The 144179-nt window shown below is 38.9% G+C and overlaps 1 long non-coding RNA gene across 2 annotated transcripts; it reads right to left on the minus strand.

The window, feature by feature from the left end:
• Positions 1–313: 313 nt before the first annotated feature.
• LOC124515926 (uncharacterized) lies at positions 314–57236 on the minus strand. 2 transcript variants are annotated; one of them, XR_006962930.1, is made up of 4 exons: positions 57062–57236; positions 54525–54669; positions 20141–20235; positions 314–2898 (listed from the first exon to the last, which is right to left on the minus strand). It is a non-coding gene; the product is annotated as an uncharacterized LOC124515926 (long non-coding RNA). The 2 variants fall into 2 exon arrangements; XR_006962929.1 differs by lacking the exon at positions 314–2898 and having other exon boundaries at positions 19449–20235.
• Positions 57237–144179: the final 86943 nt, after the last annotated feature.

The raw sequence follows: 144179 nt of genomic DNA on the forward strand, positions 1-144179 counted from the left end.
TTCTCCCTCTCTCTCTCTCTCAAAAATAAATAAAGTATTTTTAAAAGGGTTCCTTTAGGGGCGCCTGGGTGGCTCAGTCGGTTAAGCGTCCGACTTCAGCTCAGGTCACGATCTCACAGACCGTGAGTTCGAGCCCCGCGTCGGGCTCTGGGCTGATGGCTCAGAGCCTGGAGCCTGCTTCCGATTCTGTGTCTCCCTCTCTCTCTGCCCCTCCCCCATTCATGCTCTGTCTCTCTCTGTCCCCAAAATAAATAAACGATAAAAAAAAAAATTAAAAAAAAAAAAAAAAAAAAAAAAAAAAAAAAGGGTTCCTTTATAGTTTACTACACAAAAAAAGAAGTTTCTTACTCAAAAATGCCTTAAAAAGAATAGTGATTTCTTAAAAAGCTATTTCTTTAAAACAGAGAAAGCCTAAAAGGCTGAAGAGACCCCACAGAAAGTTTAGGTGGCTAAGACAGCAGTGATTTGTTTTGCAGAAGGGCTAACAGTGTCCTAAAGGGTCAGAAAGGGGCTGTCAACGTCTTAGCGTAGGTGAGCAGGTCACAGTCAGGGGCTATCTGCGCATGTCAGAACTGTCAGCTGGAGGCAGCCGAGATGATTTGGGGAAGAAGCAGACATGCCAAGCAACAGTTTGATTTAATAATTAATTTAGAAAGAGGTAAATAAAATTGCCTGTCAAGAGCCAAATAACAAAAATAGAAAGAACTCTAAGTGTAAGTTATTAGCTTTGTGTTTATGTTAAATGTATTTTTGACATTAATAATTTCTTCCTTTTTACCACCTAGCTCCTTTCCTCCACATTAAAAAAATTTTTTTTCCCAGAATGCATTTTGATGTTCTCTCCAACCTGTTCCTCTAATTGCAATTAAACCCTGAGGGAGTAATTTTTCCAAATGCCAGAAAATAAGTTAGTGCCCAAGGGAATGGCAAAGCTGGAAATGTGATGTGAGTAATCACCAGACCCGCTTTTTCTGCTTTAGAACAAAAGAAGGGCTGGGAAGAAGGGATCACCCACAATTCTCAAATAGGAAGCCCTGGTGTTCATTTCCCCCAAGAAAATCATTGTTCTGCAATCTTAGGATCATCTGACAAACTGCTTCCTGGTGTATTGATTTGCTGCCACACTAAAAAAGTAATAAATCAATAACCAGCTTTGTTGAGAAAGGAGGGAAAAGTAGTGTTAGCTTGAGGAACCAGAGAAGACTTCAGAAAAAGAATTACGTTTTTGAGGGAAAAACAGTAATGCATTTGGGAGGAACTTTGAGGACCTAAGAGATGGCCACACAATAGCAATTTGAGAGGAACTTGTGTATGGGTAGTCCCATGCCAGTCTCACTTTGCGTAGGTTAGTACTGCAGGCAGGAAGCTGAGTCATGGGCTACACAGAAGCAATGGTGCATGAATCAGATAAGATGGTCAGGCATGGGTGCCCTGGTGGGAATGACACCATGGCATAAAGACAGAAGTTGCACTGGCATCAGAGAGACCTGAATTTGAACTCCAGCTGGCACTAGCTGAGCTTGCCTGGGCACGTTACTTGAATTCCTAAGCTTTTGTTTCCTCATCTGTAAAACTGGAAGAACAGTTTTTCCCGCATGGTGAGGATAAGTTATAACATCTCAGAAGGGGTTAGTACATTGTAGTTGACAAATAGTTGCTATTATTGTTAACTAGAAGACTTTGGGGGCTACGGAGAATAGATGAGGAAGCAAGAACATCAGGAAGTTGGTTTAGAATTTTTTAAGTCGATAGAATGGTTTCTAAATTACAGAGAGACCAGCAAGTTAGGAAAAGCACATGATAAGCAGCAAGAGTCATTGAAAGGAATTTGATGCTATGTCATTGGAGGGAAGTCAATGATTTATTTGAGGAAAATGGTATCCAATTTATCAGTAGAAAGCTATTTGACATTTGTGGGAAATGGGAGAAAAGTCAGGTCAAAATATAAAAATGCGGAAACCATTAACTGGATGAAATGGAATGCTTGGTGATATGTGAGGGAGGGGCCAGTGTGAAACAAGTGGTCTTGAAATAATTGGAGAAAGATGGGTAACAAATGGTGTATCTAGACTGGAGTTCAGGGAATTCTATCAGTCTTTGTGAGGGAAAAATGCCATTAGAAATGACATCAAAATTTTTCTATGCAAGTATTCTCTGTGTAATCTCTGCCAGCATAAATTCCATAATTATAATTTTTTTTTTAATAATAAAAAAGTAGAAAAAAAGTGCCTGACCAGGGTACTGACAATCAGTTTCCCAGTGAAACTGGTGAAGTTGAAATGTTAGGTCGGGTAAGAAATTAAAAATTTCAATTATCTACCTGTCAGTTGTCAGGCTACCTAATTCAAGATGAAATAAAGAGATGAGATTTTAGGATGAGACAAATGACTAATTCTAGCAAGGTAGAATGGCCCCACATGGCATAGAGTGTTTGTGGAATGAACAGAAACTGATTTAGTCAGGGGTGTATGAGTGATCTTTTGGATAATCATGGCACAATCAAACCTGACATTTTATTAGGTGGGGTAAAGCCAAGAACACCCATTTAGATAAAATTCAAACACTGATCCCAGACAAACTTGGCCAAAATAGATTTTAAAACAACTTTTTAAAAAGTCTGAAGGCTAACTAAAGACATTATTGTAAATAAGCGAACACTGTTTGCCACAGATAAATCAAAATGTCCACGTATGAAGGATAAATAGAAATCAAATGACTAAATAATCCTAGAAGCACATTACAAGATTTTCTGAAATTATTGATGACAGGATTGCTTTTAAGTACATCAAATCAGCAAGCTATGTAGATATGGAAAAGTGATGCATGTAGATGCAAAGGAAATATAAAATCCAATGAATTCATTTATTCTTCTTTCCTGAGTAGAAATGTGAACAGCCTCTAAAAAGGAAAAAAAAAAAAAAAACAACCACAATTAACTTAGGAAAGACAGATTAAAAACAAAAAAAGAAAAGACATATTTTCTTCCTTCGATGTCTGACTTTTTATTACCTGAAAAAATCAGAAAGATTCCAAATTTTTGATGAAATCCAGTTTTAGGGAAAACTACTTGAAAAAAGTTCTGTAGCCTTTTTTATTTCAAAGAAAGCTCTTATAGAAGGATGTTAAGGCTAAATTCATTTCCAAATTAGCTTTGGAAGCAGACAGTTGAGATTTACAAAGGAAAAAGTCAGGGTGCAGCAAAATTACTGGGAGTGGCTGATCCCCACCCAGAGTCTGAATGCACTTCATGTATGGATGTTGCTTAAGATATATTATCAGCTGTTAATTGAGCTGGGACATTGACCTTGTGACACTAAATGCCATGGGGCAATCATTGGAACCCCCTGGGAAGCCTGTGGAATCTGTGAAGAAAGGCAGAATTCTAAACACCTCAGAGGCATAGCCTTCTTGTGGAGAAAGAAAACAGAGTTAATATAAAGAAAATTGTCTTTGTTAATCTGGTAATTGTTTCTAGAACTAGTCTTATTGGATTTTTTTTCAATCATAAAAGCAATATACTCTAACTGAAAAAAAAAACCCTAGAAAATGCAGAAAAGAAGAAAATAGAAATCAATTATCACCCCACACTCAACAAACCTATGATAATATCTTAAAATGTACTTTATGCATTTTTCTGCCATATATATGGTTTCTGTCTTTTTGTAAATTTTGTATAAAATGAGATAGTACTATTTTGTAGTCTGCAGTTTTTACTTAGAAACGTATGAAATGTAAGTCTTTTATGTCAATAAATACTGATACATTTTCTTAAAAGTTTATTTTATTTTTGAGACAGAGGGAGACAGAGCATGAATGAGGGAGGGTCATAGAGAGAAGGAGACACAGAATCTGAAACAGGCTCCAGGCTCTAAGCTGTCAGCACAGAGCCTGACGCGGGGCTCGAACTCACTGGCTGCGAGATCATGACCTGAGCCAAAGTCGGACGCTTAACTGACTGAGCCACCCAGGCACCCCCAGATACATTTTTTTTAAATGTCTGGACATTACGTAGTTTACTTTTTTGATATATAGGTAAGTTACATAATGTAAATAAATAATTTATTTACTTTAAAAAAAATGTTTATTTTTGAGACAGTGCGCAGGCACAGTGGGGAGGGGCAGAGGGAGAAGGGAACGGAAGATCATATACTGTCTCTGTGCTGAAAGCAGCGAACTCTGATGTGTGGCTCTAATTCAGGACCCCTGAGATCATGATCTGAGCCGAAGTCTGTCGCTCAACCGACTGAACCACCCAGGCGTCTCTATTTACTTTTAAAATCAATTCAATATTTGGCTCCCAGTATGTTCTTTATGCACATTAATCCATGTATATTTCTGATCATATTATACTCTCAGACTGTAATATTATGCTCTGTGCAGCATCTAGCATGGCAGAGAATGACAAAGTATCTTTACCCATTCACTGGAAAGGATTTTAGAGCCCTGGCACTCGATATTTCACTATTAACACAATGCTAAGCTGAGCATCCTTGCTTGATTCTTTCTTAGGATGAATTCCAAGAAGTTGAATTGCTATCCCAGAGGTGATGCTCATTTTTTTGGTATATATATTTATTTATTTTGGGGACTGCACAAGCAGGAGAAGGGCAGAGACGGGGGAACAGAGGGTTGGGAGCGGGCTCTATGCTGACAGGCTGTGCACAGCGATAGAAAAGTGGTAGCTAACCATCAAAGTTCACTGGTAAAGTATTATAGTAGTGGCTGGGACACATTTACTTTACTAATCAGACTTTCAAAAACTTTTCACTTCTGCTCTAAGTTTAAAAATGAGCTAACCATTTAATGTTTTAAAGGTTGGGGTTTGGGGCGCCTGGGTGGCGCAGTTGGTTAAGCGTCCGACTTCAGCCAGGTCACGATCTCACGGTCCGTGAGTTCGAGCCCCGCGTCAGGCTCTGGGCTGATGGCTCGGAGCCTGGAGCCTGTTTCCGATTCTGTGTCTCCCTCTCTCTCTGCCCCTCCCCCGTTCATGCTCTGTCTCTCTCTGTCCCAAAAATAAATAAAAACGTTGAAAAAAAAATTAAAAAAAAATAAATAAAGGTTGGGGTTTAAAAAAAATAATTAGCACACAGTAATATTATTGACTTTTTGGGTGTGTGATTCTATGAATTTTAACACATGGGTAGATTTGTATATCCACCACCACAATCAGAATGTGGACCGGTTATAGTCCTACGAGTTTAGTAGTCTTAGTACTACTGGTTAAGTATAGTACTAAACATCTTTGTACTACCCCCATGTACTCAAACCCTGGCCACCACTGATTTGCTGTCACTTTAGTTTCTGTCTTTTTAAAGTGTCGTACAAATGCAATCATAGAGCATGAAATTTTTGAGACTGGCTTCTTTCACTCAGCATGATGCCTTTCGGATTCATCCAAATTGTTGTATATTTCAGTAGTTTGCTCCTTTTTATTTCTGAGTAAATTTCATTGGGTGGATGTACCACCCAATGTTTGTTTACTCATTTATTGAAAGGTATTTGCGCTGTTTCTAATTTCTGACAATTATGAATAGAGCTGCTATATAAGCACTCTTGTACAGATTATTGTATGGATGTAAGTTTTTGTTTCTCTAGGGTAAATATATAGAAGTGGAATTGCTAAGGCATATGGTAAATGTATGTTTAACTTTATAAGAAACTGCCAAAAAGAGTTTTCTGAAGTCTGTATCATTTTTATATTTCGACCAGCAAATATACGAGTGATTCAGTTTCTTCACATCTTTGTCAGCACTTGGTGTTTTCGGTATTTTTTATTTTAGCCATTGTAATAGGTGTGTGGTGCTATTGTGGGTTTAACCTGCATTTCACTAGGAACTAATGTTGAACATCTTTTGATTTGCTTACTTGCCATCCATGTCTCCTCTCTGGCTAGGTTACCTGCTAGTCTTTTGCCTGCTTTAAATTTTGTTTGTTTTTACCATTGACTTTTGAGAATTCTTTATATATTGTGGGTACAAGTCCTTTGTCATACACATGGTTTGCAAATATTTTCTCCTAGTCTTTAGCTTGTCTTTTCATTGTCTTGACAGTGTCTTTCACAGAGAAAGAGATTTTAATCCTGGTGAAGTCTCGGGATCGGTCTTTTTTGTTTTTAATTTTTAAAAATGTTTTTATTTATTTTTGAGACAGAGAGAGACAGAGCATGAGCAGGGGAGGGGCAGAGAGAGAGGGAGACACAGAATCCAAAGCAGGCTCCAGGCTCTGAGCTGTCAGCACAGAGCCCAACACGGGGGCTCAAACTTACAGACTGTGAGATCATGACCTGAGCCAAAGTCAGAGGCTTAACTGACTGAGCCACCCAGGCATCCTATCTTGGGGTCAGTCTTGAATACTCTATGTGGATGCTGGTTGATTGCCCAATCTCCCAACCTCCCTTTCATCTAATTCCCACATATTTGGTCTCCATGTCCAATTCCCAGGTCTGTCCCCTCACTGCACCTACTCACAAAAGTCAATTCAATTAAATATGTTATATATGTGTATTTATAAATATAAATTATATAATGTAAGTAAATACTTGATTTGCTTTTAAAATCAATTCAACATTTGGCATGTTTGTTATGCATTTTTATCCACACACATTGCCGAGTCATATGGCCCTGGAAGGTAAGCACTTGTCCTTTTCTTACCTTGTTTTGACCTGCACCTCGCATATGAGAAGATGATAGAGTATCATCATTGGAAGGGATATTTTGTCCCGATAGTAAACGTGTGGTCTGTGCCTCAGCACCATCAGCATTACGTGGGAGTCTGTAAGAAATTCAGACTCTCAGACCCTACCCCAGGCCTGTGAGTTAGAATCTACATTCTAATTAGATCTCCAGGTGCACATTAAAGTTTTTGAAGCACAACTGTCTAGTCATCAGGCTCTCTCTCTCTTTTTTAAAAATGTTTATTTTATTTTATTTTTTTTTTTTTATTTAAAAAATTTTTTTTTCAACGTTTATTTATTTTTGGGACAGAGAGAGACAGAGCATGAACGGGGGAGGGGCAGAGAGAGAGGGAGACACAGAATCGGAAACAGGCTCCAGGCTCCGAGCCATCAGCCCAGAGCCTGACGTGGGGCTCGAACTCACGGACCGCGAGATCGTGACCTGGCTGAAGTCGGACGCTTAACCGACTGCGCCACCCAGGCGCCCCAAAAATGTTTATTTTTGAGGGGGGGAGGGGCAGAGAGAGAGGCAGATACAGAATCCAAAGCAACTCCAGGCTTTGAGCTGTCAGCACAGAGCCCCACATGGGGCTTAAACTTACCAACTGCGAAATTACTTGAGCTGAAGTTGGGTACTTAACCAACTAAGCCACCCAGGTGCCCAGGCTCTCACTCTTATTTTCCAAACAAGGAAACTGAGGTTGGGAGGGAGCAAAGATGGCCTCAAGGCTGGAGGCAGCTAATGCTAGAGCCAGGTGGAGAACCTGGCCTTCTCACTCCAAGGCCAGTGTGTTCAGCCAGCTGCCACCTGCCTCTAGCGTTTTGGATGACAATGACGATGTCAACTTCTCCCATCTCATCCCAGGCCATGCATGGAGCATCAGCACTTGTCCTGATGTGGTCTTTTTCCAAAAAGACTCCCCTCACTCCTTATTCCCAATATCCTCTAGGGATATCAAACTTTCAAAATGCAGGCTTTCAAATTTTCCTAATGAAGTGAACTACATACTCTTCGGGGGAATAAAGTGATTTTTTCCCCTTGCATTTGTTTACTTCTCCGTAAGCTCCTGAGATGGCTAACATACTAGTTGTTAATCACACCATCTGCTCAAACAGCACTTCTAAATCATTTGATTCATACTTTTCTTTTTAAGGAATTTTTTTTGCAGAACAATATGTTTGTGTCTGTGTTACTCCCATCATTTGGCAATGCAGTATGAGCTATTTAAACTTTCCTATTTATTGTAAATGGCTTTTCAATCAGCAAATATTTTTTTTAAATGTGCATACACCACAAAAAAGCTGTGTCTACTGACTTTTCAAACATTGGAAACAGTAGAAAAATCTGTTCCAGTCTGTCTGCTGTCAAATTTTTAACCATCTGATTATATTTAAATGAAGCGTTTAGGAAGATGATTTATCTGACTGACCCTGAGAAAATGTTCTCCACTGGTCCTGGAGATGGCGGTGCTGTGCAATTTAGTACAACCCTTCCTCCACTACACCCCCACCCCACCCCCGCAAAAGGAATTTCTGGAATGGCAGAAACTGGGAGAGGATTCGCTACATGTGAACCTTCTAACACTTAGCATAAACCTCTTCTGAACCCTGGAACAATTTGGTTTATCTTTGGGTTCTTTTGTTTTTGTTTAAAGCTGTACCCCATGCGCTTCCTGTTTCCAGCTGGGATCTGAAATGGAAATAGTTTAAAGGTTATTCTCATATCATGGGTAACCAGGAAGTGCCTATATAGTTTACTAAGAAGCTGGTTTTCACAAGACTGCTTGGCTTTAAAAAAAAAAAAAAATCCTAACAAAGGCTCAACCAAGATAAGTGGAGCTAAGAATACTAGAAGTTTTGAATGCCTACTGGGACCACATCTCTGGGAGCTGCCTCTCCGGGTTTCCTTTCCTTAACAACAGAGGCCTGCTGCCTGACATTCTTTAAATTTCATTAGCAGGATCTGGAACAGTGGGTTTAAAGCGAAACGTGCTCAAGCCCTAGGCAGTATAACCCAGAGGACAATTTTTTGGTCCTGTCATTGCTAAGGTGTAGGCAGGAAAACAGGGGAGATGGGGTGGGCTGGGGGGGGCGGGGTAGGGGTGGATACAGATACACAATCTTTATTTTTGAGATTGTCAAAACTTGGTGACAATTCAGCTAGCCAGAAAACATTTATTGAAGGCTTCATTATGTGAAAGGCATTATATCAAGCATTGTTACAAATAATAACCGGCACTATTTATGTGCTATGAGCCAGCCCCTTGCCAAATGCTTCAGCAACATTTCATTTAATCTTCACCAGAACTGTGTGAGGTAGGCACTGTACCCCCCACCCCCCACCCTTTTTAAGTGGGCTTCACGCCCAGTACAGAGCCTAACGTGGGGCTTAAACTCATAACCCTGAGATCAAGACCTGAGCTGAGATCAAGAGTCAGACGCTCAACCAACTGAGCCATCCAAGTACCTGCCATTTTTTTTTTAACATAAGGAAAATGGAGGGCAGAGAGGTTATGAAATGTGCCTAAGATCGTGCAACTCATAAGTGCAATTGTTGAGATTCTAAGTCAAGCCTTGTAACCCTAGAGCCTGCTCAGTCAGTTGTTGCCTTGTGTTTTGATTCATAGATGAGATAGCACAGATATCAAACTCTCAAGTTGGAATTAGACATATTTGGTGCCCATTTAAGAATGACAGAGACCCAGAGACTTAGATCTCAGTACTTTCCTTCTGCTAAGTGTTATCTAGTTGGAAAGAAGCCAGGCCCTCAGTGAACATGCATGTCATTTGGGCTGGGGAATTCCACTTGGAATAGCACACCTAAGTGACCTAAGATGTCTTTCTCCAATGTGATCTCATCAGAGAATTTCTGGGACTAAGATTTGCTAATGAAGTTAGGGACACCAAGGATATCCAGTTGAGGCTGTAGTTTTGGATACCTAGGGGTAAAACACACCAACATTTTCAAACTGTTTTTTCCAGTGTATTGTACTATTGCCCAAACTCAGAGAGTATCTCAAACTGATTCTGTTTAATTCCTCAAATTTGAATGTGGGGTCTTCTTTTTCATCTTTGTCACTAAAATAAAGATATATAGAATCCCATTTCTTCTCTTTGCTTATGAATGCCTTACAACATTGCCTAGGGCAGTGATTCTCAAAGTGTGGTCTCCAGACTTATGGCATCAGCATCAGTTGGGAACTTGATACAAATTCTCAGTTTAGAAACCTCTTTCATTCTGCCTCGTTTGATTTTCTGTTTCAAGTCAGAATACTTCACTTGGAGACACATTTTTGTCTCCTCTAAAACATACTCCTGCAGGGGATGGGAGCCACTTCTATTTGTGAGGAAACTGCTTCCTCTGCATCCCTTCACTGTTACGGGAATGCTGAGGCTATTATTTTGTAGGAGGATGGCATTTTACTGTGGTCCTATATTTGGTTTAGGCCACACCCACAGCAGGGACCTAGTTGCAGCTGAAAGGTAAGCTCACAGCCAGTGTCTGTCCCTTGTGGAAGGAACATGTAGTAGACCAGCACTGATGGTGAAGGAGAAGAACGGGGTGCTATCTTGGTCTTGACGTTGAAGGAGGGGTTGGGATGTTAGAAATGTGTGTGTGTTTTGGCGGGGGTGTTGCGATCACAAGGTGTGTGAAGGATGTGATTCTGTCACATGAAAGTGTCTACTTAAGGTTGTTTTTGAATGATGGTCAGAGACTTCTTAAGGTTCCAGAGAGGAGCCTTCAGGTCAGTAGAAGTAAGAGCCAGGAGGACTGTCCCTCCTCTGTACTTACTAAAGCAGCTCCAGGGGTCTCTGTGTTATCTATTAGGGCTTTGTATAAGATTCTGTTTGAAATATAGGATTTCCTGATGGAAAAATATTAGGGGGAAAAATCCATCTTGTTTGGATTTCTTTGATCACTACATTTTCAATGTTTCTTTCTCTTTATTGATTCTTGGGATCTTGCAAAACTTGGTTGAAAATATCTCAGCTGATCTATGGGAAAAGGTTTTCTCACATTGAGATCTCCTCCAGAGATGACCATGGGAGTAATGGAGAAAACCAGAGGAAGTGGCCTCTGAGGTGAAGGTAAAACCTGAGAGAGGGGGCAGAAATCAGGTCACCAAGCTCCTTCTCCCCACCGTTCTCCTTGTCCCGATTTCTTATTCCACTGCTAAAGGGAGTTTATTATAAAGATGCTTTTTTTTTCCTTTTTTTTTAAAGTGAATTCTCTTCTTTAAATATCTAGTGCAGTGCTGGGCACTCAGGAGGTGCTTAATAAATACTTCTTAAATTAAATTAAGAACCTTAGAGCTGTTAAAGAGATGCTGCACATTGGGGGGAGAATACAAAAAAGGAAAGATTGTGGAAGATGAACTTGTCTTTCTTTACAGATGGTTTCAAGGAACTACCAAGGTCAGAAATGAAAACCTATCCTCCCCCAGCTGGCTACATATGGCATTCGACTTATTAAGACTGTTATTTTCTAGAATCATAACACAAAAGCTGACAGTGTCTCAACAACCCAGGGCAGCCCACATATGATGCCAAACTGGGTCCCTGCATTCTGATTTTTGGCTCATTTTCAGGGAGTCAATGGGTGTGTGTGATTTCATTTCAGACTCTTTGATTGTCTCTCAGACTGTTCTAGAAAACAGCCTTTGGGCTGTAATTTTATTTTATTTCTTTATGCTTTAGGAAAATCTCCCTGGCTTTTCTCAGTAAAGAAAAGGAAAAAAAAATGATAGGAAAGGCACTTTGCAGCCAGGGCAGGAGCAGTGGTGGTGGCGGTGGCAGCAGCCACTGCCCCAGCTGCCGCCATGCTTCATAAAACCATCCCAAATGGGATGAGCGCATTTAGCAGAATGATCAATCCACTGCTGCCATATCACTTCTATTTATAATCTTGGCAGAGCTACAAATTTCAAGGGTTTTCGGAGACGGGGGAACTCTGTTACATGAAGTGATTTTAGCTCTCATCTTTTTCAGAGCTTGAATTCAAGGGAGTGGAGATCTTCCAGCCTTTAAAGGAATTGATGTTCCCACAGAACCCAACTAGCTGCCTGCTCACAGGTGATGGCTTTTAATACAGGCAAGGAAAAGGCTCAGAAGGGTCTTTTTTTCTAAGGCATCTTTTTTATTTTTTAAGGAGTTTATAAGATAGAAACCTATTTCATGTATTTTTTGTGTTTATCTGCAGATAATAGCCTTAAATCACCTAAGGGTTTACTCACACATCTCTGCCTCGCCTCAAATTATTCATTTCCAATACTGGCCTCTCTGTTAATTAAATGGTATGTCTATGGGGGCATTTCCACTTGAATGATAATTAATGTGTTTTTTCCCAATCCAGCTGCCCATGAACTCTTGGTAGATAAATTGTTTTGTAGCACATATTTGCGGCTGGGCTTGGATAATGATTTCCTGCTCAGTTGAAAAAAAAAAAAAGTAAACATCTTTCAAAGCACAATATCTCTTCCTTACCTTTTTACAGCTTGGGAATGTGGGGAGAGGAAGAAGGGTACCCCCTAATTTGCAAATAAGATGACCAAAGTAACACAGTAACTGTGGTGGAAGCTACACTGACCTTTCGGTTAATTTTCATAATTATTTGATATCCTTGCCTGTGTCCCTGGTGGTTCATAAGGCATATGGTTTCTGAGACATGTATAAATTAAGGTTACTTAAATGTTTTTGATTCCAGAGATATGTTAAAATGTGACTAAGTTGCTTTTTAATGCACAAAGTCTTCTTTTTCGTTTTGGTATGCTACTAACAATGTTCTGTGAGAGGCAGAATGTCGTAGTGGTTCCAGGCATAGGCTCTGGAACGAGAGCTGCATTTGAATCCTGATTTCACCATTTGGCAACTATGAGACCATAGGCAAGTTCTTAGCCTCTTTATATCTTTGCTCATCTATGAAGTGGCAATAATACTAATGAATATCCTCCTCCTAGGGCTATTGTGTGGATTAATAGCATTTTTAAAATGTAAAACAAAACAGAATGGTGTCTGGCACACACTGATTGTTGTATTAACTATTAATCAATATTTAAAAAATATTTTGGGGCACCTGGGTGGCTCAGTCGGTTGAGCGTCCGACTTCAGCTCGGGTCATGATCTCACGGTCTGTGAGTTCGAGCCCCGCGTCGGGCTCTGTGCTGACTGCTCAGAGCCCGGGGCCTGCTTCAGATTCTGTGTCTCCCTCTCTCTCTGTCCCTCCCCCGTTCATGCTCTGTCTCTCTCTGTCTCAAAAATAAATAAACGTTAAAAAAAATTAAAAAAAATACTTTAACATTAAAGTAGATTTACTGGAAAAATTGTAAAAATTTGTCTGCTTTTATACCACACTCTTAATTAATTGACAAAAGTCTCTGAAAGTGCAATTCTAGCTCCAGAATACTAAAACGTCAGCAGAAGGATAGTGTGGGCATGAAATTTATAGTTTTGATGAATGTGAGCCTCAAAAAGAGGAGGTATAGACTGGAATATCAAGATGGGGAGAATTTTCTACCCAGAAAGGTGAATGTCTAGAGGTGAACAGCACTCTCACAGAAAAGGGAGGAGGAGGAAATGCCTTGGGCTGAAACTCCTATCTAAGCATCTTGCTTACATAAACCCAGTTATTTCATTTGTTCAGTCCAGACTTGGCCTTCCTTACCCTGAGCAAAAGTGTTATTAAAAAACCATATAGTAAGGAAAAAGAATATTAAAAAATCTTCGGCCTCGCAATGCCTCCTCCTGATTCAGAATGAAAAGATTAGGGCAAGTGGCATATCAGAACTGGGTCACTCCACCAGCTGATGTCAATTACGTGTAGAGCGCTCTAATCTGACTTGGTTCTTGGTAATAGGATCTGAGCAGGGAGTTGTCCAACCAAAACGTTAGCACAGTTGCATAGTAAGTGTCTAGAATGGAAGTCGACATCATCACATGTCAATGCTCCCAAATTTGTCTGGAGGAATTAGGAACCTACAGATGACCCAACTGTGATGTTTATGAAATACTTCTGAGTTCTGGGCACTGTGTTAAGCACCCTGTATGTTACTTTGTGCAATCCTGTTTGCAACTTTAATATTTTTCCATACTTTCCTAGTGGAGGAAGCAGAGTTCAGACATACAGCTGGTAGACAGTAAAGCTGGGATTCAAATCCAGGTAGTCTGGCTTCAGTCCATGTGCTGCTAGTTTTGTTTGTTTGTTTGTTTTGATGCTGTTAGTTGTAACCACTAAATTCCCTTCTATGATCCCACAAAAAGTGTTAAAAATGCAAGAGTTGAGAAGTATCAGTGTAGCTTCATTATATCAATTCTAAGACCTAAAAAATAATTACCCTGTGAGGTTTCCATACATATTAACAACGGTGCTGACAATTAGACTAAAATGTCAAACAGCAAATATTGCCGTGTTGGAAAATAATGGTCTCCTTCCACAATTACTGAGATCACTTTTTTTTTTTTTCTGTTGAAGAAATGAACACATCCCACAGACAAAGCTGGGCCTACACGGAGGCATTTCATTGATATGATGGCTCAATAGTAGCACCTGGAGAAATATCACAGTGAAACCACTGCCGATGCTGGGCATTGCACTGACCTGATATCTGAAACGGTGAGCTTCACATTCTGCCTAATAATTAAAGCAATTTATCTTCAGACGGATCTAGGCCATTTTGTTGTTCAACATGAAACTCTTGGGGGATGAAGATGACTGTAGGCAATCTCTGTTGTGCAAATACTAATATGAAGAGTACACGGGTAACTCGTTGAGATGCCATCACCTATGTGGTCATCTCAACTTTGACTGCTAGATTGATGCCACTACACAGGGCTAGAAAAGACTCAGAAATTAGCAGTAAAATAACTGAAGCGTTACCACCATCTTGCGTGACCTAAAATGCAGACCAAATGACAATGCTTAAACAAGTCTTTATCCTGTCCCAAAGGCCAAATTAAGAAACAAATATGAGAAAAGAATGCCTGCAAAGGCCAAAGAACTCTGATATTATATGGCATGCCATTTGAGTACAGCTTTGTCCTGCCTGCTTCAATAACCATTGGACAGTAGTGTGTGGCTACTGAGCAACTGATGTGTGGCTAGTCTGAATTGACACGTGCTGCAGGTATAAAATAAGACCCAGATTTAAAGACTTAGTATGGAGAAAGAATGTAATCCATCTCAATAATTTTCAAAGATTGATTACATGTTGCAATGATAGTTCTGATACATATGCTTAGGTAAAATATATTTTAATATTAATTTCGCCTGTTTCTTGTTACTTTTTAAAATGTGGCTACCATAAAATTTAAATTGCAAATGTGGTTTACATTGTGTGTCTATCAGGAAGTTCTGGTAGGTACTCTATACTAACAGCAGCCGAGGAATGAGACAGCTTGGTTTTCGTTGTGGATGCTGAGGGACTACGTAGGGGCCAAATGGAATATTTTTGATGGCCTCGTCATCTCCAGTGATTTTTGTTTGTTTGTGTCCAAGTTAATTGCTTTCTGCTCTTTGTTACATCCTTTCTTATATTTTCTTTGGGTGTTCTTCTCGCCCCCCTCCCCCCATTCTTCAATAGAATCTGTAGCTCATTTATTTTTAGGATTTCTTGTTTCTCAATAAGTTAATTTAACTCTAAAGTATTTATTGATTTAGAAACGTCCCCAAATTTTGGCATATGACACTTATTGTTGTGTAGTTTAAATTTTTTCATAATATCCTCTTGGGGTTTCCTCTTTGGCTACTAGGTTATTTTTATGATACAGATATGTGATATAGATTCTTTGGCATGTCTTGAAATTTCCTCTGTGACTTGCTATGTAGTTTCTCTGACAGTTCTGTTTGTGCTTGAAAAGAATGTGTATTTTATGCTTTTTATTCATTATGTGCAGGCTTCTACATTATAGTCTTTTGGGTTACGTCTTTGTGTTGTTCAGATATATATTATAATTATAGATCCTTAAATTACAAGAATTATAACATTATAATTATAAATCTTTAATACTATTTCTCTCTGCCTCATGTATTGGTTTGAGACAGGTGTATGAAAGTTTCCCACTGTGATTATAGATTTGTCAATTCCTCCTTACAATTCTCTCATTACTTTATGTATTTTGAGGCTCTATTGTTAAGTACATAAAATTTCATGACGATTTTATTTTCCTGTTGAGTTGTTCTTTTTATCTTACTTATCTATGATTCTGTCAGTGCTTCTCGGCTTAAAATTCTATGTTGTTTGATGTGAATGTAGTAATACCAACCATCTCTTGATCGGTATTTGCCTGGCTCATATTTGTCCATCTCTTTCTGTATCAACATGTTTTTGTGTATTACTCTTAAAAAAGTAGCTGGATGGTATTCTTTTTTTTTTTTAAATTTAATTAGAGGCGATTAAAATTTTTTTGTATTTAATATGATTACTAATACATTAATTCCTATTTACACTATCTGGTTTTATGTTTTTGTGTTTTTCCCCCCTCTTTTCTGGGTTTTTATTGAATTGACCATATGTTCTTTATTCCCTTTATATCCTCTCAACTCATTTGGTAATTATACATTTGATATTTATTCCTTTTACAGGTTTTCCTTCTGACTTAACGAATTGTGGAGTTAACCAAATCCTTATCTCCCTCCTGAGCAGTATAAGAAGTTAGAATGACTATTCCTTCCTATATTCCAAATTATCATGTACGATTTTAGTTTTTTCTTTCCTCTAAGCCACAAAATTAGTTAATGTTATTATTATTTTGCATCTGAAGTTCAGTTAGATCTATCAGCATGCTTACCTAAAGCTTCTTCATCTCATTATTTCCTCCACTCTTATTTCATTATTTCATTATTCATTATTCCCGTGGATTTCATTATTCATTATTTCCATCTTATTATTTCATCCACTCTTCCTCCAGATTTACCATTATTCTTGCTGAATGATGTTATTTAGTAATTTTTTTTCAGTAAACTGCTATAAATAGTAGACCCTTTCAGTCTTTTTATTTATTTACCTTTCCTTGATATAGTTTAACTGGTGGATAGTAACTTTGCTTTACCACATTGAAAATTTACTCTATTGCATTCTGGCATCTCTTGTTACCAATGGAGGGGACGTTTTCTGTCAGTCTATTTTGTGTGTCTGCACGCAGAGAATGACATATTTTAAAAACATTTATTTATCTTTGAGAGCACAAGCCAGAGAGGGACAAAGAGAGGGAGACAGAGGATTCGAAGCAAGCTCTGTACTGACAGGCTGATAGCAGTGATCCTGATGTAGGGTTTGAAATCACGAATCAAGAGATCATGACTGGAGTTGAAGTCAGATGCTCAACTGACTGAGCCACCCAGGGACCCTGGGAATGACATGTTGAAACCCTCTGTTTGTGATGGCTCCAAAGCCCCTATTAAGTTCTATACCCATTAAAGGTGTAAACTATGAACTGATTTGGTTTAAGCTCCTGTTCACTTTGCTGCTTTTGGCTCCATTTTTCACTCAGGGATTTCACACTCTGCATTTGAAATTTGCTAGGTATCCAAATTCTGTTTCTGTAGAGTTTAATTTTTTTTCCATGAGAGAGTCACTCCCTGTCAGTTCAGTCTGCAATATTGACTTGACATTCTCAATGGTCTCATTACTGCTACATCCCACAGTCTCTGGAGGTGCCAATATGACAGTATGGTCTTGACTCTAATGTCTGCAAGTTAGAGTCATGGAGCATTTATGATAAACTTTTAAGACTCTTAGCACATTTACTTGCTGAGACCCCCCACCCCATGACATCCCCACATTCTGCTCTCACCTCTACTCCTGTGGTCCCTTCACCTTGGCAGTCTGCTCTCCTAGGCAGAATTCCATTGCGCATGCCCTCTGCCTGTCATTCCTATCATGGCTCTACAGCTGGTCCCTGGGATATGCCTCTTTGACTTGACATCGGAGAGAAGTACATTTACATCTCGGCTCCAACCCTTTCTGTGTCCCATGGGTTACTTGAAGTTTATCAGGTGAGTCTGGTTCTAGTCCACCAAGCCTTTCAAATTCAGAGCACATACATCTCCCCCCTCTCCCCCTCCTTGGCTCTAGTCTGGGAGAGAAGAGTCAGCAACCCCCTCTGTTGGGGAAGGGGAGAAGGATGGGGATACAGGGCTCAGCTTGTGCCAGAGAAAACCCCCTCACACGCTTCCCTCTCTCAACTCTTTGCCCTCTCATAATGCCCTTCCTACAGATCAATAATTGAAACTTTCCACAGCACCAATTTTAACATTTTTCATGATTTCATTTCTTTATTCTCTTCACTTATACTAACCAACACTTTGGTATTTATATCTGAACTCAGACATGTATCAGATTTTGATGCCTATTTACTCTAGTAGTGGCAACTAGTGAGTTATTAAGGATTTCTAAAGTGTATTATTTTTTTCTTGAGATTTTCCTTCAGTCTTTGTTATTATGGGACTTTTTTTCTCTTCTGAAAAGGGATCTGCGATCTGCAGTCACCTATGTTAACTATGATTAAAAAGTTTGAGTGAGGAGTCTTCTGTGAATGCAAGTTACTTTAGTAATGCTTAAAAGTATTAATCCTAACTTTGATGGATTATCTTTCACATAGTAGGCATTATGTAAATATTATTGAATACATGAGTGAGAAAGAAGCAATCCAAAATCCATAACACCTGTTCTTAAATTATAGAAGTACTGGAAAGTGTTGAAGGAATTGTTTTCTCAAATTTCAAAGAAGAACAAGAACTTTTGGTGCGCCTTTTCTGATTCCAGACACGTTCCCTTTGGTGTACTTAAAACATTTAACTTATAGTTGCCGTGGTGGTGTGTCTGCCTTTAGCCTTCCTGAATTTGTGATATTATCTTACTTTAATAAAATGCTTTTCAAGGATTCTTGCAGGTTACTTCATAACATGGGATGGGGAGTGGGACTAGATGAAATTTAAGGTCTTTTCCAATCTAAGATTCTGTGATTCCCTTCAGAAAATTCTGGCATCGTCTCTTCTCTTCCCACTAGTGGTCCAGCAGAAGTGAGTTATGCAGGGCAGAGCTTGGGAGCCTGTGGAACAATTACTTTTCCAAATGTCTTCATTGGCAATAGTATGCTGCCATATGGCTAAGTATAGCATGCAGGTGTCACAGATGAAATCTTCCAGAAGCTTTCATGGCCTTACAAAGCCAAACAACTTGCTTTGGGAACACTGTGTACTTAATAAGGAAAGTTAGATTTTGGTCCACATGTGTCTTAAGGAGCATGAATTATTTAGAATGAAAAGGGATATATCTACATAAAGGAACATTTTGTTTTCTTTTTAGCATTAAGCACAGCTGTATATGGAACAAAGTATCAGATGTAGGCTTTTACCCTTTAAAAATTATTCTCCTTGAAAGTTCACATTTTTGACCCATGTTTGCTATAGCTTTCCATGGTCTACTATGGAGAAAACGTATAACAGTAATAGGACTTTTGAGTTCTACCTGTTATCTTATCAATGACTGTATAACAACTTGTTTGAGTTCTTTGTGACTCATTTTCTCCATAAGGAAGAGGATACTTTCTGTTCCAAAAAGCTCTAAGTATATTTGGTGATGAAATGGATTCTAGAAGGACCAGGTGTTTAAGAATTCTAAAAGGTATTATTTTCTCCCTTAGTTTCTATACATGTTTAAATTCCTGTGATTGAATTTAGTAAATAGGAAACAGGAACATGTACACCCACAATCTAAATGACTGAGAAAGAAGTTGATAAACAAGACCATATTTAGCAAGCATTTTAATTTGGGGAAGAGACTGGACAAAGAAAAGAAAAAGAACATCAATAACGCTGAACTTCAGTGAACTGTATTTATTAGCATCCATATTGTTCTCTAGTTAATAGAGGTATAACATTTTGTATTCTACAGAATGACTGTCATCTATGTTCCCATTTATGAAAACATTCTAAAAATAGCACTCTGAATTCTTCAAAGCAGAGACCATTGGTGCCAGATAATTGAGTGCACTAATTTTACTGGATCCGTATGTATGTATGCACATATATGTATGAATGTACATGGTGGTAGCATCTCTAGAGCTTTTTGTTTGCTGGGGGTCAACAGTGAGTTGTAAACACATACACATTTGAGTGTAACTACTAGAAATAAGATGGTTTGAAGCAAAAACTATTAAAAAAGGAAGTCTCCTGAAATGAATTATGCTGTGTAGTCCCACAGAGGCAATTGAATGGATTGTGGCTTCTGAAGACAATACGACAGAAAAATTTCAAGGAAATCTCACCAAAAGTATTTTAGTGACCTATGGCATGGAACAGCTCATCATAGACAGAACTTCAAGTAGTCTCTTCAACTTATGGTTCACATTTTCATAAGAAAGAACCGGCTAGCTAGTCAAGAAAGGGTGGCAGTAATTGCTTTCTCAGTCAGTGGGAAAATAAGAAAATGAAAAACAGGATAACTTAAGAAAGGCAAACTCATTTTGTACCTTCTGGAACCTCTCAGTTTGAAGTCAAAACTAAACATCATGTTTCCTTCAGAAGCAACAAACAAATTGTTTTCTTCATAATGGAGCATTATCTCCTATAAAGAAAAATAAAGCAATGTTATTTACATGTTTAATGTTTAAAAAAGAAATAAAGACTAGCAGTCGCCAGAATGATGGGACAATGGATAAAGAACAGACCCAAAGATTCCCTTCCCTCTTCCAAACCTCCACCCAGCAAGGCTCCCCAGAGAGGAGAATGCAGAAGCAGATCAGAGCTGGGAGGCTAGAGCTCTTGGAAACTTAATCTCCCACTCTTTCAGAGTTTGAATCCTGGGAGGTTGACTGGCAGCCTCACTCTGGCCTTCTGGCTATTTCTGGAAAGACTCAAAGAACTTCTTTAAGTCATATGATTTGGCTGTTAAAGATCTTGACACAAAATCTTTCTTTGACCTGGGACAAGGTGAAGAACCAAGGAATGAATTATCTAAAGGAGCATGAACATTTCTGCTTGCCCCAGTGTCCTTTTCCTGAGAGGTGCTGTGCTTGGAATCTCAGGTGCATTTTTGGGCCAAACCTGGTGATTCACCTTCACTACCTCTGTGGAAGAACATAGCCTAGTATCCTCCCATCTCTGCCTGTTCATTCCAAGCAGAGCCACTATGTAGGGCCCGGTTCAGCCAACCTTCCCTTTGTACAAATCTACAAATTTGTTCTGTTTTGAGTAAGACATTCTAGGCAGGCAATGGACAAGAAAAATCACTGTGGTGCTTGCTTCTCTGTCTCTGCATGAGACTAAATTCTTTAACTGGCTTCTGGAGAAGTATAGCTCTCTGCCCAAAGGGTTTGCTCAGGTTGATTATCATACACCTTGTTGAGAAATAAAATCATCAGGTTGATTATCATATACCTGGTTGAGAAATAAAATCATCTTGAATGGTTTAAAAATTGCAATAAACTTTGTTATTTTAAATATTAACAATGTTACTTCATCTTTATCTAAGTAGAGTGACTGTAACTGGGATTGTTAACTATCCCCATAAATACAGGGTTTAAGTATCTATCTTGGATGGATGAGGAAGGAAATGGGTTTCAATTCCCAGGGGGAAGACAGAGATATAGTGTGGGGCAGTATGAACAGCAATGGCCTCAAAGATTAACTGGTTCAAGTTTGAGGACAGACTCAGTCACACCTGGGCTGTTTGACTTTGGCTAATTTACTTTCTGAGAAAACTTTTTGAGCTTCCATCCCTTCCTCTATAAACTGGGGATAATAATACCAATGCCATTGGGTTGTTGTGAGATTTGAGTAAATAAATCAACTAGAACAGGACCTCGTACATGGTAACTGATCAAGAAATGGTGACTATATTTATAGTATTAAGATGGAAGACATAAAACCATTAAAAATAGAAAGATTTAAATATCAGCAAGTGTTATCAGGGCTATGAGATTATGGGAAACTTTATTTTCTCCTTCATTTTTCTTTTTATTAGATAACAAGCATGATGAGTGAAGTTTATGATTGATTTTCTATATATTGCATGTCTGTATTTCTATCTATCCCTCTATGTCCTTCCTATGCATACATATAGAGATTTGAATGCATGCAGTATTTTGGGCTGAAATGAGTGCTTGCTCTGGAGAAAAAACTAAGACCCCAGCAATGACACTCTGGAGTGGGGTGGAGACTCTGGTACAGGCTTCAGAGATCTTGAGGCTAGTTCAGTATTTCCTCCAAGTTCACCGGGGAGCTTTTGCCTTAGCTCCATTTTTTTTCCTTCATAAAATGCGATCAGAGGGTGTGATTATGAAAGTCTCTTTGTGCTCTGAAGTGACACAATTCTATGTGGATCACAAAGAGAGCAAACAACCATTTCTACCTCTCCAAGTCTTACTTGGGAATCCCTAAATGGAAGGTAGAATGTATACGTTGAATTGAGTTTCACATGGAGAAGATTATTCCCAATAAATTTCCTATCTCCAGGCTTATGGGAAGAGAAGAGGAAGATCTTGTGGTGTTATTCTGAAGTTTCTGATTCTCTTGCTCATTCATAATCACATAGATGTAACTATAGGCTTTTTTTTTTTTTTTTGGTCAGAGTCTCCACATAGACATCTGCCTAGTGAAGGTCCGTTCTGCCCGCTTTGTTAAGTGGGTGCCTGGTCTGCTCTGCTCTATTTCACTGAACTAATAAATCATGAATATTTTTCTTAGCCATTTAAAAGTCATTTCCTCTCATTTTCCCTGGGCACCAGAGGCAATCTTATACATAAAGGCTGGTGTGTGTGTGTGTGTGTGTGTGTGTGTGTTGTGTTTGTATGTTTTGATTGCTGCCTTCAAAAATAGTATACAATAGCAAACAACTGCTTAGAGATTTTTCAAGCCAAAATTTATCAATGACCTAAACTCTAGCAGCGTATTCATCAAAAAGCAAAGATGTATGACTTGTATTACTTAACCTTTCCACACCACCTGCTTCTTATTATATTTTTTATTTCATATTCAACTTCTTATTTGAAATTCAAACAACTTATTATAATCATGTGTCCGCTTTCTGAACAGAGGTGGAACATTCTAAAATCTGGTGTTTTATGTATAGGAATTGCTTTTAGGGATGCCTGGGTGGCTCAGTTGGTTAAGTATCCAACTCCTGATTTTGACTCAGGTCATGATCTTGTGGTTTGTGAAACTGAGCCCCACGTTGAGCTCCACACTGAGCATGGGGACTGCTTGGGATTCTCTCTCTCCCTCTCTCTCTCTGCCCCTCCCCTGCTCACACATTTTCTCTCTCTCTATTGAAAATAAAAAGTAAAAAAATGCTTTTACAGTAATTCGTCTATTCAACAAGTAAATATTTATTTATTGAATGCCAATATTTCTACAGATTTCTAGATATCAGGGATATGTCAGTGAGCAGAGGAGAGTGTAATGTCTTCCTTCATGAAGCTTAGACTTCTAGTATGTCTGGGGGTGGGGAGGAAGAGAGACGGACAGCAAATACTAATATTGTATATTAGACTGTGAGCAGTGGTGTGGAGAAGAAGCAGAGCAGGAAGATAGCAGGTTCCAAGAGTGTGTGTGTGTGTGTGTGTGTGTGTGTGTGCTGTAAGCAAGGGGGGAGGAGTTCAAATTTAAATAAGAGTATGGGAAAGACTCTGCTGTCAAGGTGACTTTGGAACAAAGATCTGCAGGAGGTAAGGGAGAGGGTGGGGGTGGACGGTGGGTAACTAGTGGGAAAGCCTCCTGCTGAGAAGCGACAGTCAAGTGCAAAGGCCCCAAGGCAGGAGCTGCCTGGCCTGTTTGGGGAACAATGAAGAGGTCCATGTGGCTGGAATGGAGTAAGGGAGGTAGGAGATAAAAGTAGAAGAGAAAAGGTGCCCAGATCAGAAATACAGAAGTATTTAGGGGTGCCTGGGTGGCTCAGTCGGTGAAGCATCCAACTTCAGCTCAGGTCATGATCTCACGGTTTGTGAGTTTGAGCCCCGCGTTGGGCTCTGTGCTGACAGCTCAGAGCCTGGAGCCTGCTTTGGATTCCATGTCTCTCTCTCTCTGCCCCTCCCCTGCTCGTACTCTGTCTCTCTCTGTCTCAAAAAAAAAAAAAAAAAAAAAAGAAAGAAATATGAAACTCCACACCCGAAAAACAAATAATCCAGTGAAGAAATGGGCAGAAAACATGAATAGACACTTCTCTAAAGAAGACATCCAGATGGCCAACAGGCACATGAAAAGATGCTCAACGTCACTCCTTATCAGGGAAATACAAATCAAAACCACACTCAGATATCACCTCACGCCAGTCAGAGTGGCCAAAATGAACAAATCAGGAAACTATAGATGCTAGCAAGGATGTGGAGAAACGGGAACCCTCTTGCACTGTTGGTGGGAATGCAAACTGGTGCAGCCACTCTGGAAAACAGTGTGGAGGTTCCTCAGAAAATTAAAAATAGACCTACCCTATGACCCAACAATAGCACTGCTAGGAATTGACCCAAGGGATACAGGAGTGCTGATGCATAGGGGTACTTGTATCCCAATGTTTATAGCAGCACTCTCAACAATAGCCAAATTATGGAAAGAGCCTAAATGTCCATCAACTGATGAATGGATAAAGAAATTGTGGTTTATATACACAATGGAGTACTACATGGCAATGAGAAAGAACGAAATATGGCCCTTTGTAGCAACGTGGATGGAACTGGAGAGTGTGATGCTAAGTGAAATAAGCCATACAGAGAAAGACAGATACCATATGTTTTCACTCTTATGTGGATCCTGAGAAACTTAACAGAAACCCATGGGGGAGGGGAAGGAAAAAAAAAAGAGGTTAGAGTGGGAGAGAGCCAAAGCATAAGAGGCTCTTAAAAACTGAGAACAAACTGAGGGTTGATGGGGGTGGGAGGGAGGGGAGGGTGGGTGATGGGTGTTGAGGAGGGCACCTTTTGGGATGAGCACTGGGTGTTGTATGGAAACCAATTTGACAATAAATTTCATATATTGAAAAAAAAAGAAAAATAAATGATCAATTAGTATAATTATTAGACACAGGGGCAATATACATAAACAAAACAGATGAAAAACTCCTATTCTTGGAGTTGATATTCTTTTTTTTTAAATTTTTTAATGTTTATTTTTTTCTTTTTCTTTAAAAAAATATTTTTTAATGTTTATTTATTTTTGACAGAGAGAGACAGAGCATGAGCGGGGGAGGGGCAGAGAGAGAGGGGGACACAGAATCCAAAGCAGGCTCTGAGCTGTCAGCACAGAGCCTGACGCAGGGCTCGAACTCACAGACTGCGAGATCATGACCTGAGCCGAAGTCGGATTTTCAACCGACTGTGCCAACCAGGCGCCCTTATTTTTTCTTTTTCTAAATATAATTTGTCAAGTTAGGTAACATACAATGTATACAGTGTACTCTTGGCTTGGGGAATAGATTCCCATGATTCATCGCTTACATACAACACCCAGTGCTCATCCCAACAAGTGTCATCCTCAATGCCCATCACCCATTTTCCCCTCCCTCCCACTTCCTCATCAACCCTCAGTTTGTTCTCTGTATTTAGGAGTCTTTTATGGTTTGCCTCCCTCTCTGTTTGAAACTGTTTTTTCCCATTCTCTTTCCCCCATGGGCACTATCAACAATAGCCAAATTATGGAAAGAGCCCAAATGTCCATCAACTGATGAATGGATAAAAAAGATGTGGTTTACATATACAGTAGAATACTACATGGCAATGAGAAAGAATGAAATCTTGCCATTTGCAACAATGTGGATAGAACTGGAGGGTATTATGCTAAGTGAAATAAGTCAGTCAGAGAAAGACAGATATCATATGTTTTCATTCATATGTGGAATTTTTAATGTTTATTTTTGAGAGAGAAAGAGAGAGAGAGCATGCGAGCACGAACAGGGGAGGGGCAAAGAGAAAGGAAGACAGAATCTGAAGCAGGCTGCAAGTTCTGAGCTGTCAGCAAAGAGCCTGACTTGGGGTTTGAACTCACAAGTGAGATCATGACCTGAGCCGAAATCAGAGGTTCAACCGACTGAGCCACCCAGGAACCCCTGGAGTTGATATTCTAATGAGGGGAGACAGTAAACAAAACAAAACCCCAAAAGTGACAGTATAATATGCCAGGAGGGATAAATGCAAAGGGAGAGAAATAGAGGATGCTGGGGCAGGGTGTGTGGGTGCTGAGTAGTTCACTGTTACCTAGAATGATCTTGGATGAAAACTTCGTGAGACTAAAGCCTAAACTCTTGGTTCCTTATGTGTTATTCAGTTCTTAGCATCAGTATGAGTAACTAATATTAAATCATTGAAAATGATCTGGCTAAATATTCTTTCAACAAATATGTTTTATTTATGTTTTGCGTACCAAGGACTGTAATAGTTGAAATCTGTCTAAACGGTAATAGCTTCTAGGGTGTAGTTTGAACCGTATGCAAAAGAGGATGTTCTAATCTAAAGCCGAGTGTGCTCAACGCGTGATGGGCAAAAGGCCATGGTATCTTGGACCAAGATATCATGGTATCTTGAGGCTTTGCATAGATTCTGGGATGGAGGTAAGATATTAGTCTATGTTCTATTTTTTTTTTTTTTATGAGACCAGCAAGTCTGACTCCAACTCAATAACTCACTTTAGATAAACCTATTTTCAGCTTTGTTTGGAAGATGTAAGTCTTGGTCATTCTTTACTGTCCATTACTTTAGATGACTAGTGGTATGGTCCAACAATTGAACCAGAGATATATATATTCAGTCACTAGCAGCAGTTGACGTATATTTCTGCATTATGCCTGTCCTTGGCAAAGGATGCTTCAGATGCTCCCTTTGCTGCCGTGGTGTCAATTTGATAAACGGACAGGCTTCCTTCCCAGCAGGGCTGGTGTGGCTCCAGGTTGCAGTACTGCCCACTTCAGTAGTCTGCAGGCCGTTCGTTGTTCCTGCCTCCTGTGAGCACACAGAGTCCATTCCGAGAGCACCAGGGCATTCCAAAAGATGCTCAGGCTGACAGCATCACACCAGTACAAGGAGAAAATAAAGTTTTGTTCTGTTCTGTTAAATGTCTCTGCAGGCTCTACAGAGACATATTGCCAGAAGAGTAAAAGGAAAGTTAATTCTGTCCATGGCAGAGTTATCTTGAAAATTTACTGCCAGCACCTTGCAACAGATATATTTGTATAGTTTAGCTTTTCTTTCAAGCAATATTTCGGACTCAGTGGTCATTCATTCCTGTATTGGATGTTTAAAAGGGAGAAACAAGGAAAATAGTGTATTAATGAGCACAGTTTTTAAAGGTAAAGAGAGTGAAAGAGGACATGCCAAATCATGGAGACTAAAGGAAGGGTAGCCAGAGAAAACCAGTTGGTTGAGCATCCGACTTTGGCTCAGGTCAAGATCTTATGGTTTGTGAGTTCAAGCCCTGCATCAGGCTCCGTGCTGACAGCTCAGAGCCCGGAGCCTGCTTCGGCTTCTGTGTCTCCCTCTCTCTCTCTGTCCCTCCTCTGCTCTTGCTTTGTCTCTCGCTCTCTCTCTCGCTCTCAAAAATAAACATTAAAAAATTAAAAAACATTTTTTCTTAAATATTATAAAAATTAATGAACATCATCATTATAGCTAGACTTACCTATGCATTTTACTGGTTTTAATATTTACCACTGTGTTTTGTATACCATGTATTCCATCACCTTGAGTTCTTTTTGCAGTTTCCTCTGATTAGAGAGTTCCTCAAGCAATGCTACTGGACAGTCTATGCTGTTGTGGGACTTTTGGAAATCCTTACATACCTGAAAATGTCTGTCACTTGCTGTCACACCAGGGTAGTTTGGCTACAGACTCATAGAGTCACATTCTTCTCGCTTGCGTCCTTTGCAAACAGTACTGTTTTCTAGTTTTTAGTGTAACAGATGAGATTTTTCAGTGCTGGCCTGATTTTTTTTTCCTTTCCAGGTGAACTGTTGTTATTATTATAGTTATTTTCTGCTTGGAAGCTTGAAGGGTTTTATCTTTATCCCTGAGACTCAGAAATTTTACCAGGATGCATTTAAATACTTGTACTTTTTTTTCTTTTTTTCAGTATTCTACCCCAGCTGTAGGCTATTTCATCAGATAGTCTCAATACTACTTTTGGAGATGTCTTAGCTTAGGTTCTTTCAAAAAAGCAGAGCCTGAGACGTTGACTTGGTGTCGTTTATTTTGGGGAAATTATCACAGAGAATAAGATGAGGGGACTTAGAAGAGTAAAATGTTCCTTCCCTGGAAGGAAAGCCAGTCTCAGTGTGCCTTATTAGTTGGTTACCAACAGGGCAACTAGGGCTTAATCCCCCTGAGGCTGTGCCTCAGAATTATCCACCTAAGGTAGGAGAAGAAAAGTATTTATCCACCAGTTTCCATGCCCCCATTGGCCAAAGATTGCGTCATATTGTCCTCATGCGTCGGGGTTTGCGCATTTATCCCCAGGCTTTGGGTCTCTTAGTTAGGTGTTTTACCTTCGTTAGGCTGTGCTTGCTGAAATTGCATGAAAGCACTGACAGAAGCCCTGGTGACTTTTGTGGGTTTAGAGCTTTATTCCTTCAAACCACTACTGTGTAGCAAATACTTAATTTCTGAATGCTAATCAGGGTCAGTGTGTCAACTCCCTTCTTAGTTGGTGCATCTGTTTGAGAAGCCCTAAATGACAAAATAGTAGTCATAGCTTTAAATTCCGTGGAATTTAAAGTGGAAGCCCTTCTGCCTTTCTGTGTTCTCTGGTGGAATCCTCCTCCCCTACCCTCCATCTTCACCCCCAGTACCAGGACTCAGAACTTTTAACCCAGCAGAGCCTAAGGCTATAGGGATGGGAAGCCCACATTCTGAAAGTGGGTCACTAGGAATGATGACGAGACGAGCTAATCTTACTTCCATCCCTTGGTTTTTGGACTCATGTACTCTAGTTATGCTTCACCATGTATTGGCTAGAGGTTCACTAAATATACAGAGTCCTGGAGGACAGCATTCAATCTTCCCTAATGTGGTCCTCAAGGAGGCTCCTTCACTGGGCTTAACATAGGGAGATTTCATCATTCTGCTAGGCTGGCTTCTTCCTGGTGATGTGGTGTAAGGTGGGATCTGAGGATTCTCTAGTCATGCACTCTTTTCATTTGCTTTTGCTATAAAATATGTCCCTTGGTCTGAGTCAATTTTATTGGGATCCTAAGATGGTATATCATATACTCTTCAAGCCTCAGATGATGCTAGCTGAGGCAGCATGGATAGGAAACGCAAAGTCATGATGAAAGTAGGTGTAAACTCTGGCAAGGATATATTGCTGCCCTTGTAAGATGTCAATTATTTGTCACCCAAGTGATTGGCCATCTTGAGGGATGTTTCTATATTGAGGCACCATATTGTACCTGTGCTGCAGAAATTCAGCAATAGCTCTCTCTTAGTGAGAGAGAGCCCATGCTGTTGGACTTATGCATGGCCTCCATTTCTGTCATCAAGGCTGCTTCATTCATAAGACTATAGTGCAAGCACTGGGGTGTCTAGTCAGAGGCTGACTGATAGCCACTGGACAAGTCAGCCTATTCTCCTAGTTTCCCAGTACCTCTATGAATGCTCTAGAATGCTCTCCAGTAGGCATTAACATAAGACACAAATGCCCATACATGCTTTGGGCCTTCTGCCAAAGAATCATCCACAAACCTGTTCCTCAGACTTCCTTGTGTGTTTTCAAGCCTCTGATTGTGTTTCTTTCAAAATCCTGACCAATCAGCAAAGCCCTCTGACAGCCCCAAGGTCTGTGTGTATCTGTGCTTTAGGCAGTTTCTCCTTGCAGACAGGTGTATAGCCAAGTGTGTGGCTTAGAGTTATACCAATTGGGAAAACTTGTCTTTTTTGCTGCCCTTCAGGGCACCTTTGACTGGGGTTTGATTGTGGTGGCAGTCTGTTATCACTTATCATAAGTATTTTGGGCTAATCCATCTGTGTACCAGGCTCAAATATTTTCTCCTTTATGAGTTAGTCATAGGGAAGCCTCCATGACAGCATGTAAAGTCACATGACAGTTGAAGCCACCTGCTTATGCAACTTCGTTGTGCTCTCTGGCCCTGCTCAGCACAATCCTCAATGTATAACTTACAATATACAGTGATTGTTTCTGTCCCTGGATGACCTGATGACTGTGGGTCTCATAATTCCAACTTCTCATAGGCAGCTCCAGCTGCATAGTCACATTGGATGTCCTAGCCTCTACTAGGGCCCAAAAGCATGCCAGGTAAGTAGTTCTCTCCCTTTGAATGTTTGGCTTTGCTCATTAACAGAGATTCTGCACAGCATCCTAGGATACCTCTAGCACCATCCATCTTCTAGGTGATACTGTCTGAGCATCAGGGCAGCTTATACTATGGTCTGGACCTGCTACAGGATCTTCTCTTGCTCTGGGCAGTATATATCACACCTAAAAATGGCAGCTTTCCAAGACACCAATAAATGGTCCACAGTGTATTACCATGTGTGGTATGAGCTGACACTGGCATCTGAACAAGTTTACTGTGCAGTGCCTCTTTCTTAGTGGTGGGAGGTATAGGTGTACCAATTTGTCATTTGTATTAAACAAGATTTTTCCCACATGTTCCGATTCACTGGATCTTCAAAAACATCACCCATGTAGTAGGTCCTCGAAACCTCGAAGGCTTTATTATCTAAGCTGTGGCAAGTACGTTTCTGACCACGGCACCCTAAATACTTACCACTTCTGCCTCACGAGGTCCGATTACTGTGATACCACCAGTGTGGTCACCCAGAATCATGCTGATTCTGTGGAATATCAAGGCCATTAAGGTCCTTGTGGACTATATTGTGACAGAGAGCAGGAGATTTAACCTAGTCCTAAGGTAAGATAGCAGTGTACTCTACTGTCTTTTTGACATGACCACAAAGTGCTTTTTTTCCTTATTATTCATGGGGATTGAGAAAATGCATTCGTCTGCTCAAAAGCTGTGTGTTACGTGCCGAAGTTGTGATAATCAGTTGTAGTAAAGACCATATCTACTATAGCACTTGTGATTGTAGCCACCACCTGGTTTTATTTTGGGCCAGTCATTCACCATGATCCTTCTAGCTTTTGAAGAGGCCAAATAGGTGGGTTGAATGGTAACATGCCTTCATCCTTCAAATCTTTGTTAGTGGTGCTAATTTCTGCAGTTCCACCTGTGATGTAGCACTGCGGTTTTAGGGACTTTTCCTTATCCTTTTCAAACACAGTAGCTTTTATTCCATTGGCCAAGGAACTAATCTTGATTGCACTATGGTAATGGGCAATAACTGCACAGATGGTCTGTGGACCCATGGGGCCACTAGGAGATGGATGTGGGCCAGGATTCCATTCATTGTCTGGCTTATATAAGGCTTGCTCTAATGAAGGGCAATGACACTTCAGATTCCTTGCTATCAGAGTCAGCTCAGACCCTGTGCCCAATAGCCCTTGAATAGTCTGAGTATTCTTTCCCCAGTACATACTTATTCTGATAACTAGTTTCAGGTCCTTTGGGGAAACATTAGGGGATATTTATTGTATACATTTGCAGTGGTGGTGCAGGCTACTTCCTCAAGGGGACCCAGCCTCTTTATTAGTCAATGAGCTCTGGATCTGAGACTGAGCTCTGAGTCTGAGAATTGACTTAGATCTAGAGAATGAGTGAGTGAGTGTGATTTTCCATTTGGTGGCTGATACCAGTTTTTTTTTTTTTTTTTTTTTTTGCTTGCCAGATTGCACCTTGTGGTTATACAGCTAAAACTCTAGTTGGCTGCCCTTCCCTCTTGGTTCCATGATCTATTAATAATTGCCACAGATCCCTATGGGTCAAGGCACTCTGTCCCTCTGACCATCCTGCCCATTTCAATAATTATATCCACTCTCTTTCTGCAAAGACAAAACAGCCTCAGCCATTTTAGAATTCTACCAATTCCAGCAATACCAGGGAAACCAGTTCCAATGCAGTACCTTCTAGAGTCAACAGCTACAAACAAGCTTCTCTACAATGTTGGCGCTTCCCTTCATCATGCATTCTTTATTGACTGACTGGAAGAGTGTCCTTTGGACCTCCTCAGGGAGCATAGTCAGGTGGTGGTTTCTTTGTCTAACATTAATACACTACAACATTTCCTGAGCCTTTCAGTCTCTTCCCCAATTCTTTGCCTAAGCAGTGCTACACCTGATTTACTTTTGTAAGGTCCAAGCTTCAAGGAACAATCCCAGCAGTGTATCAGAACCAACTTTGTTCTTGCTAAGACATTGAACACTGTATCACAGAAGAATGTTCCAATGTCGGTAAACTCTCCCCTTCGTCTGCCTTAGACTCTAACCTCATATATAAGCACCCTCAAAATCTGTCACCATATTGGTTCCCCTGATTTCTGCCTTGCAATTCTTTAGCTGTGCTGTTTTCTGGCAGAGCGGAGAGTATATATCCCCTGTGTTGGTGCTATGACCTAAACATTCCTATCATACATTCCTATCATTATAGCTCTTACTCCACAGGATAGGAACCAAGGCATGCTTCTGCTAGCTGTTTAGTATATAGCACTTAGAGAGTGGAGGAATAAACTTCAGATGAGTCCAGTCTGGAGCTGTGAAAGCGATGTGTTTGAATACAAGAAGAAGAGCATATCTTATGAGGTGTTATCCTCAGATAAAGCTTTTGCAGTGTCTCTTCATCAGGGTTTCTCAACAGCAGCACTATTGGCATTTAGGCTGGATAATTCTTTATTTGGGGGGCCATCCTGTGTATTGTAAGATGTTAGCAGCCTGACCTCTATCTGCCAGATGCCAATAACACTTCTCTCCCTCAGTTGTGATAACCAAATTTCCTTGGTGAGAATCGCCTCTTGGGTGACAGGATCCAGGTTCTGTGAGGTGATGGCAGGATTCTTCAGGGTGCTGCTAAGGTGAAGTGCACAGGCATTCCTGTGCACATGGGGTAGCTACAGCAATGGCTGCAGAAAAAAAAGGGGGTAGGCTAAGAAGATATGAGCCAGGGCATAAAATGTGTGTGATACAGAGGTAGACAATATGCACTCATTGCACTGAAGGGAACACTGAGCCTTAGGGAGGTTAAACAACTTAAGTTGATGCATTTAAGTTGGGTGCACTGGGCATGAAGATGAATAAGACACAATACCTCCCCTCAGGGAATTTTCAGTCCAGCAAAATGTGAAGTATTATATAATAAATAATTGCACATAGGTGTTGATGAAGTCATACAACCAGCAAACGACAGAGCTAAAAATGGAATGAGATTTATTTGACTTCCAAATGTATATTCATTTTAGCACATAGCTAATGCCTCAAGATTTTATTATGTTTATGGCATGCTAGAACTTTGGCTAAATTATTTGCATACCTGGTGTCATTTAACGTTCCTAGAAATCTAATTAAGTAGGCAGTCTCATCTCCATTTTTCAGATAACGGGGTGGCCCTTTCTTGTACACCTTCATATGACCTACACACATTATGCTTAAAGAGATGCTGCTTTGTGGAGGAGGATGACCTCAGACTGATGAAACCACTGTGCGCAAGCATGGAGACGCAGGCACAAGACAGCGGGATACGTGGCTACCCACCACAGAGCCCAGTGACCACCCGCATAGGCTCTATTTTCATCCCTCCACAGTGCAACTGATTAAGACATGGGCTGGTACCGACCGGCTCAACTCTTTTTAACAGTGGCTTGTGGAACTGTGGAAACTATCTAAAAATATATAACGAATGTGAGAGAAGTAATGTTGTTGCAAGGGAATTGATAACCGAGGATAATGGGAAGGGGAAGAAATAGCAAGTTGGAGCTAATTACCAGGGAAGCCCCCTGACACTGAGAATGGTGAGCCAGGGTAATGGTCTCCTGAGGGGAGTGGCAGAATCACCATCAGCTAGTACATTTAAAAATAGGCAACAGAGCACTGGAAACAGGACTAGTGGGAATAATCTTGCATTAGGCAGGAAAGGAGGTAATTGACTAAGTGACCTAATATTAAGAGCTTTTGCTCATGAATTTCTAAAATTCTAAAAAAATAAAACCTGATAGGCTGTATACAGAAATATGGGTACCTAATGACTGGAGATGCCTAAATATAGCCCCAAATTATTCATAAATGGAAAATGAGAGCAGCCGTGCCCCAGATGGAGCATAATATGAGGGTCAGAGGAAATGCAGGAGATGGACAGGGGAAGCGGAAGTTCTGTCAGGAGTCAGATTTCTCTGATGCAGGCAGATGGGGCTGTGCCCAAGTGTACTTGAGCTAGAAGAAGCCTGTGTTAGTTGATTGCCTAGGACTCTCTTTTTCTTTCCTCCTTTAGCTCTCCTCTACCACATGTAAGGCAGGGTTTACAAAGACCATCTTTTGTGGACTCCTACATCATCCCTGTCTTCCAAGTTTGCGCTCTCCTTTTTTAAAACTGCTGCGTGACATGATTTTGCAGTACTGCTTCCTAGTTCCTGTCCAAAGCTTGATCCAGAGCCCCAGGAAGCTTGTTAACGATGCAGGTTGCAGGATCCCACTGCATAACCATGGGATCTGGATATCTCAATATCAGATCTACGCATCTGCAATTTTAAGAAATTCCTGAGTAAGTCTGACGCACACCAGTAAGTTGGAGAAACTCTGCCTGGGGAAAAGCAAGCTGGCTAAACCAAATGAAAGCACAGGGGAGAGGAGTGCAACCCAACCCTCCTCCCCTCCTTCCTCATTTGCTCCCCCTGATTTTCCTTTACCCCCAACCAAATGAGATGTCCTTTCACTTGCACATCCCTCTTGCACATAGAAGTATGTATACACACACCTACACTAAGGTGCCCACTTTCATAAAGATTCTAATTTTCTCATATGTCGAGTATGCTAGCAATTAGTCCTCTTCTCTGTGTTTGTAGGTCAGGGGTTAGGTAATTACCATGTTTCTATCCTTCAGAATTGTGTGGTAAAGAATGGATTTTGTTTTTGACTGTGAGTTAAGTCAAGTGTATAAAAAGTAATAAAAACAAGGCATGCAATAGAAACTTAGGGTTTGTCAGCTTTGCCAGAGTGAGAAAGCACAGTCTGGAAGCAGAACATTGAGCTTGGTGTCAAGACCTGGCTTTTGTTTCCAGCTCTACCAATAATCACATAGGAGACTTTCAGCAAGTCATGTGGCCTCCAGTTTATCTCCCCGTAAGCAGGGATAACAATCACTTTCTTACTTCTCTCACAAAGCAGCTGAGAGAGTAAGCATGATAATATCGCTCTTTAATATCAGTTTTCACTTAGGAAAGCTAAAAATGACATCAACCCTATCAACATCATCATTTCACAATCTACAAACCATTGAACAGGAGTTCAGTCTGGATTCCCCAGAGATAATTATTTTTCCTCCCACCAGGACATACAAGAAAAGATAAACCAGGGAAAAACAAAGATGCTAGGAATTAGGGCTGGTTAAAATGTATATCCGTAGTCGGTCTTCTAATTCCCCAGATAATGCTAGATCTCAAGATCAGGAAAATAACTGGCATTCTTTAGTTTTTGACATGCTACCTAATGAACAGCTAAACCATTTTCATAGAAGGCAAAATTAGAGTGCTGCTGCAGGAACGTGGCTTCTATATCTAAAGTTAATTGGATTTTCCATTATGATGAGGCTTGTTTTTCAGAATTTAATCTCTTAGTCTCCCGATTGCTCTGCGTTGATGGTAAGACAGAAGATAAATAGGGCATGTGGAGTGAATCATGGGTTGGGGAGGAGCCTATTAGGTCAAAGGATCTGCAGGTATATTGAGACATTACAATGTGCAAGCAGGAACTAGGATTTGGGTAGAATACGTGTCTTCTCAAAATGGAGTTTTTCAGAAGGGAAAACTGACTTCATGGTATTGTAGTTTCTCTCTCTCTCTCCACCTCTGTCTCTCTCCTAGACAATAATGTGCTCTACTTCCATTAGGATGTTGAGGGTGATCCGTGCAGACTGGAACAAAATAGCAGTACTAACTTTTTTTTTTTCCCCCAGTCAGACAGATTGCTCTAGAGTCTACCCAATTTAGCAACAGTTTGTACTCGCTGGTGTTTTGAACATGAAAAGAGCTTTCAAAGTGAAAGAACCAATTTGAAAAGAGCTTCAGCATCGCTGATGGGCCAGGAGAAAATGGGACTTTCCCAGTTGTGGAATGGCAACGCGCTCCATCGCCTTGAGGGCAGCAATGAACAAGGTATGGCTGCATATGTGCCTGCACCCTTGCTGGCCCAGCTAGCGGGTGCCTGGGGGGGGGGGGCGAGCTGCCAGACCAGTGAGCTCAGGACTCACTGGAGGGAAGGGGGTCAGGACTGCTGCTTGGCCTTGGTTTCCACACAGGGGGAGAATGCCAGAGTTTTGACATTCTCTGCGAGAAAAGAATATTCATGAAGTACTTTGTGGTTGTATGACCCTATCAACACTTGCGTGCAACGATTTCTCATATAACATTTCACAGTTTGCTGGACTGAGAATTCCTTGAGGAGGAGTATCGTGTCTTATTCATCTTTATGCCCAGTGTATCAAATTTAAATGCATCAACTTAAGTTGTTGATGGATCTATTCATGTGTTCTGAGGGAATTCATTTAAGTGTAAACACATAAAATATGCCATAATTTTGTTAAACCTATTATGGTACTCCTTAATTTTATAAGTCAGTAAGAATCTAAAAATAAAGTGGCCACGGGCCTCTCTAGACTTCTAACGGCCTTGACCATGCATGGAGCCTGCTGGCGCAACTCAAATCAGTGAGGAGTGTTTCTCTAAGCCTCCTTGGAGATGTGAGAGGAAGCTGAGGGTGACAAATAGGGGGACAGCTGGGGAGAGCCATGGAATTAGCCAGATACCAAAATCTGTTAAAAGTATTTCCCCAAATATCTGCCCTTTAATGCCCTACAAAGAAAAATATTGTCTCTGTCTGTGTCAGCTTTTATGTTAAACTTAGTCAAGGATCCGTGCTAACCCACTGAAGAAAGAACACAAGAATATTGCCCGGCACTTGGATGGTTTAAAACAATTAAATAGCAAATTGATGACACTGTAAACCTAATTGAAAGTGGGCTCCAGACACCGAGAAGTGCGGCACAATCACAATTCTATGTTCATTGCAAGCTCAGTTTAACCATGCAATAGCCACAAAACTTATGTTTAGACAGCACTTTACAGTTTGTGAAACACACTCACATATATTATCTCAAGTACTTCCAAGAGAAGAATATTTCATAATGCCTAGAATGACCTATGTGGGCTTTGTTTTAAAGGGCAAAATTGTCTTAGCCATATCTTTGGAGATTATTTCATACCATAGATGGAAATCTGAAGGTAGAGACCAGAACTCCAAATCCTGTGGAATCTGGAAAAACAGCAAGCTGAGTTTACAGATGTCAAGTTATACTCTGGTACTGGGTGTGTATGCACACTTCTAATCCCAGGGAGTCCAAATAACAATTTGCTAGGGGCTGCCTGCATTCTGTAACTGTAATCAAGAAGCCAAACTCAAAGCAAGGGAGGCAGGTTTTCACTCTCCCCACGTATCTCCCAGGTAGGGGGAGCCATGACGTACCACACCGCATGCCCTCTCCTCCCCACTTCAGGGTCCATTGCCCACCACACAATTACAAAGCCTTCTTGTCAACTTTTAGAGAAACCAAATAGTTTAGCCTTTTCTGCATTGGCAACACACTACTAGAAAAATGTTTGCTGCTTGCTTACAGTCTAGCAAGTTAAAAGATACTCCCTCACCCTCTAGCATTGCATTTTGGGAAACTTTCTCACTTCCGATTTGGAAAATGACCAGGAGACCTCAATTGTTTCCCAAAGTCTCAACAATAAGTTGTTGCAGCATTAGGGCCTCCATGTTGTCTTCTGCACTTTTAGAGGCACAGCTACCAAAAAGGACATAATGATTGTATCTTAACACTCTATTCCTTTTGGTCTCTAACAGGAAATTAACTTAAGGATATTTCTCACCTCCAAGTGCTCAAAATTCTGAGAAGTAAATTCAAGATGGTAGCATTAATGAGGATTGCCTTTCTCAGCCCTAGTTCTACTTCTAGGTCATCAGACTCTCTCAAATATCATTAAAATGGCATTAATAATTTAACCACTTCCAGAAAGCCTTTCAGCTAATCAAAGGGGAGTTATTTTGCTCAAACCACACACTTTAACAAATACGCACCTACCACTTTTCTTGTCTACTTTGTTTGGTGTCATGGAAATATTTGTGCATAGAAGTTTTGTTCAATTACCACGGCTTTTCCCACATTCAGTTGGTCTACAATGAAGTAAACAACTTTTTGCTGTTTTCCCGAGGGAATCTTAGTCTTCCGGTAAAATATTCAACTTCTTATTCAAACCCCTAGATAACCACCATGTCATGACAGGCAATGTGTGGTGATTCACTGTCAATACATATCAAATATAATTATCATACATATTTGTTAGCAACCCTCTACATTGCACAAGCGTCATGTAGCATTCTTATCCATGCCTAAACCAATCTCAGCTAACAGTAATATGTGGTGACCAAAAGCAAGGTCCCAAACCAGTCTTCTCAAGTGTTTGCCACTCAACACAATTCCCACTCAACAAAACTACGGAAGACAATACAAAAGTGATATAACAAGAGCTCAAGTGAATAGTCAGAAAATAGTTTGGTAGAGAGAAATGCTTTAAAAATACTTGGAAATAAGGGAAGGGAAGCAAAAATAATATAAAAACAGGGAGGGGGACAAAACACAAGTCTCTTAAATACGAGAACAAACTGAGGGTTGCTGGAGGGGTTGTGGGTGGGGGGATGGCTAAATGGGCAAGGGGCATTAAGGAGGACACTTGATGGAATGAGCACTGGGTGTTACATGTAGGGGATGAATCACTGGCATCTACTCCTGAAATCATTATTGCACTACATGCTAACTAACTTGGATGTAAATTAAAAAAAATACTTGGGGTACAAGCATTAATTGATGTGACATGGATATTTCATTACCTCGACCTTCCAACGTTTATTGAGCACCCAGGGATAAAGGTGAAAATGGCAAAATTCCTGCCCTCGAGGATATCATATTTTAATGGAGAAAACTGACATTGGAAACAGATATCTAGAAACTTCTAAGGCATTTCAGAAAACTATCGTTCTTATTTTGCCTGGAAAGAAACCAGCTAAATCTTAGAAAGAGTAAAAAGGACTGTCCAGGGTTACAAGACTAAAAATGGCAAGCTGGTCAAGATCCACACTAAAAGAAGAGAGAGGGAGGGGAAGTGGTTTTCAAAGTGCTTAACAAGGAGAAATTAGTCACAGACTTCCTCTTATTCACAGAAACTTCTCACAAGTTCTGGCAATATTTTTTTAATAAAGTTGAATTTTGGTCAGACAAGTGAAAAATAATAATTTCTTCTTGACCAGCTGAGTATTTTCCCTGAAAAATTAATATGGAGGGAACATAACACAGTCCCCAATCATGAAAGTGGTGATAAAAAACTAAAGGCAGGTGTGGTGGTGGTTTGTGTATGTGTGCCTGTGCCGGTGTGCATGCAGATGTGATCAATCCACATTCCATCTGTTCTGAACATATTTCTATCTTGTGCCTATATCACATGTCATAGAAACTCAGACTCTTGGTCAAAGGTCTTGGTTTAACAAGATAGTTAAACATAAAGAACTCAACACAAGTGCAACAAAAAAAGCATCATTTTTTTTTTTTTTCCGGAACACAACTTGATACTCCCTGGAGAAATGCATAGTCCCCAGGTGAGGCTCTCTGCTTTCTCAGGAGATTTCTCTAAATCAAAGACTTATTTATCAAAAAAACAGTATGTTGGAACATTCTAGAATTAGGGGTTTAAGTACACCAGCATGAAAGCATTTGCACTTAATGTACTAAATTAAATAGATTATAAGCTTAGAATACTGTTTTTCTTCCTTTATTTTCCAGTTCTTCCCCTTGAGCACAGTTAGCATTCGCTTAGTCTTATGAATGACAATGCCTAGCAGTGTGTGGCAAAGATTGAATGTGATATCATGTAAACAAGAGTCATATGTCATGCCTACAATATATACACTGTTTACCTGATGAAGTCATGTCTTGCCTGGAATATGTATTTGGAGAAAATCACCAGTACTCATCCTCCTCCTCCACATGTATCACCATTCATTCATTGGCTTACTCCCTCATTCAAATATTTATTGAACTCCTACTATGTTCCAGATACTCTTTCTGCCTACCCAACAATAACTTTCTCCTCCTTCCATGTGGCATAGCCCAAATTGAATTCTCGCATCTACTCTGGCTCCATATGGCTCAGCTAAAACCCAATTGGTTTAAACCAGTCTTGATTTCATATTCCTTGCAAGGGACTGATTTCATGAAGAGTGTGAGTCCCAGAACTGGCCAACGGAGATTGAGAAGAAGTATGTTGAGGTGCTTCAGGGAAAGACTCCTTTGCTCTTAAGAGTTGCCCTTAAGAGTTGCTGAAAAAGTTGATCTTTGGGTCTTAAGAGCAAACTGTTTCCCTGAGGAAGAAGAAATTCTGCCTCAAGACTGCACCACCAGCTTCTGTCCAAGGTTTCCTGCCTGTTGTCCTTTCCCACAGGTTTTTTTTATTTATTTTTATTTTTTTCAATATATGAAATTTATTGTCAAATTGGTTTCCATACAACACCCAGTGCTCATCCCAAAAGGTGCCCTCCTCAATACCCATCACCCACCCTCCCCTCCCTCCCACCCCCCATCAACCCTCAGTTTGTTCTCAGTTTTTAAGAGTCTCTTATGCTTTCCCACAGATTTTAGATTCACCAGCTTCCACCCACAACTACATAGGCCAATTACTTGAAATTTCCCTAGATAAGTCATTAGATAGATTGACAGATTGATCAATAGGTCAAAGAATAGATAGATAGATAGATAGATAGATAGATAGATAGACAGCTATCCTTCTTGTTCTTTTTCTCAGACAATCCTAACTGATTCACTGCTTTCTTTTTTTTGGTATGGAAATTTAGATGAATGAGTAAAAACATGGAAAGAACCTGGGTCTTTGAGAATGTGATTAAACTTCTGAATTAGTCAGTTCTGGAGCCTCCCTTATTTGGAATTCCTTGTGATGAGAGACAATAAATCCTTTTATTCTTTAAGCCATTTTAAACTGGGTCTTCTGTTACTTGAAGCTGAAAACAACCATAACATTAAAAAAGTCAGAAAACAGTACCATAAATAATCACAATTAGTCAACCACAGAGGGTTTAAGATGATGACAGATTGGTATTTTGATCATTTTCTTTCAGATAACAAAGAACTTATTTTCACTGGCTAGAAGGTCCAACTAAATGAGTACATTTAAGACTTTAGACACTACTTATTATCTCTCTATAGGATTGATATACAAATAGGAAAAGAGGAGCCATAAAGAGATCTCCTGTGGTAATAGCCTGTTTCATTTTATGGAAGGAAATCTTGAAAATCTTATTAATATTCAGAAAATAGTGAAACCATGCTCAATATTTTTGTAAATTATTGAATAACTATCTTTTTCTTTATTTTGCACTTTTGAGGCTGTACCAACAAAGGATCATCTGCATGGTTCTTTTTTTTAATGTCTCATAACTGACTATTTTAGTTCTGTTTCACACTCTGGATTAGAGTTACAGTTAAATTACAAACAGCTGTGATTCCTGCCCCAACAATGTATGTAGGTGTGCACAAAATGTTTAATATCTTCTGCAGGGAACAGGTGTTGTATGGGCAGTGTGTGCTGAGAAAAAAAAAATTCATTTTAGGCTGAAGCTGTGTAATCTAGTTGTGAGGATTTTTTTTTTTTTTGAGTTACACATGTAGGAAAACAGATACATGACAAAACGTTGAATGACTCTTAAAAAGAGAAACCTGCATTTCTACTGTGGCATTATCTTCACAAGTTTATCATTTGTAAAAAAAATTTGAGAGTAGTGGACACATAATGTGACGTTAGTTTCAGGTGTACAATATAGCAATTCAGTAAGTGCAATGCTATGCTCACCACAAATGTAGCTACCACCCATCTCCATACAATGCTACTACCCAGGAAAATGAAAACATTTGCAATGGCCGGATAGGGAAGCAGCCCAAGTGTCTGTTGATAAATGAATGGGTAAAGAAGATGCGATACATATATGTACAATGGAATATTACTTAGCCATAAAAAGAACAAGATCTTGCCATTTGCAAAAAGTTTATACTTTCTAAAAAATTTCAATTACTTTGAATAACAACAAAACAGAAGTGCAAAAACAGTAGGTGGGAGCCTAAGAGGATGGAAGACTGCAATTTTCAGGGTTCTCTTTCCCAGGGGCCCACTCAGTATGCTTGATGAACATTGCAATTGCATATGATCTTAAAAACTTGTTTGAATTTTGTTGGATTTGGTTTAAAAAAATTTTTTTTTACATTTATTCATTTTTGAGAGACAGAGAGAGACAGAGCGTCAGCAGGGGAGGGACAGAGAGAGAGGGAGACACAGAATCTGAATCAGGCTTCAAGCTCTGAGCTGTCAGCAGAGACCCGAACGCAGGACTCGAACTCACGAACCGTTGAGATCATGACCTGAGCCAAAGTCAGACGCTTAACCAATTGAGCCACCCAAGCACCCCTGTTGGATTTGGTTTTAAATGAAAGTTCCAAAGAAAGTCTTTTTTTTTGTTTTTGGGGTTTTTTTTTTTTTTTTGCTTTTTAAAAGAAACACATAATAGAATTTACAACATCCATTTAAACTGCATTCAGTTTTCCTTTCTGTCCAATAATGAAATGATGGCTTTTGATGTGCTTATGATCCACTCAGTGTACCAGCAGTGGGAATACAAAGAGTAAACACAGTGAGTTCCAGTGCGATAGGGTGTTGTAAAAAATTAAAAACTCTTCCCTGTGGGAGTGACATTCTATACAATTGGTTTAAACAAATGCATGAGGAAACAGTATTGTGGCCAGAGTCTCTTTGGGCTGATTTGGGTCCTACTAGCAGCAAAGGAAGGTGTTAGAACCATGCTAGGTGGTAAGTCCTAGCAAAATTATAAAACCCCATGGCTCACACACCAGTCTCCAATACAAGTCATTTGGGAAGAGGAGCAAGTGCCTTCTTTCCTGGTGGGTTAGTCTGACCTTACTCCTAAGATACCCCCATGATAAAGGGAAAAGAACTTGATTAAAAATGACTTATTAATCTATCTACTTCAGTGTTCTCAAAATGTGACCATCGACCATGTGCGTGAGAATCTGTGGGCTGCTCAGTGAAACACCACATTACTGGGTGCATAGCACTTTCATTTCTAACAAGCTCCCACTGATGATCCTTATATCCATTGAAGATTAATAGATAATTACTGATGTTGGGTCAGATATCTTCTCCACTCAACTCACTGACCCCAGAGCCTGACCTAGACAGATTACAGATCTCTGCCTTCTGGTTGGCTCTGACCAGTGGGCCCTGGAAGCTGATTAGAGGAAAGAAAGAGCATGACCGAGGTATTTATAATCTGGGCTTCCTCTTTGCTATGCTGCCCGCGGACGGACTTCTCTGATTGATACCACTTTTTCTTTCCCTATCCCTACAAGGACTCAGCCTCTCAGCCCTTTAGTCCCAGATGTGGTAACAGCTCCTTTGATGTACCTGCGCTGGAGTACTTACTATTCCCAGAACCCCGCCTATACTTTGTAAGCAGTCTCTTTGTCAAACTCTCCTTTAATGTAATGTGAGTGTGTCATTTGCTTTCAGTGGGAATCTGAAAGAACTATATGTAGCAATATTTTATAACTAATAATATTTTATGTTTTGCCAATTGCTTTTATATGTATTTTTTGACCTTTATAATACAATGTGATATAAGTAAAGCGGCTTTTTTTTTTTAAAGAAAATCACCATTTTATGAATAAGAAAACTGAGGCCAAGAGAAGTTTTTATACGTGTTCAAGTTCACCCTGTTGGTCAGTGGGAGAGCCAGAAAACAAGTCCAGTCTAATGACTGAATTTAGAGCTCTTTGCACTGCATCAGCCTGCCAGTCGTCTTAATTCCCTACCACATGCGACATCACCTGATACTGTTACCTAACACAAGTGCAATAGAAATGACATTTTTTGGATAACAATGAACAATAAAAGAAAGAATTTAGTGTAATCTTTGTATTTATTTCAATTGAAGCTGAGACGCAGGCACCCACGGAGCTGGAAAGGAATGTTCTCAGGGGAGGCGGACTTCTCTGCAGTTGCGCATACGATCATATGCAGCCGGCCTTACACAACCTGGTTTCTGAGAACCTTTCCATCCAACAGTGACTTAACCAACCCTTCCTGGGGCTCCTTCTGTATTCTGAGCCAGCTCCTTTCATAGTATCTCCAACACCTTTTCCATGTATCTAGCTCTTTTGGGTTGGCAGCTCCCTCATGGCAGGAGTCTTTTTTTTTTTTTTTTTCATTTGCTACTGTATTTCCAGTTTTTTGCCTAGCACTGGTCACACAGTAAGTGCTCAAGAAGTATTTGTTGATGGATAAAAAAAGCAGCTGTCTGTCTGGTGCATCTTTATACCAACGTTATTATGAAAACTTGGAGTCATTTTCTCCCCTTCTAATCCAGTCAGTTGCCAATCTCTGTTGATTCTACATTTGGACTCTTTGATATGTTTCATCCTTCTCCTTCCCACGGTCATTGCTCTAGTTCAGGTTCTTGATTATTATTATTATTTTTTCCCTTGGAGTTGGTTGTAATGGTTTCCTAAAACTTCTTTCTTCTTGTTTTCACCTATACCAATGCCAGCTTACTCTTCTAGGGTCCAGCTCTGATCATCTGATTCCTCATCACAAGCTTTAAATGGTTTCAAAACCACGGTTTATACACCTTAGCATATCATTCCACTGCTGTGCACCAGGCTCCATAGTTATTTTCCCAAATATCCTTTTCTACCCTCCATGTTCTAGCCAGCCTAAACTTTGTCCTGTCTGTTAATCCTGGTTTCCTTCCCACTCTATGCTTTTGCTGGTATAGGCTTAACACCTGAAATACCTTTCTATATCTGAAATATCTGTCTACAGGCTACACTAAGAAGCTACCTCTACCATGAAATCTTCCTGATTTTGCTCATGTTCTTCTTTTTTGGAACTAATTTTCCCTGATTTTGAACTACCATATCACCTTGTCAGTATCATTCTAGTTTCATTTAATATTCTCTGTGTATTAGAATGATTTATGTTTTCCCTCTGCATCTTACTGCTCTACAGATGGTAAGGTCCTCAAGTTCAGGATGCGTATTGCAATTATTTTTGTATTTTCCTTATTATATATGGTACTTTGTACATAAAAGATTATCAATAAATATTTATTGAATTAATGTGTGTAATGGCACAAGGAAAGCATGGACAAGAAATGGGGCATTAGGCTCCGTTTAGGTTTAGTAGATGAAGTGATCCTGAATACATGAAAAAAGTTTTAGAGGGATGTGTGATTGTAGCAAAGACATAAAGGTGAAAGAAAGACGCGTGGGCTACTGGATGGTTTGCTTGTCTGAGTAAGAGACGAGAAAAGCGATAGTAGACATCAGGGGAGCAGACCCTGAAACTTCAGGGAAAAAGTGACTTGGACCAGAGGGTGATGGGCAGGCAGTAAAGGTATTTTTCCTGCTAAGACAACAGAAATTTTTTCAGGAGATCAAAGGACAGACATGAAGGAAAGGAGTGTTGAAGAAGTAGGTTACAAAGTACTATAGTTGGGTCTGGAATAAGACTGAAAAGGGATGTGTCAACAAAAACTGGCTAGACTTGGGGCCAACAACGAGCTGACATGTTAGAATATTGGTGGGCTGTGGAAAGAGAGGAATCAGAGGCAGACAGAGTTACATCAAAGTCAGATCACTAGGCTGACCTTGGGGAGAAGGCTTTGATATCCAAGGTGCTTTCAGGCCATTCACATCGGATGTTTAGTAGCAGCACTGACTTGGGGGGTTGAGGTTACCTCAGAACTAGAGAAGAGGTCAGGGCAGATGTTCAGTTCTGTGCAAGGATTCTGAAAACACTCAGGGACTTCCCAGAAGCCTCTCCTTATAGATGTGACATGTATTGGCCAGCTGTTCCAAATGTGGAAGGGTGATACTCTGAGTAATTGTCTAGGTTAGCTTTCTAGTCGTATCTGGGTCACAGATGTTGTTCCCTATATATGTTGCATATCTGATTCCATATCTGAGAGTACTTCAACATGGAGAATGAGGCACTGGGAATTCCTGGATTCTTTCTCTAGACTTTTACATGCTTTACTGAATAAGTCCAATTGCTCAATTTCTCTGCTGGAGTCTCAGCACTAGTTAAATGAATTCAGTAGTATTCACTTCAAAGTGATATTGTGAAACTTCATTAATGAATGTCTTATTTATAAATCCTTACAAAGAATTATTTTACTTCAAACCTTCAGGATGAAACCAAATTGAACTTGAGTGTTTTTCTGCCAATGGCTTTTCAAAGAAATAGTCTCTTTTTCTCCCTGTGGGGAAATCAGCATAAATACTATTGAAATTTATCTAAACAAAAGAATGGGGTATTTTCATCATTCCACAATAAAATGGCATTTTTGTTTGTGGAAAGGAGGTCCTTTTCTATTCAGTGTTCAATTTCTACTTGATTTTACCTTTTCCCACTTCTTGTCAATTACCTAGGACTAGGGAACACTTAGATTTAAGTGGTGAGCAGAGTTTATCTAGGGAGACAGAATCAGGGCAAAATTGCATATTACATTCATCTTTAAATTTCTGCACCCTTGGCTGTCTGTGGCTTGTAACTATAGCTACATGGTCAAATATTGTTTTTTCATATTTACCTCTCATGGGGTATGTGGATAAATGCCAAAGAGCAAAATAGCTGGAGTAATAGTTCTGAGAAATCTCTCCACATTTTTAAAACTCATTCATTGTATGGGAGAGATGACAAATCTATGTAGAAACCTTGTTTGGTGCCCATACAAAAATAACCCCACAGTTCTCTGTGGTATTTGGCCATCTCCCGTTTTTTGTTGTGGGGTGAAACAAGGTTACAAAAATCACAAGTGCCATTCTACTGGTGTCAACATTACAGCAAAGAAAGAAAAAAATTGGTAAGGGTTGAGGTCAGTAGAAAACAGAAAGTTTGGTGAGCTTTAAAAATGGTAGCTCGGTTTTGGCAAAATTCGGAAGCAGATAAATACTGACTTCATTATTCTCCCCGTTTTCATTTCCCCACACATCTGTGCTTCCTTCTCTACCTACACCCCATTCTTCATACAGTCATCTGGGCTTCTGTGTCCTTAGGCTTCAATGGAACCTGAAGTTCTGTTGCTGAAGTGTTGGCTGATGCTTGAGAGGGAGGTGTGGGGGTAACAATGGCCTTGGCCCGTACAGAGTCAACTCTGAGGTCCCTTATATAAGTAAAAAGGGAGAAATAGCTTTGGCCCAGTGACAACAGAGTTGGGTGGGGGTTGAGATCCTTACTGGAAGTGGGATGAAGAATGACTTTAATGCTTCTATGGTAAAACTTACAGGCACTGTACAAACTAGTAAAAGACCTGCCTTTGAACCCCTTAAATCACAGGTTGTAGAGTTGCCTCTCCTACTTCTGAAGGCACAGAACAAAAGATTACTATTGCTGGGAGGAAAGTATCACTTGGTTGACTCTACCAATGGCCTTTGTAGCCAGCCCCCAGACACTACATTTGATTTTCAGAATTAAACCACATGTTTTTTGGGATTCAGAATCAACCTCATGTTTTCCATATCTAATTTCCAGCTGGAACAAGATTCAAAGTACCAGAATTCTCATAAGAAAACTACATTTTACACATATCCAACCCAATTCTGCAGATGCCAAAAGTTTGGATGACTATTATTAATAGTCTTGATAAACTTTGTAAAAGCATCCATCCACAATTTTGGCTTCGTGTCCTGTTAGAATTATAACTCCTTTTTATTTTCTATCTCTAGAACTTTTTAAAAGAATAATAGAGTGGAAAATGTTTTTAAATTAAACTACTTACATTCCATAAACTTATTCTGTGTGTAACTTATTGGCTCATTTTGTAAGGAAAAAAAAGCTTTTTATTTCTTTTTCAGAGGACATATGTGGCCATGTCATTATCACACTGTGAAGAATCATAGATTGAGAAAAGCTTGAAAGAAAATAAGAAAAAATAAATTTCTGTTTTTACCTTACAGGGCAAATAAATATTGGATTTCTCACAGGAGGCCTATGAAGTATTTTATAAGCAATAAATCCTTAATCTCTTGAGGAGGCAGCATGCTATGTTAGAATAAGAATCAGAGAGCAGTGTTTCCTCTAACTAGCTCTGTAATATTAGGTAAGTGTGGCAAACACTGCAGTTTGTCTATCCAATGCCACTCTTCCAGGCTAATAGCTCCCCTCTCCCACATGTTGACAGACCTCCACTTCCAGGGAAGCTGGGGTGTTCCTTATCCCCAGGGATAGAATCATAATTCACCTAAGCCAGTGAGAGGACACACTTCTCCTTGGTCAATGAGTGGGTTAGTGGTGACCATGTTATCTGTTCTGGCCAATGAGATGAGAGGGGGAGTCAGCTGGGGCCTCTCTCAAAAACATTTCTTGGCACTTAAAAAAAGAACACCATAACCAAGTGATCCAACCCAGCATCACCAAAAAAGGAGCAAAGTGATATCATGAGTCTCCTGATGTATTCCAATGTGAAGTACATAATTAGTGACTGGGAAGTATTCTTGATAAAAATGGGTAACTCGAATCTATTGATGAAGAAGCAATCAAACGCAGGTTATGGGACATTTTATCAGGCAGCTGGCCTGCACTCTTCAAGAGTAGCAATTTCATAAAAGACATTTCAAGAAAAGGTAAAGCAGCTATTTTAGACTATCGGGTAGCAGAGATGCATAATCCTTGATTGAATCCTAGATCAAAATGGAAGAAACTGCTCTGAAAGATATTTTTTGAGACAAATGAGGAAATTTTAATACGGACTATATTTTAGATGAGGCCATTTTTATAAATTAAGTTTCTGGCATATATAATAGTATCCTGATTTTATGGAAGAATGTTCTTTTTCTTAGCAGAGTTATGTCGAAGGACCTAGTGGTGAACTATCATGATGTGTACAACTTGTTTTTTTTTTTAATCTTCATTTTTTTTTAATATATGAAATTTATTGTCAAATGGGTTTCCATACAGCACCCAGTGCTCATCCCAAAAGGTGCCCTCCTCAATACCCATCACCCACCCTCCCTTCCCTCCCACCCCCCATACAACTTGTTTTTAAGTGACTTAAGATAACGAGAGAGAGGGAGAGCATGAGAAAGAGAGTGAGCAAATGGTAAGGATTAGTTTAGTGGTCCACAGCCACAGAGACATCCATCACCTGGGAACTTTTAAGAAATGCAAACTCAGGTACCAGCACAAAACTACTGAATTTGAATCTGTCTTATAAAAAAATGTCCATGTGATTTTCGTGTACATTAAAGCTTAAGAAGCACTCTGTAGGGCTTATAGTCTGGCTGAACAGCCATATTGTTTTATGTACCTGAACAAATGCATGAGCTTGGTCTACAGACAGAAAGAGGAGAATAAAGCAGATGTGCAGAGCTCTAGACAAACAGAGAGATTAGTTCAATTACTATTGCTGCATGGGGGTGTAAAAGCAACAATAATCAATTATTAATGTCTCTCTTGGTTCTGGATTTAGTTCCACAGGGAATCCCTCATGTGGTTGCAGTCAGACTGTATCCTTGGAAACATTTTGAGGGCTTCCTTACTCACATCTTTGGTTCCTGGAGTAGGGAGACTCAAATAGCTAGGTAGGGACTGGAACACATTGGGCTCTTTGGGCATTTCTTTCTATCTCCATGTGGCCTTTCCAAGTGGTCTCTCCCACATGGCAGTTCTGGAAAGCTGGACTTCTGACATTGAGGCTCAGGATTATAGGGGAACATTCTAAGAGAGAGAGCCAGGTGGAAGCCGTGTCACCTTTTACGGCATAGTTTTGCTTCACAAGTCATGTAGCACTCTTCCATCATGGTCTTCCATTAGATGAGGTAGTCACAAAGACCTGCACGTTTTCAAGAGAGGGGGGCATAGACCCCAACTCTTGGAGTAAGAGTGGCAAAGTCCAGAAGGAGCATTTGTGGCCATTTGCTACAAAATATTGTTATGGCCATTTTGAGATAATACAATCTGCTAGATAAATGACTTCAATTCTGGACTATTAGGAGATGAGATCCAACTGTACTTCCTTCCCTTATATTTTATTAGGTATCTTTTTATCTTTCTAGAAAACTTGTCTTTTCATTTTGTGTGTTTGTGTGTGTGAGCACACGTGCTAGAGAGGGCTTCTGTTACTTAACATCACAATAGCCTTGACTAATGGGTATAAATAATGATTGCAGACATTCTTCTCCAAACTTGACATCTGTCTCAAAGTGAATCCATTTCAATCTTTATCTTACTCTAGTAGGTCATAATTAGATTGCTGGGAAGCACACACAATCTTTTTGTCTGATACATAGAAAAAAATAAGTACAATGTGATTGCTTGGTTGGTAGGATCCTTGCTAGAGCAAGACAACTAGCAAGGCTGGCCAGACTCAATGTTGTATACTCTGTAGGAAACACTATGACTGATTCTACAGCTAATCACCTGCTGCAGCAACCCTCTCGAGCAGTGTTTTCTAGGTGTGCTTCAAGAATTGCATGTATCCAAATGACATGGGGGAGCTTATTAAAATGTAGATTCTGGGGCTGTATCAGAATGTCCAGTGTATGGAGCCCAGGAAACTCCATTTTAAAAGATCCCTTTACAAAGCTCTTCCCTAAACCTGTGCTTCTCATTTAATGTAAATGTGAGGTGAGGTTTGAGATTTTGTATTTTCAAGATGATGTGGTATGGATGGCCAGCAGATCACACTTTGACTGGCAAGACCTTTAAACAAGACCTCAGAGTGTGGTCCCTCATTAGAAGCATCAGTAGCCCCTGGAAACTTGTCAGGAATGAAAATTCTTGGGCCCCACTCTAGACCTACTGAATCAGAAATTTCGGGGGTGAGACTCAGCGATCTATCCATGTGGTTCTGACACACACTCCAGTTTGAGACCCACTGCTAGAGGGACTGACAGAGAGCGGGGACTCCCAAACCGCTGATCAGAATCAGAGAGTGAGCATGAGCTTCCTATGGAGTTTTAGACCCACTCAGAAGCTTCTAATTCCATAGAATTAGAATTAGGCTCGTCTCAGTGATTCTGAAGTCAGCTGTGGTAGGGAGCCTCTGGACTAGAGTGATTGGGAGGACAGTGGTCCTGAGGACAGGCTGATGCAGTCTGGGAGAGAAAGCTAGAAAGGAAGAAAAAGAGGGATCAGTCTGCGGGATTCACAGTTACGTAAGTAATTACTGTGTGACCAACCCTGGGTGATGGATTTTATACAATGTCACTTAATTCCATAGACTACCCTATTGCTATGACTTACCTCCATTTGATAAATCAAAGATTAAAGATAAAAATCGGTAAATAATTTGTCTGAAGTCACACAGCTAGTAGTGGAACAGAAAATTAAAATCAAACCTCTTTTACTTTAAATGTTTTTTCCATTTTACTCTCTAATTAAAAAAAGACTTTGTAAGGTGGCTGAAAGGAAATCTGGAGATTGTGAAGAGGGGGTGAAAAGAAACCACCATGGACAGTGCAATATTGAATTAATGGCCTACCTGGCAATTTCCCCCCCTAGACAGTGAAAATATGGAATGTTGTCATTTCTTTAATCCATCTATCACCTTAACAAATATTTATTGGGACTCAGCAATGTACTCGATACCATCCTAGGTGCTGAGGGTAGATACAGTAGTAAAAAAAAAAATGCCTTCCGGGAGGTAATAGTCTTAATTTGTTTTTGTTTCTCAGTACCTACTAAAGCAGATGTCACACAATAAATGGTCTCTAATTATTGCCTTATGCATTATCTGTAGATGGGTAATCTAGAATTAACTGTAGAATTAGTCATAGCCGAGCTATTTAGCCAATGTATTAGCTAGAGTCTAATTACATAAGGCTCTACTTTCTCTTCCTACTCTGTTTTATTATTTTTTTGGGTGGGGGGATGCTGTTGATAATTAATACCATACCTAGCAGACTAAGAAAGGAAATGTGTTACTTAGCAGCTGTGAGAAAAGTTTTCTAGGAAGAAAGTTGAAGTGAAGTCAACTAACTTGCTGTAAATGTGTCATGGGAATCAACTCAAATGTCATTGATCTGAGTTTTCTTATTGCCTCTAGTTATGTGGATAATAGATTGCTAAACATCTTTCAAGTGTTTCCCTCAAATGTGCTTTCCTGAAACTCTTCAGAAAATGTTTAATTGCTCCTAGAGTGAAAATACACATAGTAGTCAAGAACTTTTAAAATGAAGATGTAATTAGGAGTCATGAAATAATAAACATATTAAATACATTTAATTTTTAAAATAATCCATGAAAAATTTCATTTGCCTTACTAATGTTATCAGTGGAGTGCCTAAAGAATATTATTGGTTACAAAAATATACATTGTCAGTTAATACTTGTTGATGTGGTTATGGATAATATTAAGATTCTCTTTATTTGAAGAATGGTAAACAATTGATATTTCAGGTGGATGTTTTTTAGTCTCACTCAATGCCTCCCTCAGGAAGCTCTTGAAAAAGAAATAGTGTTGCTCCTCTTTACATTTGAGAAGATTAAGAGGCAAACTATGAGCAATCTAAGAATCTTCACTGCATTTGCTTACATGTGAAGGTTACCAACCATTCTAATGGTTAAGTAGGTTATTTACAAACACCTCAATATGCCAAGTGTATCTTCAAGTGGGGTATGGTAAAAGTGGGGATGGCATTCATGGACACTTGACATATACTATCTCCATTTGATGGTTAAGGGACCGCCACATATAATAAATATTGTTCTTAAGACCCCTCAACTAATAAGCATCAGTCTACAGTTGCCTGACTCTTTAGTATGAGGCTTATCTCACAATATCTGAAAGAAGATTTCTTCAAAAAAAGAACCTGTTACATTTGAATGAGATACATAGGGAGATTATGGTAGTTTCTATTATTCACAACTGGAAGAGATTCTAATATATCTGGAGTAATCCTTCCTTTCCAACGTGTCAATCTTTCCCTCTTCCTGAAAATGAAGGAAATGTCAGAGATCAGACATTGGCATTGTTTTCTTTGATATTTGGGATTGTAGAATGCAAAGTCTGCTTTGCCAAGATCATCTTCTATGTCAAAACTTTCCTAATTTCTCTCTGGGTGATCAGTGTGCTCTCTTCACGTTACTCTTGTACATATGCCTTTCTCCTTAAACTGTGGCTTTCCGGGAGTGGGACGGTACTTCCTTTATTCCTGTGTCCCTGGCTGTTGGAAGAATGAATCAATAGTATGTTTTTTGGGGGTACTTTGATGATTAAAAAGCTCAACCTTCTGGTGGCAGACTAGCAATTTTTTCAACAAAATTTATTGGGCACCTAATATATAATGGTAGGTAGTGTGTTAGGCACAAAAGACAGATCATCCCCAGCTTTTTTGCTGGGGAATTGGGGCACACCAATTCCACCCTAAGTCCATGTGCCCAGTACAGCCTGGACTTGGGCCACACAGCCTGCATGGCCATCCATGGGGGCCCTCATGTGCCCCTTAGCTCAAACTGCCACAAATCATGACTTTATGTACCACAATAAATAAATGTGCTGTGTCTATGTGTGCAACTTGAAGGGTGGGCATGTGTTTGACATTACCCCATCCATCTATCTGTAGATTCTGAGCCATCTGACTTGACAAAATGCAGTGGAGAGTTTAGTGGAGACATAGGGGAAGGACAGGAGGACATGTCCTTTCAAAGACTCACATTCAACCCCTCCCCCACCCAAAACATTGTCATCTCAGACAGGATAACTCGGTAACTTTGTAATATCTAAACTTGCAACTGTTTGTGCATAGTTTTTCTTCTTTCTCCACACTATTCTAGAAAAAAGAGGACACATTGCACAGACCCCATGTCCACGGTGATGCTGGCTGACTGCTGGAGACCTGCGCACCTTACCCTGCTCTTCCTTCTCATTCTTGTTTGCTGTTCCTTTCAATAATCTTTCGCAAATTGTTTTGAACAACATCGTAGGAGGCTCCTAGTGGATCCATATACTGGTGCTTTCAAAACAACATTTTATCTCCCTGACTCACAGGCAGAGTGGAAAAAAAAAAAAAACATACCAAAACAAACCCCTACACATTCGAAATAATCCACAAGGAAAGACTGCATTGGAAATCATATTGCCATATAATTATCCTGTTTACAATCTCTCGTGCATCTTTTCGCATAGAAAAACGCAGATTTGGAAACAAAGAAGGAAAAAGATGCCAGAAAACCCTGGCAAGGCTCTGACCATCGCTTGCTTAGGAATGGCCACAGGAGAGAAATGTGTTTGCAATTAGGACTGCCCAGAGCAGGTCAGATTACATCTGCACGTAGCCAAACTGAAGAGATTTCCAGAGTGAACTTGTGGTGTGGGCCTAAGTGGATAAAAGGCAACTTAGGCTGGAGCCATTACGAGGAAATAAATGGGGCCTCCCACCTCCCACTCTGCTTGTTACCCTTTCCTGGGCTTATTCCCACCTCTTGAATGAAGAGGAACAAAATCACCATCATTTTAGATCCTCTCATGTTATAGTTCACAAGGTTTTCATGCATTTTTTTAGCAATAGACACAAAAGGAGAAATAAAATGGCTATTGTAAAGTGGTTTCCACGCTAGTTGTGATTTACAGAATGACTAGGGGATGTGAAAGAGATCCCAGCAAGACTCTGAAACAGGCTCACCATCTCACCTCTCTGCTTCCAGGAGCAGCGTTCCTGCTTTGCTTCTGGGCTCTGAAGCACCACCATTGACTCTTCGATCCCACATTGATCTGGTAGTTTAGCTTTCTGATCTGCTATCAGTTTAGCCCACTCTCCAGGGCAAAGCAGAACATCCTTTGCAAAGAACAAAAAGCTGTTAAGGTTTCTCCCCTTGCCACAATTTTCATAATGTCCCACTAAACCTGCTGCCACCCCCTCAATTAAAAAACAAAGACACTAAACAAAATGTTTACTTTCTCATTGTTCCCTGATACACCTGTGGGGTTTTGGTTAATTGTGGGTGTATGTATATGCCCGGGTGTTCGGTCCCACACAGAGCAGTTCTATATTCTCTGTCAGACAGAAGAGATGTCTGACAGCCATTCACAAACTTACCTCCTCCCCCCATTTCCCTGATTGGTCTTTGCTTGGGAATTTTTCAAATGAACTTATATTATTGCTTTTTAATTCTTTTTAATCAATTGTGACAAGTTGTAATAATACTACCTTGCATGAAATCTTTACTTATAGGGCCCTAAGGCCTTTCAAGAGTTTTCTATCTTTTTAAGATAGAACTTTTAAAAGGGTCAACATTTCTCTAATACCCTACGTTTTATTACCAATTTATGAGAGCTGATTCTTTACTGAAGAGAACCTATTTTAGCTATCTATATTTTTTGCTTACATTTTTTTCAGCCAGAAGGTAATTTTTGTAAATGGTGTCTCTAATAGCATGCCCAGATAATATAGAACCCAAATTGGATATTTAAGGGTAATGAGGCACTATTTACAATTATTCCAGGATATAAGCTATAAATTGGCACTGTCCTGGGCAGATCAGTTTGTATGTTCTCCTTATTCTTTTTTTTTTCTTTTAGTTTCTTTATTTATTTTGAGAGAGAGAATGAGCAAGGGAGGGGCAGAGAGACAGAGAGAGACAGAGAGGGAGGGAGAGAGAGAAAGAGAGAGAGAGAGAGAGAGAGAGAATCCTGAGCAGGCTCTGTGCTATCAGCTTGGAGCCTGACTCAGGGCTTGAACTCACAAACCACGAGATCATGACCTGAGCCAAAGTCAGACACTTAACCAACGAGCCATCCAGGCTAGCCCTGTTCTCCTTATTCTTAAGTGACCTGTCTGCATTTGTGGATTCATGGTCAACAGAACTCTCTGAATTTGCAAACCCTATTTTTTACATAGCCTTGCCTTCCCCTTTTATTCCCTATCTGACATGGTTGCCCAAAGCTTTTGCCCAAACCTGCAAGAAGCCCATGAAAAAGAGGGGTCCTGAGATTTGGGGCCTGAAGCCCCTGTATTTGTTTGAAGTACCCTCATGGTTCATGGTGGTCTGGAGAGGGTATCCCGGATAGTCCAGAAAAAATAATGACATGTTGACGCTATGAGAGCTTTGTTATATTCTCATTACAACGGGGATGTTTACGGGGTAGCAAAAACCCTTTGTAAGTTACCTTTGGCCCTTCCTGGAGCCTCATCCAGGAGTCTATCTTAAATGGGAAGGCAAAGGACTATCCTTCTTTGCTGTGGACTAATCCAGGCTGCCTGGCTTGCCAATTAAATACTCGAGGTCCCTAACTTGTGGTGATTCTTAGGAAGTCAGTCCTGTAGACTGAACTCTCCTGACCTGAAGACCAGCTGGCTCAGATGCCATGGCCTGGTTTCTCCCTGGACATTTGGTCTCCATCCCTCCTTTTATTTGAGTTGTCAGCACAAATCCTCTCCCTATACAGCCGAACATGTGGCAATTTTTCTCTCAATCATTTATTCTTTAAACATAATTAACCATCTTTGAGACTAGTTTCATTCTCATACAAATTCTGAATTCTATCAGTGTTGATTTTGCTGGAATTCAGATTAATTTTTTTCCCTGAATTTATAATTCATATACCATGGGTTTAAAAATTGTCTTCCCTGGAAGTGGGATTATTTGAGAGAATCTCCATTCTCCCTGCCCCAATAAAAGATTTCAAGATAGCTTTTGTCCATCATTTAGTCCTTTTTTTATGTTTTTGCAAATGAAATGATCTGCAAGACCTTATATCTTGATTTTGGCAGACACATTTTGCTGATGGAATGAGAATTCCCAGTAGTATAGCTGAGGGACGGGGATTACTGTGCCCCTCTATATTTCTTGAGTACTATTACAGCAATGCTGGTAATAACGAAGAATGCTGCCTCTTGCTGATGATTTTCAGGGACTGATTAAATATTTGCATGATGTGGCCGTAGTCCTGAATAATGCCTAGGAGGTCAATGAAAAGCAGCCCAGCCCTCTCCCTTGCTTTCTGTGGCTGATGAAAAGATATTCAGCATTAAGCTCAGTAACACTGTAATACCAAGACACAATATCTTTGCTCAAGTGACTCATTGCTATCTATTTTAAAATGGAAGTACATTTATATAAAATGATAACACCACGATGTACCTAGGCTTTTCACATGATTGCTTCCTTTTCTCTTGTCACATTGCCATGCATTAATTTCTAATGGAGATTTAAAAATCAAAACATTACCAATTTAATTGCCCTGGGGTAGCTCTGGATATTTGATTCAGCTCTTGCAGCAATGGTGAAGAAGGCAGAACAAGAAGGTCTTCTGGAATGCTAGCAGAAGTGTGATGAAATGTGGTGGGTCCAACTCTCTTTGATGTTATGCATCATTGCTTCTTGTAATGACACATCATTTGGTTGACATTGCTGGGGAATGAAGTGTTCCACATAAACACGTTTTCCAGATAACTGGAGCCAACTCGTTTTCATGCCAACACTTTTACATTTTAAGGTAAAAGTGTAGATGAAAATCTTTCTAAAATATACAATAGTTTCTTGCCTTCTTAAGTACAGCAAAGAAAGTACAAGGAATATTTTCTTTTTGATCCAGGGATATCTAATCATGCTGTCAGTCCTAGAGCAGGAGGGTTTTGGTTGTTTGTTTGTTTGTTTTTAAGTTTGTGTTATTTATAATTTATATCTTAGTTACTGCTGACAAGAACTCAAAGTAAAATACAATAAAATGACACACAATGGGCCAGGTAAAGCTCTCTGACAAGTGTCTAGAGTGTAGATATATTTTGTACTGAAGCCATATACATGTACTTTCAATATCAGGCAGCAAAAGGGACACCTTGTTTTGAAAACCAAAAAAGTTGGCTTGATTTTTCTCCCTCAACTGGAGTTCTGTCTCACATCAGTATGAAGGTGGCCTAGGAGGAAGTTTGCTATAGCTGTGAAATGATCTGTGGCTCATTCTATTTGGAACACCAGTGTCAGCCAATCCCAAACCCTCCTTGCTAACAACAGGTCACAGCCCAGAATTCCCTGTCCCCATCACTGACTGTGCCTCCCATCTTCCTCTCAACACTTGGCCTCTCTCATTCATCTTCCTCAGTCTCCAAACCCTTCTATTCTTATTACCTCTTCCGTGATTGCAGCCTTTCCCCCATTTTCCTAAAGCATTCTTTGGGTAAACACCTCTACTCCCTCAATCTTTTCTTCTGCTCAGAAGCTGTATAACCAAATGCATTCTTGCTTCTAATAAATAAGAGGACTAGAGACAAGTTATTGAAAAGATTTGATTTAGTTAAATAGATTAGTGGATTAGTTGAGTGGATTTAGTCAAATTAATGGGTCATAATACACAAGAGAAAGAAAGTATTGGTGCAGCTCATGGGTTTTAAGGTTTATTTAGTAGTCTCTTTTGACAAGAAAAAAATTAACTGTTGATTATCCTAATTATCTGAGAGAGAATATGTGCATCACAGGTTTGCATAATGATGAAGGGTCTTTATCACACCCACCTGTTGTCAGAAACTATGTGAAGCCCCCAAACAACAATAGCAAAAACAACAAAATGGAAGATGGAGATTCATCCATGAGTAGTTAAAGCGAAAAAGGGTAATTTTCCATTCACAGTTGCTTAACCCTCTCTCTGGATATTATAATGCTTGTTGGTTTGGTTCCCTTCAAGTGGGTCACTCTCCTGTTTGTTTTAGAGTGACTCTAAAATTAAGTTTTCTAGTTCAGTTATGACTATTTAATGCTTATTACTAAGAACAACAACTTGCTTGAATTAGCCCATACATAAAGCGGCATATACTTCTGAGAAAGGTGTTTTGCATGACTCAAATCTTGTGTCAAGAATATTTTCAAGCTTGTCTGTATAACTTTGGGAAATTCCATGAGGATTGTGAAGGCTTTCAGAGATCCATGCCATCTTGCTTCTGGGGCCTCCCTTCTTTTTGTGAAGTCAGAAGTAGGAAAGTAAGCTCCCAGCTCAGTGCTTGGGTCCTAAATAATTGAAAACACTTCAGGGAAATGACAAAGTATTATTTTTCAGGAAAAGCCTGGAGATTCCTGATATATGAGATATTTACATACTCCGTTCCTTATTATTTACTCAATCTCCACAATGGCTAGTTGAAAAGTAAGGCATTCTATAAATTAGAATAGTGTTGTGTGGTGGGAGGGAACTGGGGAGTAGGGGGAGTATCAAGAGGGGGCCTTAACCCTCACACTTCAGTCTTTCTAATATTCATTAGATTAAATCATTCAAACAACATAGCACTTTCCCTCTGATGATGATTAATACAGCTGATGTAATTGCTTGAGTGAAGTCTTTTAAAACTAGGTTATCATTTCATTACTATTTTATTAGGTGCTAGTGCCATTGATTGATGGATGTAAACAACATTAATTGAATCTTGTGCTCTATGCTAGGCCAGGGCTTACAAAGATGAAAAAACCATACAGGTCTTGCTGTCAGGTTGCTTATGGTCTAGCGAGAAGATATGTGGCCAGGCAGACATTGAAACAGTAGGATAGTTGCTGTTAAGGGCCCTTGGTGTTTGCAAGACCCTGGATAACTTACCTCTTCTTCTCTCTGAATTTGTGGTAGATGAGTAAATAAAAGAGGTCAGACAGGAATAAAAAATAGGCTTTCTCGCCAGTAATGGACTGGAGAATGTGACTCAAACATGAAGCCAGTAGGCTTTACCTCCCCCTGAATTGACCGTGTCTGCTAGTGGGCAGAGCAGCAGCTCTGGTTAGCGTTGACAAGGAAGCAGGAAGCAAAAGGGAGAATGTGGGTTGTGTGTGGGCAGTCAGGTCCAGAAAACTTCAAACGGGCTGGATCTCTAGTAAGCAGTATGGCCTTATTTCCAATCTCACCAATCGGCTAAGTTGCTCCTCTTCCCTTGGGAGTAGAGAGAAGGGATGGAAGCCATTTCCCCTAGAACTATTCCCAAGGTTTTAAAATTCCCTTTGGTTTGAAAAGCTTGCCTTTTGGGTGGTAGGTGAATAGTACTTTGCTTACTGAGTGCGAAGGAGGGGCAGAGAAGCTGGCGTGCAGGAAATACAAACGCAGAGGAAGAGTCCTTGCAAGTATCTCCCAGCTGATGCTCACTAAGCCTTGGGAAAGCAGTTGCGGCATGAAGTGGGTACCTGATGCATTTTCCAAATAGAAACCTCTATAAATTCTAGGCCCCGAGTTGTACGGCAAATAGGAAGCATTTGTTTGCCTATACCCTCAGTGGATGTTGCTCTGCATCTGTGCCCTCAAATAAAGAAAGCATGCATACTATTATCATAGCAGTGACTCCAATAACTGATCGCACATTTATGCACACACAGTGTGATGCTTATTTCCTTTGTGGGGAACCCTCATGATCCTTTTGTGATAACTGTGTAAAGAATTTTCTTCTAAAGAATGAAATCCTTTTTATGTAATTTTAGATTGAAATGCAGTAATTTATCTGCAAAAGACTTTTGCATATGTGATAGAGGCTGCTCCAAAATAAGTAACAGATGTGTAGGGCTCCATTGAAACACAAATATGTGCCAGGCATTCTTTAAATATGAAAATTTGCCATTATAAGAGATGTGTCAGGAATTTAGCCTTTTATGTCTGTCTAGTTTTATTTAGTCATGAGCAAAATATGATAGAGAAAGCCCCAATGAATGCCTCAGCTCAAGTTTGGAGGGCAGTGGTCCAGATTGTCTTTTGGAAAATGCCAAATGTGAACTCCAAAGCAAACGTAGGCTAGAAATAAATGATGATGGCCAAATACTAAGTAAAATACTGCCCCTGATGCCCGTGACCCATTCTTATTCTCTGCTGCCTGGTCACTGAGATTGTTTAGTAGTGTTAGGAACTTGGGATGCTTACGTGCTGAAGTCGTGAATGTACAGTCCCAATGCATATTGGCAAGAACAAATATAACTGGTGTTAGAATCAGACCTCCAAACACAGACCAATCTTGGAAATAAGATTGTTAGAAATGTTTAATACAGACCCATTCCATAACCTAGAAACAAGACTTTAGAACCCTTTGCCTTTATAAAACTAAGTTTCTTTAATTTGCCTCTTCCAAAATTGTATAATGTATCGGTACATCTACTTTTGAACACAAGCATATTTAGAGAGTATGAAAATCTTACTATATTTTATTGAAACAACCATTCAGTTTGCACAGATGTGCACTCGAATTAGTACTTTTCAAAATGAATCGAGAAAGCACAGTTTTTGGAAGGAGTCAGCAAAACTTTGTTTGCTCAAAATACCTGTAATAGGCATTTTACTTCCTCATTAAAATGTCTCTCCTCAGTCTTGTTTCATGAAATGATCTACTATATCGCCTGCCCTGAAAAACTGAATGATAAATAAGCAAATTAGAATTGTTTTTCCTTGTTTACGTGAGGAAGAAACATCGGCGGCACCTCCACTAAAAGTCATCCGGAAAAGTAAGAGAAAGTTTGAGAGATGTGGCAGTGGCAGAATTAATTGTGTAATGTCTTTTCACTAAATCTTCAGACTGTTCCTGCTTCCACTGTGGGTCAATTTAGCAGCAATGCGACTCAGATGATAAGGCTTAATTTTCTGTGACCTATTTTCTTTAACCTTTATATGACCCTAAAGCTTTTCTTTTTCTGTTTTTCCTCCTTCTTTCTTTCTTTCTTTCTTTCTTTCTTTCTTTCTTTCTTTCTTTCTTTTGTTCTTTCATTCTCTCGTTCTTTCATTCTTTCTCTCTTGTCTATCTTTTCCCCTTATGCTGCCTGCCTTCTACCTTGCCCAGCCATGGGTAACTTCAAAGCACTTCTGTCGGATGCTAGGTTTTATTGCATGGCGATTCATTCCACTACATAAAACACCACTTGCTTATAAACGTTCTGCCCAAAAATAGGGGCAACAAAAGTCATTAAAATTTTCTTCCCATGTTTTTCTTAGCAGGGAAGTGTTTGGAAGAGGAAAAATGTGGATTCTTTACATGCAGTGGCATATTTTCTCTTGGCTATTTATAATTCACATTTCTCCCCATGTACTTGAGGTAAAAGTCACTTTTAAAAATAGAAGCTATCATTTTTAAAACTGAAATCAATCGTCAGAAATACCTGCAAAGAAATTAGTGCAGACATTTCATTGCTCCTTGTTCAAATTCTCTCTCCGTGACCCTTTTTTTATTTTTAATGAGTGCTCCAGGATACTTTTCACAAGTCTTTCATTCTTTCAGAGGTTATTCTTTTTAACACTATACGCGTGTCCACTGTAAGTGTAATGATGACACACACATAATCTACACACAGGTCATACGAACAAGCCCTACCAACATGCTTAAAGGTAACTTTAAATACCTACATACTTGTAGGTTAGTATGTTGAAAAAAGAATGGAGCACTTATAAACACTGAAAATAACACAAAGACATAGCCAGACTGAATTTTGGACATGGATAATCAGAACAATCTGTAGCCCGTCTGTGGCTAATGGGATGTTTCTCCCAGCTTTGTCACCATGGCAAATACTTCATAATACACAAACATTTGTAGCGCTAAAAATCCACCCACTCTTGTTGAAAGATGGCCAGGTTTTGTAAAATTACATTCCAGCTAGTGCTACCCTGCTGATTTTTCAGATAAGTTCTTTCTGTTTGCCATTCATGTGCTTGACAAGGGATCGAAGGGGGAAAATATGTAGAGTTTGTAAACAGTCATTGCATTTTCCTAGTTCAAGCACCTTATAAACACATGTCGCTAAATTTTTGTGCAGGCCGAATCTGGGGTTGAGGGAATCTATTTTGCAGTGGTGGGGTGGAGAGGGGAAACCTCTAGGTCTTTAACTCCCCCTCCCCCCACAAACCTCATCATTCTTCTAAATAAACATACAATCAAAGTAAAAAAGCCCACTTGTGGAACAAATACAACTTCAAGGCAAGTCCCTTTGTCCCCTCAACAATTAAATTGCTGCCCTTAAGCACTTATGGAGAGTTTGGGGTGCGTGTCTTTATAATGAATGCCACCAGGGCCAGTATTCCATTGAAGTGGTAGCCTAGTCCAACTTCCTATTTAGCTTCTGGAAGCAAGGCCGGGAGTGCCACATGCCTGGGTAAAGAACATCCTGGTTCCTTTCTGACCCTCCTGCTCTCTTGCCAACACAGCAAAGTATAGCACACACTCCAACTCATTCCTCTACTTAGAGGGAGGGGGGAAGGAAGCCTTGGTAACACTCCATTGCAGAGCCAAATTAGAGCAAACTGTTGTGCGGCAATGCCAAAAAAATTCAGAATACGTGTGACTGGGGGAAAAATGTAGGCAAAACAGTCTTTTCCACAAGTGGGTGGAAGAGGACGAGTCACAGTTTTAAAAGCATAACATAGGTGTATAGTGCCAGAAAGGGCCAGTCCAAATATTTACATGCAATAGTGATATATGAGGAAAAGCTTAACAGAATGCTTGTGGGGGGGGGGGGCGGGGGGAAGAGAGAACACGAGTGTTACTGGAAGCTCTAGGCACAACACCGGTCTGTTGGCGACCTGTTTGAGTTTTACAAGCCTGTTTATACTGTCTGTTACCCCAGCATCATCTTGCTACATCATATGGTCTTTCCCAGAATCTCATAGCATCAGGCAGGAAGGCAGGAGAAGACATGGGCACCAATACACCACAATTATGAATGCCTCCTCAAGGAGATTATTCCTCCTAACAATTGTTGTTAATTTTAATGATTATTAACCTTCAATAGGACCATGAACATTTATTTTTAAAACTCAGGCTTTGTGGAAACAAAAGATGCCTTTAGATGTGGCAATTCAGAGCAGCAATTATTTGCTTTAGTTTTACTTTGGAAAGCATTTGGATGCTAATTCAGAATTTGCATTATTCAGTCATTGCTACTGCTTAAGAGAGTGGATGCAAAAGACTACCAACCAAACTTGCAATCACGTTTTCCCTGTATAAAATGCTGCATGTAAAATATCAACCCCAAAGGGTTTTGACTGGCAGTAGGTTTTTAACAAAAGAAGAAAATTACCTTATTTGATTTCACACTTATGGGCAAAGTTTTATACTAATAGTCATTAGCATAATGAAGACTTCTTAGGAGAGATGATTCAGAAGCTGGGTTTTTTTTTTCTTCTTTTTTTCTGTTTTCTTTCAAGAAAAGATATTACAGTAAAATAGGAAGTAAGTCTTGGTAAATAGCAAGCATTTTGCTGTGAGTTTAAATATTTATTTTATTGCCCAGGGCAAAATATCTATGATCTTGATATTTCTAATAAGTTAAACACATACCCAAACTAGGTTCTATGCAAGCAACACCTGGCGATTGACGTTGCCTTTTTAAATAGCAATTTTAACAACTCTTAAACACAGATAGAAATACTACCTTCTATTTTGTTTAAAGTTCATTTCCTGTCTCTAGGATATTCACTGACCTTTCAATGTTGGCTATTTTGCTTTTTCACTTTTTCCTGTGAGTCTTATTCCCCTTCTCATTGGCTTCATTCCATTCCTGACCTCTCTTCCCCTCAAGAAAATTAAATGCAGCCCAAAACATATTGGACCCCAATTAGTTTTACAGCTCCTCTTAGCTTCCTTCTACTTCATTCTTTAGTTTGTTCCAAGTCATTTGGCCGAACACATTCAGGCTTCACAGACCTGCGCATTCACATAGGAAACAACCTCTATCTTTCATAGATTGATGTTTCTACATTTCCTATTTACAAAATTTGAAATCCCCTTAAGCTCGTATCAGAAATTTCTTGGTAACCCTTAATTATATCAGTTTTATTCAATATCATTCAGTTCCTGGAAGCAATATCTGTTCTTATGGATATTTTTCTATCACATTTTTATTAAAACCCACAATAGACTCTATTTTATCTTCTCCTTAGATAAGTGCATTAAAGAAAAATAATGCAAGTAAAAGGATAGCTTTATGGGACATGTCCTGGGATCACACGGTGAATGACTATAAATAAATCACAGATGATTCTGTTTCACCTAAAGTGTTGAAGAGGACAGAGCACTCTAATCTGTATGATGAGATAATTTGTAATCTTTTCTTCTTCCTTAGGGCAACTAAGTGCATGTGTAAGCTTGTTTGTGCTTCTAGAAATGTCTTTAATATTTCCCTGAACTCCACCACAACATTTTCAGTGAAAAATGGCTCTGCAGTTTGTTTCATCATGCTAATTGAAATGAATTATTATTCCATACAGAAAAAACCTTCTTCTCTTCCAAATTCGACTTTGCAGATATCTCTGATTTACCTGCAATTGGATTACAAGAGCAAAATAATGCTTCGGAATTATCTAGTTAGAAAAGGACTATGCATCTTAGCAAAAAAGAAGTGAATGAAGAAAGGAAGCCTTACGAAGATGGTATAAGTTCACTCTTACATTTGGACAGATCAATTAGGTATTAATTTGAAACAATTGTATGATTCATATTTTCAGCATTTGGTGACATTGAGGTAGTAGTTGATGAAATTAAGATACATCCCTCACGCATTCTACATTCACAAGCCTCTGGCCAAGGAATAAGCCTTTCCTTCCTCTGTATTTTTCTTGTGATTTATATTACCCCGAGAAAAATGAGGCTGTACAGTTCTGTGGTTGGCACAGTACTGTTGCTCTGTTATAATGCCCGACAAGTTAAATACATAAAATTGCCTCCTGGATTCCTTCAGTCTGAATTTGGGGCTAATAATCATGGCAAGTCCTGACCCCCTTCTCCCAGGCTTGCCTTTGTTTAAGTATTTCCCACTCTGGATGCTCTAGAGCCCCCGAAGATTCTCTCTCTCTCTCCAAACATCTTCAAATCCTCTTGGGCTCTGTGTTTACACTGCATTACCACAGATTTTAAAAAGCACATTCAAATGAAAACAAAAACAAAACTCTTAATGGGCTCCACTCTGAAAGTCTGGAAGTGTCAAGAGACAAAAATTTGGACCACCAGTGGATACTGGTGTTTCTTATTTCCCCTGCATTTGTGGGCTACCCCCTTGCGCTGTGATACTTTATCTGTGTCCCCCTCCACCTAACAGGCCCTCAGAAAACCTCTTCCCAGTCTCCTCCTTTCCTCTTCACATTCCACTCATGCTCTAGATTCAAAGGAAGTTGCAAAGAAATTCACAGAGAGGCCCCACGGACCCTTTACGGTGTTTAATGCTGACATCTCGCGTGACTAGTACAATGTCAGAACTAGGGTCTTGACATAGGACAATGTTCAGAGCTATTCAGATTGCGTGACATTACAGATTTTACAATACATGAACCTATTTGAATGTGTATATGTATAGATGTATGCAATTTTATCGCATTGTGTAGGTTCATGTAACCACCGACTAAACCAGGGGTATTTCCAGAAATAAAATTAGTTTCACAAATGTCACAGCTAGTAAAGGTAAGAATTGTTCCATGAAGCTGCTGTTTCTGTTTTTCATCCATTTATATCCATTTTCAGACATATATAACATGCATGTATATAAAGTTATGGCATAAGATGCATAAATATAATGTATAACATAAAACATATTTCTTACTGTTGGTCATGATCAAAAAATTTTAAGAGCCACTGTCCTAGACTCTTGCTGCTCAAGGTATGGTCTATGCCCTAACAGCATCAGCTTTCTGGTATCTTGGTAGAGATGCAAAATTTCAGGTCCATCCCCAAAGCCTATTGAACCAGAATCTGTATTTTTAAGCAGGATCCGCAAATGATTTAATGTGTACATTGAGGCCTGAGAAGCACTTTCCTGGCAGACGGCTTCACTGAATCTGCAAGAGGATAAAATACAATCTCTGCATTTCATTGAGAGCCGGAATGAGGGCAATGACCTTTGCAAAGTTTGAATAGAGACCTGGCATCACGATTGTTTTTCCTTGCCTGCTTTAATAGGAGGTGACCCTTGTCAGAGTCCATAGGGCATGGCTGCTGCGGAAACGGTGATAGAGTTTACATCGGCAAGTTCTTTATTCTTTCAGGATTTTGTAATGTTTTCCATCAGCAGCCAGAGTACAAAAAAATGTGTCGTCCTTTCTAGTTTCCACAAAATTGTGATGTCTGGGGAGCGAGTTTAGCCCACAGTATTTTCTGCTTCAATAAAGTTGGTTGAAATCTCACTGTCCCCAGCCTGCTTGGTGCTGTCACCACACAGAGTGTTATTTTTTCTTCCCTTTTCCAGGTAGGTGACCCTGAGAATGCACATGGGGAGAAAATAAGAGAACAATGTGGCCTTGCTCATTAAGATTAGAATCCTGTATAATGTGTCCATGATTCCTGAGGAGCTCTCATCCTGTGAGCTTCATCATTCTTTATGAGATTAATAAAATTATTGAATATTGTTCCTGTAGTGTCTGCACTTTCAACTCAAAAATAACACGCATGAGAGCCATTCCAAGTGAGTAGGGCTTTCCAATATCCTGGTGATTTTGTAGGGAAAGCTGGGGCAGGGTGGGAGTAGGGGAACGGGAAAAGGAGGTTTTTGAATGACAGTGATCCAGCTTAGACTCATTCCACCAACTCCTAGCTACTGTTCTTGAAGTAAGGCTAATTAATGTAATTAACACACTTCAGGCAAAATAACCCACCCAAATATTAACAGAATGTCTTTCATAAGAAAAAACACAAAATGTGGTTCTGTCGTTTTATTTCTGCTTGAGAGGGCAATATTGTGAAGGAATGTGAAATCCTTTAATTAGACACAATTTAAAACCCAGACAGAAAATTGAGATGCTGAGAATTCTACCTTGAGAAGCAATATTCATACTCAGGAGCATCAGACAATGCACCACACACAGATGTTTTACAGTGAATTAAGGTGATCTCATCACACCAGAATATTACTCCGTTATAATAACCACATTAAGATAAACTTCGATCACAGCCAGTTATGGCTTCATAATGAGATTAAAAGTCTACCCAGGTAGATGCCTGAAGACAGATTTAGAGAAGAAATTCTGATTCCTCTCCCCGCCCCCCTCTAGGTACTTCTTTTATGCATATACATTTTCCAGTTAGGAGAGAAAGCAGGAGGAGGATACTGGCACTGGATTCCGGGAGTGCTCTGAACAGGAAGCTGCACGTGCTTCCATCCCTATTGTGCATGACTGGGAAGAACACAGGCCTTGGAACCACCAGCTAGTCTCTAGGCCTGACCCTGCAGTACTACCAAAGGCGCCCTGGGTTAGTTGGTTCCCATTCTTGGCCCTGGTCTCTTTATTTCAAAATGAAAAGGTTGGACCCTACAGGCCCCAAATCTCTTTCCACCTCTCATATGTTGTTATTTTAGGACTCTGCATTGTTCCAAATAATGAAAAGAATATAGAATTTTAGGATTTCAAGGTCATCTAGGACTCAAATAACCTCAGACCATGCCATCCTTCAGTGCTGCTTGAAGACGTCAAGCACTCACACCCTGATTACCAGCCCATCAATGAACAGAACTCCTATCCTGCAAAACCACACCCTGCTGAGGCCCACATTTAAGGCCTGGACCCCCCCCAATTAATGATTCAAAAGACTTCCTATAGCCTTGTTAAATATCAAATCAACCTCTTGAGTGTCTACTTGTCTGCACCGCACCCCCCCCCCCAAGCGTACAAGTTACCTGGAGGTACTTAAACCCTGGTCCTTTTCCTCATCTCCCATGTTAAAAAGACTTATTAAGTAAAATGGCTTTAGGCTTTAAACCTTTAACTGCTGGGGCACTTGGGTGGCTCAGTCATTATAGGTCAGACTCTCGGTTTCAGCTCAGGTGATGATCTCACAGTTCATGGGATTGAGCCCCATGTAGGATTTGCCTACTTGGGATTCTCTCTCTCTCTCTCTCTCTCTCTCTCTCTCTTTCTCTCTCTTTCTACCCCTCCCCTACATGTGCACACATGTGCGCGTGCTCTGTCTCTCAAAATAGAAAGTAAACTTTAAAAAACAAATTAAAAAAATAAACCTGTAACTGCTGGCAGAATTAACCAATTTCTAACTAGTCTCAAATGAAAGTTTAATAACCCTTTAAAAGTAAATGTGGAACTTGATTTATTCTCAACTGTTGATTTCTTCTTTTTAGGCAGATTTTTTCATGTTGTCCCCACCACATTCTCACCCCCTCCAAACACATATACTACACCTACAAATTAAGGTAGAATTTATGAGATTTCACTTGACTTAAAAGTGGCATCCTTACGGGGAACCTGGGTGGCTCAGTTGACTAAGTGGTTAAGTGACTGACTCATGATTTCACGGTTCATGAGTTCAAGCCCTGTATCAGGCTCTGCACTGACAGTGGGGAGCCTGTTTGAGATTCTCTCTCTCCTTCTCTTTCTGCCCTTCCACTGCTCTCTTTCTCTCAAATAATAAATAAACTATTAAAAAAAGTGGCACCCGTTTTTCCCTAAGAGACTGCATCTTGTCAATCACCCTTTAAAAGCTGACAGGATTTATTGTCTTTTGCCTAAGACCTTGTGCTAGGCTCTATTGTACAATATTATGAACTCTGGGTGTTCAATAAATAGCTGACAATGATGAATGAGAAAGAGTCCATGAAATAGTTGGTGGCATCTTCAAGTGCCAATTATTACACTTTCATAAGGCTGGGACCTTAACTCACATTCAAGGAAAACCTGTTATACCAGATTTTTATAGCCCATTTAAAAAACTACAGATTATTCCCCAAGATAATTATGTGGTTACCAAAGAAACTCACAAGTAAGCAGGATATAACGGGACTCAATGTACCTACTGTGTCATTTATGAACTAGCAAAGAAAGATGACAAAAATATCTGGTTACTAACATAAAAGAGTGAGCTGGGAAAACAAAAGTCAGTGTTGCTGGCCATTCTGGAAGTTGGGGAAAATGTAAATGTTAAAATGCTCCCTGCCTTCCCATCCTAAACATACATACTCACCCCACAATGTTGTGCAGGATAAGGAAAAGGGGCATCCAAAGGGAAGAAGAAAGAGAAGCAAAAGAGATCAAGGAACCAGAGGGCAGATGGCAGGAAAGAGGATTTTTCCATTTTAAAGAGCAGAGGCCACAGTGTGTGTCTTAAAGGGAGAGAAAGAATGAAGCATTCCTTTTCCCCACTGTACCTCAACTCTCTTCTCTTAGTCGGCCTGGGCTGCTACAACAAAATACTATAGTCTGCCTGCCTTATTTCTCACAGTTCCGGAGTCTGGGAAGCTCCAAATCAAGGTGTTGACTGATCTGTTCTTGGTGAGGGCCTGCTTCCTGCCCCGCAGGTGGCTGCCTCCTTCCTGTGCGTGTATGATCTCTTCTTTGTGCTCACACGGGAAGAGAGAGAGAGAGAGCTCTCTGTCTTCCCTCTTCTTCTGAGGGCACTAATTCAATCATGGTGTCCCCACCATCATGACCTCATTAAACCTACTTACCTCTCAAAGGTCCCTCACGAGGGTTAGGGCTTCAACATATGAATCTTGGGGGAGCACAAACATTCAGCCTGTAATAGCCCTTTATCTCCCCAGGTAAACAGCTCCATCCAGGGGAACACAGCACATTTGTGGGAAAAAAGATGCCAGTTATATGGAACTCAAAGTTAGAAATAATTATTGTGATTTTCTGATATATCCATTAAAAGAAAAAGTGAAATTGGGAAGAATATTAATTTCTTATGAATGGCTGTGATATTGATTATAAGGATGAATCATTTTGCTTTGTTGCTAATAGTTTCTACTTAGCTATTTGATCAAAATGTGTTTGACTGAACACTGAAATATTTATAAGTATAAAATATTCCAAGTATACAAGCATATTGAAAAGCAGAGAAAATAATTTAATGGACTCCAACAAGTCTTGATTTCAGTAATGAAATGAGTCAATCAGTAAATCTAAGAGCAGTTTGCCTTAGTTTGCCTCTGTAAGCAGTTTGCCTTTGTTAGCAGTTTGCCATATTTGCCATATTTGCTCCAGATCACTTTCTAGTCTTTTCTTTCTTTAAAAGAAATGTCCAACTAATGTTCCACATCCCTCCATCCCTTTTCCCACAGCTCAAGGTAAACACTAACCAGAAGCTGATGTGTGTGGTGAACACTGTGATACCTAATCCAGATGCAATACCCCATTCTAATCAGGAAAGGATTTGTCTCCAAGCTGTTGAAAAGTCGGTGGAAGAAGCCTCCCAACTGACAGCCTTCCTTGGGGAGAGACGACATTGGGAGGTAGGCAGATCATGTAGGGTCTTGGAGGCTATGGTAAGAAGTTTGGATTTTTTTTACTGATTGCGTTAATCATATCCTGTTGTTTTATTAAGGGACTTGTTTTAGTTGTGAAACTCACTTGAAAATTTCATATGCTCACTCACAGAATAAAGTCTCACCTTTTAGCTTGAAATATGGAGCCCTTTTTGAGTCGTACACTCTTAACCTTTCCTACCCTACACTCGCTATTCCTCCCTTTCTTGCCCCACACATATATCTGTCAGACTGATCTGCTAATTTTCCTCAGAAGACAACATTTTCATCCTGCCTTTGTCCCCAACTTTCCCCCTCTATTTCCCATGGCCTGGAATGCCCTTCCCTTGCCTGTCAAAACCACTTACCCATACAAGACCCAGCCGAAACCTCCATTCCATGAAGCCTTCTCGGACTACCCAGCTCTCAGCAATTTTCCCTCTTCTGGATCAACATTCTTATTTTCTATCTGTCCTATTGATTCTTAGTAATTTCTAGTCCCCATGGAATGAGGAAGGGACTAGATTCTCCAAAAGAGTCCAAGTGGAAGCAGCTTGGGCAGACATGCCCCTTGTAGTAAGTGACTTCTATCACTGCTGGAGAAACTGGTAGCTGTAAAAATGAGGTGGATTGAGACAGGTCAAGGTAAGGACAGAGGCAGATAAGGCTTTATATCCTTAGAATGTAGGAGCAGTATTTGGTGTTCCTTCTTTGAGGAGATTATCTGCTAAGAGAGTGTTAAAGGTGGAAAAACTAACACAGAATCCAGTTGGAACCATTAGAGCTCAGGATAACTGGATGTTGTGCTGCAGCTGGGGCTGCCCTTCCTGACAGGGAATGCCTCATCTACAATGTATAGTTGCCTGGCTGGACACTGAAACCACTGATGTTGCTGAGGCCAAGTGCCAGTGTTGGGCCATGACATCAGGAACCTCAAACAAATAGAAAGAAGGAAGTCCCTTTCTCTGCTTTCCTTTTCCTGCTTTCCAATCTCCCTCTGGTGCAGTAGATCTGATACCTGTTGGGGTGTTAGAATGACCTGTGAAAGAGGTTAAATGGTGATAGCTAGGCTCCCCAGACCACTTGAAAACTATTGTCGAGGTATGGGCCCAGTCATCTATAGCTTGCAAAGGTTCCCAAGGTATTCTGACACAGATTGATGGTTGCAATCCACTGCTTAGTGCCTCTTGTTGGCAGAACTAGGTGGCAAAGTTGTTTGGGGAAAGTGTTTTTCTGAATCAGAATCCCAGCATCCCAAAGAAGAATGCAGAAGAATGGATTTGAATCTGAGAGACAGTAGTTAAATACATGGCACAATATCCTTCTAGATATGAATAAGGTTATGTTTTAGTGAAAAACCCAACTTCCAAGACCTGATTTGGAAGATCTGGAATTAGGGGCAGTGGATATGACACTGAAAGAGAACCTAGGTTCCCATGAGAGGAAGGGAGCATTGAAGGAACCTTTCTCTAGGCTTCACTCATAAGAGAATTATGTGTTACTTAAAAGAACACATGCTAGAATCACATGGCTTTCCATGTCAGCCCCATCCACTTATTATTCTGAGCTCTTGACATTATTTAACCTCCCCCCCGCCCCCACTTTCCTTATCAGTGAAGGAAATCAACAATAGAAACAATTTCAAAGGGGTTGTGAGACTCCAATGAGATGCAGAATGGACAGCATTTAGCCTAGTTTACAGCATCCAGGAGAGTACCAGCCTCTCACTAAATTTTACAGAAGGGTCAGTCTTTGAGAGGAAAGCAACTGCCTGATGGGCACACTTCTGTGCTCCTAACATGGGGCAACTCTTCCACTTCCTGTTGGAAAACTTCATCTGTGGGTGGATTCTGTGACTGGGAGGGTAGGTGTCATGGAAAAGATTCCTGGAAGCCGGTGGAGCACTAATGAGCTTTGGCTGGAGACAGTGCTGGGTGCTGGGTGCATGTAGAGGAATGGTAGTGCAGTCAGAGGCATTTTAGAAGGCTGCTTCCATCCCAGGCCTTGGTGCTACCCAATCTCTCATCTGAGATATGTTTCCATGGATGTCTTCTCACCATTCAAATGGCACCAGCTTAAGGAGGACTCTCTAACCACCTTATTTAGTGTTATTCTTTATTTTATTCCACGTGTTGTTCTCTATCCTTTCTAAATTTTTTTCATGGGATTTGTCATTAACTGATATTATCTTATCTAATTATCCCACTACACAAGGTTGCAAATGCCTTAGAAACAGCCTAGAACAGTGCCTGGCACCCAGATGGCACTCAAAAAACTTACACTAGGAGAAACCAATGCCTTCAGGAAGGTGAGGGAGAATAGCAAGTACTCAAGAGTGGTATGACTTGCAACTCAATGGGAATGATAACAACAATTATGTCCCAACTACCCATACGCACACACACACACACACATACATATACTCCTTATGGGAGGGTGCCTTACTCACTGCTGCCAAGGCCAACACTGAAATTTCAGAATGACTCAACTATAGCAGTAGAAGTTTAGCCAGAGTCCAGAATGTTCCTACAGCCTTACTCATGAATCACTTAGTTGTTCTAACTCACCCCAACCAATTGGTCCTCCAGGATTCTCTGTGGCTTTCCTAGAACAATACTATCAATCCAAGATCTTTCTGGTCCTGGTCCTGGTCTAGTAATGAGGGATCAATGATGGGTTACTTGTTCCTGGAAGAGTAGGTGTATGGTGAAGTTTACTTTATCACTAAGAATGAGGCTACCAAACATGTAGCCTAAGAAAGGTAAGGAATTTAGAATAATCTCTCTTGAGAAACAAGCTACCCCTTGGGCCGTATGTTCAGGTTCATTCATTCATTCATTCATTCATTCAGCTGGCGCTTGTTAAGTACCTACCGTGACCCAGCCACTGTACTAGGTTTTAGGAACCAAGAGGAATATTATAATTCCATGCACTTCCTGAACTGAAGATTATTGTTAAAAGGGCTATTCTTTCTTCAAACATTCTGCAAATGTGTCTGTACATATGCTGCTGGGACTCAGGTCTAGCCTCTCTTTCTGCTTGAGAGATTCTGTCTTTGGCAACATCTATTTTGCTGTGCTGAGCTTTCCGTGGTCCTGGGCAAGTTGCCTTTATGCTCTAAACTTAAGTTAGTCCCTTTACTCTGGCTGCCACTGTGGAAAAATTGTATAAATCCTTTCCTTTTCACAGAAAAAATAGCTTCCACTTTGGGATATAAAATGAAAAGTGGGCCTTCCTCTTTTCTACTGGGCAGACATGATTATCATGATACTTCTTTGTAATGCTATCAAACACCACCTGCTCGGTGAGTGCATTAGCATTTTAAGTATATTTTCTGTTAGAAGGATATTAAGTCTGAGCTATGATACAGATTTTTGTTTCAGTTATCTCTAGCACATTTAGATAGCCCTTAATTGTAATCATAAAGAAGAAAAACTTTATACTTAAAAAAATCATACTCCACAAAACTGGACCATCAAAAGGATGAATTCTCACTCATAGAACCTTCTAGAAACTGATGAAAACTAAATGACAAAGTATTTCAATGAGAGTATCAGCGGGAACAGTAATTTCATTACTTCCATTTAGGGTAAGTAGAATGAAGCAGTTTCAGCCTGAAGAGGAAGAATATGGGCTCTCTGATCACAAGGAAATGCCTCCCAGAAAAAGGTACTGGGAAAAACAAAGAAAAAACTTACTTTGACATTCAAAATATACAGACCTGCACTATTTACTGTCATGCCGAGTGGTCTTGGTTATATACAACCAGCAATGCACAGAACAGATATAGAACTGTGTTCATGGGGAGAAAAAATTTAAAAACAGAGACGTAGCAAAAGCATGCAGCCCTGACCTCTCAATTATTCCACAGAACATTCCTGGCATAAATATTCTGTATCTACCATGGACAAGATCCCAGCAGAGAAGGGCCTGCCTTGGCTGGCAGTCAAAAAGCACTCTAAGAACAATAATGAGTCCTACCCCCACACCATAGTACCTACTTGTAAGTTAGCCTAGGAAGGGTTGGGAACATCTAAGTTTTCTAAGTTGCAGTAAATATATCTTTCAAGGAACCTCTAGGAACAAAAAAAGCCCTAGGGAGTGTGCATATTGGACACTAGGAACAACCTTGTCTACCAAGAATGTTGACATCAGCCAAAGGCTTTGCTATCCTTCTGATGGCTCAGTCCGGCTAGGCCAGCTCTCAGCTAAGCTATTGAAAGAAATCAGATGAACCTCCAAAGGCCACCTACATTCATTGCACATCAGTGGGGAAAAGGATTAGGAAAACTAACTGAAGAAAAACAAATCTTTATTTATGATTTTTATAAAGATCTCTAGCATCTTACAGATGATTATTTTGCTAACTGAACTGAAATCTTAGTAATTAATAATCACTCTGAGGAAATCAGGAAACATCATTGCATTTAAAGTTTGAAAGACAAACATGACTTGGAAGTGACAGACAGTGTATTGCTCTGGAGAAATTATAGACTCGCCTCCACTGGCACCATTTTTTTAAAAAAACTTTTCTTGGCACCATTTTTTTTTTAACTCCAGGATAGTGAAGAAAAGGTAGAGACCTTTCTCTCTCCTCTCCAGAGAAGATTTGTTTACATTCCAGAGTAAAGGTCTCACTCCCTCTCTGGAGGGGAAGTGAACAAATGTGTGAGCAACCTATGAAAGCTCCGAGTTTCATAATTTAAGGGTTCCTTTCCTGTGATGAAATTCCGCTGCATGTTCGGGGTGATATCAGGCCCGCATTGAATTGCTCAATGGGGATTGAAGCTCATGGCTGAGATGCTCAGTGAATGATAAATGGTTTGTTCTCGGATCCAGAGATCTTGTGTTTCCTGTAAAAAACTGTAGCTATGTATATGTGCATATATGTTATGTATTACAGGCACATAACCTTGTATGCATACAAGCACATATTACCCAAATAGGACGTCACCACCAGCTCTTAGATTGGAAAGAATAACAATTCTCACAGATAAAGTGCCTCATGAATTAAAATGAGCAGCTGGCCTATTCCTTGTCGTGATAGTTAATTGTATGTTTCAACTGGACTGGTCCATAGGGAGCCCAGATATTTGGTCAAACATTCTGGGTATTACTGTAAGGATGTTTTTGGATGAGATTAACATTTAAATCAGTAGACTGAGTAAAACAAATTGCTCTTCCTGATACGAGTGGGCTCTATCCAATCAGTGGAAGGCTTGAATAGAATAAATAGACTGATCTCCAAGCAAGAGAGAATTCTTCCTGCCTATTGGCCTTCAAACGGGAACATTGGCTTTCTTTCTGTCTCTGTACTCAAACTGAAACATTTGTTCTTTTTGGGTCTCGAGTTTGCCAGTCTTTGGACTGGAACTACACTACTGATTCTCCAAGTTCTCAGGCCCTTGGACTCAGACTGGAACAAAAGCATAAAGTGACTCCAACCTGCAGACTCACCCAGCAGATCTTGGGATTTGTCAGCCTCCATAACTGTGTGAGCTCATTCCTAATAATAAATCTCTCCATATACGTACATATCCTATTGGTTCTGTTTCTCTAGAGAACCCTGACTAATAAAACTGCCTTGATATAAAAGAAATCCAGTCAACAGAAGGCTTACTTGTTCTATGTTCATGATGTCCCTGTTTCCACATACATCTAGGAATACAAATACTATAATCCTGACAAAAGTTGCCTGTTCCCCTAAACCTGTCCACACCTCTGTGAATAGTCCTTCATTAAAGTCTCTTTATTTAAACCATTTGGGATAAACTCATTTGGGCCATGATACATATTATTCTAGAATTCAATGCCACAATGAAAAAGAATAATATGTATATGAATGTTCTACCCAATTCTCAGTTTTACATTTAACATGTAAAAGTCACAAGAAAATTTCACTTCCTGCCTAGCAATGAATAAAAGCCTAAAAAGTTCAAATGATCTATTCAATCATAACGTTTCTAGAAGCTATCACAGGGCTGAAGTCTCAGAGGCAGCACACATGAATACACATGAATTATTTCACCTTTGGCAGAATGTGGGAGGAAGAAGTAGCCACCAGAGAAGAGAATAAGGAAAAATTGGCTACAATTTTTACAAACTCCTAAAGGCAAATGTAGGCCGACAGATCAATTTAAAATACCTGGAAGGCCCAGACATAAGAGGAGTTCACACTCGGTTTCAAGGTCTTTCCCCCAGGTCTCTTCTAGGAGCTCATGAGAAAAACCAGGGGTAGGGAAAGAAACTGGAGAGATTCCCCCCCTCGGGGGCATCAATTTGCAGGATGTGATTGGTTACCAGCTGTGCAGCACTGCTCATTTTCCTGTGCCCTCTTTCATGTGAAACAAAAGCCTAAGTTGCTGGGTATAGACGGTGAAACTTCTCACCTCTAAGGCCTCTGGGGGACAGATAACAAAGAAAAGCCATTTGCTTCTGGACAACGTGTCTTCGAGTGAAGAAAACTTGAACAATACAATAATGTTTCCGTGAAAAAAGAAAATCCAGCACAATCCCAGAGCAAAACTATATTTCTGTAGGTCTTTCTATATGTATATAATATGCACACAAATGGAAGTGGTAATTATAGTTACCTTGATGGAGGAATGTGGAATTGGTAGTGAAAGGGGACTTGAGCTGTACCAGTGAAAGCCAAATAAAGTGTGTACTTTGGTAAATAACATTTTACCAATGTTAATTTCTTGTTTTTGACAAATGGAACATGTTTATATAAGATGGGAAACTGGGTGAAGGGTGTATGAGATCTGTACTAGCTTTGCAACTATCCTGCAAATCAAAAATTATTCCAGGGGTGCCTGGGTGGCGCAGTCGGTTAAGCGTCTGACTTCAGCCAGGTCACGATCTCGCAGTCCGTGAGTTCGAGCCCCGCGTCAGGCTCTGGGCTGATGGCTCGGAGCCTGGAGCCTGTTTGCGATTCTGTGTCTCCCTCTCTCTCTGCCCCTCCCCCGTTCATGCTCTGTCTCTCTCTGTCCCAAAAATAAATAAACGTTGAAAAAAAAATTAAAAAAAAAAATTATTCCAAACTAAAAACTTAATTTAAAAGAAAAAACTGAGAAAGTACAGATGTTGAATGGAATTTTTAAAAAGTGAGTTTGAAGTGATAATTATGATAATCTGTGATTATGTTCCTAGTTATTGCAAAACCTTTATCTACCAAAATGAAACAACTTTCTGGAAAGCTTATAAATCAGGACATTGAAGTTACAACAATAATTAATGAAACGTTAACTGTTTCTTATAGAACTATTTAAAAAACATACTTAAAATGTAAAAATTTGAGGCTGTGAGACTCAGCCCCATGGGCAATAACCTTAATATTAAGAAAAAATCTCGGGGTGCCTGGGTGGCTCAGTTGGTTAAGTGTCGGATTGTTGGTTTTAGCTCAGGTCATGATCTAATTGTTTATGAGTTCGAGCCCCACATCAGGCTCTGTGCTGCCAGTGTGGAGCCTGCTTGGGATTCTCTCTCTCCCTCTCCCTCTCTCTCTCTCTCAATCTGTCTCTGCCCCCTCTCAGTCTCAAAATAAATAACTAAACTTCAAAAAATAAAAAGAAAAAATCTCTTTTTTCCTGAGACTTAATGGCAATCTACTTAATGGAGAAGCCATTGGAGGAGTTTGATGAAGTTTTTAAAGTCAAATTATGGCTCAGATGAGGTTGTCATATAGCTAGTGACAGCCACGGTCAAGCAAACAAGCTCACGGTTTGTGAGTTTGAGCCCCGTGTAGGGCTCCTTGCTGACACCATAGAGCTTGCTTGGGATTCTCTCTCTTTCTCAAAATAAATAAATAAACTTAAAAAATTAGTTTTACTGTAAATATGGCAACATTTGAAAAAAATAAGTGGGATTCTCTTTTTAATTGTATTATTTTTATATTATAGAGCTGGTTTCTAAGTATTTTGAATATCAAGTCTGTTTACAACCTTTACATCCATTTATCTCTAAGACAGTTGGAAATTGGATTTCTAACCCTGACCACGTGACACCTTTGTTTGACCCCCGAACCTCAAGGGCTGCATGGAAAATTGCAAAAATATTCTTTTTTTAAAAAATTTTTTTAATGTTTATTTATTTTTGAGAGAGAGAGAGAGAGCGCGAGCAAGCATGAGCAAGAGAGGGGCAGAGAGAGAAGGAGACACAGAATCCGAAGCAGGCTCCAGGCTCTGAGCTGTTGGTCCACAGCCTTACTCGGGGCTCTAACTCATGAGCAGTAAGATCATGACCTGAGCCAAAGTCAGACACTTAACCAACTTAATCCAGGCACCTCTGCAAAAATATTCTGATATAAAAATTGATTAAAAACTTAAAATAAACCTGTATTAGACAGCAATTTTAGCAAGGGCAACTACCATAAAGTAAAATAATAAGTATTAGAATCAACTTCCAAACTTTGGAAATTGGAGATTAAGAGAGAAAGTGGAAGCTCTTTGGTAAGCATTGCACAGCAGGAGAAATTCTTCAGCTCTAAGACCAAAGGAAGGAAGCATACGGAAATGATAACTATAGTGTGGTGAAACCAATTTAAATTTCTTTAAATAAAAGTTTGTACCACTTCATGGCCAGCCTTTAGAAATGGCTCTGGAAAATTCCAAGATAACAAAGCAACGTGAAAAAAGTATATAATTCAACTAAGACATTGTTTTTCAGCAAGAAGCAGATTCCAAGCATGCAATAAAAAAAAAAAGTCAAGGAAGAAAAATACTGGAAAAATTTGAAATTATTACGCTGTAACTTGCCAGTCTTTTTGAATGGAAAGAAAGGAATGCTCTGGTTGGCTGGAGTTGTCTACAGGAGACCATCTTCTTTATAGAAACTCCAAAATAGTAACTTCCGTTTTTGTAGGAACTCTACAGATCCTTAGAACTGATTTGAGAAATTAGTTAATTGTACAAGGCATCATAGCTAACAAATACAGAGCCTTGGGTTTCAGGTCAACTTGGGAAGACTCAAAAGTTCGTGTTCCTTCCTCTACCCAATGTTTTCAAACTGGCTTCTTGTTAAAATCAGACAATTCCTAAAACATACTGATGTTCATGCCTTATCTCAAGGTTCTAATTCCAATCTAAATTGGTCTGGGAGGGGTGCCTTTTCTTATTTGTTTTTGTTTTATTTATTCTTTTTAATTTTTTTTAATGTTTATTTTTGAGAGAGATAGAGACAGAGCATGAGTGGGGGAAGGGCAGAGAGAGAGAGGGAGACACAGAATCAGAAGCAGGCTCCAGGCTCTGAGCGGTCAGCACAGAGCCTGATGCGGGGCTTGAACTCATGAACCATGAGATCATGACCTGAGTCAAAGTTGGACGCTCAACCAACTGAGCCACTCAGGTGCCCCTGTTTTTACTTTTTTAAAAAGCCCTGCAGATGATGCTTCTGTCCAGCCAGGGTAAGGGCCACTGTGCTACATGTGCTGAGTCTTGAAACCCAAGAGCTGTCAAAAAATTCACAGTAATATTATGATCATGCAGAATTTACGTTTGGATATAGTGTTATTGAAGAATCAATGAAATAGCTCATTTTGATCAATACAAATATCTATATTGAGTTGAAGGATTTTCTTCATTTAGAGCTCATTCATTAGAGAAGGTTTTTCTTGTTAGTAATTATGGGGTTGTAGCTTAACTAGCAGAAAGTGTAATCATTGGACTAGAATGGCTTTTTTGCCCTAATAGGATGATAATGATTAGGGCCAGTCTAACACTTGCTCTGGATTTTTTATCAGAGATTGTCAATGAATACATTAAGTCCACAATGAGAACAGGCTTCTTGTGTAATAATCAGTTCAGATTAAGAATTTGACCCTCACAAAAGTTTTTTATAACACGTAGGCACTATTTACTGAGATCTTACTCTATGGCAGACACGATATTAAAAATTTTAGACATTACTTGTTTACTCCTGCCCACATCCCTATGAAGTGGTATTATTACCTTTGTTTTACAAATGAGGGACTTGAATTCAGGGAGTTCACACAACTCAAAGTCTCACAGTTGGAAGGTGTAGCCAGGATTCAAAGCTGGGTCAGTTTGACTTGAAAGCCAGTGCTTTTAATCTTGATTTTTCTTTTACTGGTGAAATATCAAACACGATATGAGCATAATAATAATAATCCCTCACTGAAATTTAAAATGTGAGAACACAATAAAGGGTAACTATAGCCTTTAGGTGTTTCTTGTGGGGGGAGGCATCCAGCCTTAGTTTCTTTAACTCTGACAAACTCTGATGACCCCTCTCTCCCACAGGTCTGTTAGAAAATCCCAGCATGGGGGTGCCTGGGTGGCTCAGTTAGTTAAGCCTCCAACTCAAGATATTGGCTCAGGTCATGATGTCACAGTTCATGGGATCAGGCCCCATGTCACGCTCTATGCTGACAGCTTGGAACCAGCTTGGAATTCTCTCTCTCTCCTCTCTCTCTCTCTCTCTCTCTCCCTCTGCCCCTTGCCCCCACACATTCTTTCTCTATTTCAAAATAAATAAACATTAAAAAAATAAAGAAAATCCCAGCATGTTTAGGTTTGGCAGAGAAAATAGAAGTTGCCTAATTAAATTTGAATTTCACATAAACAGAATGATTTTTTTAGTTTAAGTATGTCCCAAATGTTGCATGGGACACACCTGTACAAAAAATTATTTATTTACCTGATGTTCTAGTTGAGCTGGGTGTCCTGTATGTTTATTTGCTAAATCTGGCCGCCTGAGTGCATGTGGTCACCAAGATTAGGCAGGTCTGAGCCAAGGTGGGAAAAAGGAGATGAAAAATCCATTCTTGTCATAGCAGAACACATACAGTAAAGGTTTTAACACAAAACTTGACTCTAAGAGAGTTTTCTTATTTCAGTGGCAAACTTTTATAAGCATCAGTGAAAATTGGCTTAATTATCTTGAAGTGATAAAACATGCCACAATTTGTCTCTCTCCTTTGTACCTTGATGACACTCATAGAAAAATTGCTTTACTACGTCTAAAATGCTTTTCTTGTGCTTTTCTCTCTGACTGCAACCTCAGATGAGTTTTTCTTTTCTTTTCTTTTTTTAAATGCCTACATACCTAAAACGAGAGGGTAAAGAATAAAAGTCCCTGACAGTGCTGTTACCAAAATAAAACATAGAATTTATGATAATGTAAAAATAATAGTGGTGGAATTTGTTGTCTAGAAGTGCCAAGGAATTTTAGAGTAGTTTACCAATTCTTGCAACATTCCTTTGAAGGGATTATCATTGTCTGGATGTTCCAGATAGAAAAATGTAAGTAGAGATAATTACCTTCTTTGTCCAAACAAGAAATTGGGGACACCATGTGTTAGCCATAAGCTCACTGCGATCTCCTCTGTCCCGGTGACTTAACTCATGGCTTCCCAGCCACCTGAATCCTTGTCCAATTGTCTAGAATTACTAAATAGCTAATGTAGCAAGAAATTAAAAACAAACAAAAATTCTAGTAAATGATTTTAGAAACATGTCAAGGAATATCACAACTATTTTGTAACTCATCAAGTTCCCAAGGGGAGGAGGGAGAGAGTGAGAAGAGCAAATTCAGCACTTCCTTGAAGCTCAAATATAAAATGTGTCTTGCCCTCAAGTGACTCGTGACAAATAAAATTAAATCTGATATATGTAAACTAGCACTGGATTTTCAGGCTGGATAAATTGTGACTTGTTTTTCCTGACACTGTTTCTCTAGGTTATATAGTGCTTGGCCTTCATTCTGCTTGGCTAGGTGACAAGTGGTTTGAGCATCCACACTGTGTTTGATAATGTGGTCATGTGACTCTTTCTACTGTTCTAAAGTGCAAATGTCCAAGTCCATAAGTGGCACATAATGTTTCACAGTGAATCGGGGCTTTCATCAAGGAGCAAATGACCCAGATTGGCGTGTTTGTGACCATATTCCATCTACACAAGCCCTTTGATAAAGGAAGCCTTTGGAGGTGCTGGGAGAGGATGGTTGATGGTGCAGGAAAGAAGTACACCACAGAAAATTTACTGGGTAAGCAGGAGCCTTTTCAGCAGGATTCCTGCACGAGAATTACCCTTAGACTGAGTAAATCTAGAGATTAGTCTGTGGTGTCTTTTGTGTACTAAAATGCAGCACATTTTTTCCATGCCTAAGCCCTTTCCTGAAAATGGGTTTCTAATATTATGTCTAAATTCCTTGTTCACTGAACCTACAAGGAACTTATGGAGCAATGGAATTAAAAGATTAAACCTCGAGCCACTTGTGCTAAGTCTTTAAATGCCTTATGGAGCACAGTTTACATAGCAACCCAGTCCACAATGGAAGTTGCACGACTCAATTGCTTTTGGAGAGTCTTAGAGACTCAGGTGTTAGGGGAATTTTTCCTTCACTGTTTTCCTACTGCAGCAACAGGCCCAGTGGCATTACGATTCTTCCGTGTGCACGCCATTAAGTTTTCACATATGGTTGCATATATTGAAGATGTGTATGGGTTTCATTTTAAATATTACCCAGTGACCACATGTGATCTCGGCGTGGAGATTAGGTCCTCGTCAGACATCATGTACAGCTTCTTGAGTAATTTCATCTCACAGCCTGTTAGAACTGAGTAGCCCTTTAGAAATATATGCCAGCTTCTTTTTATAGATGAGAAAAGTGAGACGTAGAAAAATTAATGACAACAAAAACAACAACAACAATAATGATAAGTAGCAGTAATGGCTAACATTTGTCCAGCATTTTCTACATGCTGGAAACAACTATTCTTCATGAATTATTTCTTTTACTCCTTGCTGCAGGCCTGTGAGTTCTGGGCTAATATTTTCCTTAATATGTGCTTTCATATGATAGCCTTCCCCTCTCTCCAATATCATCAATTATTAGCTGTCTATTAGATCACGCCCATTAGAAGGCACACATGGTGTTAGTTCTTCCCTTTTAAAGGACAAACCAGGAGCACCTGGGTGGCTCAGTCAATTGAGTGCCTGGCTCCATTTAGGCTCAGGTCATGATCCCAGGGTAGTGGGATGGAGCCCTGCCTTGGGCTCTGCACTGAGAGTGGAGTCTGCTTGAGAGTCTTTGTTTCTCTGTCTCTCTACCTCTGCCCCTCCCGTGCTCACACGTGCTCTCTCTCTTAAAAAAAAAAAAAAGTAAAAGACAAAACAACAACAAAAAACAAAGCCTTCTCCTTACCCTACTTCCCTTACTGCAAGCCATTCTTTCTCTTATTCCATTTTTGCAGAAAAAAATGCCTTGAGTTGGCATTCGGCTCAGCCGATTCGTCTCAACCCATTTCTCCCAGCCAGTTGTTTGCCACCACTCCTCTAAACAAACTGCTCCTGTGTAGGTGACCACTGGCTTCCGTGCTGCCAAGCCCACTGACCAAATTTCAGTCCTCATCTTCCCTGACACTACCAGTAGCTTTTGACAAAATTGTTGCCTCCTGCCTGAATCATTGCTTTACCAGATGGGTATATTGCCCCTATTCAAAACAGAGCTTGGCTCCTGGTATCAACCCAAAAAATATTTGTTATAGCAGCCTCCCACAAATTCTGACATGTTTTGGTTTCGTTTTCATTCAATTCAAAATATTTCCTAATTTTCGCTGTGTCTTTTTCTTTGACCTGGAGTTGTATACAAGTGTGTAGTGTTGATTTCCAAGTATTTAGGGATTTCTAGATAGCTTTCTGTTGTTGATTTCCAATTAAATTCTGTTGGGGTCAGAGAATATACTGGGTATAATTCTAATTCTTTTCCTTTTTTTTCGAGATTTGTTTTATGGCCCAGGTATGGTCTGTCTTGGTGAATGTTCCATGTGCACTTGAAATGAATGTGTATTCTGCTGTTATTAGGTGGAGGGTCTTATAAATAGCAATTATGTTGAGCTGATTGATACTGTTGTTCTAGATCTTTATTGATTTTTTTAATCTGTTTGTTTTATTGATTACTGAGAGAGGAGTGTTAAAGTCTCCAATTATCATTGTTTATTTGTTTATTTTTCCTTTCAATTCTGTTATTGCCTCATGTATTTTGGCTCTTTGTTGATACATACACAAATATTTAGAGGTTATGGCTTCTTGATAATTGACCCCTTCATCATCATATACTGTCCCTCAACCTTGATAGTATTACTTGTTCTAAAATTGACCTTGTCTGATATTAATATAGCCAGTTCAGTGTTTAAAAAATTAGATTTGCATAGTATATCTTTTTTCATTATACTTTTAACCTACCTATGTCTTTATATTTAATGTGAATTTCTTGTATAACATATAGCATATAAATGGATACTGCTATCTAATTTAATTTAATGATCTTTGCCTCTTAATAGTTAAGGGCATTTAGACAATTCATATTTAATATAATTATTGACATTATTGTAATTAAATCTGCAATCTTTTCATTTCTTTATCTGTTCTTTGTTCTTTTTTAATATTTAAATATTTTTTCATAATTTCATTTTGTATTCATTTTCAAATATTTTCTGTGATTGCTTTAGGGTTTACAATATACATCTTTAACTTATCATAGTCTACCTTCCATCATTATACAACTTTTTTTTAAGTTTATTTATTAGGTTTTTGAGAAAGAGAGAAAGAGAGAGAGAGTGGGGGAAGGGCAGAGAGAGAAGAAGAGACAGAATCCCGAGCAGGCTCCACACAGGCAGCTCAGAGCCCAATGCGGGGCTCTAACTCACGAACGGTGAGATCAGGACCTGAGCCAAAACTAAGAGTCCGATGCTTAACGGGACTGAGACACCCTGGTGGCCCCATTATACAACTTCTAAAGTGGAAGAGCCTCAAAACATTGTATATCCTTTTCTCCCTCTCATCTACTTCCTCCTCTCATATTATTGTTGCCATACATTGTACTTCTACACATGACTCACTATAGTTACTATTTTGATTTCTCTCAGGGGGACAGCAAAATATGGTCTGCAGTCCAAATCCTGCCCATGGTTTTATACAGCCTGTGAGCTAAGAATGCTTTTTATATTTGTAGTGGGTTATGCAAATGATAACAACCAGAAAGTGGGTCATGTAACAGAAAACCTATATGGTCTGCAAAGCCTAAAGTACTATTTTGTCTTTCACAGAAAAAAAAATTTCCCATTCTTGTTTTAATTACCTTTTAAAATATTAAAATTAAGGAAAATATTTTTTATGTATACTCTTATTTTTACTATTTATGATTCTCTTCTTTTTGGGGGCAGGTGGCTTGGTAGATCTAAATTTCCATTTGATATCATTTTTCCTTGCATGTGAAGAACTTTCTGTAATGTTTCTTTTTGTACAGATATGCTGACAGTGAATTCTTTCAGCCTTTGCTTATTTGAAAAAAATACCTTCAGCTCACTCTCATTGTTGAAAGGTATTTTCAGTGGGTATAGATTTCTGGGTCAGCAATTTCTTTTTCTTTTATCACGGTGCATTGTTCTCTAACTTGCAGTTTCTAATGAGTAGTGTCCTATAATTCTTTGTTCTTCTGTGTGTAATGTTTATTTTTACTTTTGTTGCCTACAAAATTTTCTCTCTGTCTTTGGTTTATAGCAGTTTGATTAGTGGTGTGAATATTTGTGTGTTTGTTGGTGTTCACCCTGCTTGTGGTTCTCTGGGCATCTTAGATCTATGACCTGTTGTCTTTTACAAATTTTAGAAAATTTGAAGTAATTTCTTCAAATATTTCTTCTGCTCCATTTTGTTTCCTCTTTCTAGGACTCCATTTTCATGTATGTTAGAAATTTAATATTGTGTTCAGCTTTTGGATGCTCTGTTCTTTTTTTTATTATTTTTTTTTTAAATTTTTTTTTTCAACATTTATTTATTTTTGGGACAGAGAGAGAGAGACAGAGCATGAACGGGGGAGGGGCAGAGAGAGGGAGACACAGAATCGGAAACAGGCTCCAGGCTCCGAGCCATCAGCCCAGAGCCTGACGCGGGGCTCGAACTCACGGACCGCGAGATCGTGACCTGGCTGAAGTCGGACGCTTAACCGACTGCGCCACCCAGGCGCCTCTCTTTTTTTTATTATTATTATTATTCTTTTTTCCTCTTTGTGTTTAATTTTGAGTAATTTCTATTGATCTACCTTTAAGTTTACTGATTTCTTATTTCTTTCCAGACTGCTGATAAGCCTGTCACTGGAATTCTCTATCTTTGATATTTTTTTATTTGTAGCATTTTAATTTGTCTATATTTTTTAGTAATTTCTGTCCCTCTGTTTGAATTCCTTGTATGTTTATGAAAGTTGCTATCTATTCCATCAGATCCTTTAACATATTAATTATAGTTGTTTCAATGTTTTTGGCTGATGGTTTCAAAATTTGGGTCATCTCTGAATCTGGTTGTATTGACTGCTTTATCCCTTAATTTTCTTTCTTTCTTTTTCTTTTTTAAAATTAATTACCAGGTATTGTGTATATAATAGAAGAGATTGAGTTAAATAGTATCCACACCCAGAAATTTGCTTGCCTCTTTTGTCAGGCCCATAGTGTGTGGGATTAAGTCAACTAGTCAGGAGTCAAACTGGGTTTGGGTTTTTTTGTTGCTATTTTCACCTGTTCACCACAGGCTTCAAATTTCTCCAGAGTTTAGTTGCTCTTATTTTGTACTTAGAGTTCAGCCTAGTGTACTCCAGGGTTTTCCTCTGTGTTCCTGCTCCATCTTCAGCTTTAGCAATCCCTTTGCCTGTGCCAAAGATGGCGTCTCTCGCCATGCTCTTGCATGTGGTTGACTGCTTTTGCTTGCTACTCCCTGCTAGTATCGTAGCAGATATGGAAATCTGAATCAAGATTTGAAGCAGATATGGAAAGCCTGAATCAAGCAAGCTTTTTATACCTTGCCTGCTTTTTCAGCATTCCTGCCTGCCTTCCCTCTTGCTCCCAAGCTCTGCCTTGTATCTGTGCTTGGTCGTGGGTGGGTGGAATTTCCTGCCCCACCCTCATGGTAGCTAGTTTCTGCTTAATGGTGCAGGATCCTGCACCCAAGATGTTTTTCTGCCCTACTCTCAGGAGCAGAGGGTTTTTACTGATATACTTCCCCTAGGAGCAAATTGATCTGTGCCTGTGTTCCACACCCCAGACAGACACAGGTTTTGTTTCTACTCTCCCCCAGAAGCAATGGTCTTTTACTTGGGCCCCAGTGAGAAGATTTGCTGTCTTCACTCAAAGGCTTAAGCCGTATTCTTCATAGAAAGACGCCGAGGAGCAAAAGATAGTGTTATTTATCTACCAATTACTATGATTTGTTGAGATTTCTATTCCAGAGAGCATTAACTCCTTGGTAATTTTGGCCTACCCCAAATGTGAGTCAAGTATCTGCCTGAGCTTGAAGAGAGCCATCTGGAAGACAGTTCCAGGTATTTTCAGTAGGAGTCATCAGAGTGTGAGGAACAGTGAGTGCTCAAATGATATGGTCAAGGCACACACACACACACACACACACACACACACACACACACAAGACATTGACTACTACACAAGATTCACCAGGTGACAGAAATTCCCGTTCTGTTTGCCTCTCCCAAACCTCAACTCTTGGTCTGGAAATCTGTGAATATATGTGATCATGGTTTGCTCAAGTGGCCCAAGTGAACTAAAGTGAGCCAAAATAAAAAATTATGGGCAGAAAAAACACTCTAAGATGAAAGGCCATCAAGCATCAAAGCCTTCCTGACAGAAAACAATAAGAAACTATGACATTTTTTCCCTTTGATCAGGCCTCAGAGAATGAGATTGAGAAATAGTTCAAGTTTTTCTAGAGAAAAACTGGAGCCACTAATAGAAAAATATCAGTTTTCATCCCATAGTAGGGAACATGTTGTTGGTTTGTAGGAGGGCTATAAAACCACACCTACAAAGGAATGGCTAATACTGCTTATAATACCAACTTCTAATTCTAAAAATGACTTAAAGAGTAGACATGGGAAGGGGAAAATGTGGCTGGCATCAAGGAAGGTTTACCAGCATTCCTAGGGCAGGTAAACTATAGTATATCCTGACACTATGGTGAGTGAGTTACAGGTGGACGTAAGAAAGGCATAGAAGAAGCATGGCTACCTCCTCTCTATAGAAAAGTACTGGTTATGAGCCAGGGATGGAGGTCTGGAAAAGCAGCCTAGTTTAAGGGAAATGCACTGTAGGAAAGGTAGATGTCTGTTCTTTTTGCTTTCCTATGTCCATTCAGTCAGCTCCTTGTAACAATGCTTGCCTTTCCCTTTGAGAAACAACTATCAGCTCATGAACATCCAGGGGAGTTAACTCTGCCCTCACTTGAGGAGTGGACTTGTGTCTCAAGTCTGATAATCAAAACATTGCATTTTCTAGTTATAGTGAATTAAATTTGCTCCAACTTTTGGAAAGAGGGACATAGTCTCTTTTCTGGTGAACTTGAATTCAGAGGGTGTAAACCCAGGGTTTCAAAGAGTCATGATAAAGGGCTCCAGGATGCAGCCACAGAGCAAAATGCAGGGCTAAGCGATTAGGAAAAACTAGTGACAATACTCCTTTTTTTTCTAGAGCCAGTAGAACCATGGATTTTCACTTGTATGAACTGAGAAATTCCCATTTTTGTTTGTGGATTGAAATTGAAATTTCTGTCACTTGCAGCCAAAAGATTCCTTCCTGACTGAAATATTGACTCAGGACAGACCCTCTTAGGGCTACAAGGTAGTACAAAACAAAAGTCTTCACCTGGAACTTTGTTAGATGTCCAAAGCATATTAATAAATTGCTTGACTGAAGAAGCTAAATTAGGCAGGATATCCAGGAAGTTAATTTTAGCACAATTTAAAAAATTTTGTTTTACTTTAAATAATTTTTTTATTTTCAAGTAATTACATATTTACAAAAAATTACAAAGACATTATAGAGAATTCCCATATTTTTTGGCCTGTTTTCTTCTACTATTAATGTCTCACACAACCATGGCACATTTGCCAAAATAGTGATACATTGTTGTTACCTAAACTATAGAGTTTATTTGAATTTCACATGTGTTCCTACTAATGTCCTTTTTCTGTTCCAGGATCCCATCTAGGATACCACATTGCATTTAGTTGTCATATTTTCTTAATCTCCTCTGGCCTATGGCAGTGTCTCCATTTACCCTTGGTTTTCATGACCTCAACAGTTTCAAGGAATACTGGTTTTATATTTTGTGGAATGTCCTTCAGTTTGAGTTTTCTGACATTTTTTTCATGATTAGAATAGGATGATGGATTTGGGGGGAAAATACCACAGAGGTGAAGTTGGGTAAAATCCTAACAGAGTTGATTAGATGATGAGAAAGTGAATGTACTGTGCATACCATTGAGTCAAGGAGGCCTCTGAGTATGAAATATGGTGGTCCTCCCAGGGTTGACTGTCATTCAGAATCATATTGCATTGAATACTAAGCATGGAGCTCTTTGTATTTCAAGGAGACAAAAGTGCATAGTGATTTTCTGGGAGTTTTTTTTATAATCATGGTAAATGTGAGTGAGTTTTTACTTTCTGGAAATTTAAGATACAGAGTTACTAATTCATTTCAATAAGTAAAAAGCCCTGTCTTTCCAAACCAAAACTGGAAGGAAAGGCCCGTTACTAACCATGAGAAAGGCACCTTCATTTTGCAGAGACCTCTCTGCTACAAGAGTTCTCTGAGTGGATTTATGCCTGTGCCTCCAAATGATTTTCATAAAATGGTTCAATAGTGCTATAGACTGAATGTTTGTCTGCCCCCCCACCCCCACCAATTCATATGTTGAAATCCCAACCTCTAAGGAGATAGCAGTTGGAGGTGGAAACTTTGGGATGTGATTAGGTCATAAGGTGGAGCCCTCATGAATGGCATTAGTACCCTTAAAAGAGGCCTCAGAGAGCTCATTGCTTTTCATTGTGTGAGGACACAAAGAGAAGGTGATCATCTATGAATCTGGAAGTAGGTTTTCACCAGACACTATCTGCCAGCACTTTGATTTTGGACTTCCCAGCCTCCAAACTTGTGAGCAATAAATTTCTGTTGTTTATAAGGCACCTAGTCTAAGGTAGTTAGACTGAACAGCAGCCCAAACAGACCAAGACAAGTAGTCTTGACCAAATATTTTCATACATAGACACACACATACACACACACACACCACACACACACAATTATCAAGGGCTATATAGTTTCAAACAGAAGTGTATTATTGAATTATCTTGCTGTAATACCAGGAAATAGTAAGTGGATCATCTACTTCCTTCTTTTTATGAATCAATTGATTATTGGAATAGTTATCAAACTCACTGGGCAAACCACTAGGAAAAAATCAGTAGAAGAGAAACCAAAGATTCAGTGCTAATCCAAATGCCTTATGTTCTAACACAGATATTTATCATTCACATGTCCAAATTAGGTCATGTATATGAAGCATTGTAAAAGTAATGTAACAATATTGAATATTGTACTTTCAATGAGTTCTCCTGCTGAAGACACATTAGAAAAAAAAAGAAACTGATTTTCTGCATCTTTTCACCCACTGTTGTTTCTGAAATGTGGTCAATTTCCCCTAACTCCAGTTAGGAGTAATTACCTTTTGTTTTTAAATTCTAGGATTAGAGGGGCACCTAGGTGGCTCAGTTGGTTAAGCGTCTGACTTCAGCTCAGGTCATGATCTCATGGTTCATGAGTTCGAGCCCTGCATCAGGCTCTGTGCTGACAGCTCAGAGCCTGGAGTCTGCTTTGAATTCTGTGACTCCCTCTCTCTGTCCCTCCCCTGCTCGTGCTCTCTCTCTTTCTCAAAAATAAACATTAGAAAAAAAGTTAAATTCTAGGATTAGAAAGTAGAATTTTCCAGAAAGAATTTGTGTTTCCTAAACAAATATGTGAATTCAGAAGATCTTTTTAAAAGGTTTCAAAATCATTGCCCATTGATTACAGGTTTTTCTTTTGGTTTGGTCTGAGAGGCATTTTAAATTATTTTAAAATAGTCACTAACTTTTGAAACTTGAGAGAATTCTCCTAAGAGATGTCTTCTTGGTTTCTCTTGTTGAACCAAAAGACTTGGTATGGTTGGGTATGCTGTACCCTATAGACAGGGTATGTGGTCCCTACCTTGTCAGCCTTATACCTAGACAGCTTTACTCATTTGCTTTCAAATTCTGGTCAACAGAAGTTAGAATTCCTGGTCTACATCTATCCAAATAATTTAGACAATTACCTGGAAGGGCAAAGGGAACAGAAGTTTGTACTTTGAAGGTAAAGAAAGGAATAATTTAACTTCAATGGAGTTGCATATCCCAGGAATGGAAAAGAGACAAGAGAGATGGTGGTAAAGAGCCTTCTGGCAGGTACTTGACTGAAATGTCCAGATGCAGAAGAGGCAGGAGCCTTTGAATCCTGTGAACCAACTTCTCTGCCTTGGTAAAGGTCTCTAGTAACTGAGTTTGCCACAAAGGACTAGAGCCGCTGAATAGCTGTCATCTTTTTCCAGCCTCCAAGGGCATCTGCAAAGCCCAATGGCAGCAGTAATCTCAAAACCCAAGACCTGGCTTTACTCCCGTTTTGTAGGACCTAATATGCCCCAGAGAGAGAGAGAGAGAGAGAGAGAGAGAGAGAGAGAGAGACAGAGACAGAATCCCAAAAAACCACTGACTCTGGAACTGAACTGCCAATTTCAGTGGGCAGAGAATTAGAGTTAGATTTTATTAGATTTAGAAAAATAAAGAAATGCAATATTACCTTCATCCCAGGGTTTAGAACAACTTATTCCTGTGAATCACAATAAGTGTTGTTTTTTTTTTAAAAAAAAGAACTTGCTTTTTAAAAATAAGAAACAAGAAAGCATAGTAAAATAATAGCAATTAAATTGATTAGGTTCAACTGCATCCACAATTAAGTTCATATTCAAGAATAAATGATTGGTCTCCAAACTCTTTCTTGATTCTAAAACACAAAATATTGGTAATCTAAGGGAATATTCAGAATATAGTTGATAAATAGATGTTGAATTATCCAGGCTGGCAGGTAGAATAATTTAACAACCAGATATACAAGGATGGTGATGCAGATATCTATCTTCATTTTGAAGCCACTGTCACTCAACAGACAAATACATTGCATGCAGAAATTTAAATTTAATGGAAATGATGGCTCTTAAACCAAAGTTGACAGTCTAACAAGTTAGAATTTACTATAGGTCACTTTACAACTGTGAGAAATTGTATTTCTTTCTGTCCTGATAAAGAGGTTTTAGTTTTGAGCTCAGGACTTAGGTGTACAACTGCCTTCTAGACATTTCCCCTGATAAGTGCCACAGACACTCCAGGCTCATGTAATCACAATGTTCCAAAATCTCTGGTCCTCCCAAAGTGCCCCTCTGCTCTATTTCCATTTACTAAGTTATCCGAACTAGACACCGGGGAGCTACAATACATCATCAATATCCCATATCCAATTAGTGGCAAGATCCTGTGGACTCTATGTCCTTAACTCTCCAAGGCCATGACACTGCCCTCTATTGTCCCAGCTGCTCTTTTCCCAGACATTCATTATCTCTGGCCAGAACCATTGTAGCAGTCTCTTGACTAAATTTAACATCCAACTTTTAATCCTATTAACACCTGCATGCTGCCACCAGAATGAGCTCTTCATAATTCATTGAAAAATGCATAGAAGCATAGACACTTTTGAAGACAGTTTAGCTGTTTCTTACAAAACTAAATACAGTCTTACCACACAAGCCAGAAATGATGCAATTAGGTGTTTACCCAGCTGATTTGAAATTTTATGTCAACATAAAAATCTGCAAAAGAATGTTTACGACAGCTATATTTATGATTAGCAAAAAAATTGGAAGAAATCAAGATGTCCCTCAACAGGTGAATAGATAAACAAACTGTGGTACATCCATACAATGGAACATTAGTCAGAGATAAAAGGGAATGAGTTTTCTTTTTTTTTTTAAATTTTTTAAAATTTTTTTTTTTTCAACGTTTATTTATTTTTGGGACAGAGAGAGACAGAGCATGAACGGGGGAGGGGCAGAGAGAGAGGGAGACACAGAATCGGAAACAGGCTCCAGGCTCTGAGCCATCAGCCCAGAGCCCGACGCGGGGCTCGAACTCCCGGACCGAGAGATCGTGACCTGGCTGAAGTCGGATGCTTAACCGACTGCGCCACCCAGGCGCCCCGGGAATGAGTTTTCTAACCTTGCAAAGACATGGATGAATCGTAGATGTGTTTGCTAAGTGAAAAAAAGCTACTCTAAAAAAAGCTACTCTGAAAAAGCTAACTAAAAAGGTTACATAGTAAATGATTTCATTTATATGACATTCTGGGAAAGGCAAAACTATAGAGATGATAGTGTTTGTTGGGAGTTCAAAAGTTGGGAAGAAGGAAGAGTTGAACAGGCAAAGCACAGAAGATATTTTAGGATGGTGAAACCATTTTGTTCAACAACATAATGGTGGACACATGACATCATGCATTTGCCAAAACCCATAGAACTTTACAGTGAGTAACTATTAATGGATGCAAATTTTAAAATCCTTCAGGAGGTCAGGGAGGTCCCAGGGTGAATGCAGACTATGGCAAAAGAATCTAACTGTATTACAAATATATGAAACAGCCTCACTAAAGCAGGTGAAGGAAAAGGTGCTGACAATAATTTTGGAAATGATTGGAATCTGTAAGATTAAGGGAACTGTATATAAGCATTATAATGTAGTTAATGAAGTTGTTCCCCATGAGTCAATGGGTTAACAATTCTGAAACCACTATACATGTATGATGGGACTGAACAGCTAAGAAAATGTATGGCAGATGGAGTGACCTGGGTTTCTCACTGTTGCAGTGGGAAGTTACAGAAAACAAGGGTGGAAGGAGACTAGAACAATTCTGTGGTAATGGATCAGAGTTGGAAATATGACTTTTAACTCATGTTTAGCTCCATATAGATACATATGGTCACATATAGGAATATTTATGGAAATACATATAAAAATATGTTAGTATACAAATGTACTTCCTTGCTCTGTCAGTTGAGAGGGCCTAGAAGCAATGAGGGCCTAGTAGTGATGAGCATACCTAGTACCAAGATCTTAGTTTCTAACCTGGTTCTTCAATAAAAGGAACCAGGGCTCTTTGGAACATGGCCAATTCTAGGTCTGGGGCAGGATATATACATCATGAACTTTAAGCATCTTTTCATGCCAGAAAGTAACTAAAAAGATTTCCAATGGCCAAAGCTGAAACAATTTGAACAAAAAGATAAATAAAGTAGTATCGCATTATAGCACAAAGTGTAAAATAAGCAATCCTGAATCAATAGTGATATAAATGATTGAATAAATAAATAAACAGATGAGATTAGACAAGTTTCTCATGCAACAAAAAAAATCCATATAATTTGTGTAGGTACTCCAGCTTCAAGAAGGTAAAGCATAAATCGCTACTCCTTATATGTTGGCTGTGCATACTGACTTCATTCCAAAAATATAGTATGCACAGGGTGAAAAAAGAGAATAAGTTTACAGTTGAGAAACCTACAAACACTACCTTAGTTAGGTGATCAAGGTTAATATCAGTAGTGGTAAGTCATGTATGCACCTTTGAAATGATGTGATAAAAATGACACTTTACTTTTGTGGTCTTCCTCCCCCAAACCCATAACCCCAGTTTAATCATGGGGATAAGATCAGGCAAATCCCAGTAAGAGATATTTTATAAAATATTTGACAAGTACTCCTCAAAACTCTCAAGATTATTCACTGGAAGGCAAGTCTGAGAAATAGTCACAGCCAAAAGGAGACTAAGGAGACATGATAACAAAATGTAATGTGATATCCTAGATGGGATCCTGAAATAGAAAAACAGCAGTATATAAAAATGGAAAGTTTGAATAAAGTATGGGCTTTAGTTAATAATAGTGTATCTGGGGCGCCTGGGTGGCGCAGTCGGTTAAGCGTCCGACTTCAGCCAGGTCACGATCTCGCGGTCAGTGAGTTCGAGCCCCGCGTCGGGCTCTGGGCTGATGGCTCAGAGCCTGGAGCCTGTTTCCGATTCTGTGTCTCCCTCTCTCTCTGCCCCTCCCCCGTTCACGCTCTGTCTCTCTCTGTCCCCAAAATAAAATAAAAAAAATAATAATAGTGTATCAATATTTATTCAATTGTTGTGAGAAATGAGCCATACAAATGTTAAGGTATTAATAATAGAAGAAACTGGCTATTGGGTATATGATAAATTTATCATCATAATTTTTCTGTAAACTAAAACTTCTAAAATAAAAAAATTATTTTAAAAAACTCAGTGTCTACTATGTGCCAAGAATCGAGCTAGACATTGGCAATAGAGATAATAGCTCCCTCACCCATGGAGATTAGTGACTGGTCAGTGAGAGAGGCGTTAATAAATAATCACATAAATAACTATAGAATATGTATAGAGTGTAGAAGAAAATTAATGAATGATATTATATTGTAATGAAAGATTTATTCTAGTTTGAGGATCATATAAATACTCCCAATAAAGTAGCATTCAAACCAAGAAAGAGTTATCCAGGTGTGTGTGGAGAAGGGGCTGGGAGAAGGAAAACACCAAAAAACCCCGAAAGGAATAGCATATGGCAAGAACCCAAGGCAGGAGGAAATTCATATTTTGATAGAACAGAGAAAAGGCCATTATTTTTGGAGTTTTGAGCTCAAGATGGAGGGGGAGAGAGAGCAAGAGTGAGAGAGAGAAACAGAACCCAGATCCTTGGTTGGTTTGTAACCTGGGATCCATAGATTCCCAATGGGCTGATGAATAGAACTTTTTATTTAAATAAAACTCATTTTCTTTGGAACCTTATGTACTTTATGTATTTAAAATTGTTATTCTGAGAAGGGGTTTATGGGCTTTAACAGACTGCCAAAGGGGACCAATATGGCACCATGTTAAGGATTTTAAACTTTATCCCAAGTACAAAGATAACACATTGAAGCATTTTACGTTGCTTAAAATGCTTCATTGGTAAACTTGCCTATAAGACAAAGTCTAAACTCCTTAGCAAATCCTACAAGACTCTCCATGAAATGGTCACCACTGGCTTTTTCAGAATTTTTATTGCTCAGCACTTGCTCCCCAGTTTTATCTATCTTGTTCCACATTCAAATCCTAACAAGCCTCTTGAAGTCATCAGACAAGATCTGCTCTTTCCTGTCTTCTTACTTATGCTCATGTTGTTTCCTGTGCCAATAAAAGTCTTTCTTTTTTAAAAAAAAATATTTATTTTTGAGAGAGAGGGAGAGAGGGAGAGAGAGAGAACGCAAACGGGGGGAGGGACAGATTGAGATGGAGACAGAAAATCCCACGCAGACCCCGTGCTGTCAATGCAGAGCCCCACTCCGAATCCAACAAGAACTGTGAGATCATCACCTGAGCTGATATTGAGCTGACACTTAACCGACTGAGCCACCCAGGCACCCAAAGTCTTTCTTTTTGTATCTGCTCATGTTCTTAGACTTAGGTCAACAATAATCTCTATAAACCTTTTCCTGTGTGCCCAGATTGAAATGAAGTGTCCTTCTTCTGTGGCACATTATACCTAGGTATGGTAAAAAGAATAAGTGCCCCCCAACCCCCACATCAGTGCCCACAGCCTAATCTTGGGACCTTTGAAATACATTACTTTATATGGTGAAATGCGACTTTGCAGATGCGATTAATTAAAAAATTTTGAAATAGCAAGACTATCTTGAATTATCTGGTATGCTCAGTGTAAACATAAGAGGTCATTAAAACAAGGAAGCAGGAGTGTCAAAGTGGGAGAGGGAGAGGGGACAGTGCAATCAGAGGAAAATGTGGAACTGCAAGGAGGAGGAGGGAGAAGAGATTTGAAATTGCTACACTGCTGGCTTTGAAGATGAAGGAAGGGGCCACAAGCAAAGAATGTAGGTGGCCTCTAGAGGCTGAGAAAGGCAAGGAAACATTCTCCTTTAGAGCCTCCAGAAAGAATCCCTGTCAACACCTTGATTTCAGGACTTCTGAGCTCCAGAACTGTAAGGCAACAAATTTGTGTTGTTTTAAGCCACTAACTTTGTGGTAATTTGTCATACCAGCAATACTAAACTAATATAGTAGATACACCTCTATTTGGTTTCTCTTATAGGTTACTGTATTTACTTATGCCCCCCAGTTAGGTGTTATGTATTATATTACCAATTCAACAACACCACGTATGTATTGAGAGCCTTGTCTGGGCTTGGTACTGTTCACCATGCTGGAAATTCAATGGTGGACAAAAGACATGAAGTCTCTCATCTTATGAAAAATACAACCCAATGTCTGGCACAAAATGGGTTTTTAAAAACTTTTTTTTAGCGATTCAATCAAGGTGGTTTTATTATTATGACCATTATTTGTGTCACTTTTATTCAAATAACAATTCTACAAAAAATTGGTGTTAAAGTTCATCAGAGATGGTAAGGCCACACCCAAATTTTACACCAAAATAAATCTTATACTGTTATTTCTGAACAAGGAGAAATTCATAGAGAGTTGGAATTCTTATTATTAGTTGTTGAGGTTTTTTTTTTGTTTTTTTGTTTTTGTTTTTTTTTTTTTTAGCTTCTGAAAAACCAAATGTACACATTAGGGTGAACACTATATGTTTTACACATGCATTTGATCCAAGGTGATGATACTTGGGCTGATGAGATAGAACTTTGTACTATTAGGTTAACTTTGTACACCAGTAATAACTTGAAAACAAATTCTAAACAAGTAAACATCTGGGTGAGCCCTCACAGATTTTTATAAGCCTGTTTAGGGGTTGACACATTTCATAGAGGCCAAGAAATAAAACCAGTGTTACAGTAAACACAAAAAATTAATGTCGTTTCTTTTCAATTTTCAGTGAAAAATCTACGAACTTTTCAGATACCATCCAGAATAGCTTCTGAGCTTCAGAATGACCTTCCCCTTTCTTCTCAGTGTTGTGCCTTCCAAAGGCTAAAAATCTAAGTAATGACTAATTGCTTAGTAGACATTGATCTTCTGGTTTTCTGCAAGGGTCAGGCTCCCAAAGCTGAGATTTAGAGGTGTCTGTTTCTATTTTAAGGTAAAGATCAGCCTGTATGAGCTGTAGGCAATTTGTTGTAAAGCAGATACAGTAAGAGGACAAACCACCATGGGAAATGAGCAGGGAAATAACATAGATCTGGCCATGGAGGGTATATCTGATTACTGAATGAGAGACTCTTAAAAGAGTGAAGAACCAGTCTATGGACTTCTTAGATTTCCAAGCAGAAATTTCTATTGGGAAAGACTGAGTCAAACACCATTTAGCACAAATTCTTCTGTGACCAGAATGAAGAAGAAAACATGGCTTTGGAAACTTAGAAAGCTACTCGGACTCAAGGAGAAAGATTTTTAGGGCCCAGGTAAAGGTAATTTCCTTTCCTTTCCATGCCTCTGTAAAATGATAAAAAAAATAAGAAAAGCATGAATCCATAAGGACAAGAGAAAGGAAGGCATAACATTAGAAAATATGTATGTTTTTTGTGTTTTTTAATGTTTATATATTTTTGAGAGACAGAGAGACAGAAAGTGAGTAGAGGAGGGGCAGGGAGAGGGAGACACAGAATCCGAAGCAGGCTCCAGGCCCTGAGCTGTCAGCACAGAGCCTGACGTGAGGCTCTAACTCACGAACTGCAAGGTCATGACCTGAACTAAAGTCAGATGGTTAACATACTGAGCTAGCCAGGCGCCCCTAGAAGGTTTTTGTGTTTTTAATTTACTTTGCAATGGGAATGGGCTTAGTATTTGGGATACTACATTCCATCACTCTCTTTCCTCTAGTTCACATACACTCACCTAATTCATTATGTCTATTCATAATGGAACAAAAATGCTGACTCCAAATATTAAGCTATAAACAATTCTGCTTGGTCATACTGGAATCAAAAGTCCTATTAGAACAACATATCATCTGCTGAGGCATCCAGGGTGCCTGTGAGATTTAAAACAGTCAAAAAGCAGATGGAGCTGTGTGGTAACTGAGCAGGCGAAGCGGCCATGATTTATAGTGCTTACAGAGAGAAAGGCTGGCCGAAGAGAACGGATTAGCACAGCAGAACCAGTGGGAAGCTCAGCATTTGGAGGCAGAGGTGAAGCCCTAGATGAAGCAAATGGGAGCTGAGTTAAAGACTATATAAGAAAACTGTCACCCCCAACACCAGCCCTTCCACACAGAGCACCAGACTGATGCTCACCTCCTACACACTCCTACCCTCTCCACACAGGAAGAGGCCAGAGCTTTATTCTATAGAGCAAAGGCAGATTTGCTGGGAAGGTAATAAAGCTTTAACTTCAAAGTCCCTCATTGGACCCCTTTAAGAGAAAGAGAGAGCCCGGGACAGGACTGACAATATATTCATATGGCCATAGACGGTTTTTAAACATTGCAAAAGCAAATATTTTAACTATAATTATTTAAGACTGCTATCTCTTTCCAATTCAAGTTCCTTTCCATCATATTCCCTCTCCTTTCAGATATCTTTGGAGTGGCTATATGCATTTTATAATATGTCTATGGAAAAGTTGAACTGGAGATGCATTTACTGTGGATTTACTGGGATATGTTTATGTGGTTTGCAGGCACTTCTGTGTATAATGTTGTTAGCCATCCCAATGCAGAAGGGGTTAACTGTTGTATCAACTATCCCTCATTCTATAAACTAAGTCTGCACTATGGCCCAAAGGTGCAGAGATAAAAGTCAAACAATAGCATGAATGTGTCCTATGGTGGTGCCCAGCTCAGGGAAAAAGTAGATAATGGAAAACAAACAAACTAGTCCATGAAAAATTCTACCAATCATTAGATTTATGAATAGTAAGCAAAGGGTTTCATTCCCATCAATATCTAGTTAACATGGAAATTCTCTCTTGTCAGAAACATACTTGATATGCAATTATTGCACCATACAATATTTTTTTATTGGGAATTGCACAAAATAGAATAAGCCAGAATTTCTCTGTGTAGGAACACAAACACATACATACAAATGTGTATGTGTGAAAACATATGATTTAGGTATCCTAATGAACCAGATTATCTTCAAGGCAAATGTCCTAAAACAGAAAGGTGGTTCTAGTGTCAAAACTCTTGGACTGCCTGGGTGGCTCAGTCAGTTAAGCATTTGACTTTGGCTTAGGTCATGATCTCACATTTTGTGAGTTCGAGCCCCGCGTCGGGTGCTGTGCTGACAGCTCAGAGTCTCGAGCCTGCTTCAGATTCTGTGTCTTCCTCTCTCTCTGCCCCTCCCCTGCTCATGCTCTGTCTCTCTTTCTTTCAAAAATAAATAAATATTAAAAAACTCTTATATATATTGGGCTTCAGTGTGGAGCCCAATACAGTGCTTGAACTCATGACCCTGAGATCAGGACATGAGCTGAGATTAAGAGTTGGATGCTTAACCGACTGAGCTACCCAGATACTCCAAAACTGGCATATATTAAAGAATAAAACAAAATATGTAATATAAGTGTTCTTTAGATAAACATTTAAAAGAATATGAAACTAGAGTGATCACAGTGAAATTGGTAGAAATTACTCTGAGATGAAGAAACAACTCCAAAGAAGCAATTTTCAGTTTAGACTAAGGCAATGATTCATTAAGAGAGAAAATTTTTAAATAGAAATGATAGTTTTTGGATAATTGATAACCCAATTAATGAAAACAAGAGAATCATGTGAACACATTGACAAAAAATTTGTTTTCTGTCTGTTTTACATGAAATATTGACATTGTAAAGATAACATGAAGCTCACAATATACTACCACGATGAAGCCATGATGACAAGCTGGTTAATGAATGTCATCAATTTAAAGATTTTTTAAGGTTAGTCATCACACAAGGCATCTTGAAATGCTCTGAAATCTCTCAGCTTGTAATGGAAGAAATATAATACATGGTTCTCCAAACTGGGCAGCAATCTTAATTTATATGACATTACCAATGAATTGTGAAACTCAAAGAAACACCTCAAAATTACCAACATTTGTTTTAAATCAATAAAGCTGGAGGAATTATTTTCCTAGTTTCTGTACAGAAATGACAATAAACTATTGTTATATAAATAGGCCAAGACCCTATAGAAAAAAAAATTGAATAAAAAGTATCATACAGTGAATTAATAAAAACTGTTATTTTCCTGGATTTTGTGACATTTGTGGAATTTGGCAGCTTTTTAGAATGTGCTATTTGTTGTAACCTTTCTTTCTCATTATAAATAGTCACTTTTGTACTAAATCTGGATTCATGGTTTGGTATCATTTTCATTTATGACAGTCCCATATTGTAAAACTTCAGGTTCCACAAAACCTGTATCTGTCCCTACTCAAGCCATCCTGAAAGGGACAGACTTGGGGCTCACGAGGGGATGCCAGCTTGGGCAGAGGATCAGCTGAAGCCTGCAGACCTGCCTGTGCAGTCACCCAACTGGGAAGTTACTAGTCTGTAGGCCTTATCCACAAACGTGGAGCTCTACCTAGGTCTTTAATATCATGATTAAAAAGGGAAAAAGTGAAATATGGCAGAGAACTGCAGAGAATACTATGAACACATGCAACCCAGACTCTCTTTGGATATGTTTTTTAAAGAAATAAAATATCATACTTACCATTGAGGGCCCCCCCTCGAAATCCTTCTTTTTCCCTCATAAACTGCAGGCTAATTTTAGGAGTTCTTGTTGGATTTGCTTCTCAAATATATGCCAGATCCGCTCACTGCTCATACCTCCCCAGCTACCACCACCGCCCAGGCCACCGTCACCTGTCATGGAGACTAGAACAACAACTACCCTCAAAACTGGCCCCATTGCTTCTACTCTTACAGTCAGTTTTCCACACAGCGTGATCTTTCGAAAACTTATATCAGATTGTTTCATTACCTCGTTTAAAACCTCCCGGCGGCTTTTTGTTTTTTTCAACGTTTATTTATTTTTGGGACAGAGAAAGACAGAGCATGAACGGGGGAGGGGCAGAGAGAGAGGGAGACACAGAATCGGAAACAGGCTCCAGGCTCTGAGCCATCAGCCCAGAGCCTGACGTGGGGCTCGAACTCACGGACCGCGAGATCGTGGCCTGGCTGAAGTCGGACGCTTAACCGACTGCACCACCCAGGCGCCCCCCGGCTTTCTGTTTTAATGAAGAAAAGCATCCATGTTCTGTAAAAATCAACTCCCCTCTCATCGCTGCTCCACTAGGCTCCAGTCACACGGCTGCTTCAGACAAGCCAAGAGAATTCCACCACTGACCCCCCACACCTTGTGCTGCTTTTCCCTCCAGATCACCCCCGCCCCGGATCCTTTGGGCATTGTCCAGGTTTGGGCATCAATGACACATCCTTAGCACAATCTGCCCTGACCACTGTCCTAAAGCAGCACCTTCAAACCCACCCCTTTACATTGTTTTATTTTCTTCACGGACTTTTTGTAATATGTAATTATCTCATTTATTCATTACTTGTTTTTTTTTCTTTTCTGTCTGCTTTCAATATTGAAAATGCAAACTCCATGAAGGTGGGAGATATGCTACTTTTTATATTGCTATATTTTGAGCAGTGCCTGTTGCATTGCAGGCAGTCAATACATCTTTGTGGAATAAATTCATATTAGACTCTTCAACACCACCACTGGATGTTAGCCAATAATGGAGAAATGACTTCAAAAATCTGAGAGAACATGAGTTTCAACTTGGAATATAATAGGCAGCCAAATTATTAATCAAGTGTGAGGGCTGAAAAGGACATTTATTAACATGTTGGGAGTCAGAAAGTTTACATCCCATACTCTTCTCTTGCGAAGCTGGATAGGTTCCAATGAAAAGAAGTACTAAACTAGGCAAGAGGTAGACATGGGATCCAGAAAGCAATGTATCAAACCCAAAGCACAGGAAAGAGATGTCTCAGGATACCAGCTGAACAACAGGCTTACTGAGCAATTGGTCCAGAGGACAGAGGATGCTAGGAGGAGGCCACCAGGAAAAGGCCCATCTGATAAAAAAGGTCACTTGGAAAAACAAAAGAAAACAAAGCAAAAACAAGGTAAGTGGTTGGAAGATATTATGGTGCTTTGGGGAAAAAAATTAAGAAATAATATTTGCATAGTCATAAAATGTAAACTGAAAATAGCTCTATCATTTTATTTAGGAAATAAGAGAGTTAAATCCTATTTATAATAGGAGGAAGTTAATGTCTAAAATCAACAAATTGAGGAATATGCAATTATTTGGAAATAAGAAGGTAACTTTCTTTTTTTTTTCTTTTTTTTTTTCAACGTTTATTTATTTTTGGGACAGAGAGAGACAGAGCATGAACGGGCGAGGGGCAGAGAGAGAGGGAGACACAGAATCGGAAACAGGCTCCAGGCTCTGAGCCATCAGCCCAGAGCCTGACGCGGGGCTCGAACTCACGGAACGCGAGATCTTGACCTGGCTGAAGTCGGACGCTTAACCGACTGCGTCACCCAGGCGCCCCAAGAAGGTAACTTTCTGATGGAGTAGCCAAGAGAATAAAAAGTAGCTGTCACTGGTAAATAAGCTGGGAAGTTAGGAAGTGTGGGGACTGCAAGGGAACATTGTCTTCCTTGTCAGTCTTTTAGTGCTACCTGACATATGACTTCGGTAAAAATTAAAATATCTAAAAATTTGAGAACTATAACTTCTTATAATAACAACAATGATGACCACAGAAAAAGCAAATAAACAATTCAGGCTTATACTAGCCATTGTCTATGAATTTGGAAAAGATGTATACTGTCCTGGAAATCCTTCTGTCACACTTGTGAACTATATCCATTCACTGCTTTGGGTAAGACAACCTTACACATTTTAAAACCAAATCGTGCAAAGCATTTTTCAATGCTGTATAGTTTAGAAACTATACAGCTATGCCAGGTGTCTGTGTGTGTGTGTGTGTGTGTGTGTGTGTGTGTGTGTATGTGTGTGTGTGATGTTTTTGAGAAATGTCAGTAGATACAGCCCAGAACAAGAGAAACTTGAATTCTTCCAATAGAATTCCCAATTGGCCTGCAGTGGTAATGCTTATGGGAAGATCAAAACTGTGCATGTGGTAATGTCTAAGACTTTGGAAAAAACCTTTTAAATATTAGACAAACTCTTTGAAGTGAATTCAAAATACCGAAAAATAATTTACAAAGAATGTTTTTTGGGAAGTGAGGGGTTGGACAAGAGCAGGAATGGCTTTCATTTTCATGACTGTTTTTGGAGATAAATAAGCAGATTTTACAATAAAACACAGAAAGATTAAAGTTGGAGTTTTTGTGCATCTAATAGTAATGGGGAATACAATAAAACTTTTTAAAAAGTGGCAACTTTCAACTTGACTTTTGTCCAAACCAAATAGAACCTAAAATGTAAACGTTTTGACATTTGTAAAATGAAAAGTCTTTATACTTTTGCATGGTCCTGAATAGTTCCCCATTCGTAACTCAATAGTTGTTAGTAACAGAATATGAGCTTGCATCATTTTCACTGGTATTGGGCAATGCAGCCTGGGTACATTCAACTATTTGTTGACTAGTTTTCACCCACAGGGGTAGATTGAACTACCCCTTGGTGGGGGAGGGAACCTGACAAAAAATACCAAAAAACAAAAACAAAAACAAAAACAGGCAGCCTCTGCCAAGGGTCACTTCCTTTCTGAGTCATTTTGTATGCAAATATCCTTGGCTTCATTGGATGAAGAGAGTATGAGAAATCTATTTGGGAGATGAAATATTGCAACCACTATTTTGTAGTAAGATGGGAAAATTGAGCATTACCTTAGTTTTCTGGCTTTTTGGGTGAGGAAAAGAGAATGAGAAAAGAGTTCTAGATGGGCAGGGAGGTGATTTCAAGGGCTCTATTGGCAGTGTTACCTACTTCATAAGGCTGTTCTGGAAAAGGAATCCATGTCTGGTCCCACAGCCAGTAAAAACAAAACGAAACAAAACGAAACAAATCACAACAGTTTTTATACCTTACAAGAGTTTGAGATTCAGGCTGGTATAAGACAATATCATGAAGTAGAAAATTCATTGTATATGGCTCTTCACTTGGACTCACTCTCCCCTTACTTCTACCTTCTTGGGTATACAGTGTAGAATTTTCAGGTACTACTCTGCCAGTCACAGTGAACCTGCTCACTCATTAGAATTAGCCTGGAATCCAAGCTGGGTTTTGGGGGATTTTTTTGATCTGGAGTTATGGAAAAACTCCCTTTTTTCTTTGGCTATGAAACCTTAAGAAGGTAAGCTAGAGCTGACTGAGACCATTGTTCTGCCTCTTGGGGACAGCCAGTTTGAGAAAATTAAGCCAAATAAGAACATTTCAGAAATTTAAAGAAGAAGGTGAGAGAGAGCAAGCAATGGGAGAGCTAGGGGAGAATGAGTCAGTAAGTGTCTGCAATTGAATGCATGGGTGTGCTACTGAGGTTATTTCCAGGTAAAATCCCTCTTGTAATTTAACTTAATTCAAGTTGGGTTTCAATTTGAGGCTAAAAGATGCAAACAGCAGTCCTGTTTTGAATGACAGTAATGATCTCAAAGGGAATGAAAAAATCAATGGTGGGTTTTTAGATATTATAACACTTGGACAGAGGACATCTTGATCAGGGACACTTCATCTTCCCCCCTTCGATATTACTGATGCTACTGAAGAGAGAAAAGTAGCAGTGGCTGGATATTTTAAAATACATTTTTGAGACATAATTGATGTAAAATAACCTCCATACACTTAAATGTACAATTTGATGAATTTTGATATAATATACACCTGTGAAACCATCAACAACATAAAAATAATGAATCCATTGCTCTCAGAAGTTTCTATGTGGATGCTTTGTAATTTCTCCATTCACCTCCTAACCTTTTACCCTCATCCCAGTGAAACAATGACTTGCTTTCATATAAAAGGAGTTATACTCTTTGTACTCTTTTATTATTAATTAATTAATTTATTTATTTATTTATTTTGAGTCTGGAATCTTTCACTCAGTATAATTATTTTGTGATTTATCCAGGTTGTTGTGTGATTCCATAGGCGTTTCTTTCGTTTTCACTGCTGAGAGTATTCCATTGTATGGATGTACCACAAACAAACACCTGTTCCCATGAGAATCAGATCATTGGACCATAACACTCTTTACCAAACTCTTCATTTCTGTATCCTATATCCTTATCCATTGAATACCCAGGAATCAGTGTGCCTCTCCTCAGAGATTCCCTTCATATAGGCAACCCACTCAACTGCCTTGCTTCCTAATACCTTGAACTCCTCATCTCCAATGCTTGTCTCCTCCACTCCACTCCAGCCACCTTTTTCTAAGTCATACTTTGAAACTTGTCACCACTACTGCTCCACCTCTGAGATTACTGATTTGAACACTTTCCTTTCTGACAACAACTTCCTAAATTTCCAACTTGTTTGGTAAAGTGCCCCCTCTGGAAGATTCTTTTATCTCATCAGGACTTCCAAACATTGATAACTGGACTCTTAATCTATCAAACTCCTCTTGTCTTCACTTCCCTCTTTACTGCTCAGAATCCATGTTCCATTTCAAACACTCTTTTTTATGTACTATAATTTCCCATACTTTGTCCTTCCTTCACACTCACCTTTAAAAAGAAAGCAATTGGAGAACTCCACCATACATTCTCTTCACACATATGCACAGGCAACTGAGGGCACAGGTCTCACTGTGTATTCATCACCTCTCACCTAAACTGGGAGCCCAGTTTAGTGCCTGGCAACACTTCTCACTACTCTCTTTAGCAATCACCTGAAAGCTTTTCTACTGCCCTCAAACCTTTGACCACTCCCCAACATGTGCTTCCCTACTGTCACCCTGTGACTTTGCCTCCTGGATCATAGAGAAAGTAGAAGCCTTTAGATACTGAGTTGTTGAATTTTCTATCTTCCATGTTTACAGCAACACCTGTGAGGTTTTTGCATCCCTTGTCTTCCCTTCTATTACAATGCAAGAAGCATCCTTTCTTTTGTATTTCTTTGTGTTTTCTGGACCTTACACGTGGCCACTTTCTCAGGAACTTTTTTTTTCTTAAGTAGGCTTCATGTCCAGTGTGGAGCCCAGCATGGGGCTTGAACTCATGACCCTGAGATCAAGACCTGAGCTGAGATCAAGAGTCAGATGCTTAACTGACTGAGCCACCCAGACGCCCCTCAGGAACTCTTAATTTGTCCTATTTTTCACTTGTGTTTTTTTTATCTTTAAATTTTTCTTTTTACTGGATTCTTCCCAGTATCACTTAAAAATATTGTATACTCTTCAATATTAAGGGAAATTGTCTGTCTTTTATCCCCTTAACAAAAACCTTTCTATAAACCTCCCTGGACCCCACATCCTCCTCCAACTGCTGACCTCTCTCTTCCTTTATCTTCAGAGCCAACGTCTTTAAAGAGCTGGCTGTCTTTAATTGTATATTCTAGCTTCTGTACCTCACCATGTCACTAAAACTGAGTTTACTAAGGTCACTAAGAAACTCCTCATGGCTAAATATAATGGATCCTTGAAGCCTTTTCTTATTTGACCATTTAATTCATTTGATGTGTTGTTCATACCCTCATTCTTGAAACAAATTAGGCTGGCCAAGAGACAGAGTGCATAGCAAAGAAATTCATTACAATTGGGCAACTGGAGACCTAGGTTCTAGGTATCTTTCTCTGACATCGACCTTTCTGCTATCAGGTCTCTTATACTCTGGGCTTTAGGTGCTTCATTTTTAAACTGAAGAGAAGACTTCAAGTACGTGAAATTGGAAGTCAGGGAGACCAAATGGCTTCTTGAGATTCTTTTTAGCCCCTGGAATCTATGGTTGCTGATTCTGAGTCACACACGAGTTAGCAGTCACATTTGTATGCATGGCTCAGCATTCCCATCTTTGAAGTGAGACATTTTCTCTTGCTGCCTAAATTACTTCTAGGTTATAAATTCACCTTTGGAAGCAATATTAACTCTTTCAGGTCTCCAACCTGCTTTTTACTAATGACTAGATTTTTTAGAGAGGAATAACTAGTCAATTGAAATATCAAGTTGGCTATTTCAGTATGCTAAGAATCCTAAGCCTTTTAAATTCATAGAAACAAAAGTTTGGTCATTGGCCAAAGCACTAGGGGGTAACATTTTTTCTGCCCCACAGATTAGAGCTATCAGGAAGATCTATACAATGTTTATACTGGCCTCGGTACTGCGATCACTATTTTTTTTTTTTTGACCATTCAATGTGGTGTGGTAGAAAGACAATGGACCAACAGCTAGAACTGCATTTAGACTTGGTACAATCAACAGTGTGCTCTGTAAAAGTGGGCAAGCCATCCCAAGTTGCTCGTCTATTAAAATGGGGAAGTAACATACTTATTGAATGCCCCAGCATGACTGTGAAAATCAAGTGCGCCAAGGAATAGAAAATACTTTAAAGAGTAGAAAGAGCTTTATAACTCAAGACATTTACTAACAGAGAAATAACAATATCCTAGTAAGAAAAGTCTATTGGAAGAAGGAATCTCTGAATCTATTTGTAGTAGATAGGGCATTGATTAATACTTCAGTACTCCTAGGTAGCAGAATATTGATTGGGGCAGTTTTTGTCAGGGAGAAGCACCTGAGAATTGTTGGTTCTAATGTTGATCTTTTAGCTTACAGAAGTTGAGCTATACACCTGAGGAAATGACTTTATGACTTTTCAGCTATAGAGATTTCATTTCCAGAGGTTTTTCAAAAAGGATTATTGCTTGAAAAAGAACAGCTCAGAAAGAACTACAAGTCTTAATGGAGCAAAAAATAGGTAATTTAGATATGTTAATTCCTTCAGAGGTTTAATGATTTGGCAGAATATGGGCCTGTGTTTCACTAATAATTGTCAGGGAAAATGTTCTTTTCTCCATACCTTAAGTTCCTCTCCCTGGAAGATACAATGTAGAAAGAGGTACAAGATCTCTCAGTCTTTCTTATTTGGACTCATCTCAAATATACTAATGTGAAAGACAGCCGAGGTACATTAGATTGTGTGAATTTTCCACTTTCTTTTCATGTGTTTGTCCCTTGTCATAGAGTTCCACACAAGTATACTTGTAATCTTACGTTTTCTTTATAAATTTAACAAGGAAAACCCAATAGCTGAATTATTTTGTACATAGAAATTTACCTTTAATTTACCTTTCTCCCTCCACTATCTATGATTTTGATGAGGGCCACATACAGGATTTTTTTTAACATATTTTCCTCCCCACTCCCTTTCATTTTCGTAAACTTGCTACTTACTCCATAGATGGTTAAAGTTCACCATCAGTTCACAAGTGGCTTTATGAAAAAATTATTTAATGATTTCATGAGTCATCTCTATTCCATCCAATTGAAGGAATTATCTAGTAATATTTGGTCTCAAGGATTAATATGCTTTTTGGCATTATAGAGTAGAAGAAGAGAAAGCTTTTTATAAATTCACGGGATATGCTACTCTACTTACTTATATCTGCAAGATTCTTACTTGCAATAACAGAATCCATTATAGCTGGTTTAAGCAGAAGGGATCAGTTAAGGATTATCAGATCACTGATAGAATTCTCTGGGATAGTCAAAGAGAGAACCATTTTAGCAAAACAACCGCAGTAGGCAAAAATCTACCATTTGGCGCTTTCAAAGCTGGTGGTTTGTGTGGGGGAGCTGAGGTCTCACTACAATCAGTACTCTTTTTGTCTGGTGTTCTTTGAAAATGTGGAGGAGGAACACAAAATGGATTTATGTCTTTTTTTTTTTTATTCCAGTATACTTAACATACAGTGTAATGTTAGCTTCAGGGGTGCAGTAAGAGTGATTCAACAATTCTACACATTACTCAGAGCTCATCAGGATGAGTGTACTCTTCATCCCCTTCACCTATTTCACCCATCCCCCCTCCCACCTCCCCTCTGATAATCATCAACTTGTTCTCTATCATTAAGAGTCTGTTTTCTGCTTTGTCTCTTTTTCCCTTTGTTTGTTTTCTTTCTGGGTGAAAGAATATAGTATTTGTCTTTCTTTCACTGACTTACGTCACTTAGCAGTATACTCTCTGGATTCATCATATTGTTGCAAGTGGCAAGGTTTCATTTTTTTATGGCTGAGTAATATTGCATTATATTCAGATACCACATCTTCCTGATCCATTCACCTGTCAGTGGACACTTGGGCTGCTTCCATAAGTTGACTACTGTAAATGACGCTGCGACAAATACGGGGGGTGCATACATCTTCTTGAATTCGTGTTTTTGTATTCTTGGGGTAAATTCCCAAAAGTGGACTTACTGGATCACACGGTGATTCTATTTTTAATTTTTTGAGAACCTCCATACTGCTCTCCACAGGGGCGACACCAGTTTGCAGTCCCACCAATAGTACACAAGGGTTCCTTTTCCTCCACGTCCTCGCCAACACTTGTTTCTCATGGGTTTTTTTTGGTTGTTGTTGTTTTTTAAATTTTAGACATTCTGACAGGTGTGAGGTGATATCTCATTGCGGTTTTGATTTGCATTTCCCTGATGATGACTGATGTTGAGCATCTTTTTGTGTGTCTGTTGGTCATCTGTATGTCTTCTTTAGAGAAATGTCTGTTCATGTCTTTGGCCCACTTTTAATTGGACTATTTGTGGTGGGTTTTTTTTTGGGGGGGGGGTTGAGTTGTATAAGTTCTTTATATATTTTGGATACTAACCCTTTCATGGATATGTCATTGGCAAATATCTTCTCCCATTCATCAGGTCACCTTTCTGTCTTTTAGATTGTTTCCTTTGCTGTGCACAAGCTTTTAATTTTGATGTAGTCCCAATAGTTCACTTTTTCTTTTGTTTCCCTTGCCTCAGGAGACATATCTAGAAAAATGTTGCTATGGCCAATGTCAGAGGAATTACTGCCTGTGCTCTCTTCTAGAATTTTTATGGTTTCAGGTATGACATCTAAGACTTTAATCCATTTGAGATTATTTTTGTGTATGGTGTAAGAAAGTGGCCCAGTTTCATTCTTTTGCATTAGCTGTCCAATTTTCCGAGCACCGTTTGTTGAAGAGACTGTCTTTTTCCCATTGCATATTCTTGCTTCTTCTGTTAAAGATTAATTGGCCACACGATTGTGGGTTTATTTCTGGCCTCTGTATTCTGGTCTATTGATCTATGTGTCTACTTCTGTGCCGGTACCATACTGTTTTGATTTCTTCAGCTTTGTAGTGTACCTTGACATCTGGGATTGTGATTCCTCCAGTTTTGTTCTTCTTTGCCAGGATTTCTTTGGCTATTCAGGGTCTTTAGTGGTCCCATACAAAGCTTAGGACTATGTGCTCTAGTTCTGTGGAAAATGCTCTTGGTTATTTTGATAGGGTTTGCATTCAACCTGTAGACTGCTTTGGGTAGTACAGAGTGGACATTTTAACAACATTTCTTCTTCTAATCCGTGAGCATGAGATCTCTTTCCATTTGTTTGTGTCATCCTCAATTTCTTTCACCGAGGTTTTATAGTTGTCAGAGTGTAGGTCTTTTGCCTCCTTGGTTACGTTTATTCCTAGGTATTTTACTATTTTGGGCACAATTGTAAATGGCATTGTTTTCTTAACTCCTCTTTCAGCCACTTCCTTATTAGTGTAAAGAAATGCAATGGAGTTCTGTATATCGACTTTGTATCTAGTGATCTTACTGAATTCATTTATCAGTTCAAGTACATGTTTGGTAGAGCTGTCAGGGTTTTCTACATCTAGTATCATATCATCTTCAAATAGTGATAGTTGAGCTCCTTCCTTGCCAATTGGGGTGCCCTTTATTTCTTTTTCTTGTCTGATTGCTGTGGCTAGGACTTCCAGTACCATGTTGAGTAAAAGTGGTGAGAGTGGACATCTTAGTCTTGTTCCTGATCTTAGGGGAAAAGCTCTCAGTTTTCCCCATTAAGTAGGAGGCTCGCTGTGGGATTTTCAGGTAAGTTGAGGTAAGTTCCCTCTAAACCTACTTTGCTCAGGGTTTTTACCATGAACGGATGTGGTACTTGGTCAAGTGCATTTTCTGCATCTATTGAAATGATTGTGTGGTTTTTGTCCTTCCTCTCATTGATGCAATGCATCACGTTGATTGATTTGCAAATAATGAACCACGCTTGCATCCTGGGGATAAATCCCTTGTTGAGGATTTTTGCATCCGTGTTCATCAGAGATATTGGCCTGTAGTTCTCTTTTTGGTGGCGTCTTTATCTGGTTTTGGTATCAGGGTAATGCTGGCCTCATGGAATGAATTTGGGAGTTTTCCTTCCTCCGCAATTTTTTGTAACAGTTGGAGAAGAATAGGTGTTAACTTTTCTCTAAACGTTTGGTAGAATTCACCCAGATTTGGGGGGTTTTCAGCGGGGCTCACAGTGCCAGTAAGGTCTGAGCTGGTCCACTGCAGGGGGGGACCTGCAGGAGCCTGGGAAGCCTCCCGCTGAGGCCTGCCAACATTGAGGGGGCAGAGCCACAGAACTGCTGAAGGCGGGGTGCTCTGTTAGCAAGGTAGATGGAGAGTGTTTTGCTGTGCTGGTTCCCACAGGTGTCCATATAGCTAGGCTAAGGGGTGGGGGAAGGAAATGGCACCTGCCAGCTCTTTGGTTTGGAGAGGTCTCCCAGAGATCCCTGCCTCTCCAACCCAGGGTCAGAGATTAGTAAATAAATCTCCTTCCCATATAGCCCACGTGATTTTTAAACTGCTGTTTATGTGCTGTATCTTAGTGAAGCTGCCTGTTGTGCTGATTCTTTATGGGTTGGTACTTGGTTTCCTTTCACCCTCCAGCTCTCCCGTAGCTGAGTCTGCACATTTTTAAAGTTTCAGGTGTTAAGCCCCAGTGATTGTAAGAACTCCTGAAGGTTGGCCCTGTGTTTTTCAAATCCAGTTGTTATGGTGATTAATCTTCCCAGTGTTAGTCCCACTGCCTAGGGTGCCTGGTGTTGGTGTCTGTTTCTCTCCCCTGTCCATGTCTGTAGCCTCCCTCCCTCCTGTGGACTGGTGTTCAGTCCCATAGATCCATTTGGCTCCCGATTGTGTCATTGCCCTTCCTACCCTCTTGAAGGTGGCTTCTCTACATTTAGCTGTTGAGATCCTGTTCTGCCAGACTTTGGGTCATTTTGTGGGTTTTTTTTTTACACTGATATGGGTGTTTTCTGTTGTATCCATGGCATAGGGTCAGTTTAGGATCTCCTACTCTGTCATTTCTTCCTTCTATTCTGCCATCTTCAACAAAATGTAATCTCTAAATATTGATGGGTATAGAGTGTTCATTTCACCATTGGTCTAACTATTATGTTTGAAATTTTTCATATTAATGCATCAGTGGCAAAGGAAACTGAATTCGAATCCTGGATGCAACATGGATTTCCCCTCCTGCTTCTCAATATATTCATCTGTTAAGGGAGAGAACTGAACTTGAGTGCCTTTGAACTTCCTTCAGGTGTTCATATTCTATAAGGTGAGAGAAGTTGGTTTCCTTTGTGAGAAATTTTATTACCAATAGTCATTTTCTCCTTCAAAATCTGTCACTCCAGGAGGATTCATCAATCCAGTTGACTAAGTGGATTCCACTTTCTCCCTCACAACCCCCCATGTGTCTTACCCAAAACAGAAATCAGGAGGCTTTTCTAGACTGTACTATGGTCATAGCTAACTCTACTTCCTGACATAGCTATTTCTTAAGGAACTTAAGAAGGTATTTCAAAACTCAGTTCATTCTGTTTGTTTGTATCATTCTTCCATGTTTTAAAACAGTTTTAGATGATCAGAAAAGTGGCAAATATAGCCACCCCAAAAAGTCCCATATACCTCACACTTAATTTCTCCTAGTGTTAGTAAGGTACTTATTAACCAAAAAATAAACCGATATTGATGCATCACTATTAACCATAGTTTATAGTTTATTCAGGTTCCTTAGCATTTACCTAGTAATTTTTTCTGTTCCAGCATCCCATCCAGGATGCCACATTACAGTGAGTCATCATATTCCTTAGGCTCCTTTCGACTGTGACAGTTTCTCAGGCTTTGTTTGTTTTGATGACTTTGTTTTGAGGAGTACTGGTCAGGTATTTTGTAGATGTCTCTCAATTGGGGTCTGTCTAGTGTTTGTTTTTCTCAAGATTAGACTGGGGTTATGGGTTTTGTGGAGGAAAAGCACAGGGGTGAAGTGCCACTCTCGTCACACGATATCAAGGCTAAATATTAACAACATGACATACGGTGACTTCTCCTTGGTATATTTCCAGGTGGTTACATTTGCCTTCCCCTTGCCCCAAACTCAAAGGGATTGTTCTCTAATCTTCATAGAGAATCTGTTGGGTTTCCTAGAGGTAAAATCCGTGAAAGTGTGGCTCCCTCCAATCCTAATACTGGGATTCCAGGAGTTTTAAGTCTGGTTGGTCCACACCATTAAGTGTTTCTACTAGTTTATGGTTCTGTGGCTTCAGCTCCAGGTAAGTAAATCATGACTCCCTCTTTCTGGATTCACCTGCCTCTCCAAGTTTCAGGGTGACTTAGATCTCTGATGGGTTCAAGAAAAGTCATTCATTTTTTCAGTTTATTTAATTTTTCTTATTGTAAGGCTAGGAGTGATGTCTTCCAAAGTCTTTACATGTCAAAGCTGGAGAGTTCACTCTGTTTTTATGCAAGTTTATTCAGCAATGATCCTAAAGGAAATAAAATTAGTGGTCTAAAACCTTTGCTTTAACAGGCAAGTAATCTTTGAAGTGAATTTTCTGTTAAGCTTGTTTCACTGTATGAAATTTAGAGTGCCTTGGAAACCAGCTCTCAATAAAAATGTGTTTCTCTTGACTAATTTGGCTCCATTATGTTTAGAGGCACGTGATAAAAGAATAAAATCATAAGATTTTGAGCACAAAGATACAGATTTAGGGGGTTTCAAGTAAAAACTTCCTAGACCATCTCTACCTCTGAGACTTATTTCCTTATTTGTTTATTTGTTAAATCTCGTGGCTACAGGGATTTCATCTATCTTTTTATCTTAAGTGTCTGGCATAAAACCTGGCCCAGAGTAGGCTTCACTGAAAATTGAATTGAAAGGCCTGCCCAATCAATCTCATAGTGTTGTTACGAGGATTAAACAAATGATGTACATGAAAGCTCTTTGCAAACTTCAAAGGGCCTTACAAACGCTGCTCCTTTATTTTTTTTTTATCAGTCATTAATCTTGAATGCCTGTCTACATGTAGGCATTTTTTTTTTGATGCCGCGCAGATAAGGAAGAAAGCGCTATAAAGAGTTAATTTTTACTCAGATTGCGGGTTGATTCCTCTTATAGCAACAACAATATACATTCCTCAACTTGTTCAATTTAAAATCCTGGCAAGTGTTTTGATATTTGACAGCACTCCTGTCAAGGAATTCTGTTCTACAATTAATCATGCCATAGCCATTTCTTCCACTACTGCCACAATATAATGGCATCATTGTATATGCATACATAGTACACTTGTATACTGCTGAAAAAGAGGTAGAGCAAATGAACTTGAAAAATTTACTACTCTGTAGATCACAGTTATATTGCCAAGATTTATTATTAAACCCATTCTATTTTAATGCCATTACTGCTCCAATATGAGCTTAGATCAAAACATTCAGACATTGCAGTTTTCTATTTCCTTGCTTGGGAAATTAATATTCTGCCTTCTTTAAGATGTTTTGAGTATCAGCTAGGTGCACCGTAAATGGCCGGGATTTTGATTATGGCTTTGTCTAAATCAGTGCTGGACGTGGCTACAGAGTCTACTCCATTCCCTCCCCCACTGTCAGAGATTTCCTGAGGCAAATGAGTTTGCCACAAATCAAGATGCGTGCAACAAACATCTCTATGAACCTGTTCCATCTCTCCTTGGCGACTTGCCACCTCTCCTTACTCTTAACATTGAAACCCCCGTATTTACCAAACGTCTTAGCTTCCTTAGTAGATTAACCATTTCATGGGAATCCTAGCCCACTACCACAACCATGTGTTCCTCATAGAGAGACATCTTACATTTTAAACAATCTCAGACAGTTTTGGGCAAATACATTACCACTGTTTTTCAGTAGAATCATTTCCTGTTTATGTATCTAATTTGTCAAGAAATCAGATCACAAATTACAGAAAAGGCAATCCAGAAAGTACAGATATGGTGGTCAAAAATAGATTTAATCTTTACCCTTGCAGGTAATTGTAACTACTTATACTGATGACATCTTGTGGCTTTCAGACTTTCCTCTTTTGGAACTTCCATGTGGAATTGTCATGACCAATACTTTCATACAACTGCACAGTCACCCCATGACACCCCATGCATGGCGTGAGTTGGTATCAAATTGCTCAAGAAACATGTGATACAAACACAATCGCAATTTCATATTAAGGATTGAAAAAATCCATTAACTGAAAAATGAACTTTGTATACATGGCGATAAATAGCATAATAAGGTACTGCTGTCACTTAGGAAAGCAAGCGAATGTAGTTATTGAGTAAACAAAGTCCAGACCATAATGACTACATGTGTAGAGAAGGAAGATGTGGCAGTGCCCAAGACTGCAGATGCAAGAGGTCAAGGTTTTCAAGCTTCTAAATTTATTTCTTTTTTAAAAACATTTTTAAGTTTATTATTTTTTAAAGTTTATTATTTTTATTAATTTTTTTTAGGTTTAATTTTGAGAGAGAGAGAGAGACAGAGTGTGAGCAGGGGAGGGGCAGAGAGAGAGGGAGACACAGAATCCAAAGCAGGCTCCAGGCGCTGAGGTGTCAGCACAGAGCCAGACGTGGGGCTCAAACTCACGAACCATGGGATCACCTGAAATGAAGTCGGTCTCTCAACCAACCGAGCCACCCAGATGCTCCTCTTATTTGTTTTCCCCACTGATTCATGGTCTGATCTTAAATCTGTTCTGAGGAGTTATTTTCAAATGAAACAGATTATTTCTTAATCCAGAAATGCCAGAAAAATAACATAATTTCACATTTTGAGATTGCCAGATCTGCATTTATCAAGAGAAGGTAACCTCAGTTTTGTATACCAACCTGGCTTTGTCAGAGAGACTGCATGGCATGGTGCCTTGCGAAATAATAATGATTTGGGGTAAGGTTACTCTTACTCTGATCTTTGTTCCTGATGTCTAGTCTCTTGACTCCTGTGTGCACAACTATTCCTAAATCAGTACTCCTAAGGGGCTCTCTGGCTCTGCTACCAGAGGGGGACAAAAAAGAAAAAAGAAAAAAAGACATAGCTCTTACTTACACTTTTGTTTTCCACTAGTGAAGATTATTTTCATTGTTGTGCCCTCTCATTCAGCTCCTTTTGTCACCAAAAGGACTCAGGTGATAACTATACTCCGTAGTGGCAAAAGTGAACAAATTCAAAAGGATCTCTCAAGAATCAATTTTACGTACATAGCAGCAACAAACTGATGTCGGTCTACCTGAGGTAACCTGCAATGTATTAAAAGGTGCTACCAAATCAGAAATGGAGTTAAAATCTTGGTGTATACCTTCCTAGCTATCATTTTATCAGAGATGTGATAAAATGTGGCTTTGAAATTTTAAATCGATGCTCAATAATTGATTGCAACCCCAGTATGCTATTTAATTTATACCTGTCACATAATTTCTCCTACTCTGAACTTTCTCATCTGTAAAATGAATGCCTAACCCCCACCCTTGAAGGGCCAGCACAACAGGCAGCTTCACTAAGATACAGCACATAAACAGCAGTTTAAAAATCGCGTGGGCTATATGGGAAGGAGATTTATTTACTAATCTCCGACCCTGGGTTGGAGAGGCAGGGATCTCTGGGAGACCTCTCCAAACCAAAGAGCTGGCAGGTGCCATTTCCTTCCCCCACCCCTTAGCCTAGCTATATGGACACCTGTGGGAACCAGCACAGCAAAACACTCTCCATCTACCTTGCTAACAGAGCACCCCGCCTTCAGCAGTTCTGTGGCTCTGCCCCCTCAATGTTGGCAGGCCTCAGCGGGAGGCTTCCCAGGCTCCTGCAGGTCCCCCCCTGCAGTGGACCAGCTCAGACCTTACTGGCACTGTGAGCCCCGCTGAAAACCCCCCAAATCTGGGTGAATTCTACCAAACGTTTAGAGAAAAGTTAACACCTATTCTTCTCCAACTGTTACAAAAAATTGCGGAGGAAGGAAAACTCCCAAATTCATTCCATGAGGCCAGCATTACCCTGATACCAAAACCAGATAAAGACGCCACCAAAAAGAGAACTACAGGCCAATATCTCTGATGAACACGGATGCAAAAATCCTCAACAAGGGATTTATCCCCAGGATGCAAGCGTGGTTCATTATTTGCAAATCAATCAACGTGATGCATTGCATCAATGAGAGGAAGGACAAAAACCACACAATCATTTCAATAGATGCAGAAAATGCACTTGACCAAGTACCACATCCGTTCATGGTAAAAACCCTGAGCAAAGTAGGTTTAGAGGGAACTTACCTCAACTTACCTGAAAATCCCACAGCGAGCCTCCTACTTAATGGGGAAAACTGAGAGCTTTTCCCCTAAGATCAGGAACAAGACTAAGATGTCCACTCTCACCACTTTTACTCAACATGGTACTGGAAGTCCTAGCCACAGCAATCAGACAAGAAAAAGAAATAAAGGGCACCCCAATTGGCAAGGAAGGAGCTCAACTATCACTATTTGAAGATGATATGATACTAGATGTAGAAAACCCTGACAGCTCTACCAAACATGTACTTGAACTGATAAATGAATTCAGTAAGATCACTAGATACAAAGTCGATATACAGAACTCCATTGCATTTCTTTACACTAATAAGGAAGTGGCTGAAAGAGGAGTTAAGAAAACAATGCCATTTACAATTGTGCCCAAAATAGTAAAATACCTAGGAATAAACGTAACCAAGGAGGCAAAAGACCTACACTCTGACAACTATAAAACCTCGGTGAAAGAAATTGAGGATGACACAAACAAATGGAAAGAGATCTCATGCTCACGGATTAGAAGAAGAAATGTTGTTAAAATGTCCACTCTGTACTACCCAAAGCAGTCTACAGGTTGAATGCAAACCCTATCAAAATAACCAAGAGCATTTTCCACAGAACTAGAGCACATAGTCCTAAGCTTTGTATGGGACCACTAAAGACCCTGAATAGCCAAAGAAATCCTGGCAAAGAAGAACAAAACTGGAGGAATCACAATCCCAGATGTCAAGGTACACTACAAAGCTGAAGAAATCAAAACAGTATGGTACCGGCACAGAAGTAGACACATAGATCAATAGACCAGAATACAGAGGCCAGAAATAAACCCACAATCGTGTGGCCAATTAATCTTTAACAGAAGAAGCAAGAATATGCAATGGGAAAAAGACAGTCTCTTCAACAAACGGTGCTCGGAAAATTGGACAGCTAATGCAAAAGAATGAAACTGGGCCACTTTCTTACACCATACACAAAAATAATCTCAAATGGATTAAAGTCTTAGATGTCATACCTGAAACCATAAAAATTCTAGAAGAGAGCACAGGCAGTAATTCCTCTGACATTGGCCATAGCAACATTTTTCTAGATATGTCTCCTGAGGCAAGGGAAACAAAAGAAAAAGTGAACTATTGGGACTACATCAAAATTAAAAGCTTGTGCACAGCAAAGGAAACAATCTAAAAGACAGAAAGGTGACCTGATGAATGGGAGAAGATATTTGCCAATGACATATCCATGAAAGGGTTAGTATCCAAAATATATAAAGAACTTATACAACTCAACCCCCCCCCCAAAAAAAAACCCACCACAAATAGTCCAATTAAAAGTGGGCCAAAGACATGAACAGACATTTCTCTAAAGAAGACATACAGATGACCAACAGACACACAAAAAGATGCTCAACATCAGTCATCATCAGGGAAATGCAAATCAAAACCGCAATGAGATATCACCTCACACCTGTCAGAATGTCTAAAATTTAAAAAACAACAACAACCAAAAAAAACCCATGAGAAACAAGTGTTGGCGAGGACGTGGAGGAAAAGGAACCCTTGTGTACTATTGGTGGGACTGCAAACTGGTGTCGCCCCTGTGGAGAGCAGTATGGAGGTTCTCAAAAAATTAAAAATAGAATCACCGTGTGATCCAGTAAGTCCACTTTTGGGAATTTACCCCAAGAATACAAAAACACGAATTCAAGAAGATGTATGCACCCCCCGTATTTGTCGCAGCGTCATTTACAGTAGTCAACTTATGGAAGCAGCCCAAGTGTCCACTGACAGGTGAATGGATCAGGAAGATGTGGTATCTGAATATAATGCAATATTACTCAGCCATAAAAAAATGAAACCTTGCCACTTGCAACAATATGATGAATCCAGAGAGTATACTGCTAAGTGACGTAAGTCAGTGAAAGAAAGACAAATACTATATTCTTTCACCCAGAAAGAAAACAAACAAAGGGAAAAAGAGACAAAGCAGAAAACAGACTCTTAATGATAGAGAACAAGTTGATGATTATCAGAGGGGAGGTGGGAGGGGGGATGGGTGAAATAGGTGAAGGGGATGAAGAGTACACTTATCTTTTTATTTTTTATTTTTTATTTTTTTAATTTACACCCAACTTAGCACATAGTCAACAATGATTTCAGGAGTAGATTCCTTAGTGCCCCTTATCCATTTAGCCCATCCCCCTCCCACAACCCCTCCAGTAACCTTCTGTTTGTTCTCCATTCTTAAGAGCAAGAGTACACTTATCTTGATGAGCATGAGTAGTGTGTAGAACTGTAGAATCACTTTATTGCACACCTGAAACTAATGCCTTATGTGATATATACCAGAATTTTTAAAAAATAGTAATTAAAGTAAACATTTTTTCATAATTGCTTCCTATATTTGCATACCATGTAAAGTAATTTTTATGCTTATAACACTTCATCTCTAAATATTTCAGTACGTATTTCCTAAGTATAAAGAGTTTTCTGCATATCTACAATATCATATTAACAATAATTAGAAATAATTTCTTAATATATTTAATAGCTGCCTCACTTTCTTATTTTTCCAGGTGTCTCCAAAATGTCTTTTATAAATTTGTTTTCCAAATCAAGATGCAATCAAGGTAGCTTATGCATTTGGTTTTATGTGTTTAATTCGTATAATTTCTTTCATCTGGAATGTTACCCAAACATTTCTTTTCTTGACTTTTTGTAAAATGCCCCACAATCTGGAGATACCTGATTATTTTCTCTTTGAGCCTTTTAATTTGTTTCTTTTCCACTGTATTTTTTATAAAAAAAATTTTTGGGTGTGAAGGCTTAACTAGATTCACGTAAAATTGTTTTGGTGAAAATGCTTTATACTTGATGCTGTGTCCTTACTGCATCATCAGAAAGCTCATCCTGTGAGACTCCTTCCCTCTGAATAATGGGATGTTTGATGACTGAGTTAAGGTGGTGACCTGAGGCTCTCCCCAGTGTTAGAAACATTGTATTTTCCCATGGTCTAGCAAGGAATGTGTGGAGTATTTCTTGGAACTAAGCGCATATCCTGTTTCTTAACAACCTGACACCTAATGGTTTTAACATCCAATGATATTCCTTACTTGAATCCATTATCCCACTGCAGTTGCAAAATAGTGATATTTCTAGTTTATCATTCCTTCTACATGCGTGTGCTGAGATACTTCAGTACCTAAGAGCTTTTCTTCATCAACTGTGGGTGAATGACTATTAATACTGCAAAAAAAAAAAAAAAAGGCCTGACAAAGGTTTAATTCCTTTTAGTTACTAATTTTGAGTAATAAGTTGATATAAAACTATATCCAAAAACGGCAAAAGAGTGAAAAAAATTCTCTCTTCTGTATTTCTTTTTTAAAAAATTTTAATGTTTATTTTTGAAAGAGAGAGAAAGAGTGCGAGAAGGGGAGAGGTGGAGAGAGAGAGAGAGAGAGAGAGAGAGAGAGAGAGAGAAACACAGAATCTGAAGCAGGCTCCAGGCTCTGAGCTGTCAGCACCGAGCCTGGCGTGGGGCTCAAACTCACAAGCCGTGAGATCATGACCTCAGCTGAAGTTGGAGGCTTAACCAACTGAGCCACCCAGGCGCCCCTCTCTTTTTTATTTCTATATCTAGCTCTCAATCTCTCTGTTTTGGTGAGTCACTGGAGAGTCATAGGTTGTTATATACTTTCATTCTTCTTTCTATGACTCCCCAGTGATCAAATTTGGTCAGTGGAAGTTTCTTCAAGTTGTCCTATTGTCATGTCCCCACTAGTATATTAAAGCCTCCTCATTTTCTAGCAAAATATATCCCAGGATCATTTATATCTTGTCTCTGACCTCTTTCTCCATGGGCTTGGATACTTTTTGAGGGAAATGATATTTAGAAACTGAAGCCTGGACACTAAGGTGTGCTCATTTCTGGAGTCCTTTCAGTGAATAAACAGGAACTATATTTTATAAAAGGGCTTATTTGAAGGTGAGCTGAGAATACCTATGTAGGCTCAGAGCACAATAGACAATGCATTGTGACATAGTATCATTATCATTTTCCAGATGAAAAAATGAGGCTCAGAGAAGATCATTTTCTTCAGCTTACATAGCTCATAAGTAACCAAGCTGGGTTTTGTACCTGTCTGTAATTCTAACGCTGTCTCTAAAGGAGCATTATATCATGTTTATGTCTATCCAGAGTCCTTACATATTTTGGAATTTTCCATATTTTGTTTCTCATTTCCCCAAGTCTGGAGCAAGGTTTTACTTTTTCGTTCTTCCTTTCAGCGAAGGTGAAGGTACTGCTAACTAAATGCATGCATTAAGATTTCAATTTGATGAATACTGTGAATTTTCAGGTACTACACACAACCCATTTTGGTAAAGGTGGTAGAGATGGCGTCTGGTTTTGGTGGCTTCAGAGGAAGAGTTGCTGGCATCTACGGTCCAGTGTCCAGGGTACAAGCAGTATGATCCCTCAGTGGCAGAAAGAGTGGGATCTTTGTGAGAGCAACCCTGTAGCATAGCTTGGCCATCATGCCTGGTTGTTGCACTTCTGGAATTTCAATAAATTCAATTTCTGCTTAAACTAGCTATGGTGAGTTCTGTTTAAAACTAAAACCCTTGACTATGCACTATGCCACTTTCCCAAACAGTGTGCCATAGCTGGTGAAGATGAGCAACAGGTGTGTTATGAGTGCATTTTTTTCTGAAACAGCTCACATCTCATGATCCAAATGCCCCTACCCTAAGTGGGTTGCTCTCCTCATTCTGAACCCTGGTATCTTACCTTCATAGTCAAATTAGATCTGACCTTCCTTTAATAATATCAAGGAGAGTGATGCCAGAGGGACAGTACAACAAGAGAGGAGATTTCAGACACCATCAGGAAGTCACTGTTGCCCAGTGGTGGAGACAAAGATGCATTGATCCCAGATGAAGATGTTCCCATTTGAGCATTGTTGACCACTTGCAGCTACATACACATTCTTAATCTTCCCAACCATTCTGTGAGGTGGTTTTTAAATAACCATTTTATGGCTAAACAGTTGAGAGTTCAGAGAGAATAAGTGACATACTGAAGGATAAATTACTTAGTCACTTATTTTATTTTATTTATTTTTTTATTTTTTTAATGTTTATATATTTTTGAGAGAGAGAGAGAGACAGAAAGAGACAGAGAATGAGCAAGGAAGGGGCAGAGAGAAAGACACAGAATCTGAAGTGGACCCTAGGCTCCAAGCTGACAGCACAGAGCCTGATGTGGGGCTCGAACTCACAAACCGCAAGATCGTGACCTGAGCCAAAGTCAGACGCTTAACCGACTGAGCCACCCAAGTGCCCCAAACTTAGTCATTTATTTTAAATATGGATGTTGCATGATGTGGTTTGCTGTTGAGCAAATACCTTGGCAGTGATGAAGATAATGGAGATGCATCTAGTTAGAAGGCTACTGCAAAGCTCCAGGGAAGAAGAAACTAACACTAATAAGCTCCCAGCCTATAATTCTCTTATGGATTTAAATGTGTCTTTTAAAGAACCAAGGATTTCTGCTACACTGGCCTTCCAATTTCAGAAGACCATTAGTTACCGTACGTTTTAGGCATACCCCTATCTGTGCTGTAGTGATGTCCAACTAATGTTGCAGTGGGTGACTTCACAACCTCCTCTTCTGTTGGCAATAGGATCACATGCTTATCTCAGCCAACAGTTGGATAGCAGGAGCAATTTCCATTCATTCAACAAATACTTATTAATGCCTACAATGTACCATGTGCTAGGAAAAGGGTGATAAAACAAGAACAGCCTCTGTCCTCAGAGACAGATAGACACAGACAGAAACCCAAACACATGCACATAGGGAGAAAAGAAATGATAACATAGCACATTTTTGTCCCTGAAAATAAGTATCACGTTAGACATAAATTCCTAAGTCCCATTCTAAACTCACTGACGATGAATCTAGAGAGTTTTGAGAGCCTGAGTGTTTAATAAATGCCCCAGGTGAGTCTTATCACCAGGGAAGTTTATGTGCATTAGGTGAAGTGAAAGGTGCTGTGGGAACTCCTAGAAGGGGCATTCAGCAAGCTTGCTTGCTTATTTATTTTTATTTATTTATTTATTTATTTATTTATTTATTTATTTATGAAGTATAATTAACATACAGTGTTATAATAATATACTATTATATTACTAATATATATATTACTTTTATATTGCTATTATACCTTAAAAGGGAAGGAAATTCTGACACATTCAACAACATTGATGAACCTTGAAGATACTATGCTAAATGAAATAACCCAGTCAACAAAAGGACATGTGTTGTATGATTCCACTTATATGAAGATATGAAGTACCTGGAGCGGTGAAATTATATAGCTAGGAAATGGAATGGTGGTTGCCAAAGGCTGTGGGGAAGGGAGAACAGGGACTTAGTGTCTAATGGGGATAGAGTGTTAACTGGGGAAGATGAAAAAGTTCTGGAGATGGATTGTGTTGATGGTTGCACAACAATGTGAATGTCCTTAATGTCATAGAACTGTGCCCTTAAAAATTGTCAAAATGGTAAATTTTATGTGATGTATATTTTACCTCAATAAAAAAGCATTAAAGTAATCACGAGGAAGAAATCAGAAATGTGTTGGACTTCCTGACACTTATTTTATATTGTGGTATTATTTTCACATATTTTCTTTATCCATTCTTCCATTGTTGGACATTTGGGTTGTTTCTAGCTCCCATATTATGAGTAATGCTGCTATGAAAATTAGTGTATAAATATCTTTTCAAGCACCTGCTTTCCATAGTTTTGGGTATATACCCAGAGGTGGAATTGCTGGATACTATGATAATTCTATGTTCAATTTTTTGAGAAACCACCATACCATTTCCATAGCAGCCACACCATTTTACATTCCCACAAGTAATGCGCAAGAGGTCAAATTTCTCTACATCTTTATTACACTTGTTATTTTCTGTCTTTTTATAATAGCCATCCTAATGGATATGAAGTGGTATCTCGTGTGTGTGTGTGTGTGTTTAATAGACTTTATTTTATAGAGCAGTTTTAAATTCAAAGCAAAATTGAGCAAAAAGCACCAAAAGTTTCCTTATGTCCCCTGCTCCCACACACGCATACCCTCCCCACTACTAACATATTAATTATTAGCATCCCTCACTAGAGGGTACATTTATTAACATTGATGAACCTACACTGACACATCAATACCACCTAAAGTCCATAGTTTACCTCAGGTTTCATACTTGGAATTTTATATTCTAAGGGTTTTGACAAATGTATAATGTCATGTATTCACCATTATGATACCATATGGAATAGTTTCACTGCTCTAAAAATCCTCTGTGAAATATCTCTCCAGCTATTTATTCTTTTCTTTCATTCATCAGAGTTTTACAGTTTTCCTCATACAGTCGTATACAGTTTTTGTTAGATTTATACCTAAGTATTTCATTTTGGGGTGCTTACGTAAATGGTATTGTGTTTTTAACTTCAAATTCTGCTTATTCATCACTGATTATAAGAAAGAATTGACTTGTGTATATTAACTTTGTAATCTGCAACCTCGCTATAATCTCTTATTAGTTCCAGATGTTTTTGTTTTTTATTTCAGACTTCCAACATAGATAATCATGTTGTCTGTGAACAAAGACAGTTTTATTTCTTCTTTCAAATTTTTTATACGTTTTATTTCCTTTTCTTGTTTTACTGCATTAGCGAGAGCTTCCAGTACAATGTTGAAAAGAAGTGGTAAGAGGGGACATCCTTACCTTATACCCGATCTTAATAGAAAAAGCTCAAATTTCCTGCCATTAAGAATTATTTTAACTGTAGGGTTTTTTTGTATATATTCTTTATCAAGTTGATGAAGTTCCATTTTGTTCCTAGTTTTTTGAAACTTTTAAAAATGATTGGGTGTTGGATTTTGTCAAATGCTTTTCTGAATCTGTTGAGATAATCGTATGATTTTTCTTCTTTAGCCTGTTGGTATGATGGGTTGGTTTTTAATTGCTTTATGAATGTTTAATTAGCCTTGCATACCTAGAATAAATACCACCTGGTCGTGGTATATGATTCTTCTCATGCGTTACTGAATTTGGTTTGCTAGCTTTTTGGAGGATTTTTGCATGTATGTTCATGGGAGATGTAGGTTTATAGTTTTCTTGTAATGGCTTCATCTGTTTGATAATGCCAGCCTCATAGAATGATTTAGGAAGTGTTCCTTCTGCTTCTTTCCTGTGAAAGATATGCCATAGAATTAGTGCAATTTATTCATTAAATGTTTGGTAATAATCACTAATGAACCCATCTCTGCCTGGTGATTTCTGTTTTGGAAGGCTATCAATTATTGATTCAATTTCTTTAATAGAGGCAGGCCTCTTCAGATTGTTTATTTCTTTTTGTGTAAGTTTTGTCAGATTGTGTCTTTCAAGGAATTTGTCCATTTCATTTAGGCCATTAAATTTGAGAGTATAGGGGTTTCTAGTATTTTTTCATTATCTTTTCATGTTCATGGGATCTGTAGGATTTCATTGTGGTTTTGATATTCATATCTCTAGTAATTAGTGATGTTAAGCATTTTTTCATGTGTTTATTGGCCTTTAATGCTTTTAAAATTATATCAAATACCTGAGTCTGGCCAAGAATTTTGCTCTTGCTATTGTGTGACTGAAACACATCTTTATTGTTTTCTTGAGGCCATCCAACATTGATTTTACTTCTAGGGAAGGGAGAGAAATGGACACATTACCATACTGGCAAATACTTTACCTCCATAGTCCAGGTACTTACCATTTCATGATGATGACTGACCTATTGGGTTTAAATACCTCTTTGAAGATAAATGTTTAATAAATTAAAAACAATGCAAACATTATATTAATATATTAATAAATTTTGCTGTTACACTGAAGAAAGACTTGGAAAGTGCATCAGGTTAGTCCATCACCAGAAAGAACGTCTTTGCTGGAGCTGATAATGAATATATTCTGAGTCTATACAGTGATTAAGAACAGTTCTTCCTACTAACCTCAAGTAGTCTTTTCGTCACCAGAAAAATCCATGTGCTTCTTTATTTCAGGGGGTTATTCATCTTTAATCTTCACCTGTGACTTGTAGTCAAGTCAGCAGGTCCCCCTATGCCCCAATCTCTCCTCTCCTCACTTCCTCTTCTCCCTTATTCCCTCTCTCTTGCTCTGTTTTTCCTCTCAATCAAATCCATTCATTGCTGCAGGCTATTACTCTCAAAGCTAAAAGAGAATAGACAAAAAAACCCACCTGGCCACATTTAACTTATTTTAAAATAAATGTGCTCAGAAGAGATTAAGGGAGAAAATTTTCTTGCGATATTGATTCTGGGTTTCAGAGAACTACTTTTCCCCCATAGAACTATATTTAAATAACCAGAATTATGCAATAAAAGAAAGGCACTCCCCATCCTGGATATACGCAAAGTTTAAGGAACATCATCTATGAAATGACTGCTTTTGCAAAAAAATTGCATTTAAAAGATGAGATTGAGGGAAGACAGCTAAAATTTTTTCTCCTCCCACTTCATCCACATATAGAGCTTCAAGTGTTCCTAGATTCATGTGCAAAAAAGGACATGTTCTTTCCTGTTTATTCACAAGGCAGAGAACCTGTACTCTGATAAGAGCCGCCCCTCCTGTTACTAATGTGTCTTTTACTTCCTTCAGAAGCCTCACAACTAAGGAGATGACTGTTTTCTAGCATGGCCTCATATTTGACATATGACTTTACATCAAGTGATTCTAACTCAGCTCTAAGTCAATGAATATTTACCTTCTTTGAACCCATAATCTTTATTCAAAATCTTCCAACATCCTACAATAATTTGTAAACATCTGCAAAAATACAAGAAAAGATGAGACGGTTACCCAAAAGCCGAGCATACAGTTTAACACAGAGGTTTCTGGAAACTGCTGGCTTCAGATGAGATGACAACAATGGATTTTTTTTTTGTATTATGTTGCAGGGTAAACCTGGTTTCAGAAGCAGCAAAGGGAAATGGGAGAAAATCTAGACAGGGCTCATAACATCTGTCTGAGTCCCTTGGCAGCTATTGGTCTTGGTCACGTGACTTAACTAACTTGGTCTTAACTAACTTCTCTGAGTCTGAGTTTCCTCAACCGAATTGGAGATAGCATGGGTTAAATGACATGATTTACATTATAGTGATTATGTTTTAAGTTCCATAGTGCTACATGAATACGAAACAAAGGTTGGGTTAATATATGTTGTCATTTCCCCCACTTTCTCCTCTCTTCCTGCTTCACTATAATTCTACAAATTAGTAAATTTGTAGTAAATTCTACTAATTTGTAGAATTGAAAAGACATTTCTACAACAGCCTGTAAGAATATGTCATTCCCTACCCTGTTAGCTTGCTCATTGGCTTGTTTTTTTCTATTTGATAATTATGAGGATTGTATTAGTACATACGTACCTACTTGCTCTTTATAACACTGGCTCACATGTGTTAAATAAATAGCTGATGCTTATGTGTTAGATACAGGCTCATCAAGGGAGAGAGGTCTCAGGCTTGTCTTTATTAATAGTGTTCTGTGTTAGCCTAGCTACATTCCTGCTAGTGTACCAGTCAAATCAGCTGTTTTATTAAGATGCTGAGGTTCACAAAAACATCATTTTTCTCTTTGATTGCACTTTTCTTGTACTGTGTAGACAATGACAATGGGAACAAGGAGTCAGATAATACTCATCATGTTTCTCCAACAGAAGCAGCCAAATGGAGCCGGCTTGTCTTGTAGTGCCTTGGTGCTCAGACAAGTCTACCATTTTAGCACAAAATAGCAAGGCACAATATCGCCTTTGTGCTCAAATCTAGTGTGCTCTGGGTCCAAACCTTTGAAAATGCATACAATATTCTCAAGGCTGTTGAAAAGCCCCCCACAAAGAGATGGCTCTTATATATCGTTATGAATGGCTTGGTGTATACAACTGTCCTGAAAAGCCAATGGAAATTCTGAGCCTCTAATTCCTGGCTGAGAAAAGCCTTCATCCAGTCTGAGACTGTTTGTTAAATATGACTAAAACATGGATTGTGAAGCACTTTATCAAGCATTCAGAAATCACATATGCAAGAACTTGACCAAACAGTTCAGTACCTATGCTATGTAACGTGTGTGTGTGTGTGTGTTTGTATGAGTGTGTGTGAATCATGACCTCTGGGGTCTTATTTTGTACAAGGGGAGAAAAATATTTTTCTCTTTTGCATACTGGTAGGGAAGGAGTCCTGCCTACAAGTTCAATTATATTAGAATAGAAACTGAAATTTCAATATTTCTGCTGGTTCTTTAGGCTGATGAAGGCTACAAATGATCACTCTGTGTTTACTAGAGTTTCCCAAAAGTTTTTGGAGATGTAAAAGTAGACTGAAAACATATTGGAGGTGGAATGAGCATAGAGACAGTTAAATTCCTCTGTTCAAAATATAAGTATATAGGAAAACTATGAGCTGGCAGCTGGAATATCTCAGTAGGAAAAATGGAGACCAGAAAAGGAGACAAGCTCTGGACTAATAAATTCTGGCTAGGAAGGAATTCCTTTGGCAGGAAAAGATGCTGACATTTTATGACAGTGATGTCTAATATTAATTTTTACGTTATTGCTTGGAATATGCTACACTATTTCCCTTAAACTTTAGTAAAAACTGGTTTACATACAAGTCTATGCTAGTAGTTCCCTAGATAAATTAAAAATTCTGGGCCATACCAACAAAAGAAGGGGTGTGTGGGGTTAAAGGAGAGAGGACAAGGGATTCAAAAGGTGAGTTTTAAACCAGAGATCAAAATGCAGCATGACCAATTAAAATCAGTTAATCAGGAAAAACATCAGGCACCCAAGAATCCTTAAAGATATGGGGGGGGGGGGGAAGGAGGCTATTTGAACCACTTTGAGTATTAAAGATAAAAATGACTGCTAAAGGTGAAGAACTTGGGGATACCCACGTAGTTACCGCTGGAAGATACTCTGAACACTGAAATACGTACATTCATAAACATTTTCCCCTATACATTTTTGCATCTGAAACAAAATATATGAGGTAAAAATCTGATCATATCCAACCCTATCAGGACCCTCTGATTTGTGATGTTATACCCAAGGAAGAGCCAACATACTTCCGAGAGAGCATTTCCAGATCCTCTGGCCTATTCTTCAAACATTTTCTGCCCACAATCAGATCATTTAAGGAATGTGATATTAAATTATGTGGTTGCTGTGGTATGTTTCTGCCAGTGGGTCATGTTTCATGTTCTGTAGCAATGGGTCCCACAGAGATAACACTTGAAAACATAGTGGGCATTGGAATAAGACCATTTCAGTTTCCAAAGAATTCACAGTGTAGTGGGAGAGAAAGCCAAACACATACTTTATCACAATAAAGTGTGATATTATAATAGAGATATATATTAGGTGCTGTGGGTATACAGAGAACGTAGTTTTTTCCTTTGCCTGGGGAGGGCATGGGAAGGCACATTGTAGGAAGCATTCTTCCACAAGGTAATGTTTGAGCTGTGATTTGAGAGCATTCTACTCAGAAGAAAAAGAGGAGGGAGGCATCCAAGGCTGAAGGAACAGTATGTACAAGGACTCAAGAGGGAAAGAGCTTGAGGACACATAGCCCGCACGGGATAGCTGAGAGGGGAAAATGGTGGAAAATAGGTAGCAATCATCTCATAAAATAGGTAGTAATTATATCATAAGGTATTAGTCGTGACAGGTTAAGAATTTGGACTTTAAATAAAACCAATTTTATTATGCCAAGACATCCACAGGGACTGGGGACAATAACCAGGGTCCTGTTTTGAGAGAGGAGGAGGGAGGACAGGTCTGTAATAGCTGGAAGGCTGCTGTCAGCCTATATTACTTCCAAACTTCACCTTGATTTTTTGCCTTCTGACAGCGTGTTAACCTTGACTGTAATTCTTTTTTACATCACCAATACTACTAATTGATGTTTTAAGCTCTACATTTATCTTGATCCATAACTTTTAACCAGATACCATCTGGGTAAAAATGTTACTTCAGGCAAGGACATGTAAACAGAATGGCTTGTTCTAGAACCTTCTACTCCAAACTACATTCATTCTCACCACCATTTTTTGAAAATTTAATTTTGTTAGAGAAGTGTTCGATTTGCAGAAAAATTGAACAGAAGATATAGGTATTTCCCATGTACCTCCTGCCTCAAGGAGGTATTCCAATACAACACATACGTATCAAACTCCCTCACCAAAGGGTATTTTGTTATAATTGATGAATCTACATTGACATGGCTCAATAACCCAAATTCCATAGTATACGATGGGGCTCATTCCTGGTGTTGTACATTCTACTCGTTTAGACAAATGTGTAATGATATGCATCCATCATTATAGTATCATACAGAGTATTTTCACTCCCCTAAAAATCCTCTGTGTTCTGCCTAATCATTCTTCCCCACTTTCTCCAACTCCTGGCAACCATTGATCTTTTTATTGTCTCTATAGTTTTGCCTTTTCCAAGATGTCATATAGTTGGAATCATACAGTACATAGCCTTTTCAGATTGACTTCTTTCACATAATAATATGCATTTAAAATTTCTCCATGCCTTTTATGGATTGGTAACTCATGTCTTCTTTTTTTTAAGTTTATTTATTTATTTTGAGAGAGATAGAAAGTAGGGAAGGGGCAAAGAGAGAGGGAGAGAGAGAGAATCCTGAGTAGGCTCCACACTGTCAGCATAGAGACCCATGTGGGGCTCAAACTCACAAACTGTGAGATCATGACCTGAGCCAAAACCAAGAATTGGACACTTAACTGACTGAGCCACCCAGGCACCCAAACTCATGTCTTTTTAGTGTTGAAGAATATTCCATTGTTTAATGGTTCAATATCTACAAATCAATGTGATATACCATATAAACAGAATGAAGGATAAAAATCACATCAGAAAAAGCAGTTGGCAAAATTCAACATCCTTTCATATTAAAAACCCTAAGCAAATGGATATAGAAGGAAGTACCTCAACATAACAAAGGCCATATATGACACGCCTGGATCTAGCATCATACTTGATGTCGAAAAACTCAGACCTTTTCCTCTAAGATCAAGAATGGGACATGATTACCCACTCTCATTACTTTTATTCAACATAGTACAGAAAGTTCTAGCTAGAACAATTTGGCAAGAAAAAGAAATACAAGACATCCAAATCAGAAAGAAGAAAGTAAAACTGCCATTATTTGTAGATGACATGATATTATATACAGAAGAACTCTAAAAACTCCACCAAAAAAACTGTTAGAACTAATACACTAATAAAGTTACAGGATACAAAATCAGTATATAAGTATCTGTTGTGTTTCTATATGCTAACAACAAACTATTAGAAAGGCAAAGTGGGAAAACGGTTACATTTACAATATCATCAAAAAATAATAATAAAGTGTTTAGGGATATATTTAACCAAGGAGTTGAAAGATATTTTCACTGAAAACTATAAAATATTGATAAATGAAAATGAAGAAGACACAAAGAAATGAGAAGATATTTTATGCTGATAGATTGGAAAAATTAATACTGTTCAAATTTGCATACTATCCAAAGCAATCTACAGATTTAATAAAATCCCTATGAAAATTCCAATGACATTTGTCACAGAAATTGAAAAAACAATTCTAAAATTTGTATGATATCCTTGACATTCGTTCTGGCAAAGAATTTTGGGATTTGACACCAAAAGCAAAGTCAATAAAAGCAAAAATAAACAAATGAGACTACATCAAACTACTTCAAACTAAAAAGTTTCTGAACAGCAAAGAAAACCATCAACAAAATTAAAAAAACAAGCTATGGAATGGGAGAAAATATCTTTAAATCGTATATCTGATATGGGGTTAATATAAAATATATAACTAACTCACACAACTCAATAGCAAAAAACAAACCATTCAATTAAAAAGTGGTCAGAGAAACTGAGTAGATATTTTTCCAAAGAGAACATTCAAATGGTCAAGAGATACATAAAAAAAGTGCTCACCATCACTAATAATCAGGGAAATGCAAATCAAAATCACAATGAGACATCAATTCACACCTGATATGATATCTATTATCAAAAGTCAAGAGATAACAAATACTGGTGAGGATGTGGAGAAAAAGGAATCCTTGTACACTGTTGGTGGGAATAAAAAATGGTGCAGTCATTATGGAAAACAGTATGAAGTGTCCTCAGTAAATTGAACATAGAACTACCATATGACCCAGCAATCCCACTTCTGAGTATATAGCCAAAGTAAGCAAAATCATTATCTTGAAGGGGTATCTATACTCCCATGTTCATTGCAGCATTATTCACAAGAGTAAGGTATGGAAACAACCTTAGTGTCTGTTGATGGATGAATGGATAAAGAAAATATATATATTATTCAGTCTTAAAAAAAGAAGGGAGTTCTGTCCCTTGCAACAACATAGATGAACCTGGAGGACATTATGCTAAGTAAAATAAACCAGACAGAGAAAGACAAACACTGCATAGTATCACTTATTTGTGAAATCTGAAAAAAAATCAAGCTCATAACAACTGAAATGGCCTTTTGCCTCTCCATATAAACTTTAGAATGAATTTGTTGATATTTATAAGATAACTTGCTGAGATTTTGATTGGGACAGAATTGAATCTATAAATTGAATTGGGAAAAACAGACATCTTGATGATATTGGGTCTACCTATCCATGAACATGAAATATCTTTCCATTTACTTAAGTTTTTGGTTTTATTCTTCAGAGTTTTATAGTTTTCCCCATTATAGATATTGTACATATTTTGTCAGATTATACCTAAGTATTTCTCTCCTTACATATATACATACACAGACATATGCTATATGCTTAAGCATACATCGTTGAATGCACAGTTGCTTTTATTAGTTTTAAAAAACTGTTATCTGTTAGATCAATTAAGAATAAGAAAAAGAAGTCTTTATTTTACCTTCATTTATTCCTTCCTTGATGCTCTTCCTTTCTTTATATATAACCAAGTTTCTGACCTATCATTTCCTTTCTCTTTAAAGAACTTCTTTTAGCATTTTCTGTAAGGCAGGTCTACTGGCAAAAAATTCCCTCAATATTTGTTTGTCTGAGAAAATATTTATCCTTTACTTTTGAAGGATAAGTTTGCTGGATACAAAATTCTAAGCTGGTGATTTTTTTCTCTAAATATGTTAAATATTTCACTCCACTCTCTTGCTTGATTTTGAGAAGTTGAATGTGATTTTTATCTTTGTTCTGTTGTAGGTAAAGTGTTTTTCCTCTAGCTTCTTGCAGGAATGTTTTTTATCTTAGATTTTCTGTAGTTTGGAAATGATTTGGCTAGGTGTAGTTTTTTGTCATTTATCTTGCTTGGTGTTCTCTGGTCTACCTGGATTCGTGGTTTGTTGTCTAAAATTAATTTGGGGGATTCTCAGACATTATTGTTTCAAATATTTCCTTTGCTCCTTTCTCTTTCTTCTCCTTCTGGTATTTCCTTTACATGTATGTTACACTTTTTATAGTTGTCCCACAGGCCTTGGATATTCTGTTCTATTTTTCTTTCTCTCTTTTTTTTTTAGTCTTTGTTCCCTTTGCTTTTCAGTTTTGGAGGTTTCTATTGAGATATCCTGAAACTCAGAGATTCCTTCCTCAGCTACATCGCATCTACTGAGAAGCCCATCAATGGCATTCTACATTTCTGTTGTGGTGTCCTTTATCTCTAGCATTTCTTTTTGGTGATTTCTTAGGATTTCCATTTTTCTGCTTACCTTGCTCATCTGTTCTGGCATGCCTTCTACCTTATCCATTAGAGTCCCTGGTATATTAGTTATAGTTCTTTTAAATTCCTAGTATGATGATTCCAGCATCCCTGCCATGTCTGGTTCTGATGCTTGCTCTGTCTCTTCAAATTATGTTCTTTGCCTTTGATATGCCTCATAACTTTTTTTCTTGATAGCTAGGCATGACGTATCAAACAAAAAGAGCTGCTGTAAACAGTTTTATAATGTGGTGTTGAAATGTGGGAAGACAGAAGTGTTCTATAGTCCTAGGACTAGCTCTCAGTCTTTTAGTGACCTACGCCTCTAGACTGCGAACTTCATCTATTTTTCAGTTTTTTTTAATTTTATTTTTTATTTTTTAAAATTTACATCCAAATTAGTTAGCATGTAGTGCAACAATGATTTCAGGAGTAGATTCCTTAGTGCCCCTTACCCATTTATCCCATCGCCCCCTCCCACAACCCCTCAAATAACCCTCAGATCGTTCTCCATATTTAAGAGTCTCTTCTGTTTTGTCCCCTCCCTGTTTTTATATTATTATTTTTGTTTCCCTTCCCTTATGTTCATCTGTTTTGTCTGTTAGAGTCCTTATATGAGTGAAGTCATATGATTTTTGTCTTTCTCTGATTAATTTCACTTAGCATAATACCCTCCAGTTCCATCCACGTAGTTGCAAATGGCAAGATTTCATTCTTTTTGATTGCCAAGTAATACTCCCTTGTATATATACACCACATCTTCTCTATCCATTCATCCATCGATGGACATTTGGGCTCTTTCCATACTTTGACTATTGTTGATAGTGCTGCTATAAACATGGGGGTGCATATGTCCCTTGAAAACGGCACACCTGTATCCCTTGGATAAATGCCTGGTAGTGCAACTGCTGGGTTGTAGGGTAGTTCTATTTTTAGTTTTTTGAGGAACCTCCATACTGTTTTCCAGAGTGGCTGCACTAGCTTGCATTCCCATTTTTTTCAGTTTTTTATTTTCTTCCATCTCAATTGTAAGGGGATAGCTAGAGTGGACTACAGTGGGCTGGAGTTGAGTATTTCCCTTCTTCAAGTTCTACCTGACTCTGATAACATCCAGCAGGTTAGGCTTTGGTTAGCTAGTTTCTCATGAAGGAAAACTTTTTAACAAAAATTGCATAATATGGCACATTTCAAAATGGTTTCTTTTCCTCTCCCCCTGCTAGAAGATCAAGGGGATTTTTCTCTGGTATTTACTGTGGGAACCCATTAAAAATTCTTGAGATAAATCTCATAATGTTGTGTGACGCCCCCTATGACTGGGACCTCAGAGTATTTAACTCTTAGAGTTGTCCACACTGAGTCTCCAGCAATTTATCAATTACAGTTCAGTGTAGTTTTTCTATCCTGGCACTGATAGCCACAATGATTTCTGGTGTGCTTCTGTCCTGTTAAGCTGTGACTCCCTGTATTTACCTTTCTCTTCAATATCAGGAACAGCAGTTTGTCCTGTGTCTTCACATCTTTTATGGATTTAAGAAGGGTTGTTGACTTTTCAACCTGTTCAGCTTTTTTTACTTGATATTATGATGCAGTGGTGACTTCCATGCTTTTTACATCATTTTTGGAATGTTTCAAAAAATAATACAGGCACAGAATTGAACTACAAAGTTAGGGTTAGGTATTATTAGATCCACAATGATCATTGGTATCAGTGTGGTCATCCTTAAATTGATAGTGACGTTTCAGAAAATGGAAGAATTGATTATGTGTCAAGATTATTTTGAGGGTAAGAATTCATATACAAATACATTTGGATTACAGGATGCACAAATTTTCTTTTTGGTGCATGAAGATAAAAAAGACTGACATTTGAAATATTTGTTGACCTTTTTACTTGCAAATTACAGTAATTGAAATACATAATTGTTATAATAAATACCTTTGGGAGAAATATTTCTAATAAAGATGAGTAATACTAAGTATACTAGTTAGAAGTAGGTTTGGCTGCAAGTAACAAGCACCCAAAAAACAGTAGTTGAAACAATGCAGAAGTTGATTTTTCTTTATGTAGAATTCCAGAAGAAGGCAGTTCAAAGAAGAAATCTTCAGGGAAACAGGTACCATTACCAATCTTTTTTCTTGGCTGTATCAGGTCCAACCATCACATCTGCATTCTATCCAGAAGATAGTAACAGATAACAAAGAGCAAAACGTACACATTAGCTTCTTTTAAGGAAGATTCTCGGATGCTGCCACATAACATTTATACATACCTCTCACTGACCAGAATGTAGTTACACAGCCACATTAAAATTTTTTTTAATGTTTATTTATTTTTGAGAGAGAGAGACAGAGACAGAGACAGAGAGACAGAGACATAGTATGAGCAGGGGAAGGGCAGAGAGAGAGGGAAACACAGAATCCAAAGCAGGCTCCAGGCTCCAAGCTGTCAGCACAGAACCTGAGGTGGGGCTCAAACTCACAAACCGTGAGATCATGACCTGAGCCGAAGTTGGACACTTAACAAACTGAGCCACCCAGGTGCCCTGACACAGCCATATTTAGATGAAAGCAAGTCTGGGGAAGTATTTATTCCGAGTAACCATGTTCTCAGATTAAAACCAAAGACTCTGCTACCATGGAAAAAGAGGAAATTTTGTATTGGTGGAACATTAACTGCCTTTGATACACTGTTCTATGCTTTAGACTATATTTTCTTCTGGAACTCCTACCAATTCTGTGGGTTTGCTTGTTTGTGTTCCTATATTGGAAGAAAGGGGAGTAGGAATGGAAAAAAAAAAGTCTTGAAAGGAGGATGCAGGAATAAAAAAAATGGTGTGATTATTAGGGTCTTACTTTGACAGTCTCTCTTTTTTCTCCTAAAAACCTTTTAATGCAAGAATGCTATTTTATTGGTTTTTGTGAAGAGTGCTAAAAGTCTGGGTTTGAGAAGGACCGACACAAGAAAATGTATCAATCTTACAAATATGCATTTTGGGATACCCATCACTCTTAAAGAGAGGAGAGCATACGAAAGGAATATAAAGGCTTTTATTAAGATCTTGGTCAGTGAAGCCCTTAAAGGCAAATGGTAACCCAATCATCGCTACTGTCGTAGCTCTAAAAAAAGAACTCATCGGCTCCCTCAACTTTGTGGGGTATCATTGACCAGCTGCTTCTTTCTTAGGTCTTGAGTTCTGAGCTAGCAAAATCTGCTGTGAAAGTAAGTTCCAAGGGTCCCTCCACATCAGACTTAAACTCACTAAAACTATATGTGGGTATTCAAAAATAATGTAAATTCTATTGTCCAACGTGGTAGAATGCAAGAAAATGCCACTGGTGGCATAGTCACTGCACTACTCTGTGTACCTCACTCTTTTATGCACAGAAACATGATTACATTTCAGCCAGGGTGATAAGCTTTCATTTTTCAATGGCTCCATCCTCTCCTAGAGAGAACCTAATCTCTTCAAAAGCATAATAATATTTAATCTGTTCAATGTGCAATGATTTTCAGCCTATCAGGACTAAAGTAATTATGAAGATATTCTAGAATCTAAGGAATATAAAACTGGAACCACCTAAAAGTTGAAATCCTGTTTAAGCTAATCTGTAGCATATATAACCATGATTGAGATCAATCAAATCTAATGAAGTGTAAAACACCATTTTTTCGTAGAATTATGCTCTCTTTACAAATCAGATTTAGTGACTGTGAGGTTAACTGAATTTTATGGCGCTGATATTAAGCCAATCCAACTCATTACAGTTCAGTCAACTTTAAAATATTCTAGAAAATATATTTGAAAACAATATATACCCTTTTTCAAAAGCTTTTGCAATTGGCTGCCGCTTTAGTAAATTAAAATACTAAGACACAAAGAGATTAAGCAAATGCCCAAAGTCAAGTTGGAAAACCTAAGCAAAATGAAAGTAAGATTATAAAGCTCTGAAATGTCTGCAACTAAAAAAATTCTTTTACACTAGAACCATAATCTTTATCAGATTCTGTTATTAAATGATACAGAATACATGCAATTATAGATAAAATTCTGTGAAACAAGCAGCCATTAGGGAATGGAAGAAAGCCCTCAGGTGGTTCCCTTGGTAATATTATATCTGACCTGTCCCAACCAGGAATGGCAAAAGGGAAATTTTTTTCTTCAAAAGATGCATTGCTGACTTGTTGCAATGCTGGAGCAGGAGAACTATTCTTAGAGTAATCTGCACCCTGTCCAAATGTGTGTTCCCTACACTGGTTCCTGGACCAAAATAGTGAGATACCAGCCAAAACTGTATGTCAGTACAGTTGCTAGAGTTTAGTATCTTAACCCCATACAGACACTAAGCATAAGAAAGTTGATAGGGAAAGGGAAAAAAAAAAGCTGATGGGGCTATATTAATATCAGACAAAAGTCATCTTCAATATAAGGCATATTAGCAGAGATAAAGAGATATATTTCATAATGATAAAATGGCCAATTCCAAAAAAAAGATATAACATTCCTAAAGGTATATGTATCTAATAATAGAACTCCCAAATATATGATGTAAAAAGTAACAGAATTAATGGGGAATATGGACATATCTACAATCATAAGTAGATACTTGACTCCACCTTATCAGTAATTGAGCATGTAGGTTGACAAAAAAAATCTGTAAGGGTACAGAAGATTTTAATAACTTTCAACCAATATGTCCTCACTGAATTTATAAAATACAATACCCGATCATTGTTGAACATAGATTCTTCTCAAACGTTTATGGAATTATCACCAAAATAGACTTCATAAATCAGCAAAAGAATATAAGAGACCAACAATTATATGAAACTGTACTTCAGAGAAATGAATAAAAAAAAACCCATAAGATACCACATCACACCTACTAGGATGGCAAAAATAAGAAAGGCTGACAATATCAGATGCTGGTGAGGAGGAACTGAAACCCTCATATGTTGTTGGTGGGAAGCAGTTTGGCAGTCTGTTTTAATTGTAATCGTGACCCTAAGAGAAATAAAAACATTTTTTCAAAAAGTCCTGTGCAACAATGTTCAGAGTAGATTTTTAGAAAAAATTCCCCAAACAGGAAACAGTCTATTGAGCATCACACTGAGAATGGATAAGCAAATTGTGGTATATTTAATAAATGAAATTCACTCAGCAGCAACAGCAAAAAAGTGAATTTCTGATCCTATAACGACATAGATGAATCACAAAAACATTACATTGGGCAAAAGCCAATCAGTAAAAGAGTATATATTGTATCATCACATACATATAAAGTTCTGAATAAACAACAAAAAATTATGATCCGAACAATGGTTGCCTCTTGGAAAAGTATTGAACTGGAAAGGAGTATGAAGTAACTTTCTGGGTTATGGATTACACAGGTGTGATGATTTCAAATATAATTTAATTAGACACTTAAAAGCTGTGCTTTGTATTACATGTAAATCATATCTCAATAAAAAGGAATATGAATGAGAGGAAAAGATTTTCTCACTTTACTAGAAAAGAAAAATGCACCCCCCTCCATTATCCGAACAGTTTGACAAAAAGCTTAAGCCATTTTCAAGTACTACTTTGTTTTTTTACAGAAAAGAAATTAGAACAAATTATCTGACGGATACAGTGTTGAGAGGGTTTTTGTTGATGCTGATATCAAGTTAGGACTTTGAAAATAAAATGCTCAAAGAAATTGATTTGAGAATTTGATCTCAATTCACATGAAGATGCAGCTTTGAATTTTTAAAAAGAAAAAAAAAGGATGGAGCATAAATATTTTCTATACATATTGCAAAAATACAGATAGACAGCATTATTTCATGAAAGTGCTGTTAATTTCCAGCTTAATTTCTGCTCCTAACTTCTTATGCCTTTGATTTTTCTTGGAAAACCTATTGAGAAAGGAATTCTAAGTCAAATTCCCCTATCCAGTGGAATGTTAAGAAAATTCTTGGCTTGGCACAGGGCAACCTGTATAATTTAGAAAAAAGAAAGCAGGATTCCTGCTATCGATTATAAACCTCCCCCTTGGCCTTTAATCTTGTTCTAACTCATTTGTTCATTCATTCATTCATTCATTCATTCATTCATCCATCCATGCATTCATTCAAGTTCAAGAGGCTTTTACCCAAAATACTTTTACTACATCATACATCAATTAATTCGGCAAAAATTTTTATCCAATACCAAGGAAAAGTAATTATTTTTGAAACATGCTATTTCAATCAAATTCCTCGAACCTGGAAAATCTGACAGCCATGTTTTAGAGAATTTGATGACTCTTTTAAAATCCTTTAGAAAGGAGGCTGCCAGATGTATTGCTGTGTTCACATATGTCCATGCATGAGTGAATAAAGTAATTAAATGATCCTTAGGTAGTTTGCTAAACCCTCACAGAGAGACTTTGTTAGGAAACTTGGCATCTTCACCTAGGCTACTGATCTTGTTTCCCTGTTTGCACCAAAGCATTTCGTTTCTAAAAATTATGCTTAGGAATTAATTTACCTTATGCCAACTGATGAGTGAGATTTATCTTAATTTGAATAAGCCATAAATGTCCATTCATCAGTTACGATCCTTCTTAAGGCAGGCTGCCAAGAAACGCCAGGTGTCTGGGCCAGAGTTTACTCAAATATAAGATGAACCCTTTTGCTATGTTTGAAAGCTATGAATCCTCCATTTGACTTTGGGCCAAATATTTAATGGCTCTAAGTCTTGGTTTTCTTGTCTGTGAAGTAAAAAAGTTGATTATATGGGATGTAAGTTTCAGTTCTACAATTCTGTGAACATAAGATTGATAGCAAAGGCAGGGGTTATTAATACCATTAGCACAGAACCTGACTCAAAACTCGGTGAACACATAAAGTTAAAGCCCAACTACGCCTTGATGATGTATCGGAGTCTGACGTTATACTAAAGAAGTACTAAAGAAAGTGGTCCTTATCTTCAAGAAACTTATCTTCTAGTTTGGGGCCTAAGACAAACATAAAATAACAAAAACAAGTGGCAATATATAATGAAGTGTAAGAATAAAATTCACTAAATTCTAAGGGTCAGAAGAGTGCATTCAGATTGTAACTGACAACTAACAGTTACAACTAACAATGCCATCATGTGCCCTATGTCTCTTTCTTTTTCCATAAGACTTTGGTATAATGTGAACAACAGAATCTCAGTAACTAAGTAGGATTATGGCGAGTAGAAAATATTGCGACCTAGTATTCAATGATGATTCAAACTTTAGTGTATTAGAAGGAAAAACAGTGGAAAATAAGAAAGGATTATATTATGTAATACCAATATTTTCTTTTTTTCCTCCACGTAGTTTTCATACATTAAAAATGATGACTTATAAACACTGCTTTACCTTGTTGGCTTTGTTCTACAGCTGAGTGAAAAGAGAAGCCATTAAAACATATTTGGTATAATATGAAATATTTATGACCTGTGTGATTATGTGGCACAAGTAGCTGATGGCTTTTACAGAAGGCTCACAATCCTAGTGAAGAAGGGTGCCTTAATTCTACTACTGGTGTCCTTTTGGTTAGTATAGGTCATAAAAATGCTTTCCTTCTTTTTGTTAATGTAAAACAACAGGAAGCATCCTCGTTTTCAGTCACTTCAGAAAACTCCTTTGTCCAACGTACCCTATATTTTGCTGCTCTTTTGCGGGCAATCATTTTTTAAGATTATTTCCTTTGACCTTTTTACTAGCATGTGTGTACTGAAATAACTGCCTCTTGCTACACTTTAAAAAAAACATTTTATTTGATCATCTTTTAAAATTTGTTAAATTTGGAGTGCATGCTAGTATACTTCAAATAGATCTTCATCCATCATGAAAATCACCAAAAGAAAACAAAGAAGTCAAAAGTATC

This window comes from Lynx rufus, unplaced genomic scaffold, assembly GCF_022079265.1.
Source record: "Lynx rufus isolate CCGP_SWC_20201006 ecotype Redwood Valley unplaced genomic scaffold, mLynRuf1.p SCAF_2, whole genome shotgun sequence".
Classification (NCBI taxonomy): Eukaryota; Metazoa; Chordata; class Mammalia; order Carnivora; family Felidae; genus Lynx; species Lynx rufus.